Source organism: Enhydra lutris, unplaced genomic scaffold (genome assembly GCF_002288905.1).
Source record: "Enhydra lutris kenyoni isolate GAN:26980312 unplaced genomic scaffold, ASM228890v2 scaffoldscaffold8, whole genome shotgun sequence".
NCBI classification, from domain to species: Eukaryota; Metazoa; Chordata; class Mammalia; order Carnivora; family Mustelidae; genus Enhydra; species Enhydra lutris.
The window spans coordinates 39,979,033-40,092,430 of NW_019154092.1; the positions used below are offsets into that span (position 1 = coordinate 39,979,033).

The following is a 113,398-nucleotide window of genomic DNA, read 5'->3' on the forward strand; positions in this document are numbered from 1 at the left end:
GTGTGTGTTTTCTGTCTGTGCTCAGGGCAGTCCTGCCTACACCTGGAGGCTTTGCAGGGTTGTGGGTCGTCTCCCTCCATTCCGGCCTCCTGAAGAGCCATGCCAGGGTGCTTTGAGGAATCTTCTTCCCAAGGTAGGTCTCAGTGTCTGATTCACAGAAGTCAATTCTGCCAGTGTCTGTGCAAGTGAGTGACTGTCCGCGGTGGCCCCCCCACCCCCACTTCTCCGTGAGCATGGCTAGAGATGAGCCCCGCAGGCGGACAGCCTCCTCAAATCTTGCTGCTGCTGCTTTGGGTAGAGGCTGGTTAGCAGCCAAGCCCTCAGCTCCCGCACAACTGAGTGCCCCGACCTTGCCGCCACCGCCCGAGCTACCTCGCTGCTGAGGCCCTGAGCCGCGCTCCGTCGCGCCTGTGGCTGGGTGCGCCCGGAGGCAACTGGGTCTGCAGTCTGGATGCTCCCGACACCCCGGCTTCTGCTCCTCCGGGAGCGGAGCCACGGCAGCGTGCAGCCCAGGACAGGAGAAGACCCCTCGCTAGATCCTGGCCTCATAAGTATCCCAGCCGCCCTCCCTTGGGCACTCTCAGTGGTGCGCCCCAAAGAAATGAACTGCGGGTGGTCCCTGGGCTGCTCCGCCCCTCTGCGATCCTGAGAATCAGCAGGAGCCCATCAGCAGTGACCATCCTCGTGCCCTGCGCCTGCTGTTGGCTATCTTAATTTTCACCTCAACCCAGCAACACGAGTAATATTCCCCCATTTTATGGATGAGGAAACTGAGGCTCAGGGAGATCGAATTAACTTGCATGGGGTCACATAGCAGAAAGAGATGAAGCCGGAATCTGAATCTAGGTAGCGCAGGGCTAGGGCGAGCCCTCACCTCTGAACAGGGGGAGGAGCTGAGGCCTAGAGACAGGATTAGTCTAAAGTCGGACAGTGTAGCCCTGTGAGGCCGGTAATAGTCCCTACCTAGGCTTGCCCCGAAATCAGTGTGACACAGGCATCAAATTCTTCAATGAATGAACAGCCATTGGCTCGGACCATCTGAACGTCCACCGTGGGGCCTGAGCCAGATCAGCCTAAGGGCTCCGCCCCCAACCCAATTATCCTTGAAGGCCTTACCCTTCTCTTAGAAGGACTACATTTTATGACTATTATTACCATTAAAAATAATCACTTGGGGTGCCTGGGTGGCTCAGTGGGTTAAGCCTCTGCCTTTGGCTCAGGTCATGGTCTCAGGGTCCTGGGATCGAGCCCCACATCTGGCTCCCTGCTTGGCAGGGAGCCTGCTTCCTCCTCTCTCTCTGCCTGCCTCTCTGCCTACTTGTGATCTCTCTCTGTCAAATAAATGAATAAAATCTTTAAAAAAAATAATCACTTAATAGTCTTAAGATGACAGCATTGATCACAGCTCCTTAGATTAGCTCAGACCTGATTAGATCCTAGTTGGATCTCCAGGAATGCCAGACCTCTTGCTCCAATCAGGAAAGTTCCATGGTTGTTCTTCTTTTATTTTTTATATTTAAAATTTTTAAACTTTTGAACAGTTCTATAGGTATACAGTGTGAAGCATTATCAACTTTTCCCTCAATTCTTTCCAGTTGTCTTAATATTGTTTACATAATTTGTTTATATGGTAACTATATTCCCTCCCCCATTATTCTAGGTTTTTTTTTTTTTAAAGATTTTATTTATTTATTTATTTGACAGACAAAGATCACAAGCAGGCAGAGAGGCAGGCAGAGAGAGAGGAGGAAGCAGGCTCCCCGCTGAGCAGAGAGCCCGATGTGGGGCTTGAACCCAGGACCCTGGGATCATGACCTGAGCCGAAGGCAGCGGCTTAACCCACTGAGCCACCCAGGCGCCCCTCTTCTTCTTCTTTTTTTTTTTTAAAGATTTTTTTTATTTATTTATTTGACAGACAGAGATCACAAGCAGGCAGAGAGGCAGGCAGAGAGAGAGGAGGACATTATTCTAGGTTTTAAAGCTCTCTCAAGTCTTAGAATTTATTAGATTTAAGAATTCTTGGCAGTTATTACTGTTTTTGATATTCTTAGTAGTATCAATTGATAGTTCTAATATCACGTAATTGCTTCCATAACCACAAGTCAAGTTTAAAGGGAACAAAGAGAATAAATAAAATAAAAACACCACATTCCCACTCCCGGATACACTAAGGTGTTAACCAAAGGTGAGTGTATGGATAGACACTCTTCCAGATCCTTTTCTATGGGTGTATATACAGATACATGTGCGCGCGCGCGCACACACACACACACACACACGTTTTATCAAAATGAAATCATATTAAATAGTGTTCTTTAGGCAGCTGGTTCTCTGACCTGGATCTCGCATTGTATCTGGTTGTTGTAGCCCTCACGTCTCTTTGAATCACCAGAGCTTCCCCCACCCCCTACCTTCTCTATGGTTATTTTATTTTTAACAACACTGGCTTGTTCAAGTTCAAGAAACCAGGGGGATTGTTGTCTGTAACATCTCCCCTTCCAGATTTGTCTCACTGCTTCCTTGAGGTCTCACCTGCTGCTCTATCACTGGTGAATGAGAAGTTGGTTCTAAAGGCTTGATGAATTTCAGTTAAATCCTCTTATTTACCTTAGTGGTGACACTGAGAACCTCACCTTGCACACATCAGGGAACCGACAGCTCCTATGACAGCTGTCTGATCTCCCTATCGCGCCGCTCTGTGATAAACAGAAAGTAGCCTGTGTCAGCATGGCTTTTGGAAAAAGCACAAATATTGTAATTCCCTAACCTAGTGCAGTGTTGAATAACAATGACGTGGTATGGGACGTCTCCCATTTCAGTAGACTTTATAGTTCTCTGAAATCCCAAATTCCATAATCAGTTCACACTCAGGATTAACACACAAATGCCTCCTCTCGTGGAACACTGTTCCTGAGCACAGCTGATCAGTTCTGACTTTATACTAATACACTAAATGCCTTTCCTGGATCTGTAGACACTTTCTTGGTAGTTCCAGTGCTTTGTCAAGTTTACAGCATTTGAAACTTAGGAAGTTTCCTGGTAGAAACAGGAGGTAATCAGGAAACAAACAAAAAACAAATTAGAACCTATGGGTATATATTCAAGCTTTTAAGTGAATATTAGATGCAGGGACTGTAAAATAGAACTATACTAAAAACATTTGAAAGAAGAAATGTGTCCTTTTTAACTGTTTGTTTTTGAGATGGAAAACTTAATGCAGAATTTGGATCTTATTACAGAAATTGAAACGAGCTCATGCAAATTAATCTCCATTGCACCCGTAAAAAAGAAATTAAAAGCACTAATGTTGCATGCGGTGTATATACAGTAACATTTCCTAAATATCTTCTGGGTCTAAAACTAGGAATGATATTCAATGCTTCCTTTTCCTCAGGCTACAGTATCATAGGATTCAATTTTGAATCTGATAATGGAGGCATTTTTGTTGCACAATTGCCCACAAAGGAAATGAAGGAAGAAGAAAACAGCCAGATCATTGAAGCAGAGACAAATGAGACACTGCAGTTAGATGTTCACTTCTGGACCTCCTCTCTTTGGTAGACAGAAATTAATTGAGCATCTAATTGTGTCCATTTCAGGGGTATACCATCTTTCACAGTTTAAATTGACCATTTGTTGGTGGCCCATTCTTACTTCTTTAATTCAGAAAACACCTTTCTGTGCTAATCTGAATGGCATGAGAATAAAGATGTTACAGATCTGGTAAACTTTACACTCTTAATTAACAAATTCATGAGACCACATTCTGTGTTTCAAGTAATAGCACATCTTAAATATTTAGCATTAGATATGTGAATAGTATTTTCTTATATCTTTTTTCTATTCTCACTTAATTCTGAATTCCCATCAAACTCATTTCCAAGAAAAAGTTGAAGTATTATTTCAAGGCCCGGAGCCCCCAAATACAAGCCATGTGCTTTTTTTTTTTTTTGCCATGTGCTTAGTCAGAAAGCCCTTTTTGGAGCAGCTTCATTACCAAACAGAATTCTAAGTCACTGAACCAAAGGGTGTCCCTCAATCCCCATTGTCTGCCATACACATCAGGACTATTTGCCAAACTTGGTGATTCTAGTCAAAGACCCCTAGAAATACTCTTGACTAGAGCTGGGACAGCTACCATTTTCCAGGAATGCAATCAAAGCCCTGGACAAGCTCTCTGCTAGGTTATTTATATTCTCCGAAGAGTATGGCCAACATGGCCAAGATCAGCCCAGGCTCCAGAGGTACCTCCATCCCAAGAATGAGAGCTTTGCCTCCCTCTTCATCATGCTCTACTGTGAGTTCCCCAGGTCAGTGAGTCACTGTTCGGGTGGCACTCCAAGGATGCTAACAGGAATCTGAGGGAGATAATTCTGACAGATCCTCCAGCTCAAGTTTTATCGGGGTGGGTGTGAGACCCAAGGTGAAGCTATGGATGGTGGACGAGAAAACTCTTAGGTTTCTCTGCATCTGAGCATGTGCAGTGAGGTGAGGTGGGGTTTGGAGTCCCAGGGGGTGGGAAGTGTGGTGTGGAGGAGGTGACTTCAAGTGACTTTGTATGGATCTTTCCCTCCCAGTGAAAGAACATGGCCCTGCACCCCACACCTCCCAAGACTGGGGCAAAGAACCTGGATGTCAGAGTGGCTCTTTGTGAAGGTGCTGGATGTAATTCTTTGGCCCAGAAATTTTCTGATCTGGGATCAGTTGAACCCAAGTTGAGGTTATGTTTGCTTCTTACTTGTCAACATTAAATTTAAATAATTCAAAAGTATATGGATTGACCCCTAAGTTGCTGTACCCCCAGGCCTTCCTCTACCCACAGGTAATGATGTAGCTGGGTTTTTAGTCTTTACTTTTTCTATGAGTGAAAGATTGTGACTGTGTATTTCTGTGACTTTTCACTTTACAGTAGGCCTTAGAATTAGGTAGATCTACATATGCTGGGGTATAAAGATTTTCAAGACATATTATTAAGGGGGAGGGAAGCAAGATGCCCAACAGCATAAGCAAAATTATTCCATTTTTGTAAATTTTTAAAAAGTTGCGCATACGCATGTTGCTATATTCGTAATTCCTTTCTGAACCATTACACAAGAAATTAAAAATAGTGGGTAGCATGGAGAAAGAATCTCCTCTTTTTAAACTGTTTGTACTATTTGAACTTTTTCCTTTGTTAAATTTAATTCAAGCCTGTATTTTAAACTTTCTTTCCCTGAGTAACACAATATTTGGGGTGGGCAGCGAGTGGGTAGAGAGAAGACGTAATGTCTTCAGAATCTTTCTTTGTCAGTGTGTAGAGACCCACCTCATTCTTCTTCTTTTTTTTTTTTTAAGATTTTATTTGTTTATTTGACAGACAGAGATCACAAGTAGACAGAGAGGCAGGCAGAGAGAGAGAGGAGGGGAAGCAGGCTCCCTGCTGAGCAGAGAGCCCGTTGTGGGGCTTGATGTGGGGCTCGATCCTGGGACCCTGGGGTCATGACCTGAGCTGAAGGCAGAGGCTTTAACCCACTGAGCCACCCAGGTGTCCCCACCCACCTCATTCTTCTGACTAGGGTCTTGCTTTCCACTGTGAGTTCCTGCTGTGACTTACTCAATCATTAATGGGCATTTATAGCTTATTTCTATTTTTTTGTGAATATGAATAATGCCGTACTAAATATCCTTGAACATTAATCATTGTGCATACATGGACTATTTCTATAATACAGTATAATTGATCTTCTATAGTGTAAATTGCTGGGAGTGGAATTGTTGGTCAACAAGTACGTGCATTTTTCATTTTGATAGATTTTGCCAATTTGCTCTGTAAAAGGGTTGTCCTAGTTTACATTTCCACCAGTAACGGCTGAGTGCATGTTCTTTCGCCCCTTGCCAAGCCTGAGTATTATCTGGATAACATTATTAAGATTTCTGCATTTAAAGAAATTGGAGATTCTTACTGAAAGAAGCTTATTTTTGTCCAATGAACCGAGGAAGTATTAATGATGCTTAAGGTGGTTTCTTCAACTTTTATGTGCATGGCCAATAATGACAAAACCAAAAAAAAAAAAAAATGTTTACAGTAAAGGGAAATGAAAGCCTTCTGGATGGTTTTGCATTTTCTTCTCTGCCCAGCATGTCTCACCTGGATTCACCTGGACTGAGCTCACTCGCTACAGCTGGTCATCAGAGCACATAAAGGAGAGCCAGTGGCAGCCCAGCCCAGGATGGGACCAGGCTCTGCCGTCAGGCTGGTGAGCAGGCTCTCACAGTGGTGTGGGCGATAAGCAGCTCTTTCTCCCCACCATTTCCGTTTTGAAGTGCTGCAAAATGTTGCATGAAATAATTTCCATTTTTTGGTCAGACCATTTGTTTTAGAGATCAGGGTAAAAAGGTTATTCAAATTATTCACCTTCATGTTAACCTTCTTTTCTCTACCTAGCTCCATTTGTTTTTGGCATATCAAAACAGCCTTCTTTGAGATACAATTAGCATACCATGCAATTCACCCAAAGTATATTTACAGAGAGATACAAGAATGACCACAGTAACTCCAGAACATTTTCACTACCACAAAAAGAAATTGTACCCCTTAACTATTACCCATCTCCATTCCTCCATCTTCCTCTGTTTCCCCATCCCTTTTCTTTTCTTATTTTTTCTTTATTTTTTAGTGAGATCCATGCCCAGTGTGAAGCTCGAACTCATGACCCTGGGATCAAAAGTCTCACATCCCACCCACTGAAGCAGCCAGATGCCCCGCTCCCATTCCCTTTTAAAAACATCTCTCCTGGAGTTCCTGGTTGGCTCAGTCAGTTAAGCATCTGCTTTCCGCTCAGATCATGATCCCTGGGTCCTGGGATGGAGTCCTGACTGCCACTTCCCCTGCTTGTGCTCTCTTGATACGATTTGGGTTGTTTCTGTAAAAAAGAAACAACCCAAAACAACAAACATCTCTTCCAAGATCTTTTCCTGTTCCCCTAATAAGTTTTCGGGCTCTACCCAGACTCTCATCTTCAGGACATTCAGAGCTATCAGCCAAACCCAGTGCATCATGTGCAGTCCTGGGGAGCACAAGCAAAACGCTCCTTAGCTAATCTTAGCATCCTGCTCATAAGAGAACAGGTGCATCTGTGCCCGTTTAGATTAGGAAGAAGCGCATGCCTCCATTGTGAAGGATGGACTCTGAAATACATGAACAAAGCAACTAACAGCTGTGGAGCAGCCACTGATCACTGACCCTGCTACGGTCACAGCACCCCACAGTTTGCAAAACACTGTCCGGTTGGAAATGGCACTAGTCAGTGTCCGGTGAAGTCCCTCTGAGAATGGACACGGCTCTCATGGCTCTTGTAAGAGACACCATTCATGTGTTACTATGTGGGGTCAGCTAAGAAAGACTGTCTGGTAGCCATGACTGTTTGATTTTAGCAAATCTGGCAGATGGATTTTGGCAAGTTAAAATAGCAGCTTTTCTGTAGTCTGTGGTTAATGTGAAGGGGTGGGGTGGGGATGGTCGAGGAGGGGATGAGAGCAGGGGAGGAAGTGATGGGGAGAAGAGCACTGGGTTCTAATCTCAACTCCACAGGCTTTTGAGCCTATCTCTTAATTTATCTGGATCTTGGGTTCCTGAGACTCAATGATCACCCAGTACCTTCTAGACTCTTCAAATTCTGAATCAAAACTCCAAGTGTGAACTTGAGAATTTGTATATTTAGAAACATAGCCTATCACTTTTACTATTGCTTATTTAACAGGTGGTTATATTTTTATTTTGCAAACTTGATTTGGACTGAATTTTGTGATAACTGTCATCTTTATTATGCAAATAATAATTTGGAACTGACCTGTATTTCATGAAGTGCTTCCCCTCCTAATACACTAGATGGCGCTAGAGGCAAGGCGAATCAGATTCCCCCCCCAAAAAGGCGGGGGTTGGGTGGTTTTGACCAGCAAAGTCAAAGTTATTATATATGGTAAATTCAAAAGGCTTTAGTCTTTATCAAGAATCGTTGTGTCAACATCTTCAGAAAGGTGAGCGAATACTGCCAGTGATAAACATCTTAATATCAGGATAGTGTAAGATTTTTTTGTAGAAGCTTTCATACTGTTAGTGTGACCAACTCTTAAGATATCTTAGATTGGGGCCCAATCTAAAATATACGTGTTGCTACAGAAGTGCCACAGAACAATGAGCAACCTTAAGCTTTATTCCCTGTCACGAATTCTGAGACAATTCTATTGCACTGAAGGGAAGTCTTGGGGGGATAAAAGGGAGTGTAAATGACACATTTTCAGATGTATTTGATGGTGAGGAAAGTGATGGGGGGCCTTTAGAGGTGTGTTGGTGTTTGAAAATTAGCAATAAGTATACAGAAGAGTAACCAAGCTTAAAAAAAAAAGAGGCAATTATTCATTCTAAGAAAAACAATGTACAGAAAGGAAAAGTACTTTCTGACTTGGCTGTGAACACTGTTTACATGGTTCTAATAATAGAATCCTGGAATACTGATATCAGTGGCAGGGTAGGGGGAGAAGTTGAATGACTGCTTAGTTTTCATCTACCTTAACGGAGTGTGACTAGTTAATGCCTAACATTCATGTATCATGGAACACTGACCTATTTAGAAACACGGAAATAAATATCAGCAGAAATAACTAAAGTAGTTAAGGTTGTTGCCTCTAGGGAGGGGATCGGAGGTTGGGTAGTGGAGTGGGGCAGAGACTATCGGTTTTCCTTAAAAATGCATAGTGCTATTATTCAGCCTTGAAAAGAAGAAAAAAATTGGACACACATGACACCATGGATGAACCTTGATGACATTTGCTGAGTGAAATAAGTGAGACACCAAAGAACAAACACTGTAGGAGTCTACTTCCATGAGGGACCTAGTATAGGCCAGTTCACAGAGAGGGAAAGGAAAGTGGTGGTCACTGGGGTTAAGGGGATGGGGGGGTGTGGAGGGCATCATTGTTTAATGAATACAGAGTTTCAGTTGGGAGAGATCAAAAAGCTCCCAAGACAGATGGTGGTGATGGTTGCACAACAAGGTAAATGAGCTTAATGCCACTAAATTGTATGAATAAATGGCTGAAATGGAAGGTTGTATGTTAGGTATGTTTCTGCACAGTAAAAAAGCAAAGTAAGAAGAAAAATGATTTATAGTACTGCTTGAATTTTAAACAGCCATATGTACATTTTAATTTCATCACATTAATTTTTAGAAAGCTTTGGATGCATATCTGAAAAGTTTTTGTATGCGTTGTGAGCGTGAGTGTTTGCACATAGATTTTTATGATACGATTTGGGCCACTCGGGCCTTTTTTGTTTTTATCCAGCTCTTACCTGTATTCTCCTTAGATAAAAATGTTAGATAAGCTAGTCTCGAGTCAGGGGAGTATTGCTGAAAGTAGGTATTTTATGAATACATTTCAGGGGAATTTGAGATGCCCGGTAACTAAATGGAACACATGAACCCTAAAAAAATGTGCAGATGCATTTATGCAGGAATTTCCCTTTTCTGACCTCTGCTACTCTTACTGGATATTCTGGGCATTTTGCTGTGTGGCCACCTGCTGAATGGCTTACTGGAATTTGTCCCCACATTTGTGCTGGGACCGGGTGGGACTCTGAGGGAAGTGAAGTTGTATCAGGTGAGTACCTGTGATGTCAGAGCTGATTTCTAGGTCATGAGCTTCTTTTTACCATCACTCTCCTTAACCTGGCCCAAATAGGAGTGTATATATTTGCTTCTTTGCAGTTAGGAGCAATAAAATGCCAATTAGCTTGGCTATAAGAAGTTGACTAGTAAAGTACAATTCTAATTTAAATCATCATATCTTCAGTTTGCAGATGAGAAGGCAGCTCTAAGAAGAAGACAATGGAAAATAACTTTATATATCCTTAGAGACATCAAACTGCCTTCCAGCCTTTAAGTCATGCTTCTTGGTTTTGACAGGTTACATTTACCTTCAGCGGTTTATTGCTCTAAAAACAGTGTTCTATCTCATTGTCATCCCATCTAAATTTTCCTTTTTGTTCACAGTGTGAGATGAGGACAGAAGCACGGCGAAAAAATCTCCTTATTTTGATTTTGCATTACTTAACACAAGAAGGGTATGTTACATTACAAATGTTTACAGAGATGAATCCTCTTTCCCTGACTCCCACTTTTCCAGATACACGCTTAACAAAATAGTTCATAGAATTTATTTTTTAGAATAGTTTTCTATTTATAGAAAAACTGAGCAGAAAGTATAGAGAGTTCCCACCTACTGGGAATCCCCCAAGCCAGTCTCCCCTATTATTAACCTCTTATATTGGCGTGGTACATTTGTCACAACTGGAGAACCAATCTTGATACATTAATGTTAGCTGATGTCCATAGTTTCCATCAGGATTTACTCTTGGGCTGTATAATTCCGTGAGCTTTGACAAATGCATAATGTCATAGATCTGGCATTGCAGTATCATATCCAATAGCTTCGCCCTAAAAATCCCTTGTGCTCTGCCTATCGATGCCCTCATGTTCAGCAACACAGACACAGACACAGACACAGACTTTTATTGCCTCATTTACATAGATATTATTCCCATTACGCATTTGAAAACTTTAACAAAGCTACCCTGTTCCTGAAATACCTCCCCTTTCCCCTTCAGGTTTCAGCCCTATCAAATAAGATTCCCCAGGGTCCCGCTGCTGGGTATCTACACAGAGATAATGCTCTTAGTCCTCAATTCTCCTTCCCTAAAAATAAAGGTATCGCATTTACCTGATGACCTGTGCTTGGCTCTCTTTTCTGGGTAATGCCATTTGTTGACTGGCAGGAGAGGAGATGGAAAAGCGTTTGAGTTTGGCCACCTACCTGATTCAGAAACGTGCAAGCCCTTGCCATGAAGGCTGAAGGTGTTCCGGGTTTTGTGAGGAAGAGAGCTCATCCACTATTTACTTTTGAGTTTTCTTTCTTTCCAAGCCTCGGCCAGGAAGAAAATATTTGGGTTTCAGGCTTAGGGCTTGAACTTTCAAGTTAAGGCAGCAGTTCTCAACTGGGGTAATTTTGCCCCTTGGGGGACATTTGGCAATGTCAGGAGACGTTTTTTTGACTGCCACAATGGCACCTAGAGGGAGAGAGCAGGAATGCTGCTAAACGTCCTTCCATGCACGTGACAGCAACCCACAACAGGGTTATCCAGCCCCAGGTGTCAACCCTACTAAGGCGCTGTATCAGGAAGAACCGTGAAAACAAAGACAAAGAAAAGTCAGCGTAGTTCATCCCTTCTGTTACAGCGTTTACTGTTATTCACAAAGCACGCATTTCCCCTTTCTGCCACAAGATGGCCCCTTGCATCTCACATTAATGAAAATTCAACTAGAGTTGATCATTGTCCTGAGAATCCCCTGGTTAAGGTACTTATGAGTGGATTCTCAAGATGAAAAGTAAACTTTCAGAAAAGTAGACCTGCCCTTAACAAAATGTTAAGAATTTATCTTCACAAAGAGGATAGATTATAGTGGATTGAAATAAACAATCAGAAAAAGCTTTGTAGAGAAGGTGATGCGAGCTGGTCTTGAAAGATGTCTGGAGTATGGGATATGTATGGAGCATGGATAGAGAGACATGATGGACGAGGATGTTCTAGCAGGTGCAGAGAGAAAGAAAAGAAAGAAAGAAAGGGCATGAGCTAAGTGGAACAATCAGGTAGACAGAAAGACCAGAGGTTGACTCTCAATTGACACTTACAATGTCTTTAAAATTAGCAGGGTCACCGGAAATAATCATGACCACCTCGTTTAAGAAAGTTCAGGCTTCCAACGGACCTGAATCTGGGGCAGAGAAGAGAGCATAATAAACAACGTTTTCTCCTACTTTCCCAGACTGGAATCAAACAGCAAGAACTCTGTCCTGCAGCAGGAATTCTTAATCTGAGGTCCTTGGATGAAACTGTATGTTAACTTGTGCATATCTGCACACTTTTCAGGAGAGAGTTGTTGGTTTCAATAAGAAGCCAAGAGCTAAGATTAAGACCTGGAGAGTCTTTCCACTTTCAGAGTGAGACAAAGCATTTGCTTTTATTGCTAAGACCACTGAAGTTGGACCGCCCTACAACTGAACAGGTTAAAAATGACAGTGAAGAACGCCTGGTGAAGATGGCCCTTACATCCCCAGTCAGCTGCTAGTGTCATGTGCGAGTGAAGAAAACACTACCAGGAATAATACATCCAAGCCGATGATGTCTTCTTATGCTAAATTTCCCTCAATGATATTGATCAACATAGTTTCAGAATTTCCTTCAAAACTCAAAACCTACCCTTTTCAATTGCTTCAAAATCATGGCAGATCTTGCCTCTTGAGGTTGAATTTGGGTTTATCAATTGCCCGATGTTATCTAAAAGGAGTGCTGGTGAATAAAGAGGTAATAGAGTTGGGCAAATACCCACTTTAGGCTAAAAATGAGTTAAGGTAAAGCATAAAACGTTTTCTTAGTTGATTTCCTTATTTGACTTTTATGCATTTCCAAAAACATTTTGAACAATGATGACATCATTAGAGTAAGTATGTAACTTCCCGAGGCAACTGCTTTGAAAAACACTACGTGCATATCCTTACCGTATGTGGGGCTTCTTACTCTATAGGTGAACATCACGTATCCTATTGTCATCTAATGTACTATTTAACCTAAACTTACTATTTGTATTGAACATGTTTAGACTTGTCGTGCCTGTTTGCCTTTATTCATTTCACCCAGAGTTAATTCTTTTGTTTTGCTTTTTTCTTCTGTGAAATGGCCAGATACATCGATGCAGCCAATGCTTTGGAGCAAGAAACTAAACTGGGGTTACGACGCTTTGAAGTTTGCGACAACGTTGACCTTGAAACTATTTTGATGGAATATGAGAGCTACTATTTTGTAAAATTTCAGAAATATCCCAAAATTGTCAAAAAGGAATCATTAGACACAGGTACATGGCTATTTTCTAGAAATAAGGTTTTCTCTCATCTTTAAGATTGGTGTTTCTTCCTCATTGTATCCCCAGATGGATGCTACAGCCACCCTGCACTGAAAGAATAGACCAGAAAGACCATGTAGCCTCTAGTAGATCCTATACAGATAACGTCAGTGTGATTGTCTGGGCCGTGACGTCCCTATAGCCATGCTGCTATTTGTTCAAGGAATGAATATTTTAGGACAAGGAGAGCACAACCCCAGTATATTACAGGTACTTTTTAGAAAACCAACACTACTTTCATTTCTTTAGAGATGAAAAAGAGCTGTTGGAAGAGGATAAATGACAGAAGACCTTTTTGTTGTTATTGTTAGGAAGACCTATTATCTATCTTGAAAATAACATGAAAATGAGTATTGGTGAACCTAATAGCTCATGTATAGATAATGAAATGCTTTTGAAAGCCATCAATCCAGATAATGATCAATAGAATGTAAAGACCCATATAGGTTAGTAGTCAAGGAGGATGGCTGGAGGAAAGATGTAAAGTGAGGGCCCTATGTTCTGTAGTAACATTGACTTAGAAGTCTGTAAGTGGGGGAAGTAATTATAAACCAAGGGAGATCATTGTCCTGTTTACAAGGCACTTGTTAAGCCACAGACTTTAACATTTCATGTGGGGACCAGGAAACTGAGAGGAATGTCAATTAAAAATAGCCGGGGGCGATTCTCCTAGCTGGAGGGGATATTTTATGTGAGTTCCTTTCCAGTGCCACGTTCAGAGTTCCCAAGTCCTTGGCTGGGTGTTGGATCTGGGTTTTGGCAGAGAAAACACTGATGCCTAACCACTGAGCCACCAAGACTATCACTGTCACAATCTACTCTCTAGATTTCTGTTCTTTTTTTATTTTTTTCTTTTTTTTTTAAGGTTTTATTTATTTATTTGACAGATAGAGATCGCAGGTAGGCAGAGAGGCAGGCAGAGAGAGAGAAGGAAGCAGGCTCCCTGCTGAGCAGAGAGCCCGATGCGGGACTCGATCCCAGGACCCTGAGATCATGACCTGAGCCGAAGGCAGAGGCTTTAACCCACTGAGCCACCCAGGCGCCGCTAGATTTCTGTTCTGATCTAACTTGGAACCATAGTCTCCTGGGATACTGGGCACAGTGTGTTTATTTTAAGATAAATTGGCAGAGTACAACTAATAAGTCTCCATGAATTGCCCTGGTGTCCCACAGACCACAGCAAAATGGTGTCAAGTTCATGAAAACTTGAAATGATTATTGCCACCTGGCCCACACTGAGGTCGCCACCAGGTTCATGGTTTCCAACATGTTTCATATCTGAGGGCTTTGGGGTCCTCCTCTGTGTGGAAATTCTTGGCAAACATGGGCTTCTTTCTCTTTGCTGGTAGTTTCACTTCTTTCTACGTGAGAATAGCTTTGACCGCCCAGATTCTACAAGGCTGTAACACAAATTTTAAGAACAATGTGAGAGGACAAACATTACTGACAAATCACTTTCTCTTAAAAATTAACTTTCCTTTTTCTCGCAATATTTGTTTTGCCACAGTGGAAAATAATTTACCACAAAGAAGTGGAGGGAAGACCAGAAGGTAAAATGAATGGTAATTCGTCTTGGCCAACCCAACTCTAGGAGTTTGTGGGATCCCTTTCCAGAAGATTCTCCAGCTCAGCTCCATGTCTGTCTACCAGCAATTGCAGACTATGGTCATGTGACCTTGGTGGGCCCAGCCATGGGTTCTCCTCACGTTACAGGTGTCCAGGATATGGGTCACTGTCTGTTGGTTCTCCTGGTTTTATCACAGTTAACTGAGTTCATTGGTGCTCTTTCCAGGCTCTGTGCTCCTCATAAGGAGTACAGACCTCAGAGATGAAAAGATCCAGGTTCAATTCCTGGCTCTGCTACTCACCAGCTTGGAGCAAGTTTCTGACCCAAAGTGAGGTCCCCACATATAGAGGGCCCCATGCATGCTTCATGATAATACTCTCAGTAATGTTCTGCCTGAGGCTACCTTTGCTTTGTGCTCTTCTTTGGGAACGGTTTTATTGTTTTGATCAAAGTGTTATCCTTTTATTTATAGTTTCCATAAAGCTAGTCAGACTCTGACAATGAAAGATAACTACTTTTTTAAGATTTTATTTATTTGACAAACAGAGAATGACACAAGCAGGGGGAGCAGCAGACAGAGGGAGGGGGGAAGCAGGCTCCCGCTGAGCAGGAAGGCTGATGCGCGGCTCCATCCCAGGACCCTGGGATCATGACCTGAGCCAAAGGCAGAGGCTTAACTGACTGAGCCACCCAGCGCCCCCGATAATTACTTTTGAACAGAAATGGTGAGGAGCATTTTAAGGGGCCAGCTTTGGCATGCATTTGGATTCTGATTATTTTCCAGCCAGCCGCTCATGCCTGGAACTTCCCCAGCATTCCCTATGTGGCAGAACATTCCATGAGCAAGTGTCTTCTGAGCACTTTGCTTCTCTTTAGGGATGGAGCTTGACAGCTTAGGTGTCTTCAGCTCCTCTCTGAGTAAGTGTTTGTACACGGCAACCATAGAGGTCAGCCGGCAAATGGCTGGAGTCAGGAAGGATAATTAGGAAAGTAATGAATGCTGTTTATAATTTTATAATTGAAGACAGCTATTGCAATGAGAGGTTGTGTCATGAGACTAGCCATTAACAAATGAAAGTACCTTTTCCTAATTTGCGCATCTCACACCAGAGAGCAAGCTCCCAGTGTACCGATTTGCCCATGACCCAGGGGAGGTATGGTTATTTCATGGGATGGGTAACAGAATTAGGATGCCAAAAAAATCTTGACAATTTGGAAGATGGGCCCAAAATAACAAGATGAAATTTAACAAAATAAGGTATAAGCTCTAACCAAAGATTAAGACAAATAACTCCTTCATTACAAAATCAGAGACCTAGAAATTGGAATTAATAACAGACGCGGTGTGAGTCAGCAGAGTGATGTGATTGCCCGTGTGATCTCGGCCTCAGTGGAAATGCAGTGTCCACAGAGTGGGAGGTGACTCTGTTCTGGTCAGAAGACAGTGGACAAAGGGAAAGTGACCAGGATGAGGATGACTCTAGGAGGTAGGGTTAGTCTTAAAAACGATTGGAGCAGCTGGTGATGTTTAGCTTGAAGAATGGAAGACTTGGGGAGGAGCTACCCCTAGAACAACACGGTACCAGTCTTCACTCTCTAAAGAGGATTGAGCCTTCTTTGTAGAATTCCACAGGGCACACCTGGGAGTGGCAAATAAAGTTACAGTAGGGTGAGTCTGGTTTCATATTAGGAAGAATTCTACAATCGTTAGAGCTGACAGGAAAGGAATCATGCTGCTCTGTACATTAAGCACTTGTCTTTGATTGTGTTAAAGCAAATTTGTGAATCAGTTGCCTCTAAAGGGAAATCAGAGTGGGGAATCAGACTCCCAGTTCCCTGCCAGCCCTGCAATGACGTTAGGCAAGTTTCAGTGTATATATGTATGTATGTGTATATATATATATATATATATATATATATATATATATATATATGACCTCACTTCATTTAAATCAATGCTATTAATAAGGGTTTACACTTATAAAATGTTTGGTATTCATTTCCTAGATAATTTCATTTTTGTGCCAGCGAAAGGCCCGAGGGACAGGCATTTTTATTCCTAATTTACAGATGAAAAACAAATGCCGTACACCTCTTACGACGCTCACCCCTGTGGGTTAACCCTGGGGTCATCGCGTATGGACACTGGGGGTATCATTGGCATGGGCAGTCTTGCTGGCCAAACACCTGTTTACATTAGACACAAACAACTTTTTCTTTCTCGCAAAGACATGGAGAAATAGCTGCTCTCTGAGACCCCTTAGTACATGGGAGACACGCTTCCAGTGAAACTCCTGCAAACACATCTCACGTCTAAGGACAAAGGAACTGAGAAAACGAAACAACTTCTGCTATGGGGTTCATGTGGTGCCCTCCACGCATCCTGCCTCTCTCTGATTCCATCTCCTATCCAACAATATTCCAGTATTGAATTTTAGGTCTCATGGTGAGGACCTCGTGTACAAATTTATTTTACTTTTGCATTGAGGTAGGTAAAACATATAACATATATGCCATGCAACACATATATACACATACATGCTGTCAAACCCATATATACTCTTGTAAGTGCCACACCCCAGCACCCCCCGCCTCCTAATAGGTTCCCTTTCCAGCCAATACTCCCCATCTCCACCAGAGGCAGCCACTATCTGAATTTCCAGCCCCGTTGATTTGTTTTGCTTTAAGTGAACAATATTTGGTGAACATTTGTTTTGCAAATATGAAGATCCGTGACAAAAGAGATGAGGTAAGGTCTGCTTCCCTTCCACAAATCCCCTCTAGGTACACCCCGCACACCAGATCAAAACCACTGGCAAATCCCTAGGCTTTCTCTTATCTCCCCACAACCTGCCCCTTGGTCTGCTACTGTTCTTTAAGGAAAGTGGGAATGTTGGAGAAATGCTTGTGAAGCCATGTGTTCTTGAAATACAGAGCTATGTGCAGAAGGGCTGGAGTTGGGTGGCATGTGGGGAAAGGAAGAGGAGGTCAGGGGTCTCTGGGAGGAGGTGGACACTCTAGCCTGGTCTTGGAGGACCCCAAGGGGTAGACTGGAGCAAGCCAGAGCCAGGATGGATGGGGTGGGAGGACAGAGCAGATGGAGGCCCCAACTGGGGTACATATGCCGAATGCTTTTTTTTTTTTTTTAAGGTGCTACACAAGTTGTTTAGTTATCTCAAATTAAGTGGTTAAGATAATTTCCTCCAAGATCTTTGTTCCCTCCCCTAGAGTGATGAGCGACAGCTGTCAAAATCTTCCCAAGATCAGTCAGCAGAGGCCACGGTCCAGAACCACAGCGGGGAAATCGGGGGATGCCAAATCCCTCCATAAGGAGCATCCTAAACAGGTCTGGACAGCTTTGCTTGGTGTTGGTAAAATTGCAGGTGGCTGAGAAATTGCTCCAAGAAAAAAAGTCACGTTTATTTATTCAAGGACGTATGTTTTTAAAATGCTGTGTGATTGTGTTAAATTGTAGATTTTCTTCTGGATTAAAACCACAGGCAAATCTCTAGTCTTCCTAATGCCTTCTAATTTGAGTGGGAGGTCTCCTTCCTCCCCTTAGCTTTACCCCCCGGTCAGAGTCCTGGATGACAGGCTTTGAGGGGTGAGCCCTGGACCCAGAAAGAGCAGGGATCCTGGTTGCTACAATGCTCAATCATCCCATTTGAGGTAACTGTAGGTTACAAGTCTTCCTGTCCCAAAGCACATCCAGGATGAGGCCAAAGATTAGTCAGGAATGGCTCCTCCTTTCCATGGGCTTCTCCAAAGTACACATGGTCGGTCCCCCTCCGGACCTCCACACTGGACGATCTCAGGAACAGGGTGGGGAGCAAAAGGCAAGAGCCCAACAGGTGGGTGAGATCAATGGCTCCTGACTCAGGGGATCCATACCTAGAAGCTCTTGGGTTCAGACAAACATACCAGGTTTCAGAGGAAAGAAAACCTAGTGAAATTGTGAAAAGGAATGGCAAGAATGGCTGTCAGAGATGCCCGGTGGGATAGAAAGGCGTTTAATCATGAAATTCAGTTGTCGGAAGGAATCTCTCCCTCTTAAAGAGGTTGTACACTCCTGGCCAGTGTAATCTGCCTCAGGGGGAAGGGGGGGGGTGAGATGGGGCAGGAGAATTCCACAGGTGGAGGGTTGAATATCAACTCTGCTCCATCTCTAAACTCAGCCCCTCCCGCATCACACACCTCTGGTCACAAGAGAAAAGTCAGTGAGTGGGTCTGGGTTGAGGCACCATATGGTTTCCTTCACTGGAAAAGCTGCTTGGAACCCATGGCTTCCACTGACAGCCCTTCCCACACGGCTCAGCCAGGGAGTAAATTCGTCTTGCTGGGACTACACAGAAGTGGCCCAATTACACACAGGGTTTCCTTTCACTGAACTGAGAGCCAATGTGTGAATTTTGGACGATGGAATGGGCAGTTTCCACTAGCATCCGTCACTTCTTTCCACGGCTGACTTCTCGTTGTCTTCCTCTTTCTTCAGGAGGCTGTCAATAATCCCCACGCGGAGAGTGCTGACTTTGGCTTGAGCATATCAGGAATCAACAAAGGCAGTGGAGAAGAAAACGTCCGCCCACAAAAAGTAAGTAGAATTCATGAACATAGCACCAAAATGGGAAATTGCTTTTCTTTCTAAAAACGAAAATAAAAAATGTTATCGTTGTCAAATAGAAAAGCTAATACAGAATGGTCAGAGCCTGGGTGTGAGGTGAGCTGAGGAGAGCACTGGCTGAGGGGTTGAGCCCTGGGGTTCTGGTCTGAATCTCCTTTCTGGATGAATGGTCTTGAAGGAATGGCCCCATCTCTAAGAAGCTCAAGTCTCCCTATTTGTAAGCTCAGGGGTTTGGCAGCGACGGCTTCTAACGTCACGGTCAGCTTAAACGTCCTGGGACTGAAATGGGAAACGTCGGTGTTCTGGGTTATTGAAGGAGTTATGGTGGTGCACACATCCTTCTCTTCCTTTGTGTGTGGTACCTGACTAGTGGTGGCCCTTTTCCTCCCTGGAGGTGTGGCTCTAGGCTTGAGTGTCATTTCATGTGAGCCATGAAACCTCAGTTGAAATAGGGTAGATAGGGGCACCTGGGTGGCTCAGTGGGTTAAAGCCTCTGCCTTCGGCTCAGGTCATGATCCCAGGGTCCTGGGATCGAGCCCCGCTTCGGGTTCTCTTCTTGGTCGTGAGCCTACTTCCCCCCTCTCTCTCTGCCTGCCTCTCTGCCTGCTTGTGATCTCTGTCTAATAAATAAATAAAATCTTAAAAAAAAAAAAAAGAAACAGGGTGGATATTGTCCCTGATAGCTCTACCCCTTTCATAATGAACCTCATGTCTTGATCCATAAATAAGAGCGGCTCAGACAGAAAAGACTCAGACTGGGTAGATGGAGGAAAAAGGCCAGTTAACACATGTCCTTTGAGGATGAGAAGAAGCAGTATCAACATCAACAGATTTCTCTTGACTGTAACTTCCGGGGTTGTACTCCTTGTAAGAGCCATCGTTCTTTCTCTGGGCAAGTTCTCAGACTACAGGACGTTGGTTGGATTTAGCTCCGGCCAGCTCTTCTTGGGTAAACGAGACTCTGGCTGTGTGTGCCTGAAGGGGAAGCTGGGAGCATCTCCCTGAAGTCAAGGAGCTCTCACTGGCCTCCAGTGGCTCCCTGGAAGGGCCTCGGTGATACGGGTGATCGCTGGAGATGATGCGTTCAGATCAGTGCCTCCCGCGGAGAAACGCTTCCTGGTTTACCTCTGCCAGTGTCATTGTGTTTTGAGTCACTTTGGCCTAGTAATTCTGTGGCCCTAGTTTCTCCCATGAACATCTCGTGTTGATATGAATAGTCGTTTCTGATCAGGTCACAAGGAAGGGACCATTTAACCCAGCACTTAACCTTTGAAGGAGTCTGGTCATAAATTCTCTTTCCAGCAGAAGTGTCCTGAGCAGAGTGTCCTTAAAATGCAGATGGGTTTCTCCCTAGCACTACAGATGTTCATAAACTGAATGAGGGTATATGGCCAGGGGCCCGTCTCCAAAATGGGCCTATCTTGGCCGTGTTAGGGCCCCTAGCTTCGGCATTCCTGGACCCCCTACAAATTTAGTAGGCATGTTGTTCTTAAAGGCACTAGTCAATTTGCCTAGGTTCAAAACCCTGCTCAGACTTTCCCAGCTGTGTGACCTTGGGCAAGTTGCTCAATCTTTCCAAGCCTCGTTTCTCTTTCTCTGGAAAATGGAAATAATCAGTGCCTACTTTAAATATCTTGAATGGAGAGTATTAGCCTCGTGCCCGGTGTATGACATGGAGGTCTGCACATTACCCGTGCGCGCTGGCTACTGCTGTTGCTGTTTGTTTTCTTTACGCATCCTTACTTTTTCTTTCTGCCTGTCCCTTGCGGGGACGGCGAGGGGCCCAGGGAGGTTGGGAGACAGACATCGGGTTTGAATCCTGGCCTTAAGCCACTTGTAACCTGGGACTCTACTGAGTAGAGAAGGTACACGACTGTCAGTAAGTGGGAGCTATTGTCACCCTTGTGCCAGTGGGTTCTTCCCGGATGTGGGATGTTTCAAAGGACCAGACGATGTAGGGGAGGCAGACCTGGAAGGAAGCAGAGGGCATTGTGTCAGAAAAATGCTTGTGAGTTTTCATTCAAACCAACTTCATTCTGAAGGGTTTATCTGCAACTTAATTTTCTTTTCTAGAGTGTCCAACTTGAGGAAATCACCTCATTCATGATTAGTGCAGGTCCTTTTTAAGGCCTCACTCTAAGTTTGCCCTACGTACCAACATACATAAATGTGTCTTGATTTACTGAAGCTGAGCTGTTAGGGATAGTCTTTCATGTCTTAATGGTGTAAGTAACCATTACTCCGTTTCAGGGCCAAATCGTTGACTTCCGAGGGCTGCTCACAGATGCCATCAAAGGAGCAACCAACGAACTTGGCTTGAACAGCTTTGACTGTAACCCAGACCCCTCAGTAAGTGGCTAAGATGCGACATTGCAAACTGCCAACCTCCAGACAAACTTCAGAAAGATAATTTTGAGTCCAGAGAAACCCTGAGATCAAATCGAAGGTCACAGCAGCCTGCTACCACTTATGTCACCGAGATCCATGCCCCGTTTCGCTTTCTAAATTATGAGCAATATTGTAATGTAAAGCTTTCTGTTCCCACCGTCAGGAACGATTGTTGAAACCTCTGAGTGCATTTATTGGCATGAATAGTGAGATGCGAGAATTGGCAGCCGTGGTGAGCCGGGTAAGATCTGATATTCAATTCACAAATTTACGGAGGCGGATTGGGGCTCCTGGAGCATTGTGGGCTGCTTCTTTTATTAATAACAATAAATATGATCATTTATTTATAAAGTGCCCCCACTTGCAAAGGCACTCATATTGTTTAGAGGCACAATAATGCATGATAAATAAATTATAGAATCATAAAATTACAATACGAAAAGCCCACCATCTCACTACAGAGGCCAAGAAAACCAAAAGGGAAAAAGACTTAGAAGGGAAGGGACAGGTGAAAGGTTTTAGAGCAGAGCCAAGAGTTAAGGAAAGAAAGCCTCTTAGAGAAGGAAAGAGCACACCTGTGTCTGGTTTCAACAGTCGAAGTCTAGAAACACAGATGTTGGCAGTCTGATGATTTCATAATTGGGAATTTCCACAAAAAACAAGATTAGTAGTAAAGAGCTTATCATCTGGACTACTGATTTTTAAGCTTACCCTCCAGAATTTATTTAATTTTCTTCTTTCTTTAAAACTTAAATTCAGTTAGCCAACATATAGCACATCATTACTTTTAGATGTAGAGTTCAGTAATTCATCAGTTGCATGTAACACCCAGTGCTTATCACACCACATGCCTTCCTGCTGCCCATCACGGAGTTACCCCATCCCCCCACTTACCTCCCTACCCTCCAGAATTTAAAAGCAGTGAAGTCTCCTGGTGAGTGACACTGGCTCTGGAATCAGTTGAGCTGGATTTTATTTCTTTATCCTTCTCTTTCTAACATGACTTTGAACATGTTCCTTGGGAACAGAATACCTTCCTGAGTTACAGGGTACTTATCTGATATCCAGCAATCTCATATTTAATGAAAGACTAGAACCTAGGCAGACTCAGAGAGATGTTTAATATGCTCCAAGATGCACAGCTTGTCTGCAGTGATTAAGGGTTCCCTAGCTCTGGCTGTTCTGTTTGGCAGCTCTTCCTGTCCCTATTAGCTATCAAGCTGGGGGGTGGAAACACAAAGATGATTGAATCAGACACAGTTCTTGCCTACAAGAGTCTCTCATGTCATGGGTAAGGAGAACAAAAGGAGGGGTATTTTGTGTCAAAGTGTAGGGAAAGCATCAGGGAAGAAGATACACAAGAGACAGGCACATGAAAATGCACATGAGGGAGGGTGGAGGGTTCTGTGTCAAACAACATGCCTGCGAAACTGTACAGCTTTTAGCCGAATGAGCCACAAGGAGCAGTGGGGAAGGAGGCTGCAGAGAGAGGCCACAGTTTCTGGGTAAGGGGCACAGTGAGTGCTAGCCCACGGTTGGAGGTGGCCTGTAGGACATGGGGAATCTTTGAAAGGTGTCCATCAGGAGAACGGGATGCTCAAATGTGCTTTTAGTCTGTCCTAATGACAGTGTGGTGGATGGAGAACAAAGAAATGGAGATGAGGAGAGCAGCTCTCAAGTTATTACCAGTGAGAGAGGATGAGGTCGGAGCCAGGCTGTGGTAATTAGGATGCAAAGGAGAGCAGAGAAAAAAAAAATTATGCCCATAAAAATCAATAGTCTCATTACTGTTTCTGCAAAAAGACAACATGACTAGTGATGACAGAGTTGTAGAGTAGAACTGGCCCAAAATGATCCCACCTGGCATCTTTTCTACAGTACCATGGGAAGTAGTCATCCAGTCCCTGCTTGAATGCTTACAGTGATGGGGAGATCACCACCTCATGACTGATAAGTTTTGTTACTATAAGGAGGAACTTCCTTTTAGGGAATTAAACACTGCTATGTGGAACTCAATATCAGCTCTAGACGAGGACAAGAAATACTGCTCTGATTTACGGATGCTTTGAATTCCAAGGTAGATGAATCCCCCATCTGTGCCAAGCTTTTCCTAAGAAACTGTGGTAATAAGAATGTGAGGGGGGTGCCTGGGTGGTTCAGTCATTAAGCTTCTGCCTTCAGCATGGGTCATGACCCCAGGGTCCTGGGGTTGAGCTCCGCATGGCGGGAAGCCTGCTTTCCTTCTCCCATTCCCCCTGCCTGTGTTCCTGCTTGTGTTCCTGCTCTTGCTGTCTCTCTGTGTCAAATAAATAAATAAAATCTAAAAAAAAAAGAAAAGAAAAGAAAAAAAAGAATGTGAGTGGGAGGTAGGCTAGCCTGCAGATCCACAATATAAAGATAGGGGGCGCTCTCCCAAGTTTTTTTTGTTTTTGTTTTGTTTTGTTTTTTTGTTTTTTTTTTGGGGGGGGAAGACGGAGTCCTTTCTCTGTCGCTGTATCACAGGATCATGCCTATTAGGCACTACCAAAATCACTTCTATGAATACTTTCACTAATAAAAGTGGTCAGCCATGGTGAAAGGATGTGGGAGGACAGGGGACAGGGATGGGGACATAACATCTCACCAGCACTGAAAAGACATACTTTTATATTTTAAAACATGTTTATGTATTATTTAAAAATTAGATAATATAGGGGTGCCTGGGTGGCTTAGGTTAAGTGTCCAACTCTTGGTTTCAGCTCAGGTCATAATCTCACTGTCCTAAGACTGAGCCCTGAGGTGGTCTCCACGCTCAGCAGGGAGTCTTCTTGAAGATTCTCTCTCTCTCTCTGCCCCTCCCCCATTCAGGTACACAAACTCTCTCAAATACATAAATAGATCTTTAAAAAAATTAACTGAATATAAAAATAGTTACCAGATTGTTCTACAGTCACTCAAAATGACTTCTAAAAGGAAGGCTTTTCTGATATGACTCTTGATACTCACTATGCCTGGAACAGCTCCTACTGAGAAAGGCCCTGAGTGGCTGTTCTGAGATGTCCTGTGGAATTGAAGTTTGGAAACTGTAAATTAGTTATCAGTAAAAGCTGCCTTAATTGATGGTCCCGGATGGTGGCTACAGGGTTCCACTAGGAGAGGGCAAACCTCACTTTTGCTTGCTTGTTGGCTTCCTTGAATTTTGTAGAAGCAGTTGCTCCTGATGGAAAGTGGGGGGAGATCCCTGGGGGAAAGGAGACATTGGTTTCAGAGGAGCATTATCTCTTAGGCCACAAAAAAGCGTTTGCGAGATCAAGGAGCAGGCGAGGCCAGGCACTGGTTCGGAACTCTGTTTTGCAGTAAAAGCCAGTGTAATTTGAAGGCACATTCTGTAGCTTCTTTGATTACAGTCATAAATCAGCATGGTTTGCTATTGACTGAAGACAGGTATAGTCCATCGTTAGGAGATTTTGTTTCCTCTTAAAAGTACCGTATTATCTCATCAATCTCCTCTTGGGGGGAAAAAATCACTGAATGTGTTCATGGCATCCATTTTGGTGAACTAGCCCGTAATTACCATGTATATATACACATATATCTAATATGAAGAGTTTTTATCACCAGCACTTTATGCCCCATTGTAAGTCAAGTACTCTGCTGCTCCTCTGTTTATTACAGCTGTGGAAGAAAACATTAGTTTTAACAAAATGATCAAATGTGCATTGCAGGACATTTATCTCCATAATCCAAACATAAAGTGGAATGACATTATTGGACTCGATGCAGCCAAGCAGTTAGTCAAGGAGGCTGTTGTGTACCCTATCAGGGTAAGGATGGGAAGCCTCATGGGGGTGGTTTCTGTTCATTGTCCACCGGACAAACTGTATGTCACGCACCCATCAGGAAGAGGACAGGATGTTCTTCTGTCATCGCCTTAACTTTTGGGCTGTGTCACAGTATTTGGTTAAACACTGAAGTACCAAGGCCCAGTCCACTGCAGGCAGTTTGAAATCGTGTTACATATTGGGTCAAGGCGGGGTCTGTTCAAGTGATCATTTTAGATCTAAGACTTGTCAGTTCCTACAGATTGGTTCAAATTAGCCTGCCTCCCTAAAACTATACTTACTATCGTAGAAATGCCTCCTGTAGGAGAGGGCCTCTCACTGTGTTTCTATAGATCCCCCTCCCCCTTGACCCCCTTCATCTAGGGTTCTGTTTCTGACTTTTTGTAAACACCAGGCAGCCCCTTCCAGGGCACTGGCCAGGAACGCCATTGTATCATGCTCACTGCTCTTTCCTGACAAGTCTTTGTGCGGAATAGTTCATGAAACAGGAAGGAAAACAGAAAAACAAGACATTCCATGTTGGGTTTGCAGGTGTGGTGATGAGAAGGTCTGTGTACCCCATAGCTGTGGCTGTATAACAGACCACCCCAAAACGTGCATTTGGTAGACAGTCTGGGCCGGAGCCTGGGAAAGCTGGCATAGACAGGATGACTGAGACTTGTCCATGTGCCTCTCCTCCCCCAGCAGGCAGGCCCAGTCTTGTTCCACGGTGGCACAGACTTCCCAGACAGAAGCGAGAAAGGGCAGGTACCAATCCAGCAGCATTTTTCACATCTCTTCTTATAGTTCCTATATTTTCAAGTTTCTTCTTATATTTGCTGATGTTTCATTGGCCAAGGTCACAGGGCCAAGTCCAGATTCTAGTGTCGGAGAAATATACTCTCTTAGTGGAAGGAGCTGCAGCTAATTTGTGGCCATTTTCTGTGATCTCCCGCAGTCAAGATAACACATTTGTTGTATTGAATAATCTATTGATTCTTATCACTGAGATAAGAATGCAGACCCTAAATTTTGGCTGCTTCTAGTCTAATGAGACAAAAATCAGTAAATCTGGATGGTCTCCCCACCTTTTCTTCCTGTATTCAGACATGGGAGGTAAGAAATACACTGGCATTCAGATTTAGTAGAAATTTATTCACTCTTTCCTCTGAGTGGCTCTACAGTACAAGTCTTTGGGAAAGGATGGAACATCTCATTGGAGCTCTGGATATGTCATCTCCATGGTGTTATAAGCTTTGTGTGTGATGGCATGGAGAGTTTGGCAACAGCATCAGCAAGAAAACAAGAGCTACCTACAATTTTACTATCGTTTTTCCTTCTCCCTTGTTCTCTATCAGCTCTACCTACTGCCCTCGACTGTCTGGATTTGAACTAATGGGAGAGAATCATGGAAGTTTGTGGAATATGGAAGTCCACGCATGTCCCATTTGGAGTTAGTGTCTCACAAGGCATTCAGCACCAAATGTTCCCAACTTCTAAATCAGGCTTTGCCATAGCTTTGTGCTTTATTTGCATACACCGTTGTTGGTTGGTTTTAGTGTTTACCTTAAAGGGCATTCCTGGTTCACAACATTCCAAAGATTGCCAAATAACCCTGTACACAGAACTCCAGGAGAAATGATGTTATGTATGTAGGAAATAACTATTGTAACAGAGAAGGAAAGTACCCACATATGCCTTTCTTTTCCTTAAAAAAAAAAAAAATACTGCTCTTTTAAAAGCCACAAAAATTAAGCCGGGCATTGCTATAAGTGTGAAAGTAAAACGGGGAGAAATAAGATGTAAACAGGAGCAGTGAGCCTCAACAAAAGGAAGACCCGACTCGTTGTGCTGTGTTTCTCCCCAGCTTCCTTCATTTGTCTGTGCTGAGGGTGTGCCGGCTGACATACTGATTCCAAACCTCATCTTTGTTCCTTGTTTCCATAGTATCCGCAGCTGTTTACGGGAATCCTTTCCCCCTGGAAAGGTCTACTGCTGTATGGTCCTCCAGGTAAAGGAATCTTTCTGATTTGGTCTTGATATGAAGTGTGGATGCCGAGGGTGAGCTGGCCTGTCTGTCCTCATTCAGGCGGGGGGGCTAAGGACCACTGGGTAGCCACCTCCTTTTCCACTTGGGAGACTGACTTCTATCTGTGAGCAGAGGAATGGAGTGCAGGGGGTCACTCGCATTTTATCCTCATGTGTCTCTAGGCACAGGCAAGACCTTACTGGCTAAAGCTGTGGCCACGGAGTGTAAAACCACCTTCTTTAACATTTCTGCATCTACCATTGTCAGCAAATGGAGAGGGGATTCAGAAAAACTTGTTCGGGTAGGAATTCTTGATTTTATATTTTTTTACAATAAGTTCCAACAGAATACAGTGGTTCAACATGATGTTAGAGCTTATTTGTTTTTAAGTGATTTGTATGCTAGAATTTACCCTGGATTTTGATTACCAAAAGCCCAGGAGATAGATTGACTATTATATGTGGATATTAATCCTGTTCCCATCAGCAAAATATGATCTCCTTTCCTTTGGGGATGTGACCAACAGTGCTTTTTTGATTCCTGTAGCTTAGGAATGGAAGCCGGGACAAAGGTTGTTTAAGAAGTGGAATATTTTTTTTCTTCCTCCAAGAAACATTTATTTTTAAGCATGTGCAGTATATTCAGCTAACATTTATTGAGAAGCGACTAGCATATGCTAGTACCTGCACTAGATACCCTCAGAAAGAATCAAGAAATTAAAAACAATTATATTTTTTCAGATGCTCTCAGCAACTTTCCTCCACAGTGCCCCATAGCCTTACAGTTTTTTCCTCTCCTTAGGAGAGAAATAGAAAATACATTTTATATAAAATATAATATAAAATTTTATACTATAAAATTTTACTATACTTTCTGGCACCTTAAGAGAATACCTGTTTATGATTTAACACCTCAATGTAAGGTGGGTCCTTCTCAGAAATCCTGTTAAACTGTTGAATTCTGTAGAATGCCTGGAAAGTAATCAATACCAAGTCAATGTAAATACTATATATTTTCTGAAAAGAAATTACTCTAAAATATTATGCTTAAGTTACATTCCCTTGGATGATTCATTTTCAAAATATTATGGCTTCCTTGGAAGTCATAATGGAATATTTTTATAGGATTGATTTACCTAAAATGGCCTATCATTTATTACTTTAATTCTTTTCTCAAGTTACTTCAAATGTGTAAGTTTTTACAGTTCTTATCACCGCTTCACGATTGTAATTTGTGGAAATCCACATTGACATCTGTTTCTTTGTTCTTTGAGTCTCCCTTAGTGCCCGTCTAAAGGTGGGGTTGGAACTCATCTGTTCCTTAATTTGTGGGTTCTATGTGATTCTAGTTAGTTTGATGTCAATTAGTTAAAATCCAACTAACTATAAAATATTCATCAGCGTGAAGACTTTTTCTTTTTTTAACGTTCCATTTCTATGGGCTGAAGAACAATAAAACTTTTACAAGATGCCCCCAGAATCAGTTTAGATTTCTCTCCTGTCATGAAAAGTGGTGTTTACAACTGTGAGCACAAAACACTGCAAGAAGCTCAAAGAAAGATTACATTATATTCCCTGGACAGGAGTCCCCTAAACAGAAGAATAAATTCAAATATATTATGACTATTCTTTTTTCTTAAAGATTCTATTCATTTATTTCAGAGACAGAGAGTGAGAGAGAGGGCAAGCATGAGCAGTGGGAGAGGCAGAGAAGCAGATTCCTCGCCGAGCAGGGAGCCTGATGTGGGACTTGATCCCAGGACCCTGGGATCTAGACCTCAGCAGAAGGCAGTCACTTAACTGACTGAGACACTCAGTTGCCCCTCTTATGAATATTCTTTTTTTTTTTTTAAGATTTTATTTATTTATTTGATGGACAGAGATCACAAGTAGGCAGAGAGGCAGGCAGAGGGAGAGGAGGAAGAGCAGAGCAGAGAGCCTGATGTGGGGCTTGATCCCAGGACCCTGGGATCATGACTTGAGCTGAAGGCAGAGGTTTTAACCCATGGAGCCACCCAAGTACCCTCTTATGAATATTCTTAACGAAGACTGAAACTACTAAAAGAATTATCTTGTTTAATGTTGGATAACCAGAAAAGTCACTTAACAGGGTTTCTCCATTCTGTGAACATTTTATTTAACTAAAGTTATCCTTTGCTTCAGTATTATTTTGTTAGGACTCTAAGGGTGAGGAAATGAGTCCTTCCCCAAGTTCTCCCCTTCCTTTACCATATATTTGAAAAAAAAAAATAATAAAAACTAGTGTTGGGGCGCCTGGGTGGCTCAGTCAGTTAAGCGGCTGACTCTTAATTTCAGCTCAGGTCATGATCTCAGGGTCCTTGGAATCGAGCCCCACATCAGGATCCACAATCAGCAGGGAGTCTTCTGAAGGATTCTCTCTCTCCCTTTCCCCCGACTCATGCTCCCTCTCTTTCTCTAAAATAAATAAATAAATATTAAAAAAAATAACTAGTATTTTTAGGAAGAAAAAAGGGTACAAAAGGGAATATAGACCCTTGAGTCCTCTCCCTAGAGGCAACTACTACAGTCTGCTAGTGCAGCCTTTTAGAACATTTATCTGTATCTATATTAAGACCAACAACTTCATCCATATCTCCTTCCTTATTAAATACAAGTAGGAACATACTACACAATACCCTTCTTTTACTGAGTTTTTTGTTTGTTTTGTTTTTTTGTATAATTTTTTATTTTTTTAATTTCTTTTCAGTGTACCAGAATTCGTTGTTATGCACTACACCCAGTGCTCCATGCAATACGTGCCCTCCATAATACCCACCACCAGGCTCACCCAACCTCCCACCCCCACCCTGTCCCTTCAAAACCCTCAGATTGTTTTTCAGAGTCCATAGTCTCTTATGGTTCATCTCCCACGCCCAAATCCCTTCTCCTCTCCATCTCCCCATGTCCTCATGTTATTTCTTATGCTCCACAAATAAGTGAAACCATATGATAATTGACTCTCTCTGCTTGACTTATTTCACTTGGCATTAATCTCTTCCAGTCCCGTCCATGTTGATACAAAAGTTGGGTATTCATCCTTTCTGATGGAGGCATAATACTCCATTGTATATATGGACCATATCTTCCTTATCCATTTGTCCATTGAAGGGCATCTTGGTTCTTTCCACAGTTGGGCAACCGTGGCCATTGTTGCTATGAACATTAGGGTATGGATGGTCCTTCTCTTTCCTACATCTGTATCTTTGGGGTAAATACCCAGTAGTGCAATTGCAGGGTCATAGGGGAGCTCTATTTTTAATTTCTTAAGGAATCTCCACACTGTTTTCCAAAGTGGCTGCACCAACTTGCCTTCCCATCAACAGTGTAAGAGGGTTCCCCTTTCTCCACATCCTCTCCAACACACATTGTTTACTGTCTTATTAATTTTGGCCATTCTAATGGTGTAAGGTGGTATCTCAATGTGGTTTTGATTTGAATCTCCCTGATGGCTAGTGATGATGAACATTTTTTCATGAGTCTGATAGCCATTTGTATGTCTTCTTTGGAGAAGTGTCTGTTCATGTCTTCTGCCCATTTTTTGATGTGATTATCTGTTTCATGTGTGTTGAGTTTGAGGAGTTCTTTACAGATCCTGGATATCAGCCCTTTGTCTGTAGTGTCATTTGCAAATATCTTCTCCCATTCCGTGGGTTGCCTCTTTGTTTTGTTGACTGTTTCCTTTGCTGTGCAGAAGCTTTTGATCTTGATGAAGTCCCAAAAAAATCATTTTCGCTTTTGTTTCCTTTGCCTTTGGAGATATATCTTGAAAGAAGTTGCTGTGGCTGATATTGAAGAGGTTACTGCCTATGTTCTAATCACCAAGACAGCACGGTACTGGCATAAAAACAGACACATAGACCAGTGGAACAGAGTAGAGAGCCCAGATATGGACCCTCAACTCTATGGTCAAATAATCTTTGACAAAGCAGGAAAAAATATATAGTGGATAAAAAGACAGTCTCTTCAATAAATGGTGCTGGGAAAATTGGACAGCTATATGTAGAAGAATGAAACGCGACCATTCTCTTACACTATACACAAAGATAAACTTGAAATGGATAAAAGACCTCAACATGACACAGGAATCCATCAGAATCATAGAGGAGAACACAATACCCTTCTATACCTTTTGGTTTTTTCCCACACTCAACAGTATAACTTGTTTATTGTTCCAAACTATTATAGACAGAACAGTTCTTTTATAAGTCCGCATGGCATTTCCTTGTCTGAGTATACCAAAACATATTTAACCAGACTTTTCTTAATGGACATTTAGGTTGTTTCTAGTCTCTTGCTATCATGAACAAAGCTACAGTAAACAATCTCACTATATACATGTCCTTGCATGCGTAGTAATGTAGGACCATTTCTTTGAAGTTAAGTTGCTAGGTCAGAGAGAATGAAAAATCACCAATTGCCAAATTGCCTGACAGCAGCATCACACCAGCTTGCACACCCATCAGTGATGTGCATGTTTGCTTCTCCCACCCTGGTCAACACTGTGTAGAACCCAAATTTAAAAATCTTTGTCAATCTGATAATGAAACTAATATTTCAGTGCTCAAATATGCATTTATTTAATTCTGAATGAACTTGAGCATTTTCTTATACGTTTAGAAGATATTTATATTTTCTTATTTTCTGTGAAATGCATTTTTGGTTTTGGATATTTAAAAAAATGATTCAGGAGGAAAACAGATAACCTCTGCTAACCTTGAAGGATCTCATCTTCTGTCCTTTCAGAAGTTATTTTCTGAGCTCTTGGAAAGATCCTTATCTGGAAAATCTTGGTCATGCTGTCAAGATCTTTACTATGAAGCTTTTAGATAAAGAGAGCCCTTCAGAATTTTCCTCTAAATCAGAGACACATTCCTACCATTTGTTTCTCTTTCTAGTCCAATTAAAGAGTTATTTATAGGGAACTCTTGGGTTATGTTCCTCCCTCCCCTCCTAATGTTCTTGCCTCTTAGGAATTGATGCTCTTGAATAGTTGAGTGGTCTCTTCAGCAAATGCACACACCTGTTGGTGCTTACATCTTTAAACACTCTCCCCAGCCCCCCAATCATATGATTTAACTTCCTCCAAATACTTTAGAAAATTTTAGACTAATGCTTCCAGAGCACTTACCCGGAATTCTATATATTCTCTGGCACTGGAAAGAGCAATGGTGTGGTCAATATGGAGACATGGGCTCCAGATGTGGTTCTCCTTCCAACTCGTTGTTTGTTTTTTTCGAGCCTCTCAGTCCCTCTGCCCTTTAGGGAGCACCTTAAAAACATGTGTGGTTCTATTAAAGAGTTCTGATATTCCACTTTTCATTGGGTAGATTGCTGCTTTTGCGACATCCTTAATATCAGTTATATTGGGGCTTTTTTTTTTTTTTTTTTTTTTTGGTGATAAGTGAAATAAGTTGCTGGCTTCTAATGAGAGGGTCTCTATAGTGTCTAAGAGGCATTTGTGATGTGTGTCCCAGCATTGACACTGTTCCCTCAGTTCATTAGGCTGAGCCAACTGTCTTGGCCAAATGAAGTAGGATTCTGTGAAAGGAAAACACTTGAGGATGAGCATGGTTGTATCACACGTGCACGCAGTGGTGAAGGTGAGGGATTTCCGGCTCAGTGACAGGGAGACCTGTAAGGGATAACCTGCCACTACTCACGAAAGCCACAATCTGGCCTTCTCTGGGCTCTTCTCCTCTTATTTGATCTGTGCTGCTTTGCTAGTGCTAAGTGACATGGAGAATAAATCCCCTATGCCTATTAAAGAACCTCTATTCTTTTCTAAATCTCTACTGCTTTCTCCGATCAACCAGTGAAGAATTGTATATGGTGCTCAAGAGATCAGTTTCAAGGTTAAAAAAAAAAAAGGTTTAGTTTTTTTATACTTTTTTCATCACCACCACATCTCCCTTTAGAGCTTTTTATTTTGTTTTTATATGTCTGTTCTTTTGCTGGCTGCTTTGCTGTTCTTGTTCAGTCTATAATATTTTATTTTGGAATGGAACATTTTTTTCAATTGGGAATTGCCTTCAAGCACCTGAGCCTACCAAACAGAAGTGTTTGGAGTGGTATGGGGACCCCATAGAGTAATCTGGGGAGCAGAAAGGGGCAAAATTCTTCAGCCTTGTTACCCAACACGGGAACTGTATCCACTCCCTACGGTTCTTCCTTCTGAGAACAACCTTCATTGTCCCTAAAGGTTAAGGGAAAATCATCAAATGACTTTCCACATTCCAAGGCTTTTGTGTCCTTACGGAACATGTGATTGGCAGGGAGTCTCAGGGGCTAACTAACTGACTAGAAGCTCAGGCACTGAGTTTTATCTTAAGCTCTCCTATTTATGGTTAGTAACCTTGAGCTTACCATTAACTCTCTCTGGCTCTAATCTTATCAAGTGATAAGTAGAAATAATTGGACCATCCATGGGGTTTTGCTAAGGAGAAATAATTGTGATGATTATAAAATTATTGTGGAAGAACAGAGTGCAGCATAAATGCTTAATAGTACAGCCAGCCTAAGCTTTTAATCTCTGGGAGCATCAGTGAACTTGAAGTTAAGTGTATGAATTTGAACATGTGGTTGCTTTTCTCCTTCCCAGGTGTTATTTGAACTTGCCCGCTATCACGCCCCTTCCACCATCTTCCTGGACGAGCTGGAGTCAGTGATGAGTCAGAGAGGCACTGCTCCTGGGTAACAGACAGGGGGTTTTTTTTGGTCATCACTTCTCCCCTCTTGTAAGTGTGTTTGATGGTCGGAAGCCCATCGACATTTACCAGCAGAATGAGCCTATTAATAAGCCCACAAATTTTCTGCAGACACATGGAAAGGTCTTTAAATTAGATCCTGTTAACTGAATAGCTGATTTAAGTAGTTTTTATAACCGGAGGAAATGTCATCCTCCCTTCCCCCTTTCCCCACAGAGTGGTTTTCAGGACTGAAGATCACCCAGCCCCATGATCCCAGGCTGCCATCACGGTCTCACTGGCCCAGAATAGCTGCCTGTGACCACTGCCTCTGGAGCCAGAGGGGCTGCCTGTGGGGAATGGGGCTGCAAAGGCCAAGGCCCAAGGGGCAGCCCTTGACAAGGTGTGTGAGGCCGGGGAAGCCACCACTTCTCTGTGACATCAGGTTGTGGCTTAGCCTGATTTTAAATATATCACATATGTTATCTCTAAAGATGAAGTGTCCACTAAAGTCCCCAGCAGGAAAGCACACATCTCAGACTGCAGTGAGCCTCCTGTGTGTGTGTGTGTTTTAAGAAAGTCTTTCTGGGGGCGCCTGGGTGGCTCAGTGGGTTAAGCCGCTGCCTTCGGCTCAGGTCATGATCTCAGAGTCCTGGGATCGAGCCCCGCATCAGGCTCTCTGCTTGGCGGGAAGCCTGCTTCCTCCTCTCTCTCTGCCTGCCTCTCTGCCTACTTGTGATCTCTCTGTCAAATAAATAAATAAAAATCTTAAAAAAAAAAAAAAAAGAAAGTCTTTCTGTCTTCGTCAGAAGTATTCTTCTTTGAAACTTTTTACTAAACCTGGCTTGGAAAAACACATCTCTGGCAAATCTCAACACAGCTACATTTATTAATGGCCTCTAATGGTCCATTATCAAGGCCGAACTAATAGTAATAAAAGGCAAATATTTAGCTTCTTGGATGTATAACTACAATATAATTTATGAAATTTTATTTATTGAAAATCATTTTCCTAATGGCAAAGCAACCATTAAGATGCACCCAAGAGGCATGGCATTGATGGCACTGATTGAAATGGGACAGTTGCCATGGCTTAATGGGTGCTAGTGAGCCCCAGGCTGGGACACCCTGTCCCTCTCTTCAGGACCTGATGGGAGGAGACCAGTGCAGAGGCACCCAGCTGGGCACCAACCAGACAGATCAACCACCCTACTGGTCATTCCCTCTGCAAAGACCCGGCCCGCCTGGCCTGCCTCACCAGAGTGACCTGTGTGCTTGTTCTTCGTTCACTTGGTCCTTCTCCGCTCCCAGGGTTCCCCACAGCTTTGAACAGGCTGATTTGGGAACTTCATCAACTATCCTAGGGTGTACTCCAGGGTTTGTGTGGAACGTCAGCTTCCTTGTCTGGAACTTGGACCCTAAAACTAGAGTCTTCAAAGGGCCAAGGAATAAGGGCAGGTGCTCTGAAGACTTCATGGGTCATATGATGTTAAAAGATTAATTATGAGTCATTGATAAATATATAATTATGCTGTGAGACTGTCCTTTCTCTTAGGACAAGGCAGTTTGATGGTGAGTGGCACAGTTCTTAAAAAAAAACACACCACATACCTAATCTATGCTGCCACCGTGCACATGCAGAGATGAGAGGCTGGCTGTCGTGTGGTCCAAGAAACGGATTTTTTTGTCCTTTTACTTCAATCTCTACAAGAAAAGAGGAAGGAGAGCCTGCTGAATGTAGTCAGTACTTAGAGCCAGTCTACATTGTTAGGTCCTGTACTGAGGTCCTTCTTGCTGGAGGGGTCTTGGCCGTGATGGAGGAGGGGCTCAGAGGGTGAATTTCCATCTGCTGTGTGGGGCAAGCATACTTTCCGTGTCATTGTCTTGTCTCTTATTAGAAGAGAATGAAACAGATTCATCATGGTAGCTCATTTCTCCTCTTCAATAGATTATATTCACAAATTATACTAAAGGAAATACTGTGTATAAACGTACTTTCATGCCTGCTACCAAAATGGAAGGATTCTTCTCAATTACACTGTGTTTACCAAGGGCAGATAGCGCTGTAGGGGAACATGGTTGCTTTGAGTCCATTGGGGCTACTGTCTACTTTTCAGCTCTTTTCTAGTTCACTGCCAGCCTTTGGTTTTCTTTTCAATATCGTCACTATATTCATTTACTTCCTTTCTATCACCCTCTATGTGAAAATAGTACCATATTGTTTGTTTCCTCTAACCCTAGTACGAGTGGCTCCTTAGAATGAGACAGGGAACCTGTTTTACAGGGAGAGTCATTGATGTGAGTGCCAGTCTTGTCCTAGAAGCAAAGGCTCCACATCTTGCAATAATCTCCCCTCTGGTCCCTTTGTAGCGGAGAACATGAAGGAAGCCTTCGGATGAAGACAGAGTTACTGGTGCAAATGGATGGCCTGGCTCGCTCAGAAGATCTCGTGTTTGTCTTAGCAGCCTCTAACCTGCCATGGTAAGAGATCTTAGTACATTTTGAATACATTTTTAAAAAAGATTTATCAATTTGAGAGAGAGTGTGTGCAGGCACGCAGGAGGGAGAGGCAGAGAGAGATGGAAAGGGAATCTTAAGCAGACTCCCCGCTGAGTGCAGAGCCCTATGTGGGGCTCAATCCCACCACCTGGGATCATGACCTGAGCCAAGACAGTCTAATGCTTAACTGATTGAGCTACCCAGGTGCCCCCTGATACATTTTCATGAGCCAGTGAGTACGGATGAAGACACTGTGTTGACCATTTTGGGCAAAGTCTCATGGTTTGGTTCCTGCCCTGGAAGATTAATCAGAAGTCTTTCCTGGTCAAGTCCTCAGTCCTTACTATCTGTACCAGGAAAGAATCTGCCTTAATAGAAGGAACATAGGCCAGGACTACCACTATCAATATTTAAAATGGACATTCTGGGGTGCCTGGGTGGCTCAGTTGGTTATGTGTCTGACTTCAACTCAGGTCATAATCTCAGGGTCCTGGGATCGAGGTCCCATATTGAGCCCCACGTAGGGTCCATGCTCAGAGGGGAGTCTATTTCTCCCCCTCCCTCTGCCTCTCCCCCTGCTTGTGATCTCTCTCTCAAATAAGTAAATAAATAAAATCTTTAAAAAAATAAAATGGACATATATTTTGAGTTTCAAGTCAAATTATTTACTCTATTTAAGTAGGGCTTTGGCAGAGAACTATAAAATGCTAAAATCTTCAGGCAGGATTCAAGGAATATTCCAGAAATAATATGCTTATACTTTAACAGTATTAAAATCAAACTCTTTTTTAAATTAGGAAAATCTTTAATGTTGCATAGTAAATAGAAAGCTAAATAATCTCTAATTGAAAATATAATCTACTCACAGAGTCTTTTATTCAAATTGTATCCCAGAGTGGTTTAAGAACAGTTCTAGAAGTGGAATTGGGAAATAAGAGAGGTTGACTAGGGAAAAACAGTATCTACTTGGAGAGTATATTTAAAAAAATGATAATCCCTTTATAGTTCCAATACTATTTTCACATACATTATTTCTTTTGAGCTGCAGGTAAGACAGGACACAGATAAGGAAGTGCTATTTTTCCCATTCAAAGACAGGGACCAAAGTCAAGGAAGGTCAATCCACCCAAAGTCAAAAGCAAATCTGCAACAGAGTTGGGACTTGTAACTTGTATCCCCCCACACTCACCCCTACCCCATCCATTTCTGTTTCCACATTCAAAGATGAAAGAGAAACTCTTCTGCTGTTTCTCTTGCTGGTCATCTAAGCTCCCAAAGAAGTCACTAAAAAGATGTTCACATGTAATCTGTTATTTTAAATATATTCTTAATTTCAACCTGGCTCCAACTCCTCTCAAATTTATAAGACTTCACTAATGTGTAAGGTGATCAGCACTTTATGTGTTCATGATAGAGGTATTTACATACAATATTAAAGTGAAATCCAAGCAGAGAACTGTCATTTAAATGTGATTGTGAAATCCCTCAGAGAAAGAATCTCCATTGCTTCATCCATTTGAAATAGGGTTGATCATAAGCACTTTACTCCTATCCCAGGTGATGTGGGAGTCAGCTGGAGAGGGTCTGTGTATGGCTCCAGGAACATCTGTGTCCCCTGGGGAGACCTACACATTTTCTACAGGAAAAGAGAAACTTCTACTCCCAGGGAATATGTAGGACTTTGTTGAAGAAGTTACTGTGCTGCCACAGTTTCCCCAAGATCATCAATTTTTGGTAAACACCAACTAAAATGATCAGAGAAGAAAAAAAAGGCTAACAATCAAATATTAAGGAAGTCTTTGAAGGCTTTTCCAGAAGAATTGCCCCTCATCTTGGCAAATGGCAAATACATGGCTTTGCCTACATCATGACAATGTACCGTGGAACCAATATGTTCTTTCTGACCCATCCTTTAGCAATGCTGGGCTCTAAAAAAAGCTTACTACGAAAAATTCCAGACACTAAAGAAGAGGAGAAAGCACCCATCATTTCCCAGTTTCAGTAACTAACATTTGCCTGATTGATTGATTTTTAAAGATTTTATTAATTTGAGAGAGAGAGAGCACGCACAGAAGGAGAGGGAGAAGCAGGCTTCCCACTGAGCAAGAAGCCCAGCACGGAGTTTGATCCCAGGATCCAGAAATTATGACCTGAGCTGAAGGCAGATGCTTAGCTGACTGAGCCACCCAGGCGCCCCTTGTCCACTGATTTAATCTATTCCTGCCCCCTCCCTCGTTTTGCTACAGTACCTTAAAATATATCCCAGATTGTTGGGTCCCTATCGTCATGTCACTTCTCACAAATATACTTCAGTAGACATTTTTCTAAAAAAGAACATTTTCTTCCATTACTGTACAATGCTGTTACTACCCCCAACAAAATCAACACCAATTCCTCCATATCATCTACTACCCAGTGTTTTTTCAGATTTCCCAGATTGTTCCAAGATGTCTTTTTACAATTAATTTACTGAATTGATATCCAAACAAGGTTTGCATTTTGTAATTTCCCTTAAGCATCCTTTGATCTATAACAGACTTCCTCCCCTTTTTTTCCCACTTGCCATTGACTTGATCGTCAGGGAAACTGTCCTGTAATACATCTGAAGAGTCTGGATCGTACTCACTGTATCCTTTGATGGGAAAAATAATACTTAGGGATAGCAATCTCATGATTACAGGCGCTCCTTGCTGACTGGATTATCATTCTTTCTTGGCCTTTTGATCAGGCAGAACTAGGGAAATACATAGTTTTAAAAAGAAGCCAATAATGACTTCATACTAGTATTTCCCATTCAAATTTTAGATTACCAGAGCTTTAGTTAAATTATTTGATTTTATATTTGTACCTTTTCTCTAATTGTGAAAATCTTATTTCTTAACATTAATATAATATTCACTCAATCCTAGGATGTAGATATATTTTGTATTTGTATGTGGAACAGAGTTTCTCAGTAATGAGACCAATACTCTCGTGACAGCGACATTTTGATGAGCAGGACGGTACACGCCTGGCCTGAAACAGAAGTGCCGAATCCAGAGTTCTTCACCCCAGCACTACTGACATTTTGGGCCAGATAACGCTTTGTGGGGGCCTGTCCTATGCATCGTATGATGCTAGGCAGCATCTCTGGCCTTGCCTCACTAGATACCAGTAGCACTGCTCCCTATTACAACAAAAATTATTTGTTTTCAGACATTGCGAAATGTTCCCTGGGTAGTAAAATCCTCCCCAGTTGAGACTCACTGAACAGAAGTAAGTGACAGACATTAAATAGAGACAAACTGTCACATGCTCCACAGATGAACTCTCAAGGTTTCTTTTAACTCCAAAAAATAATTGAATTTGGTTACACCAAAGGTGGCATGTGATAGAAATTGTTCTGTATCTTGATCTTTTTCTGAACAAAACATTCTGAGCAGAAAGTTCATTCTTACTCCCTTGATAGCTGCGTATGTTCCATTTTGTGCATATGCTAATCTGTCCCTGTCACCCGGTGATGGGTATTTGGGTTATCCCTACTCTTGCTATTATGAATAACGTTGCAGTGAATAATGGTACACATACATCACTTTGTGTATTTGCCAGTGTATCTCTGGGATAGGTTCCTGGAAATAGAATTGCTAGGTCAAAGGGTTAATGTACATGAAATTATAGTAGAGATTGCCAAGTTTCCCTCCATAGAGGTTGTACATTTTGTATTCCCACTAGTGTCCTGCTTTCATTACTTAACATTATAGTGAGAACATTTCCAAAGTCATTAAATAATCCTTGAAAATTGGATTTTGTAATGGCTGTCCAAAATTCCCACATGTGAATATACCACAATTTAATCATTCCTTGCCTGTTGAACATATATGATGCTCCCAACTTTTCTCTATTATAAATAACACTGAAATGAACTTCCTTGAATAAAAATCTTTGACCAAAATTTGTTTTTTTTTTCTTTAGGACAGATTTCTGGAAGTAGGATTACCGTATAAAAGAACATGGATGGTTTTTAAGCTCCTTGCTACATACTGTCCAAGTCCATCTGTGAGGAGATACTACATTCTTATTAAGGCTATTGGAACAGACCTTTATCTTGGCTTCAGGGTCTTATATGAGGGAACAAAATTATCTGATTAAAGCAGAATGTCCTTCTGGGGGAAATAACTAAATGATACCAAACTATAATAAAACCCAATCTTAAGATCCCCAAAGAGATTCTTCATGGTTAGTTACTGGTAGTTCTCACCCATAGCATCTTTCAGGGCACAAGGCTATCGTTTACTACTCGTTAACTTACCATTTTCCATGGGGGGGGTCCATCTGTCTCAAAGGGTCGGTCATTTCTCCCTTCTCAGCAGTGAGACAGCGTGCAGCCTCTCCTCCAAGGGGCACCTCCCCTCATTTATAGCATCACAGAAAGGACCAGAAGGAAGCAAGAAATAACTGTGGCTATGTCATTCGATGTGTAAATCAGCAATGAGGAGAATAACAAATGTTGCACTTGTAATATATTATCATTAAAATAACAGCCATGGGGGCGCCTGGGTGGCTCAGTGGTTAAAGCCTCTGCCTTCAGCTCAGGTCATGATCTCAGGGTCCTGGGATCAAGTCCCGCATCGGGCTCTCTGCTCAGCGGGGAGCCTGCCTCCTCCTCTTTCTCTGCCTGCCTCTCTGCCTACTCGTCATCTATCTGTCAAATAAATTAAAAAAAAAAAAATAACAGCCATGTAAGAAATGTTTAGTGAGCACAATTAGGGCTAATTTGACCCGCCTCAATTGTTAAGTATGCACAAACTCAGGCCTAAGAGCCTAGAGGGAAACAAAATACTGAACAGGGTCATTAAGGCAAACACCATCTTTGAATGTCTATTTAACTTGATGGTAGTTTGTACAAATAAGGTGTGAAAATTTTATGTGTGAAGTATGATGAAGCTCATCTCCTACTTCCTTCTGCAGAAGGGCTAGAGAGTTCGCTATCCTTGTTAAAATTAAACACCACTGAGTATGACCAAACTTTGGATTAAAAACAAGCCTCAAGCCTAATATTCAGAAGAAAGCATAAGATCCAAGAGATTATTGCACTGGGAATGTTCAAGAACTTAAATAAGTAAGAACTTACTTAAAGTTATTACTTAAGTTCTTGAACTGACTTCGTCCTGTAGGAGCTGTCTCCTCTTTGATGAGATATTTCTATAAAAATGTGTGCATGGGATTGAAGAACTCAGTATACACAACCCCAGTTCGTTCCACAATCTCTCCATGCATCTCATGCCCTCTAGGGAAAAGCCTCATGCCTTCGCTATCATTACCCTCTAGATCGACATTTCTCTGAGTAGTCTGTCGTAAGTCAGTAAGCATTATCCAAGGATAGAATCTAGTGATCTAATAAGCTCAAGAGATACTGAATTAAAGATAGTTCAACTATCTTCTCAGATCTTCTCAGTGCCTTTAAGATGTTATTGTGTGTTGTGACTTTCCTAGAGAAGCTTCGAGAAAGTGCTGAGCAAGCAGTACTTTCTGTACTTATTTGACACTGGACTCCTTTCCTCAACGAGCATTTCACAATACCGGTTTTCCATTTGAGAATGCTTGGGAGACAGTGGTTTGCGTGAACTCACTCTGATGATCGCATCTTTTTCACTGCAATTGCATTCAGTCACGCTTGCAGGCTTTTTATTGTTCACTGTATTTTTGTGCCTACCAGCGGTCAAACTGTTTTGCTTGAAATTGCTTCTGTCCACATATAATGCCACTATCCCATGCAACAATATTGAGTTCCTCCACGTGAGGTTGATGGGTAATTCTAATACAACCAGGAAAGGGTGTGGTGCAGGACTGGGTAGGTGCAGTGGGGAAGGCACAGTACTGGCTGAGCAGGAGGTTGCTTACTAGTAACCTTGCCTTTGTCCCGTTCACCTCTTACTCCCATTTGCTTGGTTCCGTCAGACGGAAGTCTTTCATCCTGGCTCTACCATAGCATTACTCTTTCTTCTTAATGGTGCAGGCTGACTTGTGAACTGTAATTTTATTTTATTTTATTTTTTTTTAAAGATTTTATTTATTTATTTGACAGAGAGAGATCACAAGTAGACAAAGAGGCAGGCGGAGAGGGAGAGAGGGAAGCAGGCTCCCCGCCGAGCAAAGAGCCCGATGCGGGACTCGATCCCAGGACCCTGAGATCATGACCTGAGCCGAAGGCAGCGGCTCAACCCACTGAGCCACCCAGGCGCCCTGAACTGTAATTTTAAAACTAAATTTTATAAATTATACAATTAATATAACTGTTTTGTGGGAAATTTAAGAGCTGGAAAAAAACACTCATAATTTTACCACTGTGACACAGGTATTACTAGCCTTTTTGTATAGGCCTTCTGGTGAAAGTGGTTTTGTTATTATCATTTGTTGCCTGTGTAGCTTTCTGTGTAGCTTTTTTCTTCCCAAAGGGGAAATAGTTTTACTGCTTCAGCTCTGCAGAAAAGTAATACATGCTCATTAAAAACATAGTATATGCTTCAGTATTGCTTGAAACTGAACGGTCCCCTAGAGCTGTACCTTGGCAAATCTAAACCTTCCCAGAGTCTTGTGTGTGCAGTGTAGACACATACACACACACACAACACACACACGATAAAAAATGTCATCACCCTGTGGATGCATATTATTTTCTTATATGGCTTGTTTTATTTTTCCTTTTATTTCATATATTGTGGTCAAGTTTGAAAATCTACCCAATTCCATATAGAGTTCCACTGTATGGGTAGGCCATAATTGATTTGATTTTCCTTTTCTTTTTCTTGAGAGTTTTAATATGGCATCAACCTACTGGGTCATGCTCGCCCCACCATGACTCAGCTCCCAGCTCCGCCCCACAGATACTCTTAGGTGGGAAGTTTTTTTCCTTTACTGTCTGGCTGGAGTAGGGCAGGTTTTATCAAAAAAGGTTTTCATAGCCTTTTGGATAAAGAGAATGGGCTTTTGTCTGGGAACGTTAACAGGCGTCCCCAGTACCCTACTGGGGATATGTGAGAGGCTAAAAGAAAACCCACAGAAGCCACTGCCACATCATCCCTCAAGTCCCGAGGTGCCCAGCCTGTCCTTCTCCTCCTTTCTACCCTTCACCATTTCCTGGCATTTGTTTGCTGTATCGTGTCCAGGGATTTTTAATTCTGAGAGAGCAGGCTATTCTATCTTGGCCAGAAGTGAATGTCTCCTCTCTTCTCCTTGACTCCCTTTTATCTTTTATACATCTTAAACACAACGATTTTATGCTCCAGGTCAGTGGAATCTAACTCTGTTAGTTTCTCCTGCTTTCATTCATGATGGTTTGTTATAAAGGTCTTGTAATTTTAGATGGTGAGCTTGCATTTAATGAAGGGGACTCCGTCTGAGTCTTGCATGTGCCCTCTCAGAGAAAATTTGTATTTGACTGTGTTAAGCTTTAGACCCTTTTAAGCTAATCCTCAGCTTAAGGTCTCTCTGATCATGCCAATGAGGGTACGTATGTAGTTCTGAATTACGAAGGAAGACTTTTTCCTGAAATTCAAGACAGACAGCTTTTCTCTTCCTTTCTTGGTAGTGGACATATTTTTCTAACCCACCCTTTCCTAGAGGATGTGCCTCTAGTTGTTTTATGTAATGGGCCTTGATTCCACCTCTCATCTTGAATGGACCCAAGACCTTCCATGCTCCCCCACATGTAACTTTCAGATCCAAACTGTAACAAAGAGGCAAACACCCCAAGTCAGCCACAGCTTCAAGTTCATATGCTCAGTGTGGATTTTCAGCTTCTTCATTTTTAGTCCTCAAGAATTTTGGCCCTGCTTCCTTGTGGGCTCATTTATTGTGTTTTCAAAAAGTGTTTCCTATAATTCCTCATTTTAAAAAGGGGCTTTAAAACAAGAGATTTCTGGATATCTAGAGTTCTTCACTTTGCTGGAAACAATCTTCCTATTTTTAAAATAAATTATTGATAAAATATTTGCTGGTAAGAGTAATGGGAATATATCTTCTTTGATGATATTATAGTAATTAGAAGTAATTTTTAATCTTTATTATAAAGAAATGATGCTCTTAACCCAAATACCAGTAGGGCATACACTGAACTGATTGCTCCAGACTTTCCTAATGGAGACTCTTGTCTCAGGCTTGTGAATTCACACCTCAGGATAAGACGTCTCTGGAGATGAGAGGCTGGAGACTCCACATGGAGACATTTTTTCTTTTTTAAAAAAGATTTTATTTATTTATTTGAGAGAGAGAGAGAGAGAGCCTGTATTAGCAAAGGGAGGAGCAGAGAGAGAGGGGAGCAGTCTCCCCGCTGAGCAGGGAGCCCAATGCAGGGCTTGATCTCAGACCCTGAGATCATGACCTGAGCTGAAGGCAGACGCTTAACTGACTGAGCCACCCAGGCACCCCAAGACAACATCTTTCATCTTCAAAAGTATTTCCCAGCCAAGTGAATTTGATGAATCATCCCCTGAAATCTGTTTCCATTATTTTCACTAAGGATGAAAATAGAAAGTTTTATTCCCATTGCCCAAGTAGATGCTGATTTTCTCTATTAATAAGAACTCATGACTAGACAATCCTAATTTTCAACAAAACAGATAAACCTTCATAAATAAAGGCTGGGCTTTAAGAAAGCAGACCATTTTACATGAAGCCAATAGTCCTGCCCCAAAAGCTCATTCATTCCTCCAAGCTGTATTTATTGAGCACCTCTTCTGAGTATTCTGCTTGATGGATGGACGGGGAATTCAAGAAATCTGGTCCATGATCATTGGCCTCTGAAAGCTAGCTATCTGATGGGACATGAATGAGACATAAACACAAATCATTTGAGATGGGGAGATAGCCAGTACTATGCGAATGGTACAAAAAATAAGTAAAATGCACTTGTACAGGGAAGAGGCCATTTCGGAGAACAGAAAAAGAACAGAAAAGAAAGAACAGAAAATTTAAAAGAAAAAAAAAAACAACCTTTATGGACCAGAGCACACTTGAACTGGGCTTGTAAAAATGGCTCTTGGTAGACAAAGTGGACGAAAATCGCCTGAGTAGAAGCTCAAAGAGGATGGCAAAACGCAGATTCCAAGAACAGCAAATGGACCAGCTTGGCCCTCGTGGGAAATGTAGCTAAAAGTCAGCGTATGCGAGGTTCACTGTGGGAGACAAAGTAACCTCGCCAATAAATAAAGACCAATAACCTCGCTTTATTCTTTGGCTCCCTGTTATCTGCTACAGAATAAGCAGTTCCTTATTCTGCTCTTCAAGGGCAGCCATGATCATTACCTTTTTGTGGCTTGCGGACATACTAGAAAGGCTGCTTACAAAATGGAAGGTTCCTTTTCCTCCCGCCATGCCGAGACGGTTTGAACTTAGTGTGTTTTAGCTATTGAATGAATGAAATAGAATTACGTTCTGTTTCAAAATTCTGTAACATCTGGAATTAACTCTGTTCCAGGAACCACACAGTTTAACAGGGCAGACAGGCAAAGGGGAGGCCCTGAGTTCAGGTTTGGAGCAGACGCCCGGGGGCTTGGAAGCAAGGCCTCAGGGCCCAGGCGACTGTCCGGGAGGCCAGTGAGCATAGGCCCAGCAGCCCAGGCCTGAGGCCTTGTGAGGCTCCGCTGTGTCTCATGTCACTCTAGCTAGTTGCTTTTGCCTTCCAAGGTGATGAAGGTACCAGAGTAGCAAAATAGAGGACACATGAGAACGGAATAACTAGTCGAAAATCAAAGTGTAAGAGCTAAAGGGAGTGTTTTCTGGTTGCCACACATTAAATTTTTTCATATAACTATATTGGCATAAAGAATAATTCCTGGGTACATTCCATTTGTCCTTTGTTTCCTCCCTTGTATGATTATATGATTATTGATGTCATTAAAAGTGCATTCATCAGACCTGGCTGTCAGAGAGTTGCACTTATTTTGTGCCCACAAGCAGTTTTGAGGTAAATCTCTTGCTTTAGGGCATTAGTTGATCAATACAGACATCTATAGTGAGGTATTGTTTCCCACCTCCTGCATGACTCCATTTTCCTAAGACATTCTGGGGATCTGGTCTTCCTTTCAATAAGAAGTCACTCTAGATGGGATGGGGAGACCCAGGAGAAGGTACCCTACAAAAGAACATTTCTTCTGCAGTCCCCTGCCTTTGCAGGAGGGGCAGCTGGTCCAGGGAGAGGCGTTGAAAAGAAATATGCCAACTGCCTGTCACCCCCAGCTCTATAATTTCCTTCAGGATAGTCTGTTTCCTTCCTGGGTTTTTGTCCGATCTCAAGTCCCATTTTTATCTTTGATATTTATAGGACCAACATTCTCGCAGTCCAAAGCCAAAACCTCCCCAGTATTGCCTCTAGTTACTTATAAGGAAGAATCTGTCTCATTAAATTCTGTATTTTGAAGACTTAGCACTGATAACACACTTGGCAATGGTCAGTATTGCTGAACTGAACTCCTAAAATGTGAGTTTAATGGTTTCTCCTCTGTTAAAATTTCCTTCTTGCCCTCCTTTCCTTTCCCACTTTCTCCTCCCATTCAGCCACAACTCTCTGCTGTCTCAATCCGCTCTGGGTTCATTCAGACACACCAGGTATTCGATTTCATCTTCTTGGAGCCTGGTCTGCCAGAACCTTCTTTTAACACCAAACTGACCTGATGTTCCTCTGCACCCAGTAAATAAGGAGACCCAGGGAGCTCACCTCATCATCCTGGAGATTTCCTTTCCTCTCTGTTTCTTGAATCCCACGAAGCCCTTTGGTTTGGTTTATGCTCTCCCTTTGGTCTTCTAGTACTTTCCTGAGAAAGGGTGTACGGGAAGTACGTACTCGCAGGCTTTGCATTTTGAACATAACTTATGTCTGTCCCTTAGTTGTTTAAGATGTAGACTTCTACATTGGAAATTATTTTTCCTCAGAAGTTTGAAGGTGTCACTCTATTTTTTCTTACTGTCTTGCATTGCTGATGAGAAGACTTATTACTGATCCTTTGTCTGTAACCTGTTTTTTGTCTCTGGAAGCTTTTACAATCCTCTTTGTTCCTGGGGTCCTGAGACTTCACCATGATCGGAGTCGGCAGTCTGCTTACAGTCACGGTGCTGGCATGAGACCAGAACCCGAGCCACAGGCCCTGGGCTCTCACCATTTGGGTTCAAGTCCCCTGCCACCGTTCTCTAACTTTCTTACCTCAGGCAAGCTACTCAACCTCTGTGCCTCAGTTTCTTCACCTTAAAATGGCTTAAAAAATAGTACCTACCTTGTAGGGCTGTTGTGAGAATTCAGTGAGTTATTATCTATAAAATGCTGAAGCCAGTGCCTGCCGCTTAGAACTACTCCATAAGCAACAGTTTTTATTCATATTTCAAATACAAAAAAAAAAAAAAAGTTTCCTCAACTTGTGCAACATTTCCTTGACCCTGTGCCTTGAATAGAAATCTTGGCCTTGAGACGGGGAGTGGCTACACAGAGGGAGAGGGTCTGGGTCTCAGATGTGAAATGAAATTTCAATAGGGCAAGTACGGTAAAGAACAAAGCGGATGCAAAAAAGCAAGAGGTGATTGTTATGGCTGCGGAAGCACCCCCAGACTCTGGATTCTCAGCTCAGGACTAGAGGAATAATAAGTAAAGAAAAAATAGAATCTCTGAAGAAATCTAGTCACCCCAAATTAGGACTCACATATGCTCCCTGAAAGGGTGTTTTCATTTTCTGATGCAAAAGGGACTATCAGGACAGAGATTCAGAATGAGAGTAAGAAGAACAGGAACATCTGTGTCTTTATGAGTGAGAGACATCTGCTGATACAGAAAGGCATCACCTAATTTCTGTACCAGGAAATCAAATAGATGTTGCCCTCCCGTCTAGGAACCTGAAATTTTAACATATAAAGAGTTTACAAACTTACACATAAAATCATCTATTAATAGGAATGGTAATTCAAGGTAACTAAAGAGCCCCAGTTAAAAAGGGGAAGCTCTACCTTACCAAATAGTGCCAAATAATACATTTGGAATGAAAAAAAAATTTAAATCATGATTTTGCGCCACTCTTATGAAATAACCAATTCAAAGATCATTAACAGAAGCTAAAACCACTAGTTGAAAGAGGATGGGAAAAGAGGTATGTACACAGTGCCAAAGTATTGTACATAGGATACTTATTACTTTATAGTGGAGGTCAACAGATGATCCCAGTAATTGAACAGCACATCACTAATTGTGAGACATGCTAACATGTGGATCCCGACATAATGAATTTGAAAAACGTATCATCATCTGTGAAATATACTTGCCAAAAATCATTACCCTGATTCTAATTAAACTTTTAATCTAAATTCCATCTTAGAGGACAGGGCAATGATACTGTGAGGAAAACATCAGGAGAGTCCAGTATGTGCCTTATCTTGGTCAAGGCAAAGTCTAAAGAAATGGCAAGGAGACTGGTCTAGATTATAAGAGATTTGAGATATAACGAAATGTAATGCATGATTCTTGATTAGATTTGGGTTGGAAAAGATATTTCCGGGATCACTGGAGAAATCTGAATATGGAATGAGCATTAGACATATTATGTAATCAGTGTTAATTCTGTTGGGTGTCATAGTAGTACTGAAGCTATGTAAGAAAATGTTCTTACTGGGGGAAATGCATGCTAAGGCATTTAGGGGTGGGGTCTCATGACGTAATTTGAAATGATTCGGCTGGATAAACAGATACGAAGCAGATACGACAAAATGTTAATTACTGCTGAGTCAAGATGGAAGGTTTGTGGATAACCATTGCTTTATTCCACTTTTCTGTTTGGAAATTTTATATTAAGAAGGTTAGGGAATTGGCTTGCAGATGCAAAATTGTATAAACCTGGCCTGACAGTGTTTTGGGAGAGGGAGGCATGCAGGGCTCAAAGGGCCACATTTCCGTTGGGCACACTGGAAGGAGCTTTGCTCTTTTGAATTCTGCAGAGCAATGGCGTGAGACAGTCATTCACTCCAGAATGTGAGAGAGTTTGGGAAGAATTAATGTACTTCCCAGAGTGCCCAAATTATTGTCAGGAATAATAACTCACTGGCAGCATCAGACTGAATAATTCATGGTACTAAAGCAATGGGAATGCTCACGTGTGGTGGTTGTTAGTTGGAATTTTCCCCCAAATTAAGTCACTTAAAAATTCTTTTACCTAAGGTATTTTGGGGATGTATTTTCTTTTCTTTCTTTCTTTTCTTTTCTTTTTTTTTTTTGGCCAAGTCTTTCTCCCAAACAACGTGAGGTAATTGTCCGTTTCACTCAGGTACAAATGTAAAGTTAAAATGCAGAACTGCTTCCTAAGAGGCTAAACTGTTCTTTAAAATGTTGTTGCTTAAGAAGGGAGTTGACTGCTCTAACCGGTTCCTCTGTTTCCCACATGATCTCAGGGAGCTGGACTGTGCCATGTTACGCCGCCTGGAGAAGAGGATACTGGTTGATCTCCCCAGTCGGGAGGCCAGGCAGGCCATGATCCACCACTGGCTGCCCCCCGTGAGCAAGAGCAGAGCCCTGGAGCTGCGCACGGAGCTGGATTACAGTGTGCTGAGCCGGGTAAGCTGCCTGGAGGGCGCACCTGCAGGCCAAGCAGCTGCCGCTTGAATCTTCTGAGCAGGGTTCTTGTGAGCTGGTTTGGGGCATATTCCTGGAGTCACTTAGAAAAGACTCGAGCTGCCCCAGCAATGCAATGCACCTCTCCTTCGTGAGTGAGCTCTCTGTTCCTCAGAAACATTCAAGCAAGACAAATAGTATGATGTAGAGGAAACAGCATAGGGTTTTGACTCAGAGAACTATGTTCACATCCTGGTCTTGCCCCTTATTAGCCGTGAGGTCTCAGGAAAACCACTGACTTTCTCAGCCTGTTTCCTCATCTGTGAAATGGGTAACCGATATGCCACGAAGGATTACTGTGATGATTCAAGTCTTTCACACATGGAAATGGAGGTACATGTCTGCCCCCCTCACCGTCACTGGTGTCACTCACTGCCTCCTCTGAGTGGACCCCGGAACGAACACATCCTCTGGTCATCTGCATGATGTTCTCTGAGGTTCCTCAAAGGCAGGTATGATCTTATTCACAAGAACAAAAGTGTCTACCAAATTTGGTCATGCTTGGATGTGGGCACAGGGGCCCCATTAGGCTACCGTGGATAGTCTAGTCTTTCACCAGCACCTTCCAGCGTGGATCTGGATGGGGTCAGGAAGCTGTTTATGCTCCAGCTTCTCAGGTCACCAAACACATAAGCAGCCCCAGACATTACAGATCTGGGAATCTGCGTGGTGTTTGTGGCAGACAGAGACAGGTTCTAAACGGGGCCTCTTTTTATTTATTTAAGTTCAGTTAGCCAACATATAGTACATCACTCGTTTCTGACATAGTATTCAATGATTCATTGCTCGTGTACCGCGTCTTGCCTGTGAGAGCGTAATCACCACCGGCACTGCGCCTGCTGACCCATGGCTGCTCTGCGGCTGTTTCAGGAGACGGAGGGCTACTCGGGCTCAGACATTAAGCTCGTCTGCAGGGAAGCAGCCATGCGGCCTGTGAGGAAGATCTTCAGTGCCCTTGAAAATCACCAGTCAGGTATGGTTGGGATCACAGTGGGGGTGCTCTGGGAGAGAAAGCTCTTTAAAAACCCAACTCTCACCAGCAGATGGAGCCTTGCTCCTGTTCTTGGTTGCTCTTTGCGCTTGCAAACGTTCTTTGGTCCAACTGTCCTCTGCGTACTCCACTTATTTCTCCTCTGGTGTTCTGTTTTGGATCAACTTCACTCCAGCTGATCAACTCCTTAAGGCTCAGGCTTTTATTTCTTTGGCACACTATGATGTGGGCGGGATCCATCTGCTGCACTGTGTTACTCTTAAACACTGCTTTGATAGGGAGACATTTAAGTCATATTTTTTTATCGGGCTTCAGGGGCTGAGTTGCACATTAAAGAATTCCTTCCCCAGCTCTCTTTAGTCTTGCCTTTTGCTGCATTAACGATTAAGAATGCTGCATTATGCATTGTCTTGAAAAAAGGTCTATTAGCATTTCAAGAGCGCTGATCCCGGTAAGGTCAATTACTGTGCTGTTGTGTTTTTGATCCAGAGAGCAGCAATTTACCTGGAATCCAGCTGGATACAGTGACCACTGCTGACTTCTTAGATGTGCTAGCTCACACCAAGCCTTCAGCAAAGAATCTGACTCAGAGATACTCAGCCTGGCAAAGTCAGTTCGAGTCTGTATGAAATCACACCGACCCTGACCGGGCCACAGAGACCACCATGGAGGCCTTGCCATTTATTAGTGTAAGCAGGAGAAGAACACGATGGTTGGGAGAGAAAAGAAAAAATTATACTTGAAGACTGAGTTCATATGAACAACTCGACTGTTTTGGAAATGAGAGATGTTTTTGTTAATCTTTCCTGCCTGATGCCAGCAGAATATGGAAGATGTCAGTTACAGGTATACAGGCTATTAGTCGCGCAATGCAGACTTCTCCCCCTTCCACTGAGACTCCCTACACTTTGATGAACGATTTCTTACGGTGTTCCGTGTTTGTGAATTGGTATTTTCATTCTGAAGAAAAAGATGTACTGTTGGAAGCTGTGCTGGAATGCACAGTGCTTCCAAGTCGAGGGGGCCCCTTAGAAGCGAAGCGTGACAGACCATCTGGCCAATTGACGGGCTTGAGGGGGGTTAAGAATGGGTGCGGGGAAGGACACATGGTGTTTTTTTCTGACGATGCCCTGAGTGTCATCAGCTCTCCCTGACTCTGACCCAACCAGTATGATCAGCAGCAAAGCCCCAGCAGACTAGCTCCCCGACAGAGGTCTGGGGGAGGGGCTTCGGGAGCCTCAAGCCACCAGCTCCCAGTCCCCGAGTTCCTAACATCTTCCGACTCTTCACAGCACGTGTGCTCTGCCCTCTCCTGATGGCCACAGCTCCTCAGTGGATCCACAGCTTAGGGAAGGGAAGCCCCAGGGCAGTCATCCTGGGGCTTCCCTTCCCTTAGGCTCCCCTGCATCTCCTTATGGGGTTAACAGAAGCAGTTACCTCAGAAACTCGTGATCTGGGCCACCTACTTTAAACCCTTGAAAAATGCCACTAAGTGATGCCACCACCCCTCTTCCCCGCTAGAACTTACCTGTGGTTGTCCCTTCCTTCTTCCCTTACTCACCTCATTTTCTTCATCCCTCTGCAAGGCACACTCCTCCCTGAAGAAAAACTTGCAGGAAAAGGGGTATTTTGGATAGCTAAACATTCCAAAGGACTTTATCCTAATTTTAAACAAAAACAAAGCATTTGGGGGGTACTGATTATTTTGAGAATATTCTGAAATGCCTTTTAAAAATGCCATTTCATGGGTAATGTAGTCAAACAGAAAATACACCATATATAACAAATTAAAAATAAAAAAGACATTTCATCTTAGTATATGCTCAACTTAAGCTTCTTCATGATCATGAAAGTCTTATAATATCCAACACCAGCATTACCCTAGATGTAGACATCTCTAAATGGTCTCAGACATCTGCTTCCCGTGTTTGGGGGTCATTTTTTCCTTCCTCCCTCCCTCCCTCCCTTTCTTTTCTTCCTTTTTCTTCTTTTCCTCCCTTCCTTCATTTTCTTTCTTTCCTTCCTTTTTTCTTTCCCCTTTTCCTTTTCTTTCCTCCCCCCTTTTTAAAAAAAGAGTTTATTTGTTTATATGACAGAGAGAGATCACAAGTAGGCAGAGAGGCAGGCAGAGAGAGAGAGAGGAGGAAGCAGCTCCCTGCTGAGCAGAGAGCCCAATGTGGGGCTCGATCCCAGAACCCTGGGATCATGACCCGAGCCAAAGGCATAGGCTTTAACCCACTGAGCCACCCAGGTGCCCTTTCCTTCCCTTTTCATTTTTTCTTTCCTTCCCTTCTTTCCCTTCCCTCTTTCCTTCCTTTCCTCTTTTCTTTCCTTCCTTTACTTTCTCTTTCCTTTCTTTTCTTCCTCCCTCTTTCTGTTCTTTTTAAAGATTTTATTTGACAGAGAGAGAGAAGCACAAGCAGGGGGAATGGCAGGCAGAGGGAGAAGCAGGTTCCCCGCTAAGCAGGGAGCCCGATGCAGGACTCAATCTCAGAACCCTGGGATAGTGACCTGAGCTGAAGGCAGTTGCTTAGCCAACTGAACCAGCCTCAGCTCAGGTCACTATCCCAGGGTCATTTTCTTTGTCAGGTTGTTAGTGGGTATTTCTTGCTGCCATTAGTCCATCCACTTGTGGCCACTACCATCCTTTCTGATTTCATAAAATCTCAATTGGATGGAACCTCAATTGTTGTTGCTAACTTGTTGTGATTAGAAGTAGGTATGTTTGTGTGTGTGTACTTGAAAGTGAACAGGTAAAGGGGCAAAGCCCCTTTGGATAAAAGCTTTGTAACAATGTTTGGCCCCTTTTAGCTTACTGCTCTTTCCTTATTCCAGTCAGCGTAAGCATGGTTTTGCCATCCCTCACAGCAAATACACACAACCCCACACACAGCTGACTATGTACCTGACACACCCCCACATCCTTCCTCCATTCCTCCTGACAATCTTCAAGTTCATCTTCGTAATACTTCCATTTACTTCAATTGCATATTCAGTCCTCCTCTTTCCCTTGGAAAATATGTCTCCAAATAATAACTCAAGTATGTTTGTGAGTCATGCTGTATTTCATTGACTCCTTTATCCATTTTATACACTATCTAATGACTTCCTGCTTTGGATGAAATGAAATGTAGCTCTTTCATCCCTCTGCTGTGTTTCCATCATCACCAAATAATTATGATTTTACGTTTACCCAATAATCGGTGTTTCTGTGGGAATGTGTACTGTTCACGCAGAGCCCCTAGTGAATCAAAATTACAATTCCTTTATATGTTGGTTTTGTCTTCCCAGGAATTAGTAAGTGCCTTGCCAGTATCAGATAGACTGTCAATTGCATTCCCATATCCGCTGGTCCTGGTGTTTTAAGGGGAAAGGAACCAAGAACCTTGATAGAACAAACAGAGATGTACCTAGCCCCCATTTGCAGCCCTGTAGCTCATCCTGGCTCGCTACCATGCCCGTTGTCCCCAAAGCCTTCACTTTCATGTTTCACTGCCAATTGCATTCCCATATCCTCTGGTCCTGGTGTTTTAAGGGGAAAGGAACCATGAACCTTGATAGAATAAGCAGAGATGTACCTAGCCCCCATTTGCAGCCCTGTAGCTCATCCTGGCTCGCTACCACGCCCGTTGTCCCCAAGGCCTTCACTTTCATGTTTCCTGGGATTCCAACCATTTTGTTTACCAGCTTCAAATCTCACTCCTACCTCACACCTCACCTCTCTCTACCTAGTCTCCAAGACTTCAATCTTTGAGTTTCTACAGGATGAGTTTTGGTTGTCTTTCTTTGCATGGATTTTTGTTATCAACAACCTATCCATGTTCCATCCTTCAAATTATTGTACCCTCTCATCCACTTGTGCCCATCTCTCCTCTTGTGGGTTCTCCTTGTGAGTTTATACCTTCTTTATTCCTTTACTTTGATTTTAGTGGGGCTCTGAGAAAGAGAGACCAACCAAGACATATGATTAGTTTATGTTTAGAGCCTCTATTATTTAAAAAGTAGATCAGAAGTACATCTAAGTTTATAGGGATATAGGAACCTGGCCTATTTTCAGAGGAAAATGTAACTTCATCCAACATGTGGTACACTTTCTCCTAAAGCAGAAGTCACAATGCCTGTAGAACACAGGTAAGTAAGCTGGGTATAGGACAAGGAAGAGGAGGGGCTATGATGGAGGGTGAGACTACCTGAACGACACAGCAGTGGTGCAGCTCCCACAACTTAGACACTGGGACCCAACACTGCCGATCTTTCAGTCTTCCTAGGAAAACCTATAGTAACTGATCTGCATTTGAGATCTCCTGATACCCAGATGTTGGCCACTACGGCTAAGTATCTACATTAGGATTCAAGGCCTGTCCCTGCATTTCATTCAGGTCATCATCAAGAGCCTGGTGGACTTCTACTTACCTACTGGACTGTAATCTACTTATCTAAAATAAGGCCCTCCCTCGTTTTTCGTCCTTCATGGAGCCATACAGCTATTGTGTTACAAAGTTGTGCGTACGTTTTAGCGTCTTGCACCCAAAATGTTAGCCCCAGGGCTGTGATACTTTTATCACTGCCAGTGAATGAAGCCAACATTCTTGACGATGGAGCGCTGTGTCTGCTTCCCACGCAAGAAGCTGTGATGACTGTTCCAAAGCACTTAGGTCACTGCACTCGACCTCTTCTCTGAGAGCACTTACACAACACACCTTTTACTTTACCCACAGTTGGTGTTTCATAATTTGGTTTTCTCGGGCACACTAGCTGGTGAAACAAACAGGAGTTGCGATGGGTAGGACGTGAAGGTGGGCACTGAAAAGAGTAAGATATTCAAAATTGCTGGATTTTAACAGATACAGAACTTAAATGATAAATGATTTCTGGTGCTCTGGTGTCTTGTTTGGTTGTCCCTTAGAGAGAGCGGCATGCTGTGGGGTAGTCGGCCTTGATGGCTGGCATGACAAAGTCAGAAAAGGTCCTATGCATTTATGCCGAAGGAAAGTTTTTGGGACTACGTCAAAGGAACCTGGTAACACAAAAGTGGCTTTACGCAAGCAACCGCTGATATGAGAAAGGGATTCTGCTGTTCTAGGCAAAGTGTTTCGGGGAAAAGAGACCAGTGCACTTTAAAAAATTCCTTACTGTAGAGGCCCAAGGATTTCAGTTTCATCCTACGTGAACCACCACTGATCTCAAAGCAGATGAACACAACACATACAGGTGTGTTTCTGACTTCCTGGTCCAATGTGGTACAGTAATTTTTGAACGTGGGGTTGAGAGCGAGGTGATGACACTATCCTTCCGAGGGAGTTTCTGACATCCATGGCTACAAGTGCTCAGTGTTCCCGATCAGCTCCAACAGATGCAGGACAGTAGGCAGAAGAGCTAGAGCAAAACCAGCCAGTTTTGGAGGGAGGAGAGTGCAGCAGTGGGGCAGCCATCGGTCTCTACCACTGGACTGGTGTTCCGCCTTCTTCCACACCCAGCACACACCTGGCTTCTGGCAGATGCTCAGTAATCTTCTCCTGACACTGAGTGTTCCTTACTGCCCTTTCTCGTCCCCAAATGGCGCTTGGTCCCTTTTCTGGGCCTAGGAGAGGATTATAGTAAAACTGATGCAAACACTGCCCTCAAGGTCATACCATTGAAGAAAGCCCTTTAAATGGGATGGCTGGAAAAACGAAGTCTTTTGGGGACTTCAGTTATTAAATCTCCTCCATGAGGCCCACAGCAGACCAACCAGCTATGCTGGGAATGTTTATAGTAACCTGGATCTAAAACCAGATTTTCATTTATCCTCATGAACCTCACTGTGGACAGGTCAGTTAACAAGCCCTACATAATGCTTGTTAAATAAAACAAGAAACAAAGATTTTAATGGCCCAATACGGCCAAACTAGAATGCAGGAAAGAAGCCATTTTCTCTTGGCCCGGGACCTTATGCTCACGTGGTCTTACCTCTTCCTGCCCTTGTTTGACTCCTGACACATCAGTGATGTCTACTTTGCTTTAGCTCTAACCTGTCTCTAAAGCATCAGATTCATTATTTCTGAGTGTCTAATGGGGCCTCCCCTATGGGTAACCAGTCTTCTCCTCCCTACTCCCAGTTCTACCTTCTGACAGTAAATTCCTGTATTATTTACAGCTAGTTTGTATTGGTTTGAGAACCATCTGAGTAACCAACTATCTGTGTTGCAGGAGATATAAAAAAGAATGAGCCACAGTCCTGTGTTGGGGGAGAAGGGACACATGGGGACCGAGGCCACAGTCCTGTCTCGGGGGAGAAGGGACATGTGGAGATCGAGGCATCATCTAACAAGTGCTCGTTCCACCTGCAGTCAGGTGGACATCACAGAGCAGGCCCTGGAGTGTTAAGAGCATCTTGTACGCTCTCCCTAGCTCCTCCACTAGTGAGGGTCCTCAGGGCAAAATCCTTCCCTTACACACTCGATTATTTCCTAGCGTGGCACTTAGCACGTAGCAACCAGCAAACGCTACTCAGTGGTGCTTGAGTCAAGGCATCACTGAGCCAGGCGGCCAGGTAACCAGTCCCGGGCAAATGGAGCGCAGCCATCAGCACCAGGCAGCACACTCCAGCCGCACGCCCAGCTGACCATGCCTCTGCGTGCAATGGAGTAGCATCTCCTTTTCTTAATCCTCAGGAAGACCTCCCCTATTGAACTGACTGTGGAGATGAATTCTATCAAGATTTATCAGATTATTCAGTGTGGACAGTGCCACTATGTCTGCCTCCTCATCGGCGCCGAAGACACAATGTGCTTCGAAGATGCTGCAGAAGGTGGTCCTCAGCATTTGGCCAATTCTACTCTCCGCACTTACTAGGCTGGTCACACATTTAACCCTCATGACAAGCCTGTGTGGTGGGTGCTGTCACGGTCTCCATTTTACACACACAACTACAGAGCTAGTTAACTGCTAGCGAGGCCCCCAAACCCATGCTCCTGGCCATTCCACTCGTGCCTCCGATTGGTGGTGGCCGTCCTATCATGCTGTCCTTTGCGCTCTAGGCTGTGTTAAGTACAAAGTCAGGGCATCTGCAAAAACAAGAACCGAGCCATCACCAAACCACCAGAAGGAGAGGGGCTGCCATTTATTTAGCTCTGCCCCTGCCATCCAAGACCAGGCTGATCTCTAAACAAGCATCAAAGCCCGAAGCTCATTAACATCAGCGCGCGCTTCAATAAGGTGAACACCACAGTGATACACAATTACATGCTAATAATTCAATGCCCAAGAGCCCTGTAAAACAATTGCAAAGACCCAGGATGATCACAGTATGCAAATGCACGAGGAAAATCATTACCTACTTAGGTCCCTTCATTTTGGTGGGTTTAACATGAGAAGAATAATCCAGGCTACAAGACGAGATTTCATTTTACAGCTGTAGTAACCAAGTACATAAAAGCTTGAATCTGTCCCAATAGCTTCTGAAAGATTTTTCCCATAGTGTCAGAGGCAAAAATAATGAAATCTTGCAAATGTACAGTTAATAGGACCCCGGTGGACACTAACTTCAAAAATGCATGGTCTATAAGACATTAAAGGCTTGATTTTAGTTTCTGCACTGTTCCTGTTAATAACAATGTCTAATTAAAACATCTGTAAAATACTGATAGTTTTAATTTTACATAAAATTTCCAAAACAACTGTTACACAGTATAATAGGCATCTGCAATGAATAGGTTATTAATGGAAATATTATTTTAAATTAAAATCAGGTTCTAAATTTAAATTAGTCATCTCTGGCTAATGAAGAGAAAAAGAAGTCACCCGTGCTGGGAATAATACGGTAGATAATCTAGTCTTCAATATTCGTTAAGGCAAATTCACTTGATCACTTGGGCTAAAGGACAATTTATTTTGCCGCTTTCACTTGTACTCCACTTGGCACTTCTGACGGATTTCACAGTTGAACTCAATATTAAAACTACAGCTGAAATGCACTTTCCAAAACATTATTTTATAATTTAAAAAATGCCATTCAATCTCCTTCACACTTGGAACACTCCCCCCTCCCAGCGGACCAGTGAGGAGGCAGCAGAGAACGTGATGCCCCACAGGAGGCTCTCCCTCCCAGCCCTGCCGGCCTGATGAATATTTTAAGAGGAATGGCATAAAATCTTGGCTTTCCCTTTCTCTGGGTCTCATCTTCTTTTACAAAATAAAACAAAAGAGATACACGAGGCGTAGTGCCTGCCTGCGATTTGATACCTTTCTTTCTAATTACTGCACAGCAGAGGAGTGCTGCTCTGTGCCTGCCTGGGCTGAAACGGACCCGGGGAGGGATTCGTTCCGGACAACGAACAGCTGCGTCTCCGGCTGCTTCTGACTGATGTAAAGGATCACAGGAGATGCTGCAGAATGTGGTCCACGGCATGAGGGAAGCTCTCGCAAGTTAAGTAAGGAGGCGGATTAATTTTTTCTTCATCTGCTGCTCGGTATTTCCCTGAAATGAAAGGAGAGCCAGTGAACAAAGGCTACTGCTAGAAAGCCACATTCATCACGTCCCGTGAGCACCGGGGCCACCTCCGAAACACCCTGGCGAGTACTGGAGAACCAGGGGCTCCCCATCTCCCAAACCATCTCTTAGAGAAGCTTTTGGCTGCAATGAGGCAGTTCAAAGCAATATCACGTCCAGCATCTTCCCCCAGGACTCCGGTCCTTCATAATGGACAGTCGCAGGGGCCAGGACACCTGGCCGCTAAGGTTTCCTTCAGATCTCCACAGCTGGGGAAATCATTTTCTTCCCCACCAGCCCTAAAGATAGGAATGGAGACTGAAGCAATGCTTTTCAATGGAAGCCAGGACAGGACAGGGAGGAAGACTTATCAGCTCCCAAGAGAGACTGGAGACAGCACGTGCTGCCACCTAGGGACCCTGAGAGCACCCAGGGGTGGGGACAGAAAGAGACGAAGGCACACAGCCCTGGCTCAGTAGGACGACGCACCCAGCAGGTGCACTGGCTCAGTCTCCCTGGGCTCTGGAATGTGGGACACATAACCAAAGACCTCAGCACAGAGAGGAACCCTTCCACACAGTAGTCACGGGCAGCTTTACAAATGTTTAAGTCGGATGATGCATGGTCCCTATTTAAACACCCTTAATGGGTCCCAAGGCCCTTCAGAAAGAACCCAAATCCCTACCACTGCCCTTTGTCATGTGGCCCAGCATCCCTCCAACCTCAGCGCGTGCCACCTTCACAAGACCGCAGTCCTAGACGGCACCTGGCTCTTTCAGGACCTTCACACCTGCTGTCCCCTTTGCTGGCAACAGTCTTCTCACCCCACTCATCACCTCCCGCACGCTTCGGGTCGAATTTCATATTTCCATTCCGGTTACATCTCCTCCCTGCCTCTCCCCTAGCACCCTGTTCTTTGCCTCCACATTTATAGTGCGTTGCGATTCATGTATTTATTTGCTTAATGTCTGTCTCTCACCTAAGACTGTGAGTTCTCTCAGAGTAGGGACCATATCTGTTATTTTCCCCAATGTATTCATTCCCAGCACTGAACATAATGACTAACACGAGGTGAGCATTCCACAATTTCTTTAAGAATGCAAAGAAGGAAGAGAGGGAGGAAGGAAGGCTGGAAGGAGGGAAAATGGGAGAAGGGAGGGAGGAGGAAGGAAGGGCGGAACACTGCTTCAACTGAGGCCCTGGGGAACAAGGCCAAGTGCCCTGTAGCCCCTGGGGCTACCTCTGCACTTTCCCCTTCTCTTTGCTCTCTCATCCCTTTTCCTTTGATCTCTCCCATTTAACCCTCTGCATTCTCCAGCACTCTCTGCCTGAATCCAGCTCCCCTAACAACAGACCCACCATTCCTACAGTTCCCGCCATTCTCCATTAACTACCTCTTTATGAGGCTTTGCTCAGCAAACAGAAAGCCTGAAAGTCCTGTTCCACACCTCTGCGCTGTGGTGAAAATATTTTCTGCTTTGTCTTACTAACTGTGAATTCCCTATAGGCCCCGAGCCAGCATCAAATGTACAAAGCGAACAAACACCGGCCTCATTCACCTCATCTAGGCACCTGTCCGCGGTAGGAGCCACACAGAAAACTCTGGGGCTAGTTCTTCCTCAACCTTAAATTCCATTAAGTACAAACTCTTGCCACATTTCTACTTGGTTTCAAACAGAAGTCACTGACTACTGCTCTACCATACCACCTACTTCCCGGATCCAGTGGCATAAGGGCGCATATGTGAAAGTCAAGTTTCTTAGCCACGGAGTTAAGGGCTTGCAGAATGCTCTTGCCATCTGGCTGTGCAGGTGGGGGCTTCTACAAAGTCCTCACCGACACAGTGGCTTACAGACGTGTGTGGTAGCTCCAGCACCTCAAATGGTGGCTGGCATGCAGCAGGTGCTCACTGATGTGGGCCGCGTGAACAAAGCAGGCCACCAGCACTCACGCCTGCCTCACTCACTGTGGCAGTCTGTGCTCTCCTGGATGGATGAATTCCTGGAAGAGTACAGGAAGCCATTTCGAGGATATTAGATCAAGAGTGACCCCACCTTTTCTAGGTGACTGTTTTACATGCTAAGCAAATACATTCTGGGCAGGACTAGTCACAAATCTTTAATAACATCGTTGGGCAAATGCATACTGAGCTTCCACCAGGTGCCACTCACTGAGAAACAGAATTGCTCAAGACCATCCGTAAGAAGCACTTATTATGGGATAGATTAACACCTTTGTGATCATTTTCAACACTGGGGAGCGTAGTATTTGTTCCAATGCATGGATTTCAAAATCACCAACAGAGCTAGCCATTTTGTGTGCTTTTAGAACAGTGGGCTTACTTGGGCTTGTTTCTGACCAGACATGAACAGTACAAATGGGCCTATTTCCCTGGACTGGACTTGCTGTTTACTGGCTATACATTTTCAATTCGGTCGTGTTCTGCTGCTGGCTTCTCTAAGACCAACTAGATGGCTCCGTGACAGGCTGACCACAACCAACTGCCAGTCAGGAAAGAAGGGACAACCAACAGAAGCCAGCCATGGCAGAGGAAGCAGGGCCCACAAGACACTGGCATAGGGGGTTTTCATACTTAGTATAAATCCTTAATGATGTGAATTGAGGAGAGAAAATGTTCGCAGGGGTAATAGACAAGAGGAGAAATACTTATCTGGAGATTTCCTCAGTGACCAGGAAATAAAACAGTGAATGGCAGGAACTTGAAAATTAGGATACAGGGAGGGACCATGAGTGCGATGACTTTTCTGGACTTTTTCTTTCTTGGTACTTCCTCTTTTTTGCTTACATCAAAGGGCAGTCATGTTCGCAGGAGGCTGCTGAGCATTTTGAGAAGTATAAACAAACACCCTGTTCACTCTGGAAAGATGAGTCCCTATCTGCAAGGCTCGCAGGACTCCCTCCAGAATCCTGGCATAGCCTGTACTCCGTTCACACAGGGCCCTGCCAAATGCTGCTTCTTCAATGCTAGCTGTAGCTATGCTTGCCAGTTTCTACTTTTAAATTTAAAATAGCTTTTATGCAACCGCATTTTCTTGAATATATGTCAGTTGGGAGTAAATGTACTTTTTCTAAAAAATGTCCAAGCTGTGGCTCTTCTGAGACTTTGTTTAAATCTTCCTTCGTAGGAACAGCCTCTTAAATGGTTCCGCTAGCATTCTATGAACCTGGGCATTCTATGAAGTCCACTCACTGCAGACTGGGGCCAGGACCCAGCACACTACTGGGTCCTCTGTCGTCATAATACCATATTAGTTGAGTCCTCCCCAGGAAGTTCCTGTCTTCAGTTTACTCTGAAGGGCCACAAAGAGTATACCTACTTTGGGTATAGGAAATAATTCCTAAAATAGTAAGTAAAAGTTCTTTGTGTGATTTTTTAAAAAAAATACAAGTGTTAACAGAAAGTATCAGATCACTTAGCCCACAAGTTCCTAAGGAGACCAACTTTATCTTTTGCTGGCACCAAAAAAAAAAAAAAAAAGATACTTTTATAGAACATCCCCAAATCAGTCAACTTTGGTCCATTCCAATGTGGTGATTTGTGTATCAAGAAAATCATATAAATAGTAATTGTCAACCAGCACAGTTATCTCTGGGTAAGTTTTAATATAACCTCTGAATTCTCTCTGATCTTTCAATTTTTATGCAGCATGGGCCCTCCCACAATGTCTTTCCCTGAGATCCTGAGCCCCTTTTATTTTTGCTTTGAGGCAGAAAGAGAATTAAAGTGCTCAGTGGGCTTTGTCATTTCTGCAAAGACTGTTCTTTAAGCAACTGTGTGTTTTACCATCCTATTTGAGAGAAGGCTTAATGCAGAAGATACATACCAGTTTTTACTAAGATACCCAGCATGCCAACATTCTGAGCCCCACCGACATCATCCCTGCAATCCTAGAAAAGGATAAAGAAAGCATTTAGTTCAAAAAAATACAAGAGAGGGGTGCTTGGGTGGCTCAGTGGGTTAGGCCTCTGCCTTCGACTCGGGACATGATCTCAGGGTCCTGAGATCAAGCCCCACATCGGGCTCTCTGCTTGGCGGGGAGCCTGCTTCCCCACCTGTCTCTGCCTGCCTCTCTGTTTCTTTGATCTCTCTCTTTCTCAAATAAATAAATAAAATCGTTTTAAAAAAAAAAACAACAAAAACAACAACAACAAAAAAAAAAGCAGTGTAGCGAAGCTGGCTCTAGCCTGCAGACGGGTAAGCTCTGGCCATTTCCTGGGCTTCTCTACTTACATCTCCTATCATGACGGCCTCCTCAGGTTCACAGCCAGTGCCCCGCAATGCTTCCAAAAAGAACGTCTTCTCTGGTTTTCCCACGACTGTGGCTTTGGTGTCTGTGGCATACTCCAGAGCTGTCACGAATGGTCCAGGCCCCAGGGCGAGGCCGTCTTTCCTCTTGTAATACCTGGCTTTGTGGATTGCTATCAGAGGGGCCCCATCCAGGAGTAAGCTAGGGAGACAGAGAAAATGGAAAGTGGCTAAGAAACTGGAAAAGCATGTCAGGCTCACAAAGTGGTTTTATTCACACTCACGGAAACAAACAGTTTCTTATTAACTTTTAATGACTTGCTGTCTTCTAATGAATTCGCAAGAACTGCTGGGAATTACACTCAGATACACGAAAGAAAGGTGATAGATTATTAAATTTGGGATTGCTTCAACCTTTACCTTTAGCGGTTTCAGACACTTTACCCGAATCACCAGGGAAAGAGAATGAAGAGAAGTAAAGCTAAATAAGACACTCGAGGGAAGAAGCTTAACTTAACGAGATAGGTTGTTTCAGCCTTCCCTAATGGCAAGCAGGAGGCTCTGGAGCCTTTTCCAACATGAGACAACTGTTGCTGCACGGATGGTCTCGCTAACGCCGGAAATACCTGCATTCCTCTTCTTCTACTCCAAGATGTGAGTTTCTTCTTCAGTCAGAAATTCAGAAGACCATTTCACAAACACTTTCTCTTGTACTTTTACCTTTTCATCCTACCTTCGACTGCTTCAAGCCATCCTCCCTGAAGAACACACCAGTGAGGCTTAAGGGAAAGCCCATGCTGTCAAGTCCCTTCCTTTGTCCCGACATAGGACAAATGCCTGAGACCGATGGGAAGGGCAACCCGGAGTTTGAGACCCAAACTCCACAGAGAGCTAACCCCCATCCCCAAACACCTGCCGCCCATCCCAACAGCACCGCCCGCAGTCACAGGGCAGAAAACAGCCATGCACATACTCTCCTCTAATGGAATTCGGGACAGGATAGATTTCTTCAACTGCTTTTAACCAGTGTAATAAAGGATCTCACTAGCCTGATTTACTTTAAGTCATCTCCTTAGTTAAAATATTTAGTATGTCCATCGAGGAGGAATTCATCACATCTTACCCTTCACAATTATGAGTAATTAAGCGCTCAACTATGAAACTGCTAAATTATTCTTGTCAGTGGGCACAAAAATGCCTTCCTGTGGGAGATGCAGAATTCAGACATTTATGATTAAATATTTTATTAAGTAAAAACCAATACTGGACTATTACAGGGCCTTATTGTTAGTTACTACGAATTGCTCACAGCACAGGATAGATCCTTCAAATGTATTCACTAACATTCATACAAATTAACTTCTTAAAGCAGATCCTGAAATCCAACTGTTAGGAAACCTGACAAAGCCAATATGTTGGCCTTAAAGAACCACTGCTGTTAACAGTGAGATAATACTGGTTGATTTATCTAGCCCCACTTCTTGTCACCCCACCCCCAATCCCATTTATTTGCTACTCTACCACGGAACTGGAATTCTTTATGCAACAAACCTCAAAATTGCTTTCCACTTATATAGCTAAACTAAAAACTCATTTGATTTAGCTTTGTTAATATTTTATTATATATTAACTGGGGATAAGACTTATCAGCTTGGTTGATGTGTGTACTTTAATTCCCAGGCAGTACTTCAGTGCCTTCCCTGGAAGGGCTGAAACTGCGGGTTCCTCCACATTTCTCTAAATGGGAACAGGTTCTCTACGAGGCTGGAGAGGACACGCATCTCTCAGGGAAGTGGTTCCTGCTTCTACCTTCCTTCTGTGCACAACATGGGCTTTACCGAATCTTTGGAGAGCCGAGCCATATTCAGGATGGACTGAAAAATAAACGTGTTCTAGAACACAGATTAGAAGATCTTTTATAGTTAAACATTTTTAAAAATATAAAAAATAGACACGCCAATACTTCGAGTATTTTTACACTTCCTAGACAGGGCCGCAAAGGGTCAGTTGCTTTTGCTATAACAAAGAATGCATTAGCAGGAAGTCTGACAATTTTCTGTCTGTATCTCACTATAAAACCACTGAGGTTCAAGAAATAAGGGGAAGGAAAAGGCACAAAGAAGGCCTGATTCAAATATCTCTGGCTGCAAATCCTATGTAGGCAAAGTAAAAAACCTGTAACATGCCCTAGCTAAGCAGGGCCACAACACAGAAATCTTAGGCAGAGCAGTGAGAGGAAAGCTAAGGGGATAACTCACATTTACAGCTACAAAACTCTGCTGAAAGGGACCTCAAGGAACATCAGGTCCAACACGCCCTGACGTTGGATGAAGAGATCATCTGGAGATGTTGGCCATGATCGACTACACCACCAAGGAGAACTATAACCCAGAGAACATCTGAAAACCAATCGAGTCCTCTTCCAAATGCACTATACTGTCTTTCTAAATAACTTTTCTAGGAAAACAATCAACTTTTCATCATTTCCATGGAAGATGGAGCATATGGAAATGAGATCACATGGCAGCTTAAATGATTGTCAGACCTTTCCTATATGTCCAACATCAAACTAGGGAGTCCCTTCCTTTCTGCTCCCCCCAAAACCATGCCCCAATCTCTCCCACCCAATATATTCACCCAGGTCCTCAAACCAGACACCTAGGAGCCATCCTCGACCTATCCCTTTCACCCATCCCCCTTCACCCCTACTCATTAACATATCCAGTAATTTCCAATTCCAAAACAAAAATTAAAATATCTCAAAACTGTCTCCCTCCTTTCCTGAACTTCTGCAACGGTCTCCCAACCAACCTTCCTGCTTTCTATTCTTGCTCCATTCTTCCAAGCCATTGTATAGGCAATATGGGAGTTTTAAAAGTACAGATGGGATCACATCCCTCCCCCACTCGGAAGCCCTCAACAACTTCTCACTGCAAATAGTATAAAACCTGAAGTCCTCACTGCAACCTACATCTCCAGTCTTAAGTCACCTTCTCAGTCGATGGTCATGTGCCAGATACAGCAGTCTCTTCCAACTTCTTAAAAACCATGCCACTCTCTTGTGCTTCAGCCGACACCTCCTGACACAGCTCCCCATGTTTTTCACACAGCTGTCTTCTGCTCATTCATCAGGTCTCAGCTTCAACATCAGCACAACGAAGAAGCATTTCCAACCTTCATATGTAAAGTGGACTTCTTCCTCGCCTCTGATCTCTTCTCTCATCACCCTTTTCCCTTTGTATCACTTCCCACAGTTCATCATTCTTACTCAACTGTGATTGGTCTGTCTTCCTCACCAGAATATAATTTCCACTATGCCCATCAGTTTTACTCATCGCTGTTATCTCTGACTTCCAAAACACAGACAAAAAAAACGCTGGCACTTCTCACCAAATGTTTACTGAATTAATGGATGAAGCTCCGTCTGTCTCGGTCCTGATAAATGACATGAGGAGTGATGCTTACCTTCCTAGGACTAGAGAGGATCTATGCAAACCTTTTCACAGTATCTGCCTGACAATAATGGCAATTATTATTCTTCATAAATACAGAAGTATGGGATCCTTGCTACTTAAAATAGCTAACAGCAAATCACTTCGTATTTGTGGGCCTTGGTTTCTTATCAAATGAAGAGGCTGAAACAGATCAGGGCTTTTTCAGTCTCAGCACGGGTGATACTTTGGGCTGGAAAATGCATTGTTGTGGTGCCTGTCCTATATGCATAGGACGTTTAGCAGCGCCCCTGGTCTCTCCCCACTGGATGACAGCAGCAGCCTCTTCCCCAGTTTTGACAACCAAAAATGTCTCCAGACATTACCAAATGTCCCCTGGGAAGCAAAAGTGCCCCTGGTTAAGAACCATTAAACTGGATGACTACCAAAGCCTTGACACTCAATACATTTAAAACCCGTCAACCTGAGAAACACAAACTACCAAAAGCCCAAATTAAAATGATAGTAAATCATGAAACATATCAAAGGAAAATCTCACTAACAACAAACTATATTGCTACATGCAACAACTTGATTAATCTCAAAAGCAGACAAATATGCTACAATTATATGATTTCATTCATATGAAGATCAAGAACCGGGTGCCTGGGTGGCTCAGTGGGTTGAGCCTCTGCCTTCGGCTCGGGTCGTGATCTCAGGGTTCTGGGATCGAGTCCCGCGTCGGGCTCTCTGCTCAGCGGGGAGCCTGCTTCCTCTCTCTCTCTGCCTGCCTCTCTGCCTACTTGTGATCTCTCTCTCTCTGTCAAATAAATAAATAAAATCTTAAAAAAAAAAAAAAAAAGATCAAGAACCCGCAACACTGACAGCAATCATAGTGGTGACTGTAAGGAAGGTGTAGTGTTGACTGGGATAGGGAGCCTTCTAGGGTGCTGTAGATGTTCTGGTCCTTGATCACAGAGGGGGTTACACAGGTATATCTAAGTGTAAAATTTCACTGAGTCATATACTGACAATTTGTATACCCTGCCATGCATGTTATACATCAAATAAAAAAAATCAATAATAATATATTTATGTGAATTATTCACTGGAAGCTTTTATTTGGAGTAGCAAGAGCTGCCTTGACCATAAAAGAATCTCCCCACTGATTAAAAAGTAAGAGTTGTTTAGTGGCCGATAATCAACTCAATTCTGTAATCTGATTTTCAGTCTGGCATATTAAGTTGTCCTCCTGCATATACTAATGGAATGCTTTATATAACTCAAGTTCTTAAGTCTTAAACAATTTCTTACTTACAAAGTGTTTTATTTTATAGTCTGGACTTCAATTTAAAAAACTGCATCATAGCCCTTTCAAAAGAGAAAAAGCCCAGAGAAATGATTTCTACTTTAAGCCCTGCTGCCACATTGTTCTGGAATTCCTCATGCCCAGGGCTCTGAACACCCAGAAAAAGTTCAGGAGTTCCTGTCCAAATGCACTAATAACCAAGGCCATTACTGTTGATTTTTTCTTCCCTTTCTAAGGAACTGAATATACTGGAGTAATCAAAACATTTTATTTTTTTCTTAAGGAGATAGGGAAAAGAAAGCAATTCAACACTGAACAGAAACCATCCATGGTGATAAGGATCTCCTCCCCAAAACCAAAACCCCCTAATTTTTGCACACATCTAAGACTTTGGGAGGACTCCTGTACCTGGCAACAATTATAGAAAAGAAGTTACTAACAAAGTTTCAAAACATTATTATTAAGCACACTTCATCTCTGCATTTAATTGTCAAAGTTTCGGTATCATTTACCTCGTTATAACGATATCTTAAGAAGCTCCTCTAGAAGCTACAGGTAGCTGCTCTTAGGGAAAAAAAAACACCAAAAATTACAACTTTTCCTAGGTTAAGCAATTCTCTGTAGTTTTCCTCCCAAATCCTTTTGACCCAGCGATATATACTTCTGAAAACAATCTTGAATAAATATAAGTACTATTTAAAGAAATGTGCTTTCATTTTTCAAAAACTAACTTCAAAATCCTGGAAAGAGCCAACAATAGGAAGTGTATTGTACTTTTTAAAGTGGAATATGCTGTGGCAATCGAATGTGTTTTGGAGGACTAGTAACACAGATAAACATGCACAAAAGTGGAGTTAGCCAGTGAACCCAGAGTATATGTACATTCTCATTTTTATCTGGTATTTATGGACATGGAAACAAATGAGCTACGCGCTAGCATGTTAACTGGGGCTCTCTTTACGTAGCAGGATTACAAGTAATTTTATTTATTCTTTTCCTTTTTGAGCATTTAAACTTATCCACAATGAAGACTTTTTAAAATTACTTTTGCGCTGATTTTTTTTTTTTTTTTAGTCTTGTGACTAAGTTAAGTGATCTGTTATTAAGTGATCTATTTGCCCAGCAGCCTTTCTCCTAATAGAGATCATCAGGCTTAATTATAATTGGTCCATTACTAAAATGCTCAAGCTTTAGGTTTCTTACTCAGGTCAGCAGATGAAAAAAGAGACCTAGCCACAAGCAAGTACTGCCGCTGTGCAAATGAATGTACTGGAGCTGGGGATATTCGTGGTGATGAATCCAACAGTACTACCAGCGGATAAAGCAACACTGATAGAGTAGAACACGTACAAAATACTACTACTTGTTGTTTAGGGACACCTGCCGTATGCGCTAAGTACAAAGAAATATATGACAATGATCAACACAGAATTCATGACCGTGATTACTTCTAGGTCTTAGGTGGTAAAGTCAGGAACACACATGCAGGGGATATCAAATGTGCTGACAGTTTGTGTTTCTTAAACTGACTGACAGGCATATGAGTGTTCATTATATTACACTTTGTATCTTTCAGTGTTAGATAAAAGGGGAAAAGCCATCCAAGGCTCTTAGCATTTGAATGTCTTCTAGAACCCAAACCCAAGTCATTTCTGTTCCCTATAGCTGGTTCTTATCCTTCCCCAAAATCAATTCTTTAAATTCAGGTTTTTCAGTTTCATTCAGACATTTAAGATACATTTGTAGACAGACTGTGCTATATATGTGTGTGTGTCTGTATGTGCTTGGGGCTTACATACATTTATGTATGGGTCTACATATGGGTTTATGAATGGGTTTACCCATTCAAAACACAGTAAATAAGAGGCAGTGTAATGTGGAAGGTTGATGTGTCTGCCTCAGGGCGATATGCCCTGAAGCTGTTATTCAAGGCAGCGATGCAACGGGGTTTAAAATCCAATGTTTATTCTCATTATCAACCTGAATAGTAATTTAACTAATCGGTAGTTTATTTGAGATGCCTATATTTGCCACACACAATCCAAACAGCTGTAGTCATTGGTTGGAAGGCACAGTCTCTGTGGAGACATCAATATGCAAAGAAGGGCAAGACCTAAAATCCTTCTGTTAATTCTCCACCCAGCTGTTAAGTGCATTTGTGAAATTAGAGTTGACCTATAAGTGCACTGTAATGCTTTAAAATGTAGTGTTTAAAAAAATCGATATGGTTAGGGGAGTGTACTAATTAGACAGCATCCGAGCAATTACAAAGTCAGTATTATGTCAACATACATTTTTATTACCCTGAGTCTAGTATTCATCTAAGACAGAAACCTCCCAACTTCCTATTAAATATGTCCTTCCCAAATTACCAACTAAAATCAATCAATACCCTCTCCTTGAATTCTGTGGTTAAAGAAATGGATAAAAGGTAGTGGGTTAAGTTCAAAAGTAAGAAATCATAGCAGATTCTCCATTTTACATGAAAACTGATTTTGGCATAGCGGTAAACCTTACTTAAGGAGCAGCTAGATAATCCACCCCCCTACCCCCAACCCAAGAAGCTAAAGGAGGATAACTGAAGTAGGTGAAGCAAGAAGAATTTTACTACCAGACACCCCAAAGTGTACCTTCAAGCAGTGCACCACAGAATGGATCTTCAGGAAATACGTACAGCAAATGGATCCTGAACAACTATGAAAAGTGAGTTTATTTCTTTTAAACAAAGGCTTGACTGTCACAGTGACGGGTAAGAGAGTCACAAATAAAAGTGCATTAAGTAGCCAAGGTTTCTATTAACCAAGGATCTAAAATAAATATTCATACAAAGAGAAAAGGTGGTTACTCCCAAAGTGCTATTTTTGGCCACAAAGATTTCCAAGATCAGCAGCAAATAATGAGCCCAGATGTGTGAACCCTGCAGTGACTTTTAAACTTTCCTGCAAACATTCTGACTACTGGACATCTACATCAAGAAATGACTTCTACATCAAGTATATGTTAGAATGATTCTTACAGATCTTCATACTAGTAAGAAAAACAATGTTTTTATGGCATTCTTTGTAACTAAATACCAAAAATTTACCAAGCCATTACAAAAAATGTTTACACAATTTCAGTGTATCCTGATGCAATATTTAGAACTACTGAACTTGTCATAAACTGAAAGGCAAATTACACTGTTTAATGGCTTGACAAGAACTAAAAAAGATGAAATATGAAAAATCTATGAAAAATGAAAAATCCAAGGGGAAAAAAAAATCAGTCTCCCTCTAGAGCATATTTGTGGGTAGATTCTGCTCCAATTTATCTGAAGTGTAAGAACCAGGATGCTTTCTTCCTTTTGAAGCAGCCAGTGCAAAGTTCATGTAACCAAAATGGACACACAAGTGAAGATTCAGAACATTTTCCATGTTGTATTTCCCCACATTTCTATTGGCAGCCACTGGAACATTTCCAGTTAGACACCCCAAAGGATGAACAGCCCCAACCTAAACTTATCACCTCCTGAACCCCGACAGGGGGTGTCTCTGTCATATGTGCTCAGGTTAGAAATCTGGACATCAGCCTTGATTCACTGGTCTTCCTCACCCCTAAACCCAACCATCCATCAAGTCATGTTGACACTACCTGAATCTGCTCCTTCATCCTTACTGCTACCATCCCAGTTCAGACTACCATTATCACTTACCAAATAATTTCTTTTAAAGTGTGGTCAAATGTGTCAACTTCTCTCCATACCCTAGATTATCACCAGAGGAAGAAATCGCGTGTATTGTTTTTGGAGCATTAATCGGGATGATATACCTTCCTTCAGACAATAGCATAGTCCATGGAGAATCAAAGGAATGATAATAAAAGATAAAACTGAAACTATTTCCCACAGGATGAATGAGGTTAAAATAAGCAGAAAGTTTAAAGCTTGTTTTTCAGAGAACTGTTGCCCCCTCATCAGTCATTACATATTTTCAGACCCTACTAACAACATATCCACTAGCTGTCTCTCCAGAAGCCTGGAATCAAGGTCATCTCACAGGGTTCTAGCCTAGGAAAAGCCACACCCAGCATATCTACCCTGAGATAAGGAGGCCAAAACCCCATTCAGTTTACACCAGTTCTCAGAGCACGCCTATAGCCATTTCTACTCTTTGCCCCAAGATAACCTTCTGACGTCAGGGGTTGAATTTTGCCTCATTCTGGGGTTAAATCTCCACCCCAAAGTGAACATGGGATGTTAAATCTATGTATGCTCAGTGATCACACTCCATCTTTTCTCATGAAGAGTCATGTAAGTTTCCCTGCCCTTTTCAGCAATATGTACGTAATCTCAACCCCTCTGATCATAAAACCCTTGTTCTCTCCCCCTTTGAGGAAACAGATTGGAGGCTTATCCTCCAGTCTCTTCCTTTAGCTGCCTCTCAAATAAACTCCTTCCTTGCTGCAAACCTGATGTCTCAGGGACTGGCTTTGCGCCCCATCAGGCAGATGGACTTGGGTTCCATTACAAAACTGCTAACTTCAGAGCTGCAATATTATTATGAATTTCTGTCCCAGGGTATTGATTCTACAAACCAGAAAAACTCCAATGATCATCACATTTTAACATATTGATTATTTCTTAAAAACTAAGCAAGATAGTAATAAATATGATTTAATGTTGATCTTGAAGTGATCTTGAAGGCATCTACCTTCATGCACAATTTGGGTGGCCAGAAAGCGAAATACATCTATAACCTTACATGACAGAGACTCAGGAAGGGAAGAGAGGAGCATATGATCAGATGAAAAATAAATAGCTAGAGACTTACCGGAATGCTTGATTCAGTATTTGATAATGAAAATGTTCTGGTGCCAATCCTATGACCACAGCATTGGGATCACTTGTTTGTATTCCTGGGAATGGAAAAAATATGTAATTATTGAAAAGTGCAGTTAAAAGTAATGATACATTTTATAATAAAATAGCTTTAGTCAATCAAATACAAATTTTTGCTGTAGCCATAATCTGAAATTTAAGAGATTATTCTGCCCAAAGTACTTTGGAGGTATAAGCAATACTTTAAATAGTTTGTTTTCATTATTTTTAATTTTCTAGTATTTCTGCATATTCCTTTTCCACGGTGTCACAATGCTTAGTAATCAGAAGATCCCAATGAAAACTTACAACTTGATGCTCTCAAACAAGGGACAATCTCTAACTTTTAAAAGCTTTACTGATTACAATCAACAAGAACAACCACGAGTTCTCTATGAGCTATCAGATCAATAGCAACTGATAAGGGACTAGAAGTCCAAGAGGCAAGGGAAATTAGACTTTCTAATTGACATAGCTGAGGTGAACACACTCATGATAAATAAGGAGTGCACCGTAGATTCTACAGTTTCCTACTTAATGCCTCATCTACTCTCAGTTCCACAAATATTATTCTATCATTATTTTAAGGCCTTGGTATCTGGTAACAGAACCTTAGATATGACAACTGAACAAGTGCATTCACCATCGCAGTTATTAAAGGTCTGATTAAAGGTTCTGCAGATTATCTATATACCAATTCCTATTTGCCTCTCTCACTGCCTGCCTTGAAGCATCATCATAGAGTCCACCAAAATGGGAGGGGAAGAAATAGAAAGAGCAGATACCCAGATTTCCAATTGCCTCCTTACTAGTAGCCACAAATACTGAGTAGTAGCTCAGAAATGGTAGTACACCCAGCAAGCACTGGCTATCACTGCTTCTAGGCCTTTGCAGTGCAAGATCTAGAGAACGTTTTTGTTTTTTTTTTTTAAGAGAAAAAGGGAATTGACAATGGTATTTTTAATTCAAAATTGGTAATACATGGCTTATTTGATTTTTATATTCTTATCTCTTTTCACTTATACATAAAATCACGGGTACTACCAATACTAGTGTAATTACTAATTTGTTTTGTATCTGTAATTTAAAAATAATATCTAACTACCTTACTACAACACTAAGACTACTGAATGCGTTTAAGATTCCTTTGCAGTTCATTTTTTATTATACATATAATGTATTACTGTTTCAGAGGTAGAGGTCTATGATTCATCAGTCTAATATAATACCCAGTGTTCATTACATCACATAGGCTCCTTAACGTCCATCACCCACAGTTATCCATCCCTTCAACCCTCTATCCCTTCCAACAACCCTCAGTTTGTTTTCCTATGATTAAGAGTCTCTTGTGGTTTGTCTCCCTCTCATCTCATTGTCTTTTATTTATTCCTCTCTTTTCCTATGATCCTGTTTTTTTCTTAAATTCCACATATCAGTGAGATCATATGATAATTGTCTTTCTCTGATCAACTTATTTTGCTTAGCCTAATACCTTCTAGTTCCATCCACATTGTTGCAAATGGCAAAATTTCATTTTTTGATGGCTAAGTAGTATTCCATTGTGTATATATATATATATATATATATATATATACATATATATATATATACACCACATCTTTATCCATTCATCCTTGATGGACATGTGGGCTATTTGCATAGTTTGGCTATTGTGGACATTGCTGCTATAAACATTAGGGTGCATGCGCCCCTACAGATCACTACATTTGTATCTTTGGGGTCAATACCTAGTACTGCAATTGCTGGGTCATAGGGTAGCTCTATTTTCAACTTTTTGAGGAATCTCCACCCAGTTTTCCAGAGTGGCTGCACCAACTTGCATTCCCACCAACAGTGTAGGAAGGTTCCCCTTTCTCCGCATCCTTGTCAGCGTCTGTCGTTTCCTGACTTGTTAATTTTAGCCATTCTGACTGGTATGAGGTGGTTTTGATTTGTATTTTCCTGATGGTTAGTGATGTTGAGCATTTTTTCATGTGTCTGTTGGCCATCTGGATGTCTTCTTTGCAGAAATGTCTGTTCATGTCTTCTGCCCATTTCTTGATTGGATTCTTTGTTCTTTGGGCGTTGAGTTTGGTAAGTTCTTTATAGATTTTGGATACTAGCCCTTTATCTGTCATTTGCAAATATCTTCTCCCATTCTGTCAGTTGTCTTTTGGTTTTGTAAACTGTTTCCTTTGCTGTGCAAAAGCTTTTTATCCTGATGAAGTCCCAATAGTTAATTTTGCTTTTGTTTCCCTTGCCTTTGGAGACATGTCTAGCACGAATTTGCTGCGGCTGAGGTCGAAGAGGTTGCTGCCTGTGTTCTCCTCTGAGATTCTGATGGATTCCTGTCTCACATTTAGGTCTTTTATCCATTTTGAGTCTCTTTTTGTGGGTGGTATAAGGAAATGGTCCAGTATCATTCTTCTGCATATGTCTGTCCAATTTTCCCAACATCATTTTTTGACAAGTCTTTTTTTCATTGGACATTCTTCCCTGCTTTGTCTAAGATTAATTGACCATAGAGTTGAGGGTCTATTTCTAGGCTCTCTATTCTGTTCCACTGATTTATGTGTCTGTTTTGTGCCGGTACCATACTGTCTTGATGATCACAGCTCTGTTATAGAGCTTGAAGTCCAGAATTGTGATGCCATCAACTTTGGCTTTCTTTTTCAACATTCCTTTGGCTATTCAGGGTCTTTTCTGGTTCCATACAAATTTAAGGATTATTTGTTACAGCTCTGAGAAAAAAGTTGATGGTATTTTGATAGGGATTGCATTAAATGTATAGATTGCTCTAGGTAGCATAGACGTTTTAACAATGTTTGTTCTTCCAATCCACGAGCATGGAATGTTTTTCCATGTTTTTGTGTCTTCCTCAATTTCTTCCCTGAGTGAACTATAGTTCTATAGCTCTGAGTATAGATTCTTTGCCTCTTTGGTTAGGTTTTTTCCTAGGTATCTTATGGTTTTGGGTGCAATTGTAAATGGGACCAACTCCTTAATTTGTCTTCTTCACGCTCATTGTTATTGTATAGAAATGCAACTGATTTCTGTGCATTCTGATTTTATATCCAGATACTTTGCTGAATTCCTGTATGAGTTCTAGCAATTTTGGGTTGCTCAATTATGTTGAGTTTTCAACATACAGTATCATGCCATCTCTTTGCAGTGCTTTTAGCCTTAGAATTTACCCCCCTATGGAACGAACCATCAAAATACTGTATTTTAGGGGCACCTGGGTGGCTCAGTGGGTTAAGCCTCTGTCTTTGGCTCAGGTCATGGTCTCAGGGTCCTGGGATCGAGCCTTGCATAGGGCTCTCTGCTCAGCAGAGAGCCTGCTTCCCCCCTTCCCCACTCTCTGCCTGCTGCTCTGCCTGCTTGTGATCTCTGTCAATTAAATAAATAAAATCTTTAAAAAATACTGTATTTTAAAGTCATTTGAAGTAAGTCTTTTCTCTGAGTGAATATATCACCAACTTGATATAGAATTAAATTTGTTTCAATTTGATTTTGGTTTTCAGGGACTGGCTTGTTTTTTACTTTTTAACCGCCTTTCAAACATGCAAAACATTTACATGGTTCCAAAGGCAACGCTATAAACAAGGTACTTGCAGAGAAGTCTTGTCTCCTAATCACTTTCTTTCTTCCTCCTGTTTAGATAATCACTTTTCCTAGATTCCCACTTATTCTTCTTTAGCTTCCTTTCACAAATATAAGACAAACACATATCCATTCCTCTCTCATTTTCTTATACAAAAATATGTAAGGTTTCCTACACCCTGCTTTTTCACTTAATATAACCTATGAAGACCACTCCTTATCAGGAGACAGAATTTGCCCTTCCTTATTTTCCAGCTACAAGCCATTCCATTTTGTGGACATATCATAGTTGAAACAATCAGCCCCTTCCAATGAACATTCATATTGTTTCCAATCTTTTGTTATTTCGAATAAGGCCATAATGAACAATTCTAATCACATTCCATGGTGTATTTTTGTAACTACTTCTTAGGGATGGATTCCTGCAAGTGGCAGTTCTGCTTTATACCCAGTTTTGCTAATGCCAAATTCCTCTCCATAGGAGGTGCTCCATTTTATATTCCTGTCAGCATTCAGATTTTTTTTTTAAAGATTTTATTTATTTATTTGACAGAGATCACAAGTAGGCAGAGAGGCAGGCAGAGAGGGAGGAGGAAGCAGGCTCCCTGCTGAGCAAAGAGCCCCGATGCAGGGCTTGATCCCAGGACCCTGGGATCATGACCTGAGCTGAAGGCAGAGGCTTTAACCCACTGAGCAACCCAGGCGCCCCAGATTCTTTTAATAAATGTATTTTCTGTTTAATTCAGCCAAAGTTGGCTTCTGTTTCTTACAAATAATAACTCTGCTTGATACACTGTTCTACTTCCTGATAGGACAAGTTTCTAGGTTCTGTCTAACAATATAGTCATGCTGAATTCCCTAATCATTATTTGTAAAACCATCATAAGGTTTTATAATGAGGTACTTATACCCATTTTTCTATATTGTGTCATTTCACTCTGAGTGTCATTTATAAAAAGAAGTAATGTGGCAAAGCTTCATAAAAAACAGGATATTTTCCCAGGGTCTGTTAATTTCTTTAAAGAAAAAAGTTTTGTTTTATTTTGATTAAAAGTATTTTATGGTCATTGTAAAAACTTCACATGATACAGAATATCTACTTTTTTCACAATATTATTAAGATTTATTCATCAGCCTCAAAAGCCAAACCCATCATAAACAGAAACTCCTCATAATCAATCATTTATAAATGGGATCAGATTAATTCCATTAAAACTAAAGTAAAATGTAAGATTCCAACATATTTCATTTAATCAAATTAATACAGTGGCTCCTGGATTGAGGATTATAATACATAAAGTGATTCTGACCTGTGTTTTCTCAAACTGTGGGCCATGATCCATTAGCAGACTGTGAAGCTAATTTGGAGGGCTCTAAGCAGCATCAAATTCAAACAAACAATAAAGTAAACCAAACAGAAAATGGAGTACATCTCATGTAGTAGGAGTAAGTATTGTTTAACACACATAAACACAAATACTTATCTACTGGGTTACTATATTATGTGTGCATATTGTAGCATGTAGTCAAAAGAAGTCTGAGAGGGGCGCCTGGGTGGCTGAGTCATTAACCGTCTGCCTTCAGCTCAGGTCATGATCCCAGGGTCCTGGGATCAAGCCCCGCATTAGGCCCTTGCTCAGCAAGAATCCTGCTTCTTCCTCTCCCATTCCCCCTGCTTTGTTCCCTCTCTTGCTCTGTCTCTTTCTGTCAAATAAATAAATAAAATCTTAAAAACAACAACAAAGAAACCAGATTTGAGAAACATGAACTTATTAAAACTATCTGTTGACCATTTCAATAATAAGAGTAAATCTGACAAAACGTCCAGTTTTAAGAATGTTTTAACGTCCAGTTTTAAGAATGACTTAGAAGCAAACGTGAAGAACCAATTTCTGTATATTTCCAAATGTCCCCTACCTTTGAAATCAGGGAGCGCCCGATCATCCACTAGCAGCATGGGTCGAACCTGCTTCTGCTCTACTAAATTTCTGGCTGCAGTCAGCGAAGTGAATATTTCATCTTCAGAGATATCAAACTCCAATTTTTTCAACCTATCCAGTAGGTCTTGCTTGCTCTCTTTGGTTGTATTGGTCACAAACCTAACCATTACAGAAGCTCCACGCAACCTGGGAAAGTCAAATTCATATGTCAACAAGCAGCTTTTACACTCTACCCCATAAAACCGGATTTACGAGAACTTGCCAGAGGCCAGAAAATGAAGAGTTAGTCACCAAGCCACGTTTTTATGGCCAATAAGCTTGTTTTTGTAACCTATCCAGATTTTTACAAACCATCCGCACCCTGTGGACTGCTTCATCTTCGAAGGCTGCACCGTCTAACTGTAAAAGCTATGTATGTCTACCTCTCTGAAGGCCTTCTGAAACTGAGTTTTACCTCAGGGTTTTAGTAAAGAAATGAAAAAAACAAAACAAAACAAAACAAAGTTTAGTAACCACTGTACTCACAGATTATGAGAAAGTTATCTTAGAGATTATCTACTAGTGCAGCCTTCTCCTAAAGACGGGACAACAGAAGCCAGGAGTTAAGTGACTGCTCAGCTCTGCACAGAAGGGGGTCAGTAGAGCCCATGGGCAACTCAGATCTATGTTGTGGTACAACTTCTGAACTCCTATGTGAAGAGAACAGGGGACACTTCAGGATGCTTATTCCTTCTTAGCAGTCAATCAGAGTCGGGCTAAACCCTCAATATGTTACTAAGTTAATCAACAGAAACTATCTGGAATGCTCAAACAAACATTCCAGTTGTACAGACCGAAATGTGTTTTCCCCTTGAACTACCTACATACAGGATTGTTTTGATTCGGTGATCTGCTCCTGGAACCTAAACTGGCAACCAGAGAGAGAATTCGTGATAGTCTAGCTTTCTTTAAAAATGGAAATGATTTTCTTAGCCTTAAAGTATTTTAATCTAAAATCCACAAATAATTTTAATTTAACCACAATTTAAAATTTTGTATCGATACCCTGTTGCTTTTTATTTTATGCCTCTCTCGAATGGACACAAAACATAACAGCACTAATAACAATTTAAAACAAGCAAGCAAATAAATCAGAAAAAACATTTGTAAGTATTCACCCAAAGAACATTAAATACATTTTCTTGATTAAATGGTTCACTGTAATCATGATTATCTGTAAAATATCTGTGTGATAGCTTTTCTGAAAAACACATTAAATTTGGTGATTTATCTCTCAAAAGAAACTGATGACTTCAACATAACTACCATCAACATAATTAAAAATGAACCAGTACAAGAACGGAAATTACCACAGCACTTTTTTTTTTTTTAAAGATTTTATTTATTTACTTGACAGAGAGAGAGAGAGAGATCACAAGCAGGCAGAGAGAGAGGGGGAAGCAGGCTCCCCGCAGAGCAGAGAGCCCGATGTGGGGCTCGATCCCAGGACCAAGATCATGACCTGAGCCGAAGGCAGAGGCTTTAACCCACTGAGCCACCCAGGCGCCCCACCACATCACTTTTAATGAGGATTTTTAAAAACACTTTTCTTTTGACTAGTCCTTCAACTTCCCTTAGTTTCTTTTGTATGCACAGGAACCCAAACCAGCAGTGACAAGAGTACAGTGATTTCTTTGGGATGGAAAGCCTGCAGTGTGTAGACTCTCGTCCCCCAAGACTGGCAGGCTCACAGCTTATTGGGCAACTTAGAAATGTTGTCCACTGTTCACCAGAAAGAAATTCTTTGGATCCATAGTAGAAAGCTCATCATCAAAGCAGCAAAAGCTCTTACCCAGTAGAATGGACTAACAACAGGCATCCATTTCCCTAGAAATCCTACCTAGGAGAGAACTGTGTCAAGAGAAAAGTCCAACCCTGCAATGGGTTTTCTTTTGGTTTTAAACATGTCCACCTCTAACAGATACCATAATTCTAACGAAAATGATAGATTCCAACTGAAGTCTACCAGATACAAAAGCCTCTTCATGTTTACTGATTCCCCCAATGGGAAATAAGCTCCTTGAGAGTCCAAAGTCTGTGTCACTCTTTTGCTCTACTACCTGGCCCTGTGACCCTGGTCACAATATTTTCTGAATTAACAGCATACTATGAATATTTTCAGGTTGGAAAATGATAAGCACCACAGGCTCACTACTACCTGATTTCTGAAAACTTCCCTAAATTATTTCAGGATGAAAGTACTTAGTAACATTATTAGTTGTGTCATATCGATGAGTATCTTTTTCAGAACTCAGAAGCAAACACATTCAGTTCACTTTAATAAACTTTTCCCATGTCCCCAGTTTGTATGCAGACTTGTGTTAAGTACTGTGATTGATACATCAGAAATAGAAGAGCTCAGTCAGACAGCCGGAGATGCTTCTGGAAGCACCAGCACGATGGCTGCCCAAGGAGAACCCCAAGTCCAGTTCAAACTTGTGTTGGCGGGCGATGGTAGTACCGGAAAAACTATGTTCATGAAACATCATCAGAGTGAATTTGAGAAGTATGGAGCCACCCTGGGTGTTGAGGTCTATCCCTTTGTGTTCCATACCAACAGAGGACCTACTAAGTTCAACGTATGGGATACGGCTCTTCAGGAGAAATCTGGTGGGCTGAGAGATGGCTGTGACATCCAAGCCCAGGGTGCCACTGTAATATCTGATGTAACGCCAAGGGTTACTTACAAGAATGTGCCTAACTGGCATAGAGATCTGGTTCGAGGGTGTGAAAACAGGCCCAATGTGCTGTGTGGGTGTGTGGCCATGTCTGCTGCTGCCCTACCAGTGGCAGACACGGAGCCAGCTCAGCCAGCACAGGAAGAGCACGAGCTGGAGGCTGCTCAGACACCTGCTCCCCGGGGTGAGGACGGTGACCCAAGAAGGGTAGCTGGAGTCCAGCGGCAGAAGTCTAGTTCTAGGATAACTGTCCTATGATGTCCGTGGTGCAGCATGTCTGCCACTTTATGATACAGCCGAGCTGGACACGTGCTTAGCCTTTGGATGCTGAAGGAGATGAATGGGCTTTGGAGTCAATGTGGTCATTTAAAAAAGTACCTTCATTTTTTGGACCTGCGTATTTAGCTGTTTTGGAACGCAACCGTTCCCTCCTGAGTTTCAGATATGAGACTGCTCTAATCCCATCACAATATCCAGTGGCGTAATCTCGTCTGTCACCGTCATTCCCACTCCTCTTCATTTAGAATCAGAGTAAAGTTGCATTTCAAATTAAAAAAAGAGAGAGAAATGTAAGCTAGTCTCTAGCCTTCAAAAGCATTATATGTAGTTGACAGAAAGCAATATAAAATTTCAAGCTTCTTACTAAATTTTACTCAAGCAGTTGGCACACTCAATGCTAAATTTTGGGTGAAGGGAGTGGGCAGAACTATGCCTTTGTGCATGTGTGTGTTTCATTTTGTGATTCCAGGATTCATTTGTGATTTTCCAATGGGTATTTATTCCATACTTTAGAATCTTAAGTTTTTATTCCCAAATTTACATTACTTAGATAAAGACACACACACACACACACACACACACACACACACACAAAGAACAAAAGCACTAGATCAAAAGGCCAAACCTAATAAAGGTTTAGGAAACAGTGTTTGGAGGATTTTACAGTGCATACATCTTCTAGCTAAACCCAAGGCAGTTCCTGTATTATGGTAAGCTGGTGAAATGCCATCGTAAGGCCATCCATTTAGCTAATGATCTGCCTTGGTAAAACGGCACTTACAAACATATTTGTCAGCTGAACCTGGAGAATAGCTTGCCTTTTAAGAGCTTCCTGGGCGCCTGGCACAGCTGCATCTTCAACGTGAAGTGTGCCATTGAGATCCACCAAAACAGCTTTTAACGCACGGCGTGCTGCCATCCTTCATTCCCTAGGAGAGAGCAAATGAAATTAAAAATACAGTTTAGGAAACAATGGACAATTAAAAACTGGTAAGACTTCAAAAATATCATTCATATCCAGAAAAATACTGCTTCATGTTAAGCTGATTCTTTTAGAAAAAAAAATGTTTTAAAAAATAAAAAAAATCTAAAATTTGATCCATAGAACTTCTACAATGTTTGATTTTTCTTTAAAAAAAAAAAATCTTGAATTAAAACCATAGGAAGGGGAATACTAAAAGAGAAGTTACTATTTACTTTCAGATTTCTTAAAATAATTCTTTGGTGGAACAATTCATTCAAAAACTTATTTTAAATATAAGCAAATGTACTCTGAAGAATGGGTGAATGGAAGCCTTAAATCATGGGCAAAATCTTTTTCATCTTTTGCTATATATGATGAAAGTGCTGAGGGGCACCTGGGTGGCTCACTCGGTTCAGTGTCCGACTCTTGACTTTGGCTCAGGTCATGATCTCAGGGTCGAGAGAGAGAGCCATGTCAGGCTCCGGTGGAGTCTGCTTGAGATTCTCTCCCCTTCTTCCTCTGCCCCTCCCTCTGCTTACATGCATGTATGCGCACTCTCTTTCTATACATTAAGTAAATTTTTAAAATCTTAAAAAAGAAAGGAAGGAAGGAAGGAAGGAAGGAAGGAAAGAAGGAAGGAAATGTTCTAATTGCCCATCTCCAGCATGATAGCCTGATATGGTATATGTAATCAAGGAGCTATCAGTGTTTACAGGTCACCGAGAAGGAAATTTCAAGCTATAAAGTAATTTTAGTCAGGAGATGTTTCCCCTACCTTAACCAGATTCAACTTTCCTTCTGCATATTTTCCCCTTTAAAATTTTCTTATTATGAGCTACATCATATATACAGTGGCATATAAGGTATACGTACTGTTTAAAAATTACAGAGTGGATAAGAACAGTAGGGAAACTAAAGAGAAGAGAATGGGACTTCATTTTTAGTTTTTTTAAGCTTATTCATTTTTTTCTTCCATTTTTGTTTTTATAATAATAAAATACTTCAGACATACAAACAAGTATAAAAGACATCACTCTATAATGTCCCCTGTGTAGCTCCTTTGTAGTCAACTGCTCTCCCCTCCACCAACTCCTGGCAACCACTGGTATTCTGTCCCTAGTTCCTTTTCAGAATGTCCTATCAATAAAATCATAGAATATGTAGCCTGTTGGGGGTGGGCTTCTTCTTTTACCTAGCAAAATGCATTTAAGATCCATCCATGTTTTTGCTAGAATCAATAAAGCTCATTCCTCTTGCTACTGAATAGTACCCCACAATGTGGATATACCACAGTTTATCCATTCTCCGGTTGAATTTTACCTTGGTCTGTCTGGTTTTCAGTGATCCTGAATAAAGCAGTTATAAACATTCATGCACAGGTTTTTGCGTTAAGAGAAGTTTTCCATTTATTTGGGTAAATACCTAGGAGTGTGGTTGCTGGATCCTTTGGTAAGCCCAAGTTTCACCTTCAAAGGATGAAAAATGTAGGTAATAAAGATTTAAAAGATTATGTTACAGCGCTGAAACCAATTCCAAAAAAGGATTCCAAATATATCTTGAGCAATGGCAGAAACTTGTAATCTCCTATGCTGACTCCTTTGAAAAGTAAATACGTATTTGTGGATGAATAAACTCTGGTATGCTTCTTTGCTTAAAAAACAACAACAACAACAACAACAACAACAACAACAACAAAACCAACTCATTCTTGGAATTGGGCTTCCTATAATATAGCTGGCTAAGTGACCAAATTAATGCTCCAAATGAAACCTAACAATACTAGATTACACACACACACAAACACACACCCCTTGAATGACACAGGGGTTAGGGATGCTGACCCCTGCACAGTTGGAAATCCAAGTATAATTTCTGACTCCACCAAAACTTAACTGCTTTAATGGCCTGCTGTTGACTGGAAGCCTCATGGATAACACAAGCACTAGATTAACACATATTTTGTATGTTGTATGTATTGTATGCTGTATTTTTACAATAAAGTAAGCTAGAGAAAGGAAATGTTAAGAAAATTGTAAGGAAGAGAAAATACATTTACGGTATTATTGTACTTATTGAAAAAAAAAATCATATAAGTGGACCAGCACAGTTCAAACACATGCTGTTCAAGGGTGCATATGTATGTATAGGATACATGTATATGTGTGTGTGCGCGCGCGCGCGTGTGTAAAGCTTCAAGGAACAAGGAAGAAAATAAGATTTCTTAGATCTGAATAAAGCAACAAACCAGAAGATGAGCAGAATACCCACAGCCTGTTTTGGCCCTAAGAGCATCTGCCCACACTAGGCTACCTTGAGTCCCCCAACTCCTTGGCCCCTTCAGGGAATACAAAATAAAACTCAGAGCCCACCTGAAGAGAGAGATCCTCCCAATCTAAGTGCAGAGGCTTCCCTGTAAGGATGAGCCAGAAATAAACCACCACTGGCACTCCCACTCCACCATCTCAGGCGACTACAAGAAAATCAACTGCTATGAAACTTGGACCAAAGAGTGAAAGGAAGAAAATGCTACAGAGAATATGGAAACATAAGCCAGCCCTGGACCCAGTCTGCAGACTAAACTCACATCATCGAAGGTAAGTCCTCAGAGAACCTTCAAGATTTTAATTAGAATGACCTTGACTAGCAGGTGCCTGCTGAAGCAAATGCAAATCCTCCCCAGGATATGACTTTCAGCCCAAACAGCAAAGAAATCCCACAAATAAAATCAAATAAAATTCTAAGCACAATGAGCATGTAACCTAAAGAAACAAGGACCATAAGGGAGAAGAACCTGCAGAAACAACCGAGCATAAAGCCGTCCTGTAAGGGCTCCTGTGGTAATGTGAGTATCAGACAAATCCACTGGATAAGGCCTGCAAGTTTAACGAATAAAAGACTGAAAATCTGTGCAAAACAGGTTGAGAAAGCCCAATGCATTCCAAGCAAAATAAAAAGAAGTCCATTATCTAAACTGCTGTATACTGAAAGCAAAGAAAAGATCCTGAAGGCAGCCACAGGAAAAGATACATTACTTTCAAAGACCCAAGAGACTGATTGATAGCTGACTTCACACTAGCAACGATGACAACCAAAACACATTAGAATAATATTTTCAGTGTGCTGAAAGAAAATAACTGCCCATCTAGTAACATATAATAAACAATTCATTACCAAATTGGGGTTATCCTACTAATACTAGGTTGGTTTAAATTAGAAAACCAATCACTGTATTTACCACATTAACAAATGAATTAAGTAAAATAATGTCTGATCATGTTAATTCATGCAGAAAAAGCATTTGATAAAATTCAGCACCTATACATACTAAAATACTCTAAGCAACATAAAAATGGCAGGCAACTTCTACAAGCTGACAAAGACTAACTACAAAAGCCTACAGCCAACATTAGACTTATCAGTAATACTGGAAACATCTCTTCAGAGATAATAACACAAGGATGTTACTATGACCACTTCCACTTAACAGTGTAAATCATATCCTAGTTAGTGTAGTCAGGCAAGAAAGACAAGGTGTAAGGACTGGAAAAGAGAAAACTATTGCTATTCATACATGTTATGAGTGTATATACAAAAATTCAAGATGCTGAACCAGCAGGAAAGTATAGCAATTTATATTAAAAATCATTATCATTTCTATGTCACTAAAAATATTTAGAAAACAAATTTAAAAATATTACTTGCAACAGTGTCATAAAATGTAAAGTCACCAGGAAAGTCTAATGATGTTGACATTTTTAGGTCAAAATTTAAAAACTTCAATGAAAGCCACAAAAAATGAGTTAAATATACAGATGTACCATTTTCATGGATTAAAAGACCCAATATTGTAAAGATGTCAGTTTTCCCTGTAATGATCTATAGGCTCAGGGCAATTTAAGTCATTATCTCAAAGAGCGTTTTGTGGAACTTGGTAAGCTGATTCTAAAAGCTAGACATCAGTGCAAATGGCCAAAGATAGCCAACATACTTCAGCCAAGACTGGAGAAGAAAAAGAAGGTGGGACCTTGGTTTACCTAATATACAGATTTGATTAATGAGGTCTCATAATTAGTTAAGATGTTGTGGTATTAGCACATAAAGAGACAAAGTAATCCCCGGAACAGAAGAGAGAATCCAGAAAAAGACCCCCATCCCATGTGTAGAAACCGGACATGACAGAGGTAATTCCAGATACATGAAGAAAGAATGATGTGGTCAATAAAATGGTGTCAGAAAAAATTAAATTGCACTCCCATATAACACCACACACAATTTTTTCCCAGGTAGATTAAACGACTGCATGTTTACGGCAAAACTGTAAAACTTTTAGATAGAATATCTTCATGACTTGAGAATAGGAATGGCTTTTTTTTAAGCTACAAAAAGCACCGGGGAGCCTGGGTGGCTCAGTCGGTTAAGCTTTTGCCTTCAGCTCAGGTCATGATCCCAGTGTCCTGGGATCGAGCCCCACATAGGGCTCCCTCCTCAGCGGAAAGCCTGCTATTCCCTCTCCCACTCCCCCTGCTTGTGTTCCCTCTCTTGCTGTGTCTCTCTCTGTCAAATAAGTAATAAATAAAATCTTAAAAAAAAAAAAAAGATAAAAAGCACCAACCATAAAGGAAAAGGCAGATAAATTCAATTACTGGAAAAGAGTTTTTTAAAACTACTGGAAAGAGAGAAACAGAGTGAAAACATACAAAATGAAAAACAAATTTCCAGCACATGTGAGGAAGGACCAAAATCCAGAAAATATAAACTGTAAATATTAAGACAAACAACCCAGTAGGAAAATGGGCAACATCTGTACTCGATAAAAAATGTTAACTCTGAAGGTAATTAAAGAACAAAATATAAACAAGACTGGACAGACAACAAAAGAATTGTAGTTAAAAAAAAAAAACAACAACAAAGAAAAAACCTGTACAGCTAGAGCCAGCAAATGGTCATAATAAATACTGATAATATTAATCCTTATTGAAGTATCCATATAGGCTTAATGTTACCAAAGCATTTAAAAAGGCTATTTTTGCTTTCAACAGTTCCACAGAACATAACTTTTAAATCCTAAAATGCTCTCTGGAGCATTACATATCTGAGAGTGACTGACAGGTCTAGAAGAAAAAAAAAAACAAAAAAAAACTGAGATGCCCCACTCAAACCTCAAAACACACTTCCTTAATTAGCCCCAGCAGAGGCCATGGCCACTTCTGCCATGACCTCGTCTGAACCTCTCTAATACTTGTTAGTCGATCTACAGGTCAGTATTTGATAAAATATAATTGTAAAATACATGTGTCACCTCCAAAGAACAGGCAAAGGCTTCGGAAGTAGTCCATGTCCTTTTTCTTGGGTCCATGTCCCACCATCTCCCACAGTTTGGAAAGGTTATAGGAGATAGAACTTAGAAAGTCATCAACAGCTGATAATGAACGGCCCATATTCAGTGCAGAGAAGAAGAGTAAATTCTCTCTCATGCCAAAAGGAACTCTTCAAGATACTTCAGAAGGATATCTCCCCTTGAATATCATGGTGCATCTCAGGACAGCAAGCCCTCTTTACCCTCCAAGCTGCTCTTTCCTACAATCCTTATGGGGGAATGGCCATCCCAGCAATCCTGATGTAGCCACCAGCCTCTCCCACTCCTTCCTCCCACTCAATCAAATGCCAAGTCACCTCAGCTCTGCCTCCTTTGAATCCACTCACCTCTCCATAATTACTAAAACGATCTTGGTTTTTTTTTTTTTAAAGATTTTATTTATTTATTTAACAGACAGATCACAAGCAGGCAGAGAGGCAGACAGAGAGAGAGGGGGAAAGCAGGCTCCCTGCCGAGCAGAGAGCCCGATGCGGGGCTCGATCCCAGGACCCTGGGACCATGACCTGAGCCAAAGGCAGAGGCTTTAACCCACTGAGCCACCCAGGCGCCCCATAAAACGATATTGGTTTTGAAACCACCTCTCATCTAGCCTATTTCAACAACTCCCTAAGTGTCTTCTCTGCTTCAAATCTTATTTCTAGCCCCAAATCCGCTACCTGAAGCGAAGTAGTTTAGTAAAGTCCAAGAACTAAGGGGCTGCACATGGCTGGGTTTGAATGTCAACTCACTAGCTGTGTGAATGTGGGCAAGTTTCTTAACCTTTCAGCCTCAGGCTCTTCATTACTAAAGTAGAAAGAATTACACCCAACTCTAAGGGTTGACAGGTCAATTACAGAAAGTAACATGTGCTGTGAACACTGCTGCGCACACAAAAAGGCTGGGTTATGTATATGGGGGTGGGGGGGAATCTGAGGCACATGTCAAGGCCAACAGAAATCACAGGATACATATGACACAAAGTCCTAAAGCCTGAGAATAAATGGAGAATTTGAGAAAACGTTTTCTATCAAACCAAGTCTATACTTTGGCATATCATTCAAATCTTGTATAAATATTTAAGACAAGAGTTTTCAACAAACCATTTTCTTCTGCAAAGTTGGGGCTTTTCAGAATATGCCTTCTAGACCTCCTGGGGAATACAAATTCTCTTTTCTTCCCTATGCACTTCTGGTGGAAAAGTCTGGAACCACAGTATGCACTCCATAAATGACACTAGTTTTCAGTCACTATCCAGTTAAAAATCTTCCAGTTGGGGGCGCCTGGGTGGCTCAGTCCTTAAGCGACTGCCTCAGGATCAGGTCAAGGTCCCAGGGTCCTGGGATCCAGTCCCACACGGGGCTGCCAGCTCCGCGGGATGCCTGCTTCTCCTCTCCCACTCTCCCTGCTTGTGTTCCCTCTCCTCTGTCTCTGCCAATAAGTAAATCCTTAACAAAAAAAAAAAAAAAAAAAAAATCTTCCAGTTGCTCTGCACTGACCGCTGGGTAAAGTCTCAACAATGAACCCTGCTGTGAGGAGCCCTGGGTTCACCTCTCCAACCCCTTCCCCTCTACTCCCACGCCAAAGTTCCACAGCATTGCAGGCGGCTACCAGCCCTATACTCTACCTCCCTCATCGCTGGACTTTTGTCTGGAAATCCTTTTGTTTTCTGACTTCTACCACACCTGTCCCCTACATCCTCCTTTCCCCTGGACAACTGCAGTTCATAGGTCTCAGATTAGCATCCTTTCCTCTGGCATTCCCGAGTGCAACTCCTTTTCGCCCAGGGACGGGCCAGGAGCTCCTAGCTTGCTCCTATTATTCCACTTATCACTCGGTCCAAAGTGTTAAGCTCACTGAGGAAAGGAGCTGTTGTGGCCTTTTCCGCGGCACTACTGACCGCTCAGTATGGGCTTGTGAGTTAACCCAATTCATGAATCCCGGTCTCAGTTGACTGGGAGGATTCCAGGAACACAGGTCTTTCAGCACTAACAACTGCGAGCTCCTCCATCTCCTGGATGGAGGGCCTCAGGACTGGTCACTGCACTCCGCCCCACTGCAAAATCCAGGACCTGGCCAGACTGACCGGAAGGGACACCAGCTTCGAAAAACAGTCCAGGGGGCAGGTCCCGTGGGATGTCTACCACACCAGAATCGCGATGCGCTCCAGGACTACGAAGAGCCCCGCACCACCATTGCCCCGAAGCCCCGCGGCCCCACAAAAGCGCTCGGAGCCCCACTTCGCGCATGCGCGCCGGCCCGGCGGCCACGGGAACCGCCCCCGCCCGGAGGGGTGGGACCGTCATTTCGCAGCGCGAGCGCGGGTTGGTCCGCGGCCCAGGAGGGGGGTGGCCTGGAGACGCAACCAGCATTTCACAAAGAAACGCAGCCTTTGCACGGGTGGGAGGTCGCCCGTCCCGGAGCGGCTCCTCACCCCTGCTCCGCACGCCGTCCTCAGCAAAAGCCCCGCTACCAGGAAAGTCAGCACAGCCCTGCCGTCCGCAACGTCCTCGAGACCAGTCCAAGCAGGCAAGCAGCCGCTAGACGCCGGAAACTGGGCCGACAGCCGCACCGGAAGTCCCGCCTCTCCCCCGTCCAACTCCGCCCCATCCGCCCCTGGCTGCTTCCGGGTTGCGGGCCCGCACTCTAGAGTGTAGGCTTGCTCCTTGCCACGTTTGAGGTGTAAAAATTGTTCTTAAGACCCGCTCCCTGAAGGGCACGGCCTGCTTAGCCCCAGGTGTAGGAGGATAAACGAAACGTCTGTCTTCGCTCAGCAGCTCTTTACCCTTCTGCAGCCCCATTGGTGAACCAAGTACTGAGTACCTTTCTTTGCTGCCACCCTCCCTCGCTGCACCGCTTCATGCTCGTTCTCGAGGTGTAACTTGGAAGTTAACTCCGTGATGCTTTCTGTGAAATACCCGATCTCTTAAGTCATTTTATGCTTTGCTACTTTAATAGCATCTGGCATTTGTAGCTGTGTTAACCCCTACCTCAGGCAACGAGGTTCCTCTTTTCCTACATCAGCTGTTCCAAAACCTTAAGCTGCCAACTCTCCCATCCTGCCTCTCATTAGAGACCAACCCCAGGCCTTGCCTGTCGTCCCTAGTGGAGCAGAATCTTGAGGTGCGTGTAACCATCTCCCTCACTGCTCCTCTCCCACGCACCTACTGGGAGTCTCTGATCCACATTGGCTGCCTTTAAATAAGTAAAACTTGAGTGCAGATGTGGGTATCTTATGCATTCTCTATGAAAACGAGTAAATGAAAAACTTTCTGGAGCAGTCTGACTTAACAGGATACACACTCTGGTTTGCACATATGGAACTCCTTGCCTGGGTGCTGCCAGAACCCATCCAACACGCCCTCTGCCTAGTGCTGCAGCCTGCTATGTTGTGAGCTAGAACACTTTCTTCTGGACTAGTGACCCTCTACTTTTCCTCCCCACTCGGTCTGAAGGTTGTTTTTGTTTTATTCATATTTGTTAAGTCTATTTTCCATGTAAGGGCATACTTGGTTAAAGGAAAAGGAATCTGCTCCTAGTTTCCCCTTCAGAACTAAGAGCTGCGAACTAAAACAGCACTGAAGGATTTTAAGCAAGTGCATAATGTTGACTTGCATTTTCCTAAATACTCTGGCTGCAGTATGAAGAATGGATGGGAGAGGGACCAAATTGTACATGAGACCAGGTAAGCTACTGCAGGGCTACAAGAGCAATGATTGCACTAAATTGTGGGGAAACAAAGCAGACAAATTCAAGAGATCTTAGGAGGTAAAATAGAAATGGTTAGAGATTAAATTGGTAAGGGAGAGGTAGGCATCAAGATAACTACTAAGGGGGCACCTAGAGGGCTCAGTCGTTAAGCACCTGCCTTCAGCTCAGGTCATGACCCCAGAGTCCTGGGATGGAGCCCATTGGGCTCCCTGCTCAGCGGGAAGCCTGCTTCTCCCTCTCCCACTCCCCCTGCTTGTGTTCACTCTCTCGCTGTGTCTCTTTCTGTGAAATAAATAATTAAAAAAAAAAAAAGGTAACTACTGAGTTTTAGGCTTGGGCAGTTTGGTAGTGTAAGTGATGGTGTCAGTGACTAAATGTGGCATGATTAAACAGGACTAATGGCTTCCTTCTTGAAAGACTCGAGTGATTTTGCTTGCCAAAGGCCAAGATGAGTAAAGAGGGATGGGATGTCTAAACAGATGGTGACTAAACTCATGGAGTGAGCATTGCATAATGTATAGAACTGTCAAATCGCTATGTTATACACCTGAAATTAACATTACACACCAACTATACTTCAATACTGAAAAAAAATTTTCAGTTATTGAAAAAAAAGGAAAAAGGAGGGGCTGAATTTGGAAAAGATAAAGATGGTACTAAAACACAAAGGGGGAGTAAAGAAAGCAGTGTGAGAACTCAAACAAAAACAGCAGGATTCCAAAACTCACCTTGAGCAAATACCCTTGGACACTGGCCATTATGTGTCTGAAGTCCTTGCACAGAATGTTTTCACAATATCTGGCATCTAACGACCAAACAGGGGCCAAGAAAAATTTCAGCAAAAAATAATCCCATTTTGCTTAGTATCAAAATTTTATTGGTAATAACTTTGAAACTATGAGGCACCGAGAAAGCAATTTATTTCACTGAAAACATTTACTTTGGGAGAACATCTCTTTGGTTGAGGTACACCTAGCATCAAAGGTTAGTGACCTGGAAAAGGTATACATATATAAATCACCTGGAGAAGATTTCTGTTCTGAAATAATTCTTGACCAGTTTTACAGATGAAACAACAGAAAACAACTGAGGTCTTAGGAAGTTTGTCTTAAGTCACAATAAAAGGTTTTGCTCGGCATGTTACAAATATCCTGCCTCCCACTCTTTTTACTACTCAAATATATTGCTTTCTCTCAAGTCCCTTGATATAAGTACATATACACTCAAGTGATAGCATATACCAGTAGACCACAGTTCACACTTCCTCCTCTAAAGCAGGTTTTTTTTTTTTTTTAAGATACTCATTTTAACTATGTTTTCAAAAACTTGGGAGTTTTGTGGAAGGACCTTAGAAAGGATGACAAGAGTGGGGTGGAGGTTAAACAATGGGCCTTTGCATCCCTGTTTCAACTAGAAATAAGTAGACTGCTCTCATCTGTTTCAAATAGTGGGGCATTATAGTTCTGTGTTATCCCTTTTGAAATCTGGTTCTACCATAAACAATCAATACTTGAAAACCACTGTATTTAACTAAGGATCAGGGTATACATTTGGTTAATATCTACACTTGAGCCAGGATCCTTCATGAGATAGGTCAGAGGCATATAGACACAAGGTCAGCACACATTAGGACCATAAACATCATGGATATTTGGAATCTAGAATGATCACCAATTGTTAACGAGAATGGCTATGGGGGAAGATGTGGGCAGGCAAGCAGACACTGAAGTTACTGTCAACTAAGTAAGATACCGTGGTTACCAAATCTCTGCTCTGGGGACATCAGGGCTAACTTGCGAAAGCTTACAGACCTTCAGGCCTCCCTTCAGGCACACTGAAGCTAGCATTGTGTTAAGTGGCCTCTAGAGATGACAGATTTTGAGATTCAGTGCTCAGTTTCCTCAGACCCACTTTGCTACACAATACTCTGATCCTGCCATGCTACGACTGCTCTCCACTGGAGTCTGAACTCGGACAGTATCCTGCCACTAAATGAGCATGAAGGTGTGCTGTGAAGTTTTACAAGAAAATGGCATCAGGCCAAGGTCTCTTTTCTTTCCTTTAAAAATTCCATATGATCTGTGGAGAAATGGGAGTGCTCTCAATTAACTGCATGTATTGAACCTGTTCAGTGACTTAAACTTGGATGCATGAATCGGATCTTTGTAAGGCCAAAGAACACTGCTTCTAGCTGCCAAATATGTTAGTTACTCACATGAGCCAGATAATCAACTAAGAATCCCTGGTACATCTCTTTGGTTCAGCTGCAAGCCTGCAGCCCAGAGATCATCTATCTCTAATTCAGGCATGGCCAATAGGCATTCAGTACCTGCTCCAAAGTTTTAGAAGTAACCGTAGTCATGGAATAAAAGTTGCTCTTGAGTCTCTTTGATGTAATCAGCAATTCAGTTAACTCACTGAAGGAAAAAAAGTGACTGTAATGTTTACTTTCATTAAATCTGTGCTCTGTGATTTTATAGCAAAGAAATGAGATTAATTCAATTAACACTGACAGGTAAGGTACAAAAACAAGTACTTGACTTGGAAATTTAACTTTATTTACAAATGTTCTCCTATAAACAAAGATGCCAATCTATTCCTTTAAACTATTATAACTGGTAGTTTTCAGAAAAAAACATTTACATAATTTTAATCTTCCTGCATAAACTGTATTATGGGATGAGCAAATATGGAATGGTCTAAGAATATAAAAACAAAACGAAAACTTATCTAACATGAATCTCTACTGACAGAATAAAAAATTAAGAATTACACCCCTTAACGTGCTACTCCAGAAAACGGAAATGTCATAATCTAGGGGAGAGGTAAATGCTTCACAATAGTCTTCTTACATAGCACGGTTTAATTGTGACTGTTTAGGATAGCTCTTACAGGCTAATATTTAGGCTGATTTTAAAAAATAAAATATTATTGTAAAAAGGGCACAGACTTTTCTACACAGATTTTTCTACCAATGGAAATATGTAGATAGTGATCTGACCTCATCATTCAGGCCAATTAATAAAATAACAAACACATGAAAGAACTTAAAAACACAACCTATGTGACTGACTTACAAAATTAGAATTCTCCCTGAAGTCAGAGAGTATTGCTCATAGTTGCTATAAATTTGAACTTGTCATAGTCGAAATGATACATAGACAAAATAAAGAGTTCAAAGTAAAACTATCCAAATTACTGAGTTATCATTTTATATGTAGTAATTGCTTTAAAAAAAATCCTTTAAATTTATCTAGGAAGATAATCACTCTCACATCATAGCTAAGTCACAAAGAACTTCAAAACTTTGAAAAAAAATTTATCCCTGAGAAAGAAGTGAGAGAGAAAAATCTCTAAAAACACACAAGTGACAGTCCTATACCCTCTGAACAATCTTTACCATAAGATGAACTTTTATTAACAATTAGCAATCAAATGTATTCCAGTTCTGGATAGTTACTGCCTCTGATGACCTAAACTTTTTGTAATGAAACTGTAAGTGCAACATTTTTTTAAAAATCAGATAAATAGGGACTCTGGTTTTATTGTCAGATTTACATTTTTGTCAAGTGCAAGGACGACCAGCGATAACATGTATATTCCAATAATGACCGAAGTAATAACTTCTGCTGGCATCTCTTCTTCTGAGTCTCCATTTCCCCCACTGTTCTTCACCCAAATAATAAAAGTAATACAATGGCAACTGAATTTATGATTATCAATGGCACTGTAAAGAAAAAAAAAAGTTTGTTACTATAAGGAAAAGAACAGGAAAAAACTAAGTAATAGTTATTAGCATCCAGGAAGGATGAAAATATCAAACAATATGTCATTCATAACCATGTGGCAAATTGCTGTAACAAAGGAACATGTACTGGATCATAAAATCCAAAATTTATTTTAAAGAGGGCTTGTGTGACTGCGGTAAGGGTCACTGGTACAACTAGATCAAGATGGGACATATGTGAACGGTGCTAGTGCAGGGCTGGGAACACAGAAGCACAGCAGGCCCAGGCAGAAGCAGACCCATATAGCCGTGACACTTGACATAAGAAATAAAGAACAAAGAATGGGGCGCCTGGGTGATTCAGTAGGATAAAGCATCTGCCTTCCGCTCAGGTCACGATCTCAGGGTCCTGGGATCGGGCCCCGCATCCTGCTGAGCAGGGAGCCTACTTCCTCCTCTCTGTCTGCCTGCCTCTCTGCCTACTTGTGATCTCTGTCTGTCAAGTAAATTAAAAAAAAAAAAAAAATTTCTTAAAAAAAAAAAAGAACAAAGAAGATTCCACAGTTTCACCACTAAATTAAGAGTGAACTTATTTACCATTCTATCCAAAGTTGTGATCAAAAGACCTAACAAAGAGGGAGACACAGAGAAACCCTAATTTTAATGGTTTTAAATAGAAATTTTGAACCCTTCTCTCTCCAGTTGCTCTAAAATACTATCCAATAGAGATGCCAGAGTGGCTCAGTCAGTTAAGCATCTGCCTTCAGCTGACGTGGATCGAGTCCCACGTCGGGCTTCTTGCTTAGCGGGGAACCTGCTTCTCTCTCTGCCTGCTGTTCCCCCTGCTTGTGCTCTCTCTGACAAATAAATAAAATCTTTAAAATAATATCCAATAGACTGGCAGATATGGGACCTTTATTTTCCTCTCAAAAGCCTTCTAGGACTCTAGATGATGTCACTACTTGAAGCAACATAAATTCCAAAACGTAATAACACTGCTTTGAAGTCTGAGAGGCAACACGTGAACCGATATACCATTGAGCATTCCATTCGCATCAAGTGGTTTAGATGGAAGTAAGAGGCAAAACTAAAAAAGAAAATCAGTAACTTCTACAGTAAACCCAGGCTGAAGAGAAAAAAACTTCACTACAAAAATGGTGTGATAGTATTCACACTCAGAAGCTTTGCTACTTAAACACCACAAAATTAAAACTTAAAAGAGTATATCACTAGTTTTTCTTCTTACCTCTCATCACAGTTCTTACAGATCGAATAAGGTTCATTAGCTGAGATTTAATTCCTGGCTCCTCTCCGAATCCACCAATTCCCTGGTCTGCTCCCCAGCCAACTGCATAATATAAAAATGATTAGCTGTGTTAAAATTTATTATGCACTTGCCTTGCTCCCTCATTAGTCATCTTCTAAAAGATTAGCTTGAGACTTTGTTAAAGACATAAAATATAGTCATCTGACTTAAAAGTTACCACACTGATTAAATATTGTATAGTATATTTTTTACTTTTGATAGCAACAATCTTATTTCATTTCCACACTGATTTTATAAAATAAACTACAGTCTGAATTACTCCACAGCATTTAATTCCGTGAAGATGATTGTTTTGACACCCTGATTGGCTTTTTCCCTTTTTTCAAACAAAACATTTTCAGGTCAGAACTGAAAACCAAAGCATACTGTCAAACTTGATAATTAGCTCAATTTAGAATTTATAAAATCTCACCCAATGAGCAGTATAAAAATGCTGTAGCTGAGACACACTAACTACATTCCTTGGGGAAAAGTAAATGCAAACGTGCTCACGGCTTGCTTCGGCTTTCAGAGCGTGGTCCGTCCTGCCAACTGGGGCGTATCTTTCCCCTTCATCACTCTCCTCGTTTCTCCACTCCAGCTGTGCAATTTAGCCTACTACCCCACGTACTCTCTGTAGAAGAGTCTTTTACCTTCTTCTGTGTCACTTTCCTCATATTATACATCATTATTTCTTCATCTTTATCTGCTAGTTCTTTCTTTACTGCCCTACATTCTGCTAAAGGCCTACAAGTCCTCATTTCTGCAACTCATCCTTCTCTGGCTGGCATTTCAGGCCCACTTTTCATATCTTACATTACATTGTTTTGTATCTCGGATGACTATAGGGCTTACTTGCCGACATGCTGGCCCTTAAACTTGGAGATGATCTTTATTTTATACATGAAAGAACCAGGTCTCAGGAATCAAGACTGCACTTCATTTAATCAACTTTTATTTGGTCAACATAAAAGTCAAGAAAGGGTTGGCTTGCTTCTTTGGTCACATCAACCCTGAGATTTATTGTGGGATAAAACTACTTTTAAATTCAAGTTCACAAAAGAGGTGATTTGTGTGGACTCGTGCTCCCCCTTCGAGGCCTAGCGCAGGCTCTTCTGACAAGCCACTGCAGTCCACAGCGCTGTCACTCGTTGCGCTCCCACACTGCAGCCACCATCACAGTGGTTTCGATCAGCCTCTCTGACGTCTCTCAAGACTCTCTGAGCAGACGCCTCGGGAATCTAGCTGTCTTGACTCCTTGAATTTTTTCGCTTACAGGGTTAGATCTATCCACCACCCGATCATGCGATGATTCCCACTGCCTACTGAATATAGTCCAAACTCCTGAAACTGACATTCTAGCCCTATAGCCCACCACAACCTTCCAAGAATTCCTATTCACACTCGATGCCCACTAATCGTGCTACACGCTAAAGGGAGCTTCTGAATCTAGGTGTGACTTCATCCTGAAGGCCTCTCCTAGTTCCCTCTCATATCATAATAAGCCTTCTTTCTCTTTGCTCCCCAAATAACCTCCTAATCGTAGTGACTGTGTTCTCCTTGGTTAGTTGTTTTCAAGTGTCTCATTAGACTATAAAATCCTGGAAGATGGGGACCAAATTTAGTCTTTCTTTACCTTCCCACTCTCCGGCACCCCCACCCCACAGCAAGTACTTAGTAAATGTTTGTGGAATTGAAGTGAATAATGGTCGACTGAGTTTATCTAGGACAAGGTGAAATAAGATAAATTTTAGGATCACAGTTCCAAAGAACTCTATTTCTGAATTTTTATGACACAATAAGTTATAATATGAACAGATATCCCACTATAGCTTTAGGAGATGAAGACAGAAATCTTCCATGTTAAATGGACACATCCATCCAAGCTAAACGCAATTTTAGAAAATAGACCTGCATCTTGACTGGGCAACATCACCCTCCTACTTCAGGATCAACTCTGTCCAGCAAGCAAATAAACTGCCACTTCTCCAACACCCGCTTCTACTCCACTATGAGTTTTACCACCATGCTTTTCCTCCAAATAACTGTCTCATTGTTCTGATAGCTCAATCAGCACTGTCCACCAAATGGCAGTCCTCTTTTTATAAATCTTAAGTTCAAACTGTAGCATGAGCCTTCACCTACGTACAGTGTGGTAAAAACTATTTCATATTCCTTTCTAGATGTAGAGGACACACAAAATGACCACCCACCATCAGCTGTGTCAGTTTCCAACCTGTGTAACTGCAACAGAAGATTTCTGTGAGAAACCCACACCGCTGGGATAACTTACTTACAGAAACTTCTTTAAGAGCTCTGTACAATAAAAAAGCAGTGTGGTGCTGGTTCAACCTGATGGGGTCAGGGAGGAAAAAGTTAACTCTGACCCTCCTGGGGTCCCTGACTAGGTCTGAAAATTACACTGATAAAGGGTGCCTGGGGGGCTCAGTCAGTTGACGGAGTGTCTGACTCTTGATTTTGGTTCAGTTCATGAACTCAGGGTTGTGGGACTGAGCCCCGCCATCTCTCCCTCTCTCTTGTTCTTTCAAAATAAATAAAGTATTTTAAAAAACAGAGAAAATTACACTGATAAAAACAGATACATAGGAAAAAGCATACAAATTCTATTAACTTTTCACACGTACATGGGAGCCTTCAGAAGAGAAAGTAGACCTAAAGAAGTGATTACAGCAGGAAGCTTTTGAGACATTTTTGAAGAACTGATAAGACAAAGGAGTTTGAACTGGGAGTGGGGGGCAATAAATGGTGGAAAAGTAACAAGATTTGTTTTTACAGCCTTCCTCTCTGGTGATAAGGATGTCTCCCCTCCTCCTGATACAGGGAGGGTACCTTTCACATGGGAGATTAAGCACCAGGCTTTGAGAAAAGAGGGCAAGGGGAGATGGGAGCAGACAGTGAGAGTGACCTTCCTGCTTCTGCCATTTTCTTGAGCTCCTTCAGCTTAAGATACTCAGTATTGCCAAGGTGTCGTATTTTGGAGCAGCATGTCCTAAACCTTGAACCTCATCAATGGATATACATTTTTATCTTAGCTTTGTCCTGAAACCCTACTAAAAATGACAATAAAGGATATATGTTAACAAAAGAGAAGTCTCCATGCAAGAGAAGTCAATCAAACTTTGGACATTAAAAAATAAATGAAGAAGGGTAACTGACCTAGCGGAGAAAGCTGAAACCTAAACTCTGCAGGGAGCACACAATACAGCACTGGGGAAACTCCTGCTGAGAATGAGAACCCTGTGAAGGTGAGAGAAACCTCAAAGTGCCAATGTGGGCAACAGGGGCGAAAAACAGGAGGACTCACTGAAGGTGTACCTAAAAGCGGTTAGCTACCCCCTGCCCTCCCATCTCCTTTCCTAGACTTGACTGATGGAAGAGTATGCCTCTCACTACATCAAAGAAAAGAAGTTTACTCTCACCAGAGAACCACAGAAGCTCTGGTCTTGGGGACATCCACTATGAGTGGACGGAATGAAAGTCTGCACACCAAAGTGTCAGACTCTTACCCATCTCCTCTGCTTGTCTCTAAGTCTGATCATATAATGCTTACATTCTGCAGGCAGGAAGTTAGAAAATTACTTGGAAACTGTCCAGCTCCCCAGGAAGAAAGACTTCAGATACTGACACTGGGAGGTGGAGGGAAGGGTCAACAAGACAAATTCTTTAAACACCAGTGAGACCCACTAGTAAACAAGCCCCAACCACACAGCACAGCTTCCAATGAACCCCTCTGTGCCCTACACTTAAAAATGGACTGTCAGGGGGCACCTGGGTGGCTCAGTCATTGAGTGACTGCCTTTGGCTCAGGTCACGATCCCAGGGTCCTGGGATCAAGCCCCGAATTGGGCTCCCTGCTTGGCGGGAAGCCTGCTTCTCCCTCTTCCACTCCCCCTGCTTGTGTTTCCTCTTTCTCTGTGCCTCTATCAAATGAATTAATAAAAATCTTTAAATAAAAAAAAAAGAACTGTCAGAAGAAACAATCCTTAACATGGAAGACAGCAAAAATAGAAAAAGGAAACTTTGAGGAAGAGACAAAGTAAGAAGTCAAAGACAGTATTTTTACTATTTTTTTAAAGTGACTGGTTTATACTTTATTTTTTTAAGTAATCTCTATGCCTAACCTGGTGCTCAAACTCACAACCTCAAGATCAAGCATCGTCTGCTCTACCGACTGTACCAGCTAGGCGCCCCAGGAGAAAATATTTTTAAAAATGAATATCCATAGAGAGTAAAGCTACTGTACCTATGAAACAAGAATAGGATGACATAAAAAAGGAACATTAAGGAATTAAGACAGAGCCCTTGTTCTTGCTACATTAGCCTAAGAAGTTCGAGAGGTTGACAGATTAAGTTGAGGAAACCTATTAGACAAGGCTAAAGGAAAAAGAAGAATATCAACCCGTCAAAATAACTAGAGTTTCAGAGAGAAGAAAGAACAGACAAGAAGAAACATCAGAGAAATATTAAGAGATAATATTGCAGAACTGAAGGACATGAGCCTTTAAGCCAAAAGGACCCAATGAGAGAAGAGCCCAATAAAAAAAAAAAAAAGGCCCATATGTTGCCACATTTTTGTAAAATCTCAGCCTCTAAAGACAAAGAGAACACCTTAAAAGCTTTCAGAGAGACAAATAATGTACATATAATGTACAAATAATGAGAAACAGAATGGTATCAGACTTCTTTATGTCAATACTGGAAATGAGTAAAGTGAAAAATGTCTTCAAAATTCTGAAGAAAAATTAGTTCCAATCTAGAATTCTATACCAAACCACAAATCAACTAGAGGAAAGACATCACTGTTTTTTATTGTTCAGCTGTGAGCAATATTCAGTGATAGTGATATAAATATGGAATACCAATATCGCCAATAATTGGTTGGAGATAAGATGGGGGAAAGGAAATGTGTGCGTACTTGGGCTCCCATAAGCACAAATGTGCTGCTGATGGTATAATTATACTAAGCCCTTCCACAGCAGTAAGTCAGTGAACTTGGAAGGGTTGAAAATAACTGCTTTTGAGAAACGGGGCTCAGGCTGAAGAGAGATGGGGCAGAAGGCTTCTATCTTTCTTTACAAAGAGAAGACCTTTTTGACTTTAACAACCACACACACACATATACGCTGCTTTGATAAAAAGGAAAATGAAATTTAAAAAGCAAACCTGTAAAGATGCTTACCCACTGGAGAAATCCCTATGCAATTAGGCCTTCCTCTCCAGGGCATGAACACCCTGAGGGCAGGGACAAGGTCTACAAGTGGGAAGGTTTCATCCACGAGTCACTCTGAATATTTAAAATTATGTTTTAAAACCAGCTTTAAATTTTATTGCTGGTTTCATTTCCTTTACTTGCTTTTTTAGAATTATCATTGCTAAAATTATCAAGCCTTTCCACCCACAGCCACAATCTCAGATGGTAAAAAGGACTTGTTTTCAGTATGTTATGGATCATGCACTCAATTTTTGTTAGAAAGCATAATTTCCACACACACAAACACACACTGGAATACATCTCAGCCAAAAAAAGGGATGAGATAATGCCATTTAAGACGGCATTCTGGGCCTCGAGGGTATTATTATAAGTAAAATAAGTCAGTCTAAGAATGACAAATACCATAGGTTGAATGAGCAAAAAGCAGAATCAGATATATAAATACAGAGAATAAATTGATGGTTTCTAGAGAGGAAGAGAGTGGGGGGATGGGCAGAATGGATGAAGGGGAGAAGGAAGTACAGGCTCTCATTTATGGAATGAGTACGCCGTGAGAATAAAAGGCACTGAATAAGGAATGCAATCAATGATATTGTAAGAGTGATCTACTGATGGATTGGGACAAATGGTAAGTACACTTGTGGTAAACACAGCATAATGTATAAATCTGTCAAACCATTATGTTGTACACCTGAAATTAATGTAACATGTGTGTCAATTACTCAAATAAACCAAGCAATAAGAAAAAAGAAAAAAGAAAGCATAATTTCCAACAATCTTTTTTTCTTTTACACCTGTTTCAAAAATGTCTGAATGAATGTTTTTACATAGTAAGTGGAGTGACTGCCAGAAAAAAATGTATTTTCCAACACTGAATAACTGCTCTTCAACAAAACAGGATAAAACTACAATATTGGGAGTACCATATTTTAAGCATCAGCATCGAAGTATTTTTAAAAGTATTAAGTTACCAGTTAATTTTAGCCTAGTCTCTATTCTCATGCCACCAGAATGAAAACTAAATTCTGGGCAGAGAGAGTAAATCATTTGTTTAGATATTCCATGGACAAACACAAAGGTGACAAGTAAAGGACCAGATGCCATGGATTATCTTTTACTATAACCAATAGTTCTCTCTCCAACTGGTATTTAGGGAAGTTGTTTTTCTAAGGAAACTGGTCAAAGCTTTAGAGAGTTTTGCCTTTTTTTTTTTAAGGAGAAAGATTTAATTCTGCCACTTCTTGACACTTCTTCCATTGCTAGAGAACAAATGGTAAGACCAGCCACCACTGGTTACTGCCATAATTTCAGGAAGAGAATTAAATATAAAAAGTGACTTACTGCAAATACCAAAAATGTTCTTCTGCCCAGACTTCAAGTCATATACAAAATGGCAATCCATACAGATTCAGACAACAACCCTCAGCCAGATACTTTCTCAAGAAAAGTAAGTATTAGTATAGTTAGTGTTAGTATCAAAAGTATTAATACAGTTTTGGGGCGCCTGGGTGGCTCAGTGGGTTAAGCCGCTGCCTTCGGCTCAGGTCATGATCTCAGGGTCTTGGGATCGAGTCCCGCATTGGGCTCTCTGCTCAGCAGGGAGCCTGCTTCCCTCTCTCTCTCTCTCTTTCTCTCTCTCTGCCTGCCTCTCTGTCTACTTGTGATCTCTCTCTGTCAAATAAATAAATAAAATCTTTAAAAAAAAAAAAGTATTAATACAGTTTTAAGAGCTGGCTGACCCTGTTTCTATACGTGCAAAAGAAGTAAGTGTGCTTCACTTTGTCAGTGTCACCAAGTTTGCATGAGAATCAAATGCTATCTCCAGAATAAAGAATTCTGCTAACATAAAGCTTAAAATATTACCTTGATCTGGTATATTTGGATCAATGTAATTAATTTCCAGCACAACATAAAACTGTTTAATCTGGGATGAAATTCAACAAACGTTTTTTCGGAGTATACATTTACAGAGTTTTTTTACATGTCTACATGGTTTTCTCAATGTTCTATAAGCTGCCATGCTCACATCATGACTATCCATACACGGCCTGTAGAATGCCGCGCTCATTTCTCTACATTTATGCACACCTGATTTACTGTTTAACATCTACCTCCCTTAGGAATTCTCCATCCATTACTTGGACTCATACAGCTCTCACTACTCTAAACTCTAATGTTACACTGGCTCTGGTGCAGTCATTTAAACCCTGAATCAGTAATACCTTGTAATATTTTAACTATTTGCTATGGACTGAACTGTGTCTCCCCCCAAATTTCTGTGTTGAAGCCTATGTGGAGGTGGGGTCTTAAGGAGGTAATTACAGTTAAATGGATCTTAAGGGTAGGGCCCTAATCTGATAGGGCTGTGGCCTTACAAAAAAAAAAAGGAAGAGATCTTGATTCCTCCCCCCTCCCTCCACCTAGCCATGTGAGGACACAGTAAGAAAGTGGCCATCTGCAAACCAGCAAGATAGCCCTCTCCAGAACTTTACCTGATCTTAGACTTCCAGCTTCCAGAACCAGGAGAAAACAATTTCTGTTGGTTAAGCTACCCAGTCTATGATACTTTGTTCTGGCAGCGAGAGCTGACTCATACACTATTTCATGTATGAAATGTTTTGTAGCACTCATAAATGCTACTGGATATATCTGTCAAATGGATCCATAGCCAGCACCATAAACAAAAACTAGTAAGAATAATTTTTACAGGTATTAAAATTCACTTTGTGCGTGTATTTTTTTTTTCTTGTACAGAAAGGGAATTTGCATCATTGTGGAACACTAGAAGAAACACAATCCGCATTACAGTCAAAATATTAAACTATTTGTACAAACATACAGTTCTCAAATCAGGAGTTGCAACAATATGATAATGGTAACATTATTCAGTTATTTAGAAGATATTCACTGACTGATGGAATTGAAAAAATGAGAGAATCCTTGTCATTAGTCTATTGCGGAAGACCACAAAGGAACTGCAGTGGGGCTACAGCTCATGGAATAGGTCAAGGATGGCTTCTGGGAGAGGCAAATGGCAGAAATAGGCCTTAAAGAAGTCTAAGGTAAGTCAAGGTCACTAAAGGCAGAGATAGTATGCGTAAAGCTCAGTAGCAAAGAAAAGCATCATGGTAAGAATGGCACACAAGGTAAATACTGGGGAAGGGTAAAAGGGAAGGACAGAGAAGGGATACATTATGATGAGCTTGTCAGTCACACAAGGTGGTCTGACTTTTATATTGGAGGCTATGAATATTAAAGAACTCAGGAATCTGAAACCACTGAGAAACATGTGCAGCTTCTCTTAGAAGGTAAAACAAAGAGAAACAAAACTGGAGGGAGGGTGACTAGTGAGGAGGTTACTATAAAAATCTAGGCAAGAGTTAAGAGCCTACATAAACAATATTTAACAAATACTTAAAATATTTTAAAATTCTATTTTAAAACACACTTAGATATTTCACTTTTTATTTTTTATAGTAATGCCTATACACAACATGAGCTGTGAACTCACAACCCCAAGATCGAGTCACATGGTCCTCTGAGTCAGGCAGGCACCCCTGAATTAAGAGAGATTTTTTTTTTTAAGTTGGCTCCATGACCAATATGGGGCTTGAACTCGGGACCCTGAAATCAGGAGTGGCATGTCTCCCGACTGGGCCAGCCAGGTACCCCTTAGATACTTTAAAACCACAGCTTGGGGCACCTGGGTGGCTCAGTGGGTTAAAGCCTCTGCCTTCGGCTCAGGTCATAATCCCAGGGACCTAGGATCCAGCCCCGCATTGGGCTCTCTGTTCAGCAGGGAGCTTGCTTCCTCTTCTCTCTCCTTCTCTCTCTCTCTCTCTCTGCCTACTTGTGGTCTCTGTCAAATAAATAAATGAAATCTTAAAAAAAAAAAAAAAAAGATTTAAAACAACAGCTTACCCCCTTAGACAAGCCAAGGTAGTGTTTTCCCGTAGTTCTGGGACCATATTCAAAATACATGTTCAGATAAAATATCTGTGCTACTTCTGGAGAGAGGAGGAAATGAAGACAAAGTTCTAGGGGGCAAAGTATTAACATTTCTGGGCCATTCCAACAGTTTGTAGCAATGATTTTCATTTGGGGCACAAAGCTAAGTCACCTGCAGAAATTTTGGAAAAGACACAGCTGAACTTCACTTTTGGAAAATTTAAATGCACGTCTGGAATAAGGTCTAGGCGTTGTATTCTCTTTCAAGATCATTTTGGGAATTCTGGGTCCATTTCCTTTAGGAGCAACTGTCAGTTTCTGCAAAAAGCCAACTGGGATTTTGATAGACTGAATTAAATCTGTAAATCAATAATATTACGTATTATTATTTTTTTTAAATCAGAGAGAGAGTTAGCACAAGCAGGGGGAGTGCAGGCAGAAAGAGAAGCAGGTTCTCCACTGAGCAAGGAGCCCCATCTGGGACTTGATCCCAGGACCATAGGATCATGACCTGAGCTGAAAGCAGCCGCTTAACCAGCTGAGCCACCCAGGGGTCCCTAACTATTGTCATCTTAATGATATTAAGTCTTCTGATCCATGAACATGGATGTCTTTATTTTCTTTAATTCCCTTTAAGGATATTTTTATTCTTTAATTCTATTCAATAATGCTTTATATTTTTCAGAGTACAAGATTTGCTCCTCTTCTGTTAAATTTATCCCTAAGTATTTTGTTATTTATATTGTAAATGAAATTGTTTCTTTAATTTCAATTTCAATTGTTCATTGTTCATGTATAGAAAAACAATTTGCTCCTGACCTCGTATCCTGCACTCTTACTGGACTCATTTATTCATTCTAATAGGTTTTTAGTGACCCCATAGTGTTCCTCAAAAAATTAAAAATAGAACTACTGGGGCATCTGGCTGGTTCAGTTGGTTAAGCATCCAGCTCTCGGTTTTGGTTCAGGTTGTGATCTCAGGGTCACGAGATCTCACTCAGGCTGGCTCCCTGCTCAGTGGGGAGTCTGTTTGAGATTCTTGCTCCCTCTCCCCACCACCCCCCTCCACTCATAGGTGCACGCTCTCTCTCTCAAATAAATAAATCTTTTAAAATATATATATTAAAAATAGCACACTACCATATAATCCAGCAATTGCACTACCGAGTATTTCTTCAAGAGATGAAATCACTATCCTGAAGAGATATTTGTACTCCTATGTTCACTGCGGCATTATTCAGAATAGCCAAGACATGGAAACAGTCTAGGTGTGCCCTGACAGATGAACGGGAAAAGAAAATGTTGTGTATATATTAAATGGAATATTATTCGGCCATAAAAAAGAGAAACCTGCCATTTGTGACATGAGTAAATCTGGAGGGTATTACAGTAAGTGAAATAAGCCAGACAAATATTATCTTACTTATATGAGGAATCTCAGAACATCAGACTCTTGGGCACAGAGAGTAGTATGGTGGTTGCCATGGGTTGAGTGGTGAGGGAAATGGAAAATTCCTGGTCTAAAGGTACTACCTTTCAGTTATAAGATGAGTAAGTTCCAGGGATCTAATGTACGGCATGGTGACCACAGTTAAAAATACTGTACTATATACCTGAAAGTTGGGCTGAGAGGAAATTTTAGATGTTCTTATCCCCACAACACAGCCAAATTATAATTATGTGAGGTGGAGAACAGTAACTGTGGTAAGCATTTTGTAGTATATGTATGTTTCGCATGATCACTGTTCACTTTAAATTATACAATGTTATACAGGCCTACCTTGTTTCCCTTTACGGCACTTCCCAGATAGTGTGTTCTTCACAAACTGAAGGTTTATGGCAATCCTGTGTCAAGCAAATCTATCGGTGCCACTTTTCCAACAGCTCACTTTTTGTCTCAGTCACATTTTGGTAATTCTCACAGCATTGCAAAATTTTTCATTATTACTGTTATTTGTTACGGTGATCTCCCTTTTATCACTTTCTACCCACTTCTCAAACATTCCAATTTGGATTTTATCCACTGTTGTAATTGCTTGTGTAAAATCACCAATGACTTCTATTACCCTGAAACCTTAGGATATTTTCTGGCCTTTTCTGATTTCCCTGAACATTCCCCTGCTGTATCATGTCTCCTTGACTTCTGTGAAACCCCACTGTCTAGATTTTCCCATTTCTCTTGTTTTGCTCACTCATCAATTTCTCCTGTCCGTTCTTCCAGCTCTACCTACACATTAAATATTGGAAGAGATTCTGGGACTGTCCTGGTCACCAATTCTCCTTGTACGGTATTCTTTCCCTGAGCAATTTCATCTCTTCATATGGCTTCATTTATCATCTGTGGTTGACAAGCTCAAATTCAATCTCCACTGTGGCTCTTGCTTCTATTCTACAGACTTAACTCCAACTGACTATCCCACACTTCAACTCACATATCTCACAGAAATCTCAAACTCACCGTGTCCAAAACTTATTTCACTATCTTTCCCCCTTTTTACCCACCACTGCTGCCCTCATTTTTCTTCCAGTACTCTCTACCTTGGTAAAGGTACTATGCTTCACTCAGTTGCTAATTCAGAAAACCTAGAGATCTTTGACTTTTTCCTCTCCCTCATTCCTAATGTCTAATCAGTGAAAATTCTGCCTTTTCTATTTTTAAAATATCTTCTGATTTATATAGTCTCCTAGGATTGATTACCTTAACAAAATGCCACAAACTGGATGGCTTAGCAGAAATTTATTTTCTCATGGTTCTGGAGACCAAAATCAAGGGGTTAGCAGAGTTGGTTCCTTTGGTGGGCTCTGAAGATCTCATCCATGCCTCTCAATGCTGCTGGTAGTTATTGGCAATCCTTGGCATTCTCTGGCTTCTTGCTCCATCACTCTAATCTCTTCCTCTGTTGTCATTTGGCCTTCTTCCCCTATGTTTTTGTATCTCTCTCTCCTTACATGGACACATCACTGGATCTAGGGCCATCCTAATCCAGTGTGACCTTATCTCAACTTGATTACATCTGCAAAGACCCAATTTCCAAATAAGGTCACCTACACAGGTACCAAGGGTTAGGACTTCAATGTATCTTTTGGAGGGACACAATTCAACCCCCACATATTTTCTACTTTTCTGTATTCTATAGTAGTGAGGAGATGGACTTTTGAGTCAGAATGCCTTGGTAAATCCTAGCTCTGTCACTTTCTAACTGTGTGATCATAGAAAAGTTACCTACTCTTCTTTTGTACTTCTGGTTTCCCATCTGCCAAGTGGGGATGAAAACAGTACCTATCGCATAGGGTTGTTGTGAGGGTCATACAAGTTAATATATACGTAAAGCACTTGATACAGATCCTGGTATGTGGTATTAAGTGTTAGTTATTACTATTATTGTACCCACTCAACTGATGTTATACCCACCATTCTACTTGCCCTGTTTGGAATGGTGCTTCCCACACCCATTATTCTACCTTTCCAATCTGTTCTCCACACTGCAGTAAGGCTCTTGCAAATAACACAAATCCGATCATGTCTCTGCCCTGCTTAAAACTTTAAAACTTCATTTTCACCTGCCCCAGTTTTCACAAGAGCTCTTACTCCTCACCCTCCCAACCCTTCACCTAATTAATGCTTACTCACTTATTAGATTTTGGGTTAAACACACTTCCTCCACAAAGCTTTCAAAGATTCACAAGTCAGTGCTTCCCTGCACTTCTCTTTCATAATATTCTGCATTCTTGTCATTGCTACTGGCTCGTTTTTTACTTAACTTTCATTAGAAGAGCAAATGAATGCTGTAACCTCACCTCTTAATTACATCGGCTCGGCACAAAATTTGTGCTCAGTAAATCTGAAGGAATAAATGAAATGAATCAATCTTGCTCATGGGATTGGGTTTCCGTGACTCAGAGAGACATATTTGACATATTTACAAATGACGGTGTATTCTGTGATTAGGTATACTTGCGCAAATGATGCACCTCGTGCAGTATCCTGTCTTAATTTTGCCTCATACAGCAATTAGTGGTCCGCCCAGGATGGCATGGAAATCGCCGTATTGTGTGGGATGAGAGGCATAATTGTGTCTTCATCTTAGTATTCTTTTATTCTAGCCGGGCACACTGAAGACATCCAATAAACTGGGCTGAATAAACTTCTCTTGGAACGTGGGTGTCTGGATGCCATGATAATCTGAACACCATCCCCTTCCACCTAGCCTCAAACACCAAGAATCCCCATGGCCCTCCATCAGTTCATTCTTCAATTGCCCGTGCTCCAAAATGAGCCACGCCCCTCCCTCTGTAACTAAAACCTTAGACCCCAGGTTCCTGATCATTAAAAGCGATCACAGAGGAGGGCATTAAATTACTAAGCTAAACTAATCGCAGTCAGAGGCGTCCCTGGCTCTTCTCTGTACCCCTTCCCATCCCAACTCCCGGGGTCCCGCACACAGGCGACATCTGTTCATCTTCGTCCCGCTGTTAAGCTCAACCTCGGTGAGACGGAAGTGGCTCGGATTCCTCCCTCCAAGGAAGGGCCGCCGAGAGTGGAGTCCTCGGGCTCCCGTCGGTCGCGGCCCAGGGTCTCCCCTCCCGCGGCCCACCTCTGCTCCGCACGCCCCGGGCTCCGCCGCCCCCTCAGCCCGGCCCCGCGGTCCCACTCACTGTTCTTGAGGAAGCGCTCCTCGTGCAGCACCGCGATGGCATTGACGCAGAGCAGGGCCGCCTGCAGCAGCGAATACAACGTAAAGGCCATGGCCTACCGGAGTCGCCCCGAGGCCCAACTGATCTTTCTCCTGCCGCCGCAGGGGACGTGGCGCCGCCACGGCCGGAGCTCTCCTACGGGAGCCGGGGAGGCCCCAAACGCGCTCTCCCGGAAGCTCCGCCCCGACCTGCCTAAGACCCGCCCCTTACGTCAGCGAGGCGCGTGTGATCGGCTGTCTAGACCTCCGCAGTCCAGGGTAGGAGCCCGCTACGCCTGGCTGCTGAAAGCTAGAAACGTGGCTGGTCGCACTTGAGGTGCTGTAAAGTGTATAAGACTGTACACACCGGATTTCAAGGACTTAGGACGAAAACAACGTAAAACCTCCCATTGATTTTAAAATATTGGTTACATGTTAAAATGATATTTTGAATATATTTGGTAAATAAATTGAATAATTAGCATAACTTTTACTGTAGGGGCGCCTGAGTGGCTCAGTCGGTTAAGTGTCTGCCTTGAGCTGGGGTCACGATCCCAGGGCCCCAGGATGGAGCCCCTTTTCTGGTTCCCTGCTCAGCGGGGAGCCTGCTTCTCCCTCTCCTTCTGTTGCTCCCCGTGTTTGTGCCCTCTCATAAATGAATAAAATCTTTTTTTAAAGATTAACTTCTACTGTTTACTTCTACTTTTTTCTTTTCTTTCTTTTTTTTCTTCTTTTTTTACTGTGGCCAAGAGGACATAGATAATGGCATGTGAGGCTTGCACAGTATTTCAGTTGGACAGCACTGTACCAGATGCTCCTGAGAGCTGCATGGGATGTTAATATTCCTATTTTACAGATAAAGAAACAGAGGCTTTGGCAAATAAGTGTCTTTTTTAAGTAAAAAAATGACATGTACTAAAATCACTCAGTGAGAAACATTCTCTCCGTGATTAAACTAGCCAGTCTCCTCTAAACCCTCTTATCAATTACATCTCAACCTCAGCCTATTAAAAACTACAAATTCTCAACACAAATTATTTAATCCACTCTCCTAGCCCTGCATTAAATGACTTAAACAAACAGTAACATAGTTTCTAACAGCTCAAGGCCAAATCCCTAGGATGACCCCAGGCCCCCTTCAAGTGTCTGCCTAAGAAAACTCAATGCTGCCAAAAGAATTTACTATTTGTTCTAGCCAACCTGAAAATAGGCCCCTGACCATATGGTCCATATATACTATGGAGTATTATGCCTCCTTCAGAAAGGATGAATACCCAACTTTGAACCCAACTATCAACAGGGACGGGACCGGAAGAGATTATGCTGAGTGAAATAAGTCAAGCAGAGAGAGTCAGTTATCATATGGTTTCACTTACTTGTGGAGCATAAGGAGGAGGACATGGGAAGATGGAGAGGAGAAGCGAGTTGGGGGAAATTGGAGGGGGAGACGAACCATGAGAGACTGTGGACTCTGAGAAACAAACTGAGGGTTTTGGAGGGGAGTGGGGTGGAAGGTTGGGTGAACCTGGTGGTGGGTATTATGGAGGGCACATATTGCAAGGAGTGTTGGGTGTGGTCCATAAACAATTCTGGAACACTGAAAAGAAATTTAAAAGGGGGGGGGGGCTACAATAAATAAATAAATAAATAGCCTACAATTGTGAATCCTTCTCCTGTCCCTTTGAGATGTGTATGTATCTCCTATAATTCAGTAGTGTCTTTCTGGACTGAAAATCATTCCTTTAAAATGTAATCATCAGGAAGAATAAAGCCTCTGTTTCCCAGTGTCTGTGGGAGGGTAGAATCCTAACTTTAATAATTGTCAGCTAACCGTCACAACTGGCCTGTCAACATTTACACTGACCACCCTTCTGTAATTTGTCACTTCTCTGACTCTACTGAGCCCCTGTTCACCTCCCTTTCTTCTACCTTTAAAATGCCCAGTCACCTCTGTACAAATTGACATTGAGGTCAGTTTGCATTTGACCCTCTTGCCTATTGCAATAGTATATTACAGATTAAAATCTGTCTTTACCATTGTAACTGGTGTCTAGCTTTGTTTATCTTTCACAGCAGCAGTAAGAACCTGAGTTTGATTATGTTCAATTTTAGATATTGTTTGAGGTCGAGTATGCAAATTAGTCACCTTCTGAACTTCTCATGGTCCCCTAAAATAGAAAATAGAAAAGCAGCACATTAGTCCCAGAACGGACTTTGGAGACCCATGTGCTTGCTGCTGTTGCTGCTGGAAAAGACGCTAGCCAAAACTAATAATAATAGAAGAGGAAGGAGAAGGAGAAGGAGAAGGAGAAGCAGAAGCAGAAGCAGAAGAAGAAAGAAGAAGAAGAAGAGGAAGAAGAAGAAGAAGAAGAAGAAGAAGAAGAAGAAGAAGAAGAAGAAGAAG

The 113,398-nt window shown here is 41.9% G+C and overlaps 3 protein-coding genes across 7 annotated transcripts; 1 reads left to right on the forward strand and 2 right to left on the reverse strand.

Annotated features, from left to right (window-relative positions):
• The first annotated feature begins 12,853 nt into the window (after positions 1 to 12,853).
• On the forward strand, positions 12,854 to 56,378 carry LOC111142605 (katanin catalytic subunit A1 like 2). Its single transcript, XM_022495906.1, has 15 exons — positions 12,854 to 12,944; positions 14,500 to 14,542; positions 17,788 to 17,905; positions 19,052 to 19,150; positions 21,431 to 21,529; positions 21,732 to 21,809; positions 25,273 to 25,371; positions 27,316 to 27,379; positions 27,580 to 27,698; positions 34,016 to 34,107; positions 36,471 to 36,581; positions 49,998 to 50,160; positions 51,088 to 51,190; positions 51,698 to 51,817; positions 56,347 to 56,378. Exons 1-15 carry the CDS (start codon positions 12,869 to 12,871, stop codon positions 56,376 to 56,378), a joined length of 1,416 nt encoding a protein of 471 aa, XP_022351614.1. The 5' UTR covers positions 12,854 to 12,868.
• A 1,917-nt stretch (positions 56,379 to 58,295) lies between these two features.
• LOC111142481 (haloacid dehalogenase like hydrolase domain containing 2) lies at positions 58,296 to 92,876 on the reverse strand. 5 transcript variants are annotated; one of them, XM_022495679.1, is made up of 7 exons: positions 90,483 to 90,642; positions 82,898 to 83,008; positions 79,061 to 79,269; positions 73,494 to 73,578; positions 63,931 to 64,147; positions 63,524 to 63,587; positions 58,296 to 59,666 (listed from the first exon to the last, which is right to left on the reverse strand). In XM_022495679.1, the coding sequence occupies exons 2-7, from the start codon at positions 82,996 to 82,998 to the stop codon at positions 59,563 to 59,565; spliced, it is 780 nt and encodes a 259-aa protein (XP_022351387.1). In that variant the 5' UTR covers positions 82,999 to 83,008; positions 90,483 to 90,642; the 3' UTR covers positions 58,296 to 59,562. The 5 variants fall into 5 exon arrangements, with proteins under 5 accessions (XP_022351387.1, XP_022351388.1, XP_022351386.1 ...); XM_022495680.1 differs by lacking the exon at positions 90,483 to 90,642 and adding an exon at positions 92,836 to 92,876 and having other exon boundaries at positions 58,424 to 59,666; XM_022495678.1 differs by lacking the exon at positions 90,483 to 90,642 and adding an exon at positions 90,831 to 90,939 and having other exon boundaries at positions 58,424 to 59,666.
• Positions 92,877 to 92,975: 99 nt separating this feature from the next.
• On the reverse strand, positions 92,976 to 111,153 carry LOC111142482 (immediate early response 3 interacting protein 1). Its single transcript, XM_022495683.1, has 3 exons — positions 110,978 to 111,153; positions 97,081 to 97,182; positions 92,976 to 95,834 (listed from the first exon to the last, which is right to left on the reverse strand). Exons 1-3 carry the CDS (start codon positions 111,066 to 111,068, stop codon positions 95,779 to 95,781), a joined length of 249 nt encoding a protein of 82 aa, XP_022351391.1. The 5' UTR covers positions 111,069 to 111,153; the 3' UTR covers positions 92,976 to 95,778.
• Positions 111,154 to 113,398: the final 2,245 nt, after the last annotated feature.

Excerpts from the sequence above, each read along its gene's own strand:
- LOC111142605 (XM_022495906.1), top strand. The coding sequence starts at position 12,869 with ATGGAATATGAGAGCTACTATTTTGTAAAATTTCAGAAATATCCCAAA. Across the intron at positions 12,945-14,499 it reads AAAGGAATCATTAGACACAG|TGGAAAATAATTTACCACAA; the intron begins GTACATGGCTAT and ends GTTTTGCCACAG. Across the intron at positions 51,818-56,346 it reads GAGATACTCAGCCTGGCAAA|AGGCCCAAGGATTTCAGTTT; the intron begins GTCAGTTCGAGT and ends TCCTTACTGTAG.
- LOC111142481 (XM_022495679.1), bottom strand. The coding sequence starts at position 82,998 with ATGGCAGCACGCCGTGCGTTAAAAGCTGTTTTGGTGGATCTCAATGGC. Across the intron at positions 63,588-63,930 it reads AGGCCGTCATGATAGGAGAT|GATTGCAGGGATGATGTCGG; the intron begins GTAAGTAGAGAA and ends ATCCTTTTCTAG. Across the intron at positions 59,667-63,523 it reads GGGTATCTTAGTAAAAACTG|GGAAATACCGAGCAGCAGAT; the intron begins GTATGTATCTTC and ends CTTTCATTTCAG.
- LOC111142482 (XM_022495683.1), bottom strand. The coding sequence starts at position 111,068 with ATGGCCTTTACGTTGTATTCGCTGCTGCAGGCGGCCCTGCTCTGCGTC. Across the intron at positions 97,183-110,977 it reads GGAGCGCTTCCTCAAGAACA|TTGGCTGGGGAGCAGACCAG; the intron begins GTGAGTGGGACC and ends TATATTATGCAG. Across the intron at positions 95,835-97,080 it reads TGTAAGAACTGTGATGAGAG|TGCCATTGATAATCATAAAT; the intron begins GTAAGAAGAAAA and ends TTTTCTTTACAG.